Here is a 114,572-nt window from a genome sequence, read left to right as displayed (position 1 = left end):
TGTTCTCTATTTTTATGCTATTGGACCAATGTTCTGTCTAAATAACTAAGATACAACCATTTGATACACAGAGTTTCATAATCTGTTACAGTCAACCTCAGTACTGTGTCTACAATATTACATTCTGTGCAAATGTCATTCTGTTGTGTCTGATATCAGTTTTTAGTAGGGTATCTTTTAAGGCTAATAGTAGAAAACAAAATTGGTGAATTACTCAAGTTCCTTTCATTGTGGTGTGGAAAAAAAAATGAGTCTTTATACAATGACTAGCTTTTTAATTGAGAAAATAGTTCAATTTTGTGTTAGTAAGGATTGCATTCATATTCATTAACACTTGCTTTTCCTCTGGCCACACCAGTTTGATCATTAACCAGAGTGTCTCTACTCGTAAAAATTTTATAGTTTATTTCAGGTGTTTAGAATATTTAAAACAAACCCATGCTAATGAGGAAGATTAATGGGATGTGACTTAAAATCAGTATTAGGAAAATGTTCATATTTAATATAAGAGGGTTTATAAGCTATTGCTGCCATAGTAGCCTATGACATCTCTGATCAAGTATGCACATGGCTTAAGCATGAGTTTGACCATCTAGCTGTTGTTCTCTGAAAAAGATAACACTTTTAGTATGAAAAGAACAAAATAAAACAATATCATAGTTCTCGCTCTGGTTCCTAAGAAAAGGGTAGTAAGATTAAGCTCTAAGAAGGAGCACAATGGTCAATGGCAACGCGGGATATCAGGACAAACAGAAGCCGGAACCCTCATCACTTTAGTAAGAACTCTTTTCCATGAACACTGTCTGGGGAACAAGGAGCCTGAAGACAATCAGGTACATTACTGAGAATGAGAGGACTCAAGTTTTAACTTCAGCTCAGCCTCTAAACTCAATATGATTAGAGTGGGACTTCGTGGGGTTTTCTTCATCCTCTAAGTGACAAATTGAAAGAGGTAAGTTCTAATGACCAACCAGTCTGATCTCCAGTGATTCCACACCTGGTGGACTCTTCCTATGTGATGTTCTCACTGTCAACATGAACCAGCTCAGTTGAGAACCACCTCCCTTCCCATCAATACCACCTGCCATGGGCATCCCATGACTGTTACATATCATGACTGTTTTTTTCCAATACAAGGAGATCAGTCCACAAAGCCCAACCCTAGAGATACACTGGGCTCCATGGAACATGCTGACACTGTTACCCTGGGAGAGTTTGAGTTGAACTGTCTGTAGTACAGCAGCACATGCAGAAGAATCCCAAGGCTCAGCAGTGTCTCCTGTAACAAGAGAAGAGTGGACAGTGCTGAGCCTTTATCCTTCCACATTTTGAATATTTAAGTCAACTTTCTTCTTGCTGGATAATTTATGAAGAAAATCCCAATGTAACTTTCTTCCTTTTCCTCTATAAATAAGCTCAGCTTCCCCCCCCCCCCCTCTGTGTGGCTGGTTTGTTTGTTTTTAAGATTTTCTCTTGGTCTTTGGTTTTCTGCAGTTTGAACCTGATAAGCTTAGGTGTGAATATTTTGATATTTATTATGCATAGAAGTCTTTAAGTTTCCTACATCTGTGGTTTGGTATCTATTACAGACTTTGGAAAGATCGCCATCGTTATTTAAACTTCAAATATGTCTTGCATTCCTTAGTCTTTCATAGTATTTCCATTATATGTGTGCTATGGCTTGGATATGTCATGTCCCCCAAATGGTCACGCTGCAATACAGGATGTTCAGAGTGAAAGGATTAGAGGAACTGTGATCTAATCAGTGGATTAATCCATTTGCTACATCAATAATTTGAATCAATTACTGAGTGGTAACTGTAGGCTGGTGGGTGTGGCTGGAAGAAGTATGTCATTGGGGACATTCCCTTAGGGCTTGTATTTTTCCCTGTCTCTTTCCTTGCTCTGTTTGGCTGCTTCCTGGCCTTCATGAGTTGAGCCTCTGACTTGCACCATCCCCTGCCACCATGATGTTCTACTGCACCTCAGGCCCAGAGACACAGAGTCAGCTGACCATGGACTGAACCTCTGAAACCATGAGCCCCCAAAACTTTTCCTCCTCTAAGTTGTTCTTGTCAGGTATTTTGGTCACAGTGATGGAAAAATGACAAAAATGTGTGCTACAGCTTTGGCAGTTGTCCCACAGTTTTAGGGGACAGTTTTCCATTTTTTAAAATTTCATTCATTTTTGCTCTTGGCTTTTCAGTTTGAGAAGTTGCTACTGACAGGTCCTTAAGCTCACTGATCATCTACTCAGCTGTGTCCAGTCAATCGACAAACACTGAAAAGCATTCTAGAACTTCCGTCAATTCTGCTTTAGACATACCATCTCTCTGTTTATAGTACCCATTTTTTCTGGCCCTAGAGTATTCATTATGATTATTTTTGATCTGTTAACTCTAAAATCCCTCCCATATCTGAGTCTTGTTCTGTTGCTTTATGTTTCAGGATAAGGAACATATGAGATCAGGTGAACTTTGCAGATGAATCCTTTTTCCCCCTCTCTCCCCATATTCTCCTCCATCCTATACGTGCTCAGATCTTTCAGAATAGGAATAAAATTGAAGAAAGGAGAAAAGACAAGAGTACATGACAGATAAAGTCCAATAGACTCTTCTTCAATTTCTAGAATACAGAGTGGGGTGGTGGTGCAAGGCACAGACACACACACACACACACAACACTCTTAAAGTATTATAATTCTATCATCATAAATACATATCAGCAAGAATCAACTTCATGTCAAGCTTTTAACATGCAATCTCAGTTATCTCTTCTACTTTTATTTTTGGTTCTTCTTAGTTATACATGACAGTAGAATTCATTTTGATAAAATTATAGAGCCATGACATATATATTATTCTAATTAGGACTCCATTCTTGTGGGTGGGCATGATGGTGGGATTCACTTAGGTATTTTTATATGTGTTCATAGGAAAATTGTGTTCGAATTATTCTACTATCTTTCCTATTCCTATCCCCCTCCCTTCCTTTTGTTCCCCTTTGTCTTATCTCCACAACTTCTTTTCTTCCCTTTCCCCTTTATTGTGGTTTAACTTCCACATATCAGTGAAAACATTCAACCTTTGGTTTTGGGGACTGGCTTATTTCACTTAGCATGATAGTCTCCAGATCCATCCATTTTCTGGCAAATGTCATAAATTCATTCTTCTTTATAGCTGAGTAATATTCCAGTGTGTGTATATACCATGATTTCTTTATCTACTCATTATGAATTGAGCTGCTATAAACATTGACGTGGCTGTGTCATGATAGTATGCTGATTTTAAATGCTTTGGATATGTACCAAGGAGTGGGATAACTAGGTCAAATGATGTTTCCATTCCTAGTTGTTTTTTGTTGTTTTTTTGAGGAATATCCATACTGCACTCCAGAAGGGTTGTACCAGTTTGCAGTCCCACCAACAGTGTATGAGCATCCCCTTTCCCCCACACCCTCACCAACATTTGTTGTTACTTGTATTCTTATAATTGCCATTCTGATTGGACTGAGATGAAATCTCAGTGTAGTTTTTCAAAAATTAAATTATTTATTCTAATTTGTTATATTATACATGATGGCAGAATGCAATTCACTTCATATTACACATATAGAGCACAATTTTTCAAGTCACTGATTGTACACAAAGTATTTTGACACCATTTGTGTCATTATACGTGTACTTAGGGTAATGATGTCTAACTCATTCCACCATCATTCCTACCCCCTCCCTTCCCCTCCCTTCCCTTTACCCTTCCTCCATTCCTCCCATGCTCCCCCACCTTCCGCATTATGAGTCAGCATCCTCATATCAAAGAAAACATTCAGCCTTTGGTTTTTGGGATCGGCTTTTTCACTTAGCATTGTATTCTCCAGCTCCATCTATTTACCTGCAAATGCCATGATTTTATTCTCTTTTAATGCTGAGTAATGTTCCATTGTGTATATATACCAAAGTTTCTCTATCCATTCATCTACTGAAGGGCATCTGGATTGGTTCCACAATTTAGCTATTGTGAATCGTGTGCTATAAACATTGGTATGGCTGTGTCCCTGTAGTATGCTGTTTTTAAGTCCTTTGGGTATAAACCAAGAATTGGGAAAGCTGGGTCAAATGGTGGTTCTATTCCAAGTTTTCCAAAGAAACTCCATACTAGTTTTCATATTGACTGCACCAATTTGCAGTCCCACCAGCAGTGTATGAACGTACCTTTTTCCCCACATCCTCGCCAACACTTGTTGGTTGTTTGTATTCTTGATAGCTTCCATTATTCTGACTGGAGATGAAATCTTAGAGTACTTTTGATTTGCATCTCTCTAAATGCTAGAGATGTGGAACATCTTTTTCATACATTTATTGAGCATTTATATCTCTTTTTTTTGAGAAGGGTCTGTTCAGTTCCTTTGCCCATTTGTTAATTGGATTATTTTGTTTTGTTTTGGGTGTTAAGCTTTTTGAATTCTTTGTATATCCTGGAAATTAACACTCTATCTGAGGTGCAGGTGGCAAAGACTTTCTCCCATTCTGTAGGTTCTGTCTTCATGCTCATATCAACCTCAATTATCTTTACAAACACCTTTCGATATACCTAATAATATCTTAGCTGAAAAAAACCCAAGGCTCAGAGGGATGAGTTAATTTATCTTCTATACCCCCAAATGATATGGAGTAGAAATGACATGCAGTCCAGATCTTGTACCCAATGCTAGAGGTACATTAGGACAGCTTCTCTTGATAAGCTCCCTGAAGGCACTGGGTTTAGGCAAGAATTCGGAGAACCAATTTTTTTTGCCCACTGACTCCCTCTTGTGGTACAAATAAATATATACCTTTAATATTGAGGAAAGGAAGTAGATAATAGGGAAACAATATCAAGCAGACTATATCCAATATAAACCCATTACCTTTATAACATACAAGCCATTTTATTTCTCTGGAACAAAATTTTCTTCATATTTCAAGAATAGGAAACTATGTACAACAATATCCAAGTTCCCCTGTTTCTCTAATCCTCTATATTTATACCTTATATATCACATCTCTCTGGTACAATCCAGTCCCAGTACTTTTCCATTAGAACTATGATTCATGTGTGTGTGTTTGTATGTGTGTGTGTGTGTGTGTGTGTGTATTTACTTAACCAACTTCTCAGTGAGCATCTCTATGACTTTACGCTTGCCTCTAGCATGGAAAAGAAGCTGATGTGCATCTGGTTTATCATGCATTCACACAAGGGCAAACCAGGGCCATCTGAGGCATTGCCCAACCTCAGGAACCTGGTTAAAAATTCCAACAAGTGCAGGAACCAGGATTTGGGTTTAGATTTTCTGGTTCCAAGCCCAGATGCATTCTTCCACTCGTGGCTCTACCAGATTGAATAAACTTAACATAATGAGCATCACCAAAGACACTAAAAGGGCACGAAAGGATGGGACATAAATGGTAGTTCAGGGGATGTGCCAGAGAGAGCACCCTGCCAGCAGTTTGCAGGTGGGTCAAGAATATCTTAAAACCCTAGTAGATGACAACAGTTAGGAGTGCTGAGTGAACAGTAGGTTCTGTCTCCAAGTGCTTGTCGATCTCAGTTCTCTTTACAAACACCTCTCAATCTACCTAATAATATCTGCTAAAAGTGTGCTCGTCTTTCTGGGCACGTGAAGGTCATGCATTCTTTTCGTATGTTTGCCCCTGATACTGCACAGGTCATGGTATAAGCGCCAGAAGAAACCCCCTGAAGCCAGGGTTTGATATTTCCATTTCTTTACTCATTTCCTGTGGGGGCAAGGGAAGGGATTTCAATCGGAGGGACGGGCGGGCTGCAAAACAAAAACTATGAAAGTCGTGCCACGAAATAAACATGAAAGCCTAGAAATATATTTTTCAGAACGGGGCAGTGATGGGTTAAGCCAACCAGAGGTGTAGTTGTCTAACAAGAGAAAGAGCCCACGTTTATTTCACAGTGCTACAGATCAAAAGGGAGCCGTAGGAGTGGGTGTAAGCAGGCTGGTTGGCTCTTAAAAGGTCACTCCCATCTCCTGTGCTATGCTAGACCTTGAGCGGGGAGCTAGGGCAAGGAGCTAGGGCAGGGCGCCACGTGAATCAGGCGTTCTCCAACCAGTTGGTTCCCACTGAGTGCCGGAGACCACTTATGGCTCCAACATTGCTCAGTTTGATGGTGGCTCATGGATGGATTCTTGCGTCCATTGTTCCTCCATCCTAATTTATTCCCAAAGACATGGCACCCTTTTTATTCTTGCTGGGAAGACATCTGACTTGCATTCCTGGGACAACTTGTCCCTGAGGATTTATGACTTCAAGCTAGGTTCTGAACTGAGATTGTTACCTCCTCTAGCAACGTGAAGCTGCCTCATGACATCACAACCTCTTCCCTGTCCTAACGGTAAAGGGTGTAGCTTCAGAAGCTTATCGTGCAACCTGGCCGCACCCATTGGCAACAAATATGAAGTTATAAAGAGAATGCCAAAGCTTTTGGCATAAATCCTGCTCAGAAGAGAAGGCAGGTGCAGGGGCAGGCCCTGTGCCTCATGACTCATTACTGACAGTAGAATCCAAAGTCTTTCGTTGTATTGGGAGGATCCAGGTTCACCTAGAGCAGTGGTTCTCAAAGTGTGGTCCCCACGCTAGTAGCATTGGTATCACCCAGAATGGTTGAAATACTGGGACCTACCCTATATCTATTGTGTCAGAAACACTGGGGCTACAATCCATGTTTTAATAAGCCCTTGCAAGTGAGTCTGAGGAACAGTGAAGTTTAATATCTATGGGTTTAGGGCAGTGACTAGCAAGTCTGAATACAGGGTAGAATCAGCTGGGGACCTATGTAACATCCACAAGAATGGGGCCCTAATTAGAATCACATATGTTCCATGCATGTATAATTTTACCCAGATGGACTCTACTGTCATGTACAACTAAAAAGAACCAATAAAATTTAATTAATTAACAAATTAATTGAATGTGTTTGACTCCCCAGTCATAATCTGGATTAATTAAATCAGAATACCTGATGATGGGTCCCATGCATTAGGACATTTTAGTTTTCTCAAATGATTCCGCTATTTAGACAAGAACAAGAAACACTGCTGCGGAGGTGAAGGTAAATTTCTTGGAGTGCCCTTTTCTTCTTTCTCCACCATTTAATTAACAAGGAAAAAACCCCAGGACTTTTTTCACATTCACCACTATTAAGTTAAATTATAGTCCCACCCCATGTTTGTGCAGGTAAGCTGGCTTTTAAACCTAAGTTTGTAACTTTAGTTTTATCAGATTGAATTGGATCTGCAGGTCAATTCTCATTGTACCAACTCTTTGGAGTCATTATTTCTTTCTTTCTTTTTTCTAATCTGATTCTATCATTACACTTCCAACTTTTGGATCCTTTGCAAATTAGATCAGCAGTTAAGTTTTTGATGAAAAGAACTTAACTTAGCAACTGAAGATTCAAACCCATAACTCCATATAGTTTAATATACATACTTCCTTGTGGAATTTTTGCCAGATACAATCCACACGGCTGAGCTATATTTGAACCCTCACTTCTCCATCTTACTCTCAAACATCTTACTCTAGCTATAACTAAAACTCTTTTGCTGAAATCAAGGCAGGCTCTGTGTAGGAAACCTTCCTGTCCACTTACTATTTCCACCACTGCATAAGATTAATTCATTGTCTCAAGAACTTCTCTGTGTACAATAATTCCTTTTATTTTTAAGTGACTAATGTTAAAGAACACCTTATATTTGTCTCATTCATTTATTTTCAAGTGTCCACAAATTACTTACTAAATATGTTGTAAAGGATATCCTCAATGTCAATACTTTTTATTCTTTTGTAAACTCTTTTGATAACTGGGATAGAATGTGCTAATTATTAATCTCTTTGAAATTTTGCAAAGAAATCATACTTGGTTGAAGAGTAATAAAAGGCAAGAAAGAGAAAGAAAATGAAAGGGGAGGTTTGAAATAGGAATTCTGAGTATGGCTCCAACATTGTCCACTTATACCACCCAAGGTATGTCAACTAATCCCACTATGTGTCTAACCATATAGAAAATGGGATCCAAAACACTTGATAGCCATTCCTTCTAGGTTCCCATGAGGCTCACAGGATGTAGGAGTCGGAAACCACTTGGTAAATGATTCGGCAACTCTACCAATGTTCTATCAGTAGGTTTTGTCAGGAAGCTCAACCTTGGCCTCCTAAAACAGTTTCCACTTCTCATTCATATGACTTAGAGGAATGGAGTGAATTTCTGCACTCTCTCAGTGGTTTTTAGAGTAAACTGGTCGTTGTTATGTTGCTGTGTACTCAGGCAGAGAAGGAAAAATTGGGGGTGAAGCATGGGTAAGGTAGGCAGCTTTTCTAAGTTTGGCCTGGCTCTCTCGTCTATCTGAGAGATAGATGTGGAAACTGGCCAACTTGAATAAGGTCCTTTATCACATGAACTCAGGATTCTTCACAAGGTAGCTGAGCAGTTTCTGAGAAGTAGACCAGACTTCTTAAGGCTTAGACTTGAACTTAGCATACTTAGCACAGAATACTATTTTGCTATGACCAAAATACCCAATAAGAAAGAGAGGAAAAAAAGTTTATCTTGGCTCATGGTTCCAGAGGTTTAGTACATGGTCAACTGAATCCATTGCTCTGGGCCCAAGATAAAGCAGCACACCATGGCAGGAGGGCATGGGGGAGGGCAGCTGCTGCCTTCATGGCAGCCCAGAAGCAGAAGGAAGGGGAAGGGACCAGAGAAAGAAAGAGGCCAGAGGGAAGATGAACCCTTCCAGGGCACACCCCCAGTGACCACCTCCTCCAGCCATGCCCTGCCTGCTACAGTCACTATCCCATCAATTCATTCAAGATGGGATGGACTGATTGGGTTATAGATCTCATAACCTAATCGTTTTGCCTCCGAATATTCCTGCAGTAACACAGAGCTCTTGGAGGCACCTCATATCAAGTCTGACCCATACTGCCATCTCTGCTGCATTCTGTGGTCTAGAGCAGGTGACAGGGCTAGGCACATTCAAGGGGAGGGGAAAAAGATGCCCACCTATTGATGGAAATGCTGCATCCAATGGAACCATAAGCATGGGGAGAGAATGGAAGACATGGCCATTTCTGTTACCTACCACCATTTTTTTTTGTCACCATTGATGTATAGAAAACCTGAACAAAACACACACAGTTTGCACTGTCTCCTAAGATAGCCCTATAGATTTGGGATCAAAGGGCCTCATTCATTCTTCTACTTGAAGAAACTCTTCTGTCCTCGTCGTTCTGGGAAGAAGAAGAAATGGAGTTTTCACTTGGCTCCCTCTCTCCTTAGTTCACCTTAACTCTCCTCCCACCCCCACCCCCACATCTTTCTTTATAGCTCTCGGATACCTTCTCATTTCTGATTCATCCCTCCCTTTTGGATGAAATGACACAGATGTTTGCAATTGAAACAATGATTCCCTGAATTTCTTCTCTCTTTCCTTGAAAATCACTTTCAAATGTTATAGCAAGCAAAATGAATAATTCATTTTGGAAATTCTGGCTATTGACTTAAAGTCCCCACACTCGTGTGAAAACCACCACCTGAGTGACCTACTTTTCCTGGATCCCAGAAAAGATCTGTCCCTTAGAGACACTGTTCCCAGCTGGGGTTGATATTCCTCTTTTTGTGATTTCATAGCCTGTCTCTTTTTTTTTTTTTTTTTTCATAGTTCTCATAACTACATTACAAGAGGCACATTACATTGTTTCCTTTTTCTCCTCTCTATCTCCCCAGACACAAATCCTGTGAGGGATAAGGACCATGAGAACCAACTATTACATCAATGATTCCCTAGAAATTAGCATAAGAGCTATGGCTTATTGCTACTTATTGTTACTGAATAGTTATTAACTAAATAAATACATAAGACTAGCCCACAGCCTGTGCCAGGCAGGCAACTGACCCATAAGAAATAAGAAAGTAGTTATTAAAAAGGAGAAAATATTTTCAGGAGCTAAAGATAAGGAGAGAGCATCTGAACTTAAAAAATAACTGAACAAAAATCTAAGTCAGGGTAAATATGCCTGAAAACAATTCTATGGAGTCCAGGAGTAGATTTTAGACAATTAAACTGGTAACCTAACCTATTTTATAGATCCTTCTAAGAATGTCTGTCTGGCTCCTATTCAAGAAGATATAGCTAGTCTGGGTCATTCCTGCACTACCATAATCCAGCTGGAACATCTATACCAGGAACTATATCAAGTTTCTTAAATATTAACAGGGCATACTCTCTGCCCATAAAACTATTTTTGGAAAAGATACGTTCATGTCAGGAGATAGGTATGTTCAGGTCAAGAGCAAGGCCAGATGAACCTGTGGTAGTAGACTCTTTGCTCCCTGCTCAGAAAACTGCAGGAGACACTTAGCTACTCAGAGAGTCAGGGAGATAAGGTTGACTCACTTTTTGTTCCGAGATTCTTGAACAATCTTCAGCATAGAGATGGGTTTCAGAGTCTAATGGAAGGGACATTAGCTAGATCATCTCTCCCTAGCAGGTTGAGAAGCTTGGCTCTGGTGTTTCATGGCAGGAGGTTGGGCCACATCTGGATATGTGAGACCGAAGTACCTTTGTGCCTCCAAAGTACCTTTGTTCCATCTGGGCCAAGTACCTCCAGTTCATGGGGTTTCCTTCTAAAAGGATAACCCCAGGTGAGAGCCAATGGACAGACAGAACATTTTATGGTTCTCCTGAGAGTCCACCAGGGAAAGCAATCTGATGGGCCTCATTCTCCCACCCCCAATCCAGGCTTTCAGAATTTGACTCAAATTCATTACTTCCCAGGCTGCCAAGAAAACAAATCAAAAAACTGCCATATTTCTATCTGTCTATCGATTCTCACTGAGTCTTCCTGGGAACGTGGACTCCAACTTCTTTGTGCTCCTTTTGCAGAAGTTCCAAGGTTGTGTCTCCTGTCCCAGCTTCCTCTGTTCTAGAACTTCTACGTCTAGATTCTTCCTGGGGCTTTTCTCTACCAACAACCCACTTTTGCATTTTAAGGCGCATCATTTTTTTCATTTGTTTTCTCTTATAAATAATTTGGGTTTGGAAGCATTTTTATTACTAAATACATACACATTTCTTTTTTTTGTTGTTGTTGAAAATGTTTGATCATGTACTTTATCTATCTATAACAGTACTTTATAGATCATGCACTCTATCTATCTATCTATCTATCTATCTATCTATCTATCTATCTATAATCCCTTCACCTTCTGAATATAGCCCTCCTTGCTCTGAGGCTTATTTTTTAAAAGGTTTTTTTTTTTTCTCTCTCTCTCTCTCTTCTCCCCTATCCCCCTCCCTAGCAAGATTAGGGAGACAGTGTTATCTTTTTCTTCCCCTAGTTAATTGCCCTTGAACACACCCACTATAGGAAGGAGAGGCCTGCTGAGGATCTGGGGAGTATCTCCCAAATTAACAAGTGAATCCTAACAGGCCATCTGGGCACCTGGGACCCCCTACCAGAGCACACCTGGAATATAACCCTTGAAGAGTTCCTTTAAACTTCAACTCCTGCCCCTCCTGATGGCAAGAATCAACGCCTTTGGGACAGGAGTCCCCTGTGTTTCTCTTTTGTTAGCAAAGCAATAAACCTTCTTTTTCCTTTTTTCCAAAATCATGTCCTCCTTATTGGATTGGCATCTGGGACAAGGACTGAGCTTTTGATTACATATCTAATTTTTGCCTTTCTTTCTCTTATCGCTTGTTTAAAAATTTTGTCCCTTGTTATAATTTGGCTTTGCCTTTTGAATTGTTTATTAGGTTTTATGTGAATTTAAAACTATTGAAATTCCTAGCCATTAAGCACATTTTTTTATGTTTAGAAATTGCTTTCAAACTCTGAAATGACAACTAGAAAATAGATCTCTTTGTTGAAAAATTAACATGTTATGATTCTTTTCATCTGTCATCTTCTGGTGTATAGTATAAGTAGTATAAATGTAAAATACACACACACAGAGACCTAACTGAATAAATGATAATAGGACCTCAGATTGCATATATGTATCTGATTATGTATATTTGTATATGAATGCAGAATATATTCAGTAGCTCTCTGTTCATATTTTCCATATACTGTGCTTATGGCTGCTGTCTGGGCTTTCTATTCTCATTTTCGTATCATTCAGGCTATTTCAGCACCAGTAACGCATGACTTCTGCTGTTTCCTGTGTGCTCCACGTTAATTTCTGATAGCACATTACTTGCTTCAACATTTCTTTCTTAAAGTGCTTTTGGCTATTCATATTCATTGGATATGAGCATAAAACCATTAAGTCAAGTTCCCAAAGGGATTTTGTTGAAAGTAAATTACATTTAAAATAAACTGTGGAATAACTGACAACCAGAAATATGTCATTTCAGTCAAGTTTCCATTTAGGCTTCTTAATTTTAAAAAGTGCATCTTTCTCTCTATGAATTCTTCAAATTTTAAGTTAAGTGAATTAGAGTGTTTTGTATTTTTGTTTCAATATGAACAAATTGTATTAGCTGTACATTTTGTATTCACTATAGATTTTTGATCTTTTTAAAATTGTATTTGTTCTTCGGAATATTACTCAGCTTTTAAAAAAGAATGATTTTATGACATTTCCTTGTAAATGAATTGATCTGGAGTCTATCATGCTCAGTGAAATTATCTAATCCAAAAGACAAAAACAAAACAAAACAAAACAAAACCTAAGGTCGAATATTCTCTCTGATATGTGAATGCTAGAATTTTAATCTTGTTATTAACAGAACAAAAATCTGAATTTTCATTGAGTCTGAATTTATATTTATCATGGCAACAAATATTTGTATGATCTTTTTTTTTAGTAGTAGATGGACAATACCTTTATTTTATTTGTTTATTTTTATGTGGTTCCGGGGACCGAACCCAGTGCCTCACACATGCTAGGCAAGTGCTCTGCCCCTGAGCTACAGCCCCAGTCCACAATCCCCATCTTTTTTTATATATAATTTATTCTAGTTTGTTATATATGACACAGTGTATTATCTATGTACAGCTTTATTACAATTGATCGTTAAATGTGATCTAGACTGCTGTTTTTAAATTTAATGAGGTTTTCTTTGAGATGGATATGTGATCAATTATTCCCAATGTACCATGTATGTGTAAAAGGAATGTTTCCATTAATTTGGGTCCGCTCAAGCATTTTATAATTTAAATCATATATTTTTATTTACAATTCTCAAAACCTGCAAGGTATTTATTAAAAATGACTATTGTCGTTTTTGCTAGTTTCGTATATTCCTGTGAAGGTTTTTGGTTTGTATATCTTGTTGTTCAGTCGTAAAGATTCTTGACAATACCGCATCATTAGAAATGAGTCCTTTTGACGTATTTAATAATTTTCCTTAGATTTTTTTGTTGATTTAAATATTGCATACCTTATTTTATTATTTTGCATTTCCAAATCTTTCCTTGTCTCCCCCATAAGAATCTAGAAATTCAAATGGGATTCTGTCACCGTACTGTTTAAGTACATTGGGGACCATAGGAAATGTACCCTTCCAGGCCACGCCCCCTGTGACCCACCTCCTCCAGCCATGCCTCACTTGCCTACAGTCACCACCGTTGTCAGCCCACTAGGATGGACTGATTAGGTTTCAGCTCTCACAATCCAACCTTCTCATCTCTGAGCCTTCCTACATTAACAGGGGAATTTTTCAGGGGGGTGGGGAGAGGGGCACTTCATATCCAAACCATAACAATAACTGAGAAAAAAATAAAAGAAGCTCAAAATATTAATGATATCATGGATTGTGTTCATTAGTTCTATAGTCCGTGTCCTCATATTTCTTGGATAAGCATACTTTTCTAATTGTTTAAGCTTTGGTATTGGAGTACATCCTCTCAGTGACTAACCTAGGCATTTCCAGGAGAAATAAATATTGTTTCACAAATAGCAAAATAAACCTCAAGTTATCCTAATATGAAAAGTGAAGTTCAAAATGTTTCTTCACTAATAAAATGTAGTCCTCACACAATTATTGAGCTCTATAGCTGGAATGATCTTAGAGAGCCTCTGATTTCATTCATTCTGAGAACTTAAGGGGCAGAGAAACTGGGATGCAGAGTCACAGTTGACTTACCCAGAGTTATGACCCAGAATCAGAGTTCATATCTCCAAAACCAGTGGTTCTTGCCTACAAGGTCCATGTTAACCTGTTATTTACCATTTGTTATCAATATTCCACAGAACTTTAAGAACTTCTCAGATTGGCAATTTAAAACTTATGAATTATTTATTTCTGGAATTATCCAGTAGCATTTTGGGACTACAGCTGACCAGAGGTAACTGAAACCCCAGAAAGCAGAACCACGGATAAGGGGAATTACCGTATATCCATTTACAAACACAGCTCAAGTTAGGTTTCACTTACATTTGCAAATGAAGCCAGGCTTAGGTCAGTTGTCAGGCCTGACTGCCTTCGTCTGCTCAGAGCTTCTTCAGGCCTGGTCTCCAGTTTAACTTGCCTTAGCAACAGTTTTAGCTCCAAGTACACTGGCAGTTTAACTGGCCTGCCATAACGCTCCTGCGTCCACCTTTACCTTCGCCTCTGCACTGTGACTCTTTTGCTTGCTTCAGCCAGACGTGATTCTACTTTTGCAGAAATTTGTTTGGAATGTTCTTTTGAGACTTCTTTAAAGCCTTTTTCCAACCAGCTGGTGACAGTTTCTACTTCCAAAAGTTCTGTGACCTATTTCTCCATCAAAAAACATATATGAAGACAGGGATGGAGGATGGAGAGGCATCCCCAAGAAGTAACAGCTAGGCAGTGAGTGTCCAGAGATTCTTTCAGTTTACAGAAAACCTGAGAAATGGCCATTGGTAACTCTTCGATGGCTGAAGGCGTCTCTAAGATGCCTTCCACTTTATGAGCTTCCCACTCAACTTGAGGTGGAGAGTGGGGAATTGGGAAACACAGAGACTGCACCTTGAAGCAGGCTCAACATCACGAGCCACAGGCCAGTCTAGAGCACCAGGACTCTTGGAAAAGCGTTGAGGATATCCCAGTCAATGCACAGGAAGATGGATTTAGAGTAAATGTGGGAAGATTACAAATAGAAAGTTTTGGAATTCTTCCAAATTCAAATTTAGCAATTCTGTTAACAATAGGTCAGTGTCCACTTTTCAATACCTCTTTACATCCTTTCTCGATAGTTCTCTCAATCACCATGTGATGTAATTATTATTATTTGTCCCCCGTTTAATAAGAAAATTCTAAGAGAAACAGATTGCCTTACCCAACTCCACGTAGGAATGCAGAAAATGAGTTCTAACTGGGACAATCCCTCGTTTTCTCATGTGTCATTTCTGTTTTGTGACATTTTTCCCAACCTCAAAATTTAGAAAGAGGAAGCAGAGTCACTTTTCACATATCAACCATCTATAACTACATCAAAATTCATATCCTGTGTAATCCTAAATACTTATCTGAGGAAAGGACAGGAAGTCTCAACAATTGGAAAGCTGAGCAGTGAGATTGTTCTCGAAGGAAGAGCCAGTGGGAGACTCTGACTGGGAGCTCCCCAGAGGTCAGTGAGCTGGCCCACTGGCCACAACACGCAGGAACCAGCTGAATGATCAGGTAGGTACTCAGTTTAGATCACAACTCTGGAGGTGGTTATGTGTCTTGTAACAGTGAGCAAGGGAATCAGATTCTCATCCTCTCAAGAAGAGTAAGTCATAGGATTAAATAAAAAATCTCTACTATAGTAAGGTCCAATTAGAAGAGAATTATTTGTTGTGTGATGTTCTAGTGGAAAAGACTTAGTGGCTTTAATTAGTTTACAAAGGCCTTAGGAGTGTGTAGTCTTCTCAGAAAGCTCCATTCCATGTCCTGATTACCCTGGGGTCAGCCAGAAAAAATGTGAAATATTTTCCCAGACCCACCTTATGTCTGTAGTCTAGGTGCATTCACAATGTCATTCCTGTGGGTAAGATAGGCTTCTTTTTGCAGGCCACTCTTCAGGATTTTTTCTTTTCATTTAGTGTGCCCAGCTTCCTCTGTCTTGGGGATGATGATGACCTTTGGAAAGAAGCTGTCAGTAGTCACCGTAGTTTGGGGGTCTCTTGGCATTGTGCTGGTGATGTGGGAAAGGGCCATGATCTCGGTTAGCTCCCAAGGTTTGACCTGTAGGTATCCACCTCCTTTGGATCAGAGATTGCAGGAACAGGAAGGATTTCTCCATTATACCAAGGATGGCCTGTTCCATAGGATCAAAATCAAAGGCAGGGCTCAGGAGAGCACTGGAAAGCACGCTTGGCACAGTCCATCCATGTGAGTAAGAAATATGCCATGGGGAGAAAATTGCAAACATTTCTGGGAGCAGCACAGGTAAGAGATGAACCATCTGCATAGAACTTGCTTTCTAGTCCTAAGTGTAACTACCTCATTTCCCCTCCTGTAGCCCCAACTTCCAGCTTCCTTTCATTACCTCCTGCATCTTTGCTTCACTGCAGTACATTCCCACCCCGGGTCTCCCAGGACTGTAACTTTATGCTAGACCTGCACTGCTCAGCCCTCTACCCTCACCTTCATTTTCTTTCCAATAAAACGTTGGGTAAATACTACTCCACTTTCCTTCCTTACATAGAGAGCTTGTCCTGTCCCATACACAATGCTTCCTTTGCTCATATTGGCTTAGTTAATAATATAAAAGTTTATTAACTCATGCTGAATTCCAGGAACTAGATCATTGTAGCTCTAATCCTTAAAACCTACCACTTAGACATCATTAGATCCATTTTGTACATCAGAAACTTGGAACTAATAAATTCAAGTGATTTTCATAAATAGTCACAGAATTCATTTGGAAAAATAAGAGGCCCAGAATAGCCAAAGCAATCCTTAGTGAGAAAAGTGAAGCAGGAGGCATCACAATACCAGTCCTTAAATTATACTTCAGAGCTGCAGTAACAGAACGGCAGCATATTGACACAAAACCAATGGTACAGAATAGAAGGCACAGAGATAAACCCACATCAATGCAGTTATCTCATATTAGACAAAGGTGCAAAAAGCATACAAAGGAGAGGGATAATAGAAGTTCGTTGAATCAGACAAAGAGGAATGAAGGGAAGGGGGGATGGGAATAGGAAAGAGAGTAGAATGAATTGGATATACGTTTCCTATGTTCATATATGAATACAAGACTAGTGTAACTAGACATCATGTACCACCTACAAGAATGGGAAGTTATACTCCATGTTTGTATAATATGTCAAAATACACTCTACTGTCATGTATATCTAAAAAGAACAAATAAAAAAAATATCTAAAGAATCAACTTTAGATTATAATAATCCAACCACTCTAAAATAACTATAGGTATTTTTGGAATATTTACTTTTACTTTTCTTACTTCTATTTTATTAGTAATTATTTTTTATTTCAAAATAAGTTCAATTCACTATAGCAAAGTTGGAAAATAAAAGCTCAAATAAATAATATACATATGAAATAGAAAATAAATAAATATTCTGTATATACTAATATGTAACCTAATCTTTGTTCTTTACATATTATGTCATTCCCATTATGATCATATTTTATGAATTTGGTGGCAATGAAAGCAAATACATACTTTTGTAGTTTGTTTTTCTGATCAGATCTAAGTGGATCATCTTTCTAGATTACTTTCTACTCTTTATAGACATGACAGTGTTAGTAATGCACTATATTAAAACATATGCATTTTTCCACTATTTAACATTTACTTTCTTTCAAATTTTATGCCATTTTAAACAACAGTGAGAGTCTCATTTAAATGCAAATAGTATTTTCCATATTTTGGACTATTTCGTTAGGGTACATTCTGACCTCATCCAATGCCATCAATTTTTTAAGACTCCACCCACTACTTCTGCATTTAGACTGCAACATCAATCATCAGAAGTACAGAGTAGTTTCAGGTACCACCACACATCCTCATGGTGGCCAACCAGACCTGTGTCTTCTTGAATCAGAAGTGGCTTTCCCTTAAATCACGGCCATGGGTATGTGTCAGGGGAGAAGGAAGGGTTTCTATTGAGAGGAGCACAGACTTTTCCCTCCTAGTACATCTCCATGATTTGTGAGGAAATTGGCTGTTGCCTGATCATTATTTTGTTTGTGAGTGGATGAAGAGACACAGGGACTAAGTCCTCCTCTGAGAGAAACTGAAGGTATATGGTTGTCAACTGAAGGTCAACTGTTTGTCCACGGAGAGTTTCCAAATGTCAGATCCTCCTGTAGGCAGGTCTCCAGCTTCTCCAGTTTGCTTCTACCAGTTCTCTAAAGCTGCTCCTTTACATAAGGCAAAGCCACAGACAGGGTTTTCCAGAGAAGGAAGACCAAGCCATATTCTAAGAGCCCTCAAGACAATATAATGATTCTGAGATGGTCGGGAAAGTCGAGGGAGACATTGGCAGTGGCCCAGGCAGCACTGCCTCTGGGTTCCATTTCCCTAAAGGGAATTATTTGTGCATTCTCACATTCAACAAGTATTTACTAACTATATCACGTGATAAACTCCACAGTGAGGGGGATACAGAGGTGACTAAAACACAGCCCATGTCCACCAGGAGGACACAGATTAGAGGAGGTCAGAGACCCAAGGAAACACCCCTGAAGTGCACTAGACAGAGGGAGAATAGCGTGGTTCTGTGATGACAGTCCAATGCAGAATTTCTCTTTGAGGGCATGAGCGGCCTGATGTCAAATGCAGGGAGTTCTGTTGTTGCTGGGGCAGGCCTCCTACCCCTCACTTACCACAGCCTGGCAGCCCTGGGGACTGCGTTTCAACGTTGCAATTCACAAAAGGAATGTCTATCTGTGTTGCCTTATTCAGAGAACTACTATTTAATATATGAAGTCAAGGACAGTCTCCTGGCCCGTGTCAGTCTAACAGTAAGTAGTTTCAGACTGAATGTCCTGTCATGTGAAACCTCCGCCTCTCTCCTTTGCATAACTCTGCTTTTTTCAGCAGTCTCTAGTTCTATTGGCCTGAATGTCTGCAGAGGACAGGGAAAAAAAAAATGATTGCAAAGAGGCCCTGGGAGCAGACTGCATGATGTGGGGAGGCATACACAGGGTCAAGGAAGGAAATCAAGAAAGGACAATGGAGACTCTAGTCCCCTGCTACTCTTTTCAAAATCACAAGGCTTCCAACTTCCAAAGGCTTACTTCTCAAAGTCCTTCTTCACTGAACAGGCATTATTTTCCTCACTAGAAGCAGAAATCTTTTTTACTTGAATTTTACTTGGATTTGAGATGATCTCTTCTGGATCCCTTTCCTGGGATTGGAAGTCCTTACCTCTTAGGATGCTTATCATCCAATCATCAGTAAATTTGGGATTAGAGAAGCCATACAGTGTTAATTTCTTCAAATGCATGTCTGTGTATGATATACTAAGATAGACAAAAAGTTAGACAAAAAACTTGAACCTTAACCTCAAATACATAATTACTATATTTGGGCCTAGAAGGGCTGGTAAAGAGGGAGAGGTAAAGCCCAGGAGACGGTATAACAGCATTGGTGTTGGGGGTTAGGATCAGGGAGTGTGAATACCCAGGACAGAATTTTAGGTTTGCTAGGTTCATAGGAGCCGATACTGAGTACCCTGCAAAAATGTTGGAAGGTAAGTTGCAACATAGCAGACCAAACACACCCCAGAAGTCTGTATTTTCTAAATTAATACAGAAAAAAAAACTGGACAAAATTACAGGTTAAAAAACATAAAAATATATATTCAAAGAAAGGGAAGGAGGAAGGAACAAAGGAAGAGAGAAAGGAAGATGTCATAGATTCCATAAACTAAGAAGGATCCTAAAGCCAAATCATCAAACTAGAGCTGAGATGGAAAACCAAGGAAGTCTGCACAGGAGCATTGGTGTTGGGGGTTAGGATCAGGGAGTGTGAATACCCAGAACAGAATTTTAGGTTTGCTAGGTTCATAGGAGCCCATACTGAGTACCCTGCAAAAATGTTGGAAGCTAAAACTGAATATTTATCCACTTCATAAAAATAAGGCGAGAAAATTTTTATGCAATATTCTAAGAGGTTTCCTGAAACCCTGCCGTGAGCTCACTAAGCCTTGTGCGGGTAGAGTATGCAGATTCATAATCACATATAAGATAGGCGAACTTCAAATAAAAGGATTAATTTAAAAACTGCCCTTGGATCTGTGAAATGCTTAAGGTTCTAGCAGAATGCCACAAACCCAACTCAAAAGACATTTACACATCCAAGAATCTCACGGCTACCACCACCTACACACTGAAATTATCTAGTAATAAAAACATCACAAGAAGCATAAGAGAAAACTCAAAACATGAAAACAGTGGCAGGTGGAACACACGTGCAAGTTAGTAGGCTGAGAATTGGAGATAATGCAATAATCTGAACACGGCTATAATGAAAATAGGTTTTAAATAATCAAAGATACAAAAAGTAATTAAAACCAAAAATGAAATAACCATACAGTAAGAAGAAAAAAAAAAGGACAAATGGATTTGAAAAAGAATAAAATAGCATGATGAGAAATGTAAATTAGTCTATTGAAGATAGATTAAAAACTAAGCAGATCAGTTATAATCAAATTCAATATACCTGAAAATATGAACAGCAAAATGAAATTCAGATCTGATTAAATCACACAGAATACAACCCACCAAGATTAAATAAATAAATAAATAAATATGAACGAGAGGTTAAAAGACATGTAGCCCAGAGTGGCGTGGAAAGATCCGACATTCATCTCATATGAGTTCCAGTAGGAGAGGTATGGGAGAAAGTTAGCATGCAAAAACAAATAGCTAAAAATGTTTTCAAAATTAAAGAAAGACATGAGATTTCAGACTGAGACTACTGTTGCATAAACAAAATCAAACCACACCTAGAAATATCATTGTGAATAAAAAAGTACCAAAGATGAAAAAGAAATGAGGAAATGACTAGAGATAAATGACAGATCGCTCTTCTCTGTCATTATGCGGGATGCCAAGGTTTCTAGATGAAACAGCCGCTCCTTACTTCCCTTCCTCTGTTAAGACACTGAAAGAGAAGGCAACTTTCTCTGTCCCTGATTGTCTTCGTCATTAGAGCCTTCATCCTTGGCCTCCTGTCAATCAGGCACAAGGCTCTGTGTCAGGTACCAGGCATTCATGTCCTGATTTGCAAGGCGTTCTGGTGATGCTCACTTTCACTGTGCTGAAGGAAGCTTTTGTTAGCGGCATATGCTTCTGCATTCTGGTGGAACCAGGTCTACTCCAACAACCTTGGGCTGGGACATCTCACATGATAGCTGCTGGGTTTCAAGTTTGAGCTATGATGATTCAAACCCAAAAGATGGTGGAGAAAAGAGTTGATCATCGATCATGAGATGCAAATAGAAAAAAATAACATTTATAGTGAAGAAAGGGTTCAAAGAGTAGGCTTCTTCATGAGGCTGCTTTGTTTCTTCTGGGATCAGCTGAAGACTTCAGGGCAGTAGAGAAATATTTACTATGAAGGTAGTTGGCTTTACAAATCACCTGACCCAACCCTTCATTTTATCCAACAACCAAGATTTGGATAAAATTTTTATGGTGAATGACTGGTACAAACTATGGGCTGAACAATGCCATTGGCCTACCTAGTGAGTCTCCATAGCCAGATTCCCTTGCTGATGCAATAAAATTTTACTAGAACTTCTCTGTTCTGTTTATGTTTTTCTGGTATTCTCCTTACTTTCTATTATCTTTTGATGTCATAACTTTTAAATGTTTTCATTTCTGCCTAAAAGCTACAGCAGAAAAGGAAAATTTTGTGGAGTTTGAATTAATTGTGATCCTATTAGAAAACAGTTAAATGATTAGTAGACTGGAGAGTACCATTTGTTTGAATTTGTATTGTTTCAATTACATACTATGGTAAAGTGGGGAGACTTACTATTGTACAAAATTTAGGGAGAATGTATTATAAATAAATATCCAAAAAGCCCTCCAAATCAAAGTTTAAAAGCTATTAACAAATTTTATCTTTTCTAGGGGGCATTTTCCTTGCCTCAGTCACAAGGTCATATTCAACATGTCAAAGAGAGGTCTTCAAGGTCATGAATATGAGTTACTCTTGGCCTCAGAAGAGAAACCCAATGCCTCTGGCACAGTGAGATTAGACTTTCTGTGACTAGATACTGAAATAAACTTAAAAATCTTTCATTTTGTACTTTCAATATGAGTCATTTTCTTTCTCCTGAAAATGATTTTCCTAAAGCCCAAATCAATAAATTTATATTAGCCAGTCTTCTACAATGACCATAAACTTCATAAACTTATCTAGGCAATTGGGCAGAAAGTCTTTTATACACATACATATATATAATTTCATATATATTTTATACTATATATACATATTATAAATTTTTATATATTTTATAATTTCTCTCTCTTTCTATGTGTGTACTCTTGTGCTAGCCTGAGTTAGTTAAGTCATATGACTATCTATACAGGCCCTATTTCTATATTATGTTCACATTCATATTGCTTAAATATAAACATTAGGAATTTGAAGAATATTTTTTAAATGCTTTAAAAATATATGACTCATTTCTGTCTCATTAAATGATTCTTCTTAAATATTTGGATTTAAAAACTACAATTAATCATTATGTTCTGCCACCTCTAAGTGTTAGACAAAATAACAACTTAGAAATATACAAATAACATCAAGTTTATTACTGTATGGGAAAAAACAACATGACAACCCATAAGCGTTCCTAATATTAATTTAATCCTCCATTGCTCTCCCTCCCTGTGGAATGTGATGGTCATCATTATACAAAGTACATGTATGAAGACTTGAATTGGGTGTCAGCATACCTTATATACAAACAGAGATATGAAGAATTGTGGTATATATGTGTATTAAAAATTGTAATGCAAAAAAGGTACATGTATAATGGCATAAATTGGCATGAACATACTTTATAAACAGAGATACAGAAATTGTGCTCTATATGTGTAATAAGAATTGTAATGCATTCCACTATTGTCATGTATTTAAATATATATATATATATATATATATATATATATATATATATATATATATATATTCCTAATGTTGCTTCCTGGGTCTAGTCCTTGGGTCCCATCCAATGGGGAAATGTGCAACAGAAATGCATATGTAGGTTTTCCAAACACAAAAATGTTCATAACAATAGAATGCATCACAATCTCCAAATGAAAGTTACTCACATATCTATAAAGAGTGAATAGACAAATAAAACACGTGATGTGATGTGTTCAGACAATAAAATACTACATAGCGACACAAATGAACAAAGTTCAAGTGCACGCAGCTCTATAGAACAGTTCCACGGCATAATTTTGAAGGGAAGAAAAAGTCCACAAATAAAAGAGTACATACTGCATGATTCCATATGCATAAAGTCTCAATGAAGGCAAAACTAATATATGGCGTTAGATTCAGGGCAGGGCTTACTTTGGGGGTAGCCATTGGAAGGGGGCCTGAGAGCTTCTGGGTTACTGCAGTATTTTTTCTTGAGTGGACTTCTAATGTGTGTTCTCTTTTTTTTTCTGTTATAATCAAATAAAGTTTTTAAAAAGTTACCTTTGCCTTCTTGCTACTGCCTAGTCATTGCACCTGTCACTCCTTCTTCATAGTAAAATTCCTTGTAAAAAGCCATCTCCTCAAATCCCCAGAGTCATCCCTAACCCCTCTACTTCTTTCCACACTATAGTAAACCCATCATTACAACCTGCTGGTCCTAATTTTAAAACACACCTCGAGTCTGATGGCTTCTCACCTCTTCCTGAGGACTCAGATACACTCTCCCCCTGGGATTAGTGCGGTGATTGACCCACAGGGCACCCATACGTCTGTCTGTTCTCCACATGGCAGACAGCAGGAATTTTTTTAAGAAATCTAAAATCAGACCACATCTTTCCTATGCTTAACTCCATTCTATTTTATTCCAAATAAAAGCCGGTGTCCTCACATGTCCACACAGGATCTGGCCTCTCAGCTCCTCTCTGACCACCCTCCTCTTTGCTTCCTTTGCTGTAAGCACATCAGCCTCCCCATAGTGGTTGGCATGCTCTTTCTTCAGGAATTTTACACTTTTAGGCCCCTAGGTCTGGAATGACTTTTTAACAAGAACTTCCACCGCACGCTTTCTCACTTCTTTCGTCTTGTTCAAACTTTCACCCTCAATGTAAATTCCCCTGCCCACATACACAAAAATTGCAACCTTCTTTTCCCTTCCCTTGCATATTTTGCTTCATAGTAATTACTACCACCTCACACTCGACATATTTTATGGATTTGTTATTGTGTGTCTAGTCTCTCTTGATCATAAGCTACATACACTAACGCACTCACTACAGCCTCCTGAGATTTTTCAGCTCTGATTTGTCAATTTGCAAATAGAAAGTTACTTAACCGTTTTCTTTCATGATTTTTATGTGGTGCTGAGTATCGAACCCAGGGCCTCACGTGTGCTAGGCGAGAGCTGTACCACTCAGCCACAACTCCAGCCCCCATATTTTATTTTTAATCCTTCCCCACCCATTGGCCTCCTTCAGCCAGGTTTTCTTTCACAAATGGCATGACTATCTACTCTGTTTCTCAAATCAGAAATTTCAGAGTCGTTCTTGATGCCTTCCTCTACCTCACTAACTCATTCAGTTTGGAAACCACTTAGCCAAGAACCATTAACAGGAAGGTCTAATGAGATCGTGGCAAGAAAGGATGGTTTCAACCAAGTCCAAGAAGATACAGCAGATGGTTGATACATTTATTAGAACTATACATACACTGAACCTCTGAGTTCTGATTCTGGATTTTAAAAAGAAAATGCAGGTTTCCCAAAAAGGTAAACCAAAATAGCAACGGAATCACAGAGGCTCAGATCCTTGTCACAGCCTGTCCAGTCCTTACCCTCCTCTAGCCAACCATCACTTGAATAATTTCCTTATTGGCCTCTGGAAGCAAGCAGCCATGTTGAAGGATCAAAGGACTGAGGACATCCTCAGGACTGGGGACAGTCTCTAATTTCCAGGCAACAACTCAGGGCCCTTAGTCACCTACCATAAGGAAACGGATCCTGCTAAGAACCCAAATGTTTTTGCACGTAGGTTTTTCCCAATTAAGCCTCCAGACGAAAATACAGCCTGCTAGTACCTGGCAGAGCCACCCAGCTAAGCCATGCCTCAACTCCTAAGCCACACCAATGTTAAAAACTGTGTTGTTTTTAGGTCATTAAATTCGTAGAAATTAATCATAAAGTAATAAAAATGTAAGACTCACTGGGTTATTTCCTGGAATCTGAAGACAATAAAAGTTCACCTTTCAACCATGTTCCAATTTCAGCTCCCCCACTTACCAGCAGTAATGTCCTCTTGGTTTCCGTGTTTTTAAATGGCTCTGATGACAGAAACTGCCTCCCAAGGGTGTTGGGAGGGTGACATGGTAGCACAGGCAGAAAGGTAAGGTATTTAGAGCAGTATAGCTGGGTTTTAAGCGTTGGCACATTAATGCTCTTTATCGAACTCAAGGAAGGGTGGTCTAGTGCAGTCAGAAAGCAGGAGAAAACACCATTTCAACCAAAGACCAGCACCGTCCTTGTAGTTGTCCATGAAGATGCTCACACTTCACCTCTCCGTAAATAACTTAACTCCTGCCTATGGTCTGAGTCTCCAGATTGAAATAGCAGAGGGTCCATCTTTAAGGGGATTGAAAGACCAGAGGAACAGGTGGAGCTGAAAACCATAACCTAGTCAAAGACATAAAATTAGATGCATTTTGGAGTACCCAAGATAGATTTATAGGCTTTTACTGCTTAACAGCAAGAATTTATTCCTCCAAATCAGGTATTCTGCAGGAAGACAGATCTTTCCCATCAGTTTGAAGGATTTCTTATATTCTTTTAAAGAATTCTTGCATACATTTTAAAGAATGCTTACATTCGGTTTAAAGAACATCTTATATTCTTATAAGAATATGTATATTTATATATACACACATACCTATATGCTATTATTCAACTCAATCTCCCATCCAGTTTCCTAACATGTAAGTAAGATATCTATATGTGAATAATAAATAAATATGTCAAGTTAGAAAATGCTTAAAGGATAATTCTCTGATCACCAAATAAGCACAATGGCTGGTCAGGAACATGTGGCTTGGTAGCAGTAGGTGGCTACAGCCCCTCCCGGGTGCACTTTTCCATGTGATTTTTGACAGTTTATTCATTCTGCTTAGACTTCAAATATAAAGTTGGCCCACAATTTTCTTTTTTTTTTTTTTTAGTTTAAAATGTTGCACTGCACCTTAAGAACACAAATTAAAATTTACCTGAATAAACATGGGCAGAAAAATTATGTATGGAGTAATACTTATCTTTTCTGAAATCTGGGTGTAGAAAGCAAAGACATATTCCATCAAGGGGAAGGAAAAAAGTACGGAGGAAATACTTCAAAGATTTCTATATAGCAAACATTCTCAACCAGCAGGAATTTTGTCTCCAAGAGACTTTGACAATGTTTGGAGAAAAGTTTGGGTTGCTACTACTGGGGCATTATTAGCTTCTAATGAGTAGAGGCCAGGGATGCTGTTTATGCCTCACAATACCCGGAACAACTCTCTACCATAGAGAATGATTGGTTCCAAATAGCAGCAAGTGCAAAGGTTGAGAAATCTTGGTATCTACCATTGCCGCAGCTAAGGAATACTTAAGATTATATTTGTATATATTGTTTTTGGTTATGTGAAACCATTTTCTTTCACGATTTAGTCATTAAAACCATAACAGTTATAGGAACATAAAGAACTGACAGGGAAAGCAAACTTTCAAATAGCACATTATGTTGCTTCAATTAGTATTTGTATAGACTACCCAGGAAGAACTTAAATCAAATTAGTTTACGAGTCTTTCTAAAACGTGAAAATATTCTCTATTAAAGTGATAACTCTATCTGGTAGCTTCTTTTACTGGTGATTTTTCACTTAACTTGAAAATGCAAAGAAAGTAAATCTTAAATGTTCTCACCACAAGGGAAAAAAAACAATGTCCGTTGATGGCTATGGGAATGAGCTTGAGGGTGATCATTCTTCAATGCAGGCGTATGTCAAAACATCACACTTACCCCATAAACATGTATAATTCTTGTCAATTATACCTCAATAAAAGCAGGAAAAAATAGAGTCACAGTTCAGTACTGAAGTATGTGGTTAGACCATTAGACAATTATCAACTGAAAGTGGGAAACTCTTCTTGAAGGAGAATGGAAGCCTGATAAGGTAGTAACAATAGATTTTGGACTCAGAGAAGTAGATTTTGCCTCCTTTTACTATCCCTTAGTATGTAGCCTTGAGCAACTTAACCTCTCTATTCTCAGTGTTAGCTCCGTAGAACTATTAGAAGAATAAACACTAATGCAGGTTAAAACAAAACCAACTCTTGGGTGCCTGAAACACAGTGGATATGCCACAGGTCACAAACTTATATAAGTACAAGCCCTTGTTTTTGCATAAAGCATCTATTTTGAGGTTACTATGTGTTTATAAACAAATGGACCCGAGAAAAAGCTTTCTTAAAAACTGTTTCCTTCTCCAAGAAGATAATGGGGCTGGCTATGTTCTAGAATCCTAAGATTCTATGACTCAGAGACTGAGCCTCTGTGGTTCTAGTATCTGGGCACAGTAGTCTCCCAGGGCTCCTTACTGTGGACTCCATGTGACACCGGTGGGGAAGGTGTGGCTGCAATGTTCACTCAATCTCTTCATGCGTTCGACCACTGAACCATGGGGGAGTCATCCCAGGAGAAAAGAGGGGCCGATGTCATCACTGTACACCCACACGAAACTGTATTGGCAGCACTTCCCTTCGGGCCTCATGTCTCTCTGCTGGATTTCCTAAAGGGAGAGCCAAAAATCTTGGGGGTAAGCTTTCTTCCATCCTGGGTCTTCCTGATGAGGAGAAAAGAGTCCATTCTCCATGTACATCTGCAGAGGCATCATTGTGTGATGATTTCAAGGAGGGAGTCCATTCTGTTTTGTCTTTCCTCCCTCATCCTTCACCTTGGTGTATCCTTCTTGTTGAGTCTTGAGCAGTGCTTCTAGGGCATTTGCTTGTATAAGGATTTGGATGGCCAAAATATATCGTTATGTTATGCACACGCACATAACAACAAATCTTATCATTACGTGCAACTATAATGCACCAAGTAAATAAGAGTGGAAAGAAAACTAAATTAACTAATTAGTGAATTAATTATTTTGAAAAAGAATTGGATCATCAGCATAAGAACCAACATGTAGTCAATATATTTTGATAAATATGCAAAATAAAACTTCTATTTCAAAACACACAGTTTGTCTCAGGTCTTAGAAATGTTTTTGAGGGTTTATTTAACTCTGAGAAACAGGTCTTTAATTAACAATCTGTCTGAGAGGAGAGAAGTTTGTGTTACCAGGGAATCCAGGAAATAATAAATAAACACCTCTAGTCCTGAGAAACCCCAGAGCTATTTCATGAGGAGTTGGTACTGGTCTTTGAATCCTAGCAGAGGGGAAGCAGGACATAAATGCAATTTTTCTAAACATTCCTTGAGGAAGTGACCTTAGTGTGTGGTGGTGACCATCTCCCTGGGAGTGAAGAAGCCATTAGAGGAGAGGTTAGACTTCCCTTTGTGCTTGTATAGGTGTCAGGAGTCCTTTGAAATCTTTATTCAAAGCTCTACAGTGAGATACAGATAAACATACCCACAAGGAAAAAAAATCTTCATCATAAACACACCCGGGGAGAGTTGCATACATAGCCATATCCTTGTCCAATAGTAAAGTCACTAAAGTGTGCTGCCAGAGAGGTATGGCCTGGGCACAAAACCACAAATAGTAGCAGAGAAGTTTGACCCCAAGAGGAGCCACTGCCCCTCTAAGACCACCATGGTATCCATCTCTCTCATGTGCCTGACAGGCTGAGTGGGTTATAATGACCTCTAGCCAGGCCCCTGGATGAAAGGGTGAGAAGACACCACATCACCCCAGTACATTCCACAAACTTTCAGGAAACAGGGATGAGTCGAACTCCAAAAGCATATACAAATGGCCCTTTGATACCTTCAGATCCACAATCACAGATTCAGCCAGCCAGGGATTGAAAATACTCTGAAAAGAAAACCATGCTTGTGCTGAACCAGTGGACTCTCTTTCTTGCTGTCCCCTAAACCATACAGCATGACAACTATGTATATAGCATTCCTAAGTAACCTAGAGATGACGAAGGCACACAGGAGGAGGGTGCAGGTTATCTGCAAATGATACATATTTTACCTCAGGGACCTGAGTGTCTTCGCATGATGGTGTCTCAGGTGTCCTGGAACCAATTTCCCATGGATACCAAGAGATCAGTGTATTTAATGTGTGAAAAAATGTGAAAGGGCAGATGGTAAGGAAAATCATACGCTCTCCTGCTGCAGATGGGAGAATGCTTAAAGTAAACAGTTTGAAGTCCGTGTCCTCAAAGAGTGTTCAGTGTAGCTTTGGTCAGACATGTGCTCCAATCTGTCTGAGAGGAGAGAAGTTTGTGTTACCAGGGAATCCAGGAAATAATAAAGGACACGAGTGATGGATTTGATTCCCAAGGACTCAGGCAAGAATGACGGGGGCAGTGGGGATGATTGAGCTGAGCCTCCTGGGCACCTGAGGGCGGGGGGCAATTACAGAGAAAGGTATTCAGAGGAGGGAAGTGCCCTGTGGCTCAGGGACAGACCAGAGGGGCGGGGCACTGGTAACCTCAGGTACCTTTTTTCTTCACAGGGTATCCAGATCTTGCTTGCTCTGATCATGGTGGGCCTTGGAACTGTACTTCTATTTGGTTACATCAGTTTATCTAAAATATTCCCCCTCGTTTTCCTCTCGGGATATCCGTTCTGGGGAGCATTTATTGTGAGTACTGTGGATTAGGATCTTTGGAGAAATGGTTATAAAGTGTGACCTGAAGTTATTCAAGTCCTAGGATAATGGATTTCAGAAAAAAAATATGTCCCCTCCCTACCCCCAGAAGACCATAAAAGGCAAGTGCCCACCACGACAAAGAAAATGACTCCATTTGGACATTGTGCTTCCATTATCACAGGAATAACTAACCCCACCCCCAGGTGTTCACTGCTTACATTTCCAAAGCCCGTGGGTGTATAATAACATCATTTGCTCCTCACTTCAGATCTGGGAGGTTAAATGAAAAAAATATCTTACTTTTTCCTTTGCAAATGGAGAAACTCAGTTTGAGATGAGGTACTAATCCAAACATTTATAGCTGGTGCTCTTAGAATCACAGACTCTCATAGCTTAAGGAGAATTTAAGATTATTAGAGCTGAACCTCCTTCTTGGCCCCAGAGACAACATTATGAATGCTACTCATGGAAGTAATCCTAGAGATATCAATAATATTCTGAGTATATTATAGCTACCTCTAACCAATCTCCACAGCTGTGGTTCCCAATCTTGCACCACATGGTTAAAGACAGAACCACTAGAGCTTCGACACTGGGATATAGGTTCAAAGAGAGCAAGAACATTGTCCATTTCACTTCTTGTTATATTCTCAGAATCTAGAATGTTGCTTAAGGCAAAATATGCATACATGAATGAGTGACTAAATGAATCAGTCAATGAACAGATGAAATAAGGAAAAAATGAGACCAGTGTGTATTGGAAAACCATGCTCTCTCTTTTAAAAATTTTTTTATTTGTTTTAATTAGTTATACATGACAGTAGAATACATTTATGCACTTTGATATATCATACATAGATGGGATATAATTTCTCATTTTCCTGAGTATAGGTGTTGCAGAATCATATTGGCCATGCAGTCACATATGTGCATACAGTAATAATGTCTGTTTCATTCTACTATCTTTCCTATCCCCACATCCCCTCTCCTCCCCTCCCATCACTTTCTTCTACCTAATCTAAGATAACACTATTCTTCCCTAGTGGCTCCCCCTTATTGTGAATTAGCATCCACATATGAGAGAAAATATTCAGCCTTTGGTTTTGTGGGATTGGCTTATTTCACTTAGCATGATATTCTCCAACTCCAACCATTTACTGGCAAATGCCATAATTTCACTCTTCTTTAAAGCTGAGTAATATTCCATTGAGTAAATATACTACATTTTCTTTATCCATTCATCTACTGAGGGACACCTAGGTTGGTTCCATAGTCTAGCTACTGTGAATTGAGTTCCTATGAACTTTCATGTGGATACATCACTATAAAATGCTTATTTTAAGTCCCTTGAGTATAAACCAAGGAGTGGAATGGCTGGGTCAAATGATGGTTCCATTCCCAATTTTCTGAGGAATCTCCATACTGCTTTCTGTAGTGGTTGCACCAATGTGCAGTCCTATCAGCAATGTATGAGTGTACCTTTTTCACCACATCCTCACCAAAATTTATTGTTGCCTGTATTCTTGATGATTGCCATTCTTACAGGAGTGAGATGAAATCTTAAGAGTACTTTTGATTTGCATTTCTCTAATTGCCAGAGATATTGAACACTTTTTTCAAATATTTGTTGATAAATTGTATTTCTTCTTTTGTGAAGTGTCTGTTCAGTTCCTTAGCCCACTTATTGATAGGGTTATTTGTGCTTTTGGTGTTTTTTTGAGTTCTTCATATATCCTAGAGATTATTGCTTTATCAGAGGTGCATGTGGTAAAGACTTTCTCCCAATCTGTAGGCTCTCTCCTCATGTTATTAGTTGTTTCCTTTGCTGGGAAGAAGATTTTTAATTTGAATCCATCTCATTTATTGATTCTTGATTTTACTTCTTGCGTCTTAGGAGTCTTCTTCAGGAAGTCAGATCCTAGGCCAACAGGATAAAGATTTGGGCCTATTTTTTTCTTCTATTAGCCACAGGGTCTCTGTTCTAGTGCCTAAGTCTTTGATTCACCTCGAGTTGATTTTTATGCAGGGTGAGAGAGGTTTAATTTCATTTTGCTATATATGGATTTCCAGTTTTGCTAGCCATTTGTTGAATAGGCTTTCCTTTCTCCAGTGAATGTTTTTGGCATCCTTGTCTAGTTTTGATAAGCATAAACACAACATGCCTTTTCCGTCATTGGCATTTCAGAAATGACTGGTCATGTTCTCACTTTCCCAACACAAACAATATGATGTTGGGCATGCTTTTCAAACACACATGCTCTACTGCAGAAAATCAAAGGGACCAGCTCCCCACTTCCCCATTGCACAACAGAATTCCGGGAGACTCCGTATAATCTGCACACATGAATTGCAATGGGGTTTTGGCCTGCTGTCCTTTAAATATCCACTCTGCATGGGAAAAAGGTTTTCTGAACACATAACTGTCTTCTTCGTAGTGCAAAAGTTAGAGAGGTGGCATAGGTTATTACATTTGTGCTCAATGCTCTAAGAGAATTCCCAGGAGCTAGGGGAGGTTTTAGTGGAGAAATCATCTGACCTGGGGATACCAGGTGCTTTCCACACAGGTACTCACTGCTGAAATTGAAGAAAAGTGTTCCCGGGTAACAAAAAAGCATGACCTGAGAGCTTGAGGTCAGGAAATCACCCCAAAGAAGACCAGGAGTCATGGTTGTCCCGCCCAACTGAGGCCACACAGAAGCTGGAGTCAGGCTGTGTCCGCTCTTGTGGTCAGGTTAAGGATGGAAACTTCAATATGGAGAGGAAGGAAAATCCACTGGTTATTCTGAAAGGGCAGGGACATTTGCAGATATGATTGTGTTTTCTTAATGGGAAATGAATCCAAGAATGATAACAGCAAACCTGGGAGAATCAGTTAAGTGGAGGTTGCAGTAATTCAGCAAGGGAAGATGGTACCCTGAACTAGCTGAACAGCAGAGGAGATAAGGACAGACAGACAGCTTGGAGGCAAAGCTGGCAGCTCTTGGAAATCTTATGGGGATGGGGGTGAAGCAGAGGAAGGCACCAAGGTGATTTTCTTATCTCATGGACCTTGGACTCTAAGATCCAGGTAATCTCACGGGACAATGTTAATTCCCACAGAGGAGGTTCTCATCCTCTGAGCATTAAAACAATAAGGGTCTCCACCCTGGGCGGCAGAGTTCTCACTTTTCCTGGGTGGTACTAGACTCTTCATGCTTCTGAAAATTAAAAAAGTGGCTGGGTTGATTATACTAGGTTTCAGTCTCCATAAGAGCAATTAGGGGGTCTTTTCTGAGAAAATCTCCCTTGATACTCAGAACACACACAGCCTCTCCTCCCCTCTTCCAGGCCCAAAGTCCAGGAATTCCTTTCTTTTCTGAAACCAGCTGAGCCAAATATCTGTGTGGTGTCTTCTGAGCCTGCTTCTTCCAGATCACTCTGGCAGAGAGCCTGTGTGGGTACTGAGCAAGTCCACCATGGATTACGCTTACATTGGTACCTATCCCCCATCTCCTTAACACTCAGGTGGAAAGACTGTATTGTCTGGGAGATTCACAGACAAATAGTTGGTAAAACCAAAGGAAATTGGATTGTAAAGTGGTCAGATACATCACCTGTTAACTTTTGTCTCCTGTCTTCTTGACAGTTTTTTCTTACAGGAAGTGTCACAGTAATCAATGAGAAATTAAAAAATACCCAGGTAAGTCACTTTTGTGATTTCTATGTAATTTATCTTCTATTTGCTTCTTTCTTGTAAATATTTCTAGTATTGAGATGTGTCTCAGGAAGATATTTATACATCAAACTTGCAATTTCCATCATTCCTATTTGTCAATGCCACCACTTAGTCCCACATTCGTATACTAGCTAACATTTCTCTGATCAAGTAAATTCAAAATGTTGATTAATGGAAATCATTTTATACCCATGTAACTAAATGGTTCTTAACTGGAAGTAATTTTGTCCTTTCTCCACCCCCAGGAAATATTTCACAATGTCTGAAGACATTTTGGGTTGTCCAAACTGGGTAGGGGTACCATTAGCATCTAAGAGGTAGAAGCCAGGGTTAGTGTCTGAGTGTCCCCAAAATGTCTAGGAAGCCTCCCATGTCAAAAAAAAAAAAAGACTAAAAATTCTACAGCACCAAGATTGAGAAACCTTTCTCTAACCAAACCAACCAAGGAACCCAGTAATTCCCCACTTTCCAACCCCAACTCCACCTCCTATACGAACAGAGACTTTTCCTTCAGGATTGCCCGGGGTCCAGAGGTAAGGGTTTGGGCATTGATGCTGCATGATTCTAGGACTGAATCAAGGCACCCCACCCATGGCTGTGTCAGCTTGAAAGGAAAAGTACCAACTTCTAGGGTTGTTTGTTCTGTTTTTGTTTGTTTGTTTAGGGTTAACTAGGATTTAGTTAAAGGCATGCTGATACTGAATTTTCCTCTTCTTCCCCTCTAACCACTCTGATCTTATTTAAAGTCCTGAAGATGTGGGCTTCGCTTAAAGCCATCTTATCTCTGTTCTTATGGTTCTCCACCAACTTCCTATGGGAAGAGTTATAAGCCATAGAGAAGTCCTAGGGGGATGAACACCCCCCATCTCTTCCTGTGGAAATAAACACTAGCAATGCACTGAAGTTCCACGTGCTGTTCTCTTCTCTCAGTCTTGACTTATTTCCAGAGCTGAGAACTATATTAAGGTGAAGGTAAACTTATGGCTGACTCAAGGAGAGCTATGCAGATGGCAGGGCATGGGATGGCATGGGGGGCATCAGAGGACCTGGCTCTTCTATCAGTGAGATTACTCACAATCACTTAATTCTGAATCTCATTCATCTGTAAAATGGGAATGAGAGATGCAGCACCTTACACTGCAAACCTGTAATAAGGATCAGATGAGACTCGAACTGGGTATGCTCTTTACAAAGCACAATACACATAAGGGTTTGCATATCCAGAGACCTCAGTCTATGAACTATCATATGAGAGACAAAGAGAGAATGGAGAGCCTGGAGAGAATGGAGAAATGAAATTTGGGAGAGATGGCATATCTGTATGCCCCTTTGCATTTTCTACCAAAATAAAAAAAAAAGTTCACTTGCAATAAAAATGACTTGGTAGACATGAAGTCATAAGTATCCTTTCAAATCTTGCCACACTAAGCCCCAGGAAGGGCATGATGTATAAGCGTATCAGCATTTCCCACCACAGCAGACACACACAATGCTATGAATACAGACACAGGAAATATCTGCCACATTTAAAATGAAAGTTTTGTTTTGGCCTTTAAAGGAACAAGATCAGTGCTGAGAGTGGGTTTGAAGAAAAGAATAAGATGCCCTCCTTTCTTTTGAAGGAACTCAAACGTATATGTATATCTCCTCCTCCCTCTCCAAAAATAATGGGCTTGAATAAAAGGAATTGAACTTTGTATTCCTTCCATATCCGACACTGAGATCAACAAAGGACATCTTTAAATCCCAGTTCAAACCATCTTCAAATATATGTTAGTGATTTAGTGGGTTATGTTTGAATCTTGTGGAGATTTCCATGTAAGCCCCATGATCTTTTGATCTCTGCAGCCTGACACATATTTGGATCACACTAAATGTTTATGAAATAAATGAATAAATGCATACTACTGTAAAGGTAGGCAATGTAATTCTCATTTTAAAAGGTAGAAATTGAAATTCCAAGAGACTAAGTAATTCGTACAAGGTTCTTACAAAATGAGGATCCAAAATCAAGTCTAATTTCCAAGTTGAGATATTTTCTAATACACTACACCACTCAGAGATTATGAATGATGATTTACTGAGATAAAATGACCATTTTATTCAACATAAACATAGAATATATCCTTGACTGATTCTAAAATTGATTCATCTTCTGACTTTGATGAATCAGAATTTATCTTATCAACCTTTCCTATCACCCTGACCTGCTAGAGTAATTCATCCCTGAGAGGTGTCTAGAAAGTGAAAACCACGAAGAGTTTCTTCCAAGGTGTTTTTGGTTTGATTGGGTTTTTATTTATTTTGTTACTTTTTAAACTGCTTTCCAGATCCCAGGTATCGTTACCATGAATGTCATCAGTTCCGCGGTGGCAGTGACCGGGATTGCTCTCATCCTCATCAGCTTCACACACCAACACAAGTTCTGCCAGATGCTTTCCCTTGATGGATCATGTGTCCTTGGTAAAACATTTTTCATTGTAAGTGATCTCATTTTGAATGAAGGCTGTTCAATCTTATCTGAGCTGAGTCCATGATGCAACCATGCATTGATTTTTATCTATTTATTTTTTGGAGGTTATGGGGTACCAAAGATTGAACTCAGGGGCACTCCACCACTGAGCCACATCCCCAGCCCTATTTTGCATTTTATTTAGAGACAGGGTCTCACTGAGTTGCTTAGCACCTCACTTTTGCTGAGGCTGGCTTTGAACTTTCGATCCTCCAGCCTCAACCTCAACCTGGGATTACAGGCATGCTCCACCAAACTGGGCTGATGCACTGATTTTTATCACAATAATTGAAACAGTGCCAACACTTGAACTGACCTTTGAGAGCAATGGTCAACTGACCCATCCCACACTGTGGGATGACGGTTAAGATGATTTATGATCAAATGTCTCTGGATTTTTAACTGTGGCTTTATTTCATGTAAGCCTATGACCTTGGTCTAAAACGGTATTCTCTCTGAGTCTCAGTGTTTCTCATGTGGAAAATGAAGATAATAATGCCTACCATATGGAATTGTTATGAAGATTACTTAAAATAGTACCTAGTGCAGTGGCGATGGTCAATCATTTTAGGTATTACAATTATCATTTAACATCAATTGGATTCAATTTTGCCTTTTTAAAAGATTTATTTTTTCATCATTAATATAGAACAAAAATGATGAAAAAAATTTACTAAGTGAACAATAAAAACAAAAAGCAGTTTAAAAAGTGGGGTATTTGAAGAGTGTTAGGATATACACGGTTTTATATAATTTGCAAGAATTTTATTTAATAAGGCAAATGAGATATATCCTTACCAAGAAACAGAGATACAATTTTAAATATTTACCTCATAAATAATTAACGGGATTATTTTTAACCATGTCAAGATTCCAATAGGCCTTTCCCTGCAGTTTCTCAGGTAAGTCCTGAGAGTTCATCTTATCTCCACCAGCTGCGACGTGAAGGTTTGGGACTTAGAAAGTTAAGGAGACTGGAACAAGTTAGGATGCAAGTGGAGTAATGCCATTGGAAGCTATCTTCCTCCCTAAGGAAGGAAAGAAAAAGTCATCCATTACTGAATGCAAGATCTTGGCCTAGTGGGTTTAGCTGTCACTGGATTGCTTTCCTCCCGGTTCTCCTACTTGGGATCAATCCGGGGCCATCACGACTTGTGTGAGGCCCATTCTGAGAATACCAAGCAGAGAGGAGGAGCCCAAATTAAGGAGAATCTGAGACACGCTGATGGGATTGCGGCTCTCTGATTCAGAGAGAAGGTAGGAGCTGCGGGCGTTCAAACTGATTCCAGAGGCGCTTGAGCGAAGTGCGCATGCTCCGACTCATAATTCAAAGAACTTTTCTGAAAGATACTTTGCTACCCTGAGGGAATCCAGGCAATGAGATTCCAGCCAAAAAGATTCGTATCAAGGAATTGACTCTCAGAGATAATGGGAAAAGACGTGGATCTTGGAAGATAATTATTCTAAATATTCAGGGAAAGACTAAAATTAAAGGTTGTTTTTCTTAGAGCACATCATTCATCATGTTTGAAGATTTATATGTAATAAAAACTTCACTCTTTGAAGACTTCAACATTATTGAAATGAAAAAAGGAGTCACAATTCTCAAAAGAATATTTTTGGACCATCTATAAATCCTAATTTGTTCTTCATTAAATTATCTTAAAACATTTTTCTATCGTTGTCAAGTAATTTGGTCTTGAAACTAGCACTCTTTGAGAGAAGCTTTGTTTTTATTTGGTCCAGGACAAAACTTGTTTAATAGTTCTCAATAAAGGATTAAATGTTGACGTTTGTGAAATAAGGATTTTTTTTTTCTTTTTAGATACAGGTAGTCTTAATATGCACAAGTATCAGTTACCATAGTAAGTGCTTAAAATTTTAGTTACCATAGTAGTAACTGAAAATAGTTATATGAATTTTGCTGCTAGCTCTTTAGTTCACGAATTATTTTGCAAATAAAGGATGTACATCAGATCTCAGAGATCAGCCACTTTGCTTCCTTCAAAGGCTGATAGTGATTGGTCACTGAAAATTTATTTAGTTCACTCGCAGAGAGTAAAGTGCAAGTTTTAGTGCCTTCTCGTCTCCCAGAGACTAAACTCATTTGACAGTTTATAGAAATGGATACTCCAAAGAAGAAATTGGTCAACAAAGATAGCAGAGCACAAAGAAATGAAAATTAATAACGCTGGAAGTGAACCTGGATGTCATTAGAAGATTCAAAAGTGGCAACCGCAAAGCAGAGACAGTTGAGATCTGGGCCTGCAGGAAGCTATTGTGGGAACGATATTGAAAGTATAGTTAGTTGCTTCCATATCTTAATTTAAATTGTGCTAGGAACAGGAAGCCATTGACAGCCAAAATTGAAGACTAATCAAAAAACAGATCCCAGTTTGGTTAGCTAGCGTTCAGACCCAAACACTGGGGTTAGTTGTTGCACTGAAAGAAAGTGGTAATTACAATGAAACTGAAAATGAGATTTTTACTTCCAGTAAAAACTGGTTTCATTATTTCAGAAGTCCGCATGAATTGATTAATATTAATCTATTTGGTAAAGCTACAAGTTCAAATAAAGGCACTACTATGAAATTTACACCCAGATTCTAAGATACAGGCATTTCTACTGTCCAAAAAATTCTGGAGGATTCAAATGCAGTGTTCTAGAAGATAGAGTGGGCTGGGAAGGAATTATGATACTGCTGCTGTTCAAGAGGCCGTTCTAGAAAAGACAGAGAAACTTAGTGAAGGTGAACCTATTGGCATAAATGATAAAAGTGGTTGTAACAAAAGATGAACATACCTCAGAGGAAGTGATGCCAATAAAAACCCTTCACATCAAACCCTCAGAGATATTTCAAGACCTTGAAAGCAAAACTGATAAAAATTTGGGGCTCCTATGCCAAGGCATAGGAAAGATGTTCACTGCTTATTATAAGTAAGATGAAGGCAAATACTGTTTAAACTACTCTTGATAAATTATTTACATTTTTTAAAACACTGTAATTTATAGATTTTAATGTTTTAACTTACAGTGAACTAAATACTAGTTTTACATTACAAAAAAGTTACATTATAATGTTTTTACATTTAATATCAACATCAAGAATTTAATTTTTTTCTGTTTTTTTTTTCTCTTTAATTTTTATTTTTTGTTCTTTTTAGTTATACATGATAGTTGAGTATAATTTAACTTATTTATACACAAATGGAATACATCTTATTCTAATTAGGATCCCAGTATTGTGGTTATACATGACATAGAGATTCACTGTAGTGTATTCATATATGTACATAGGGAAGTTATGATAGAATCATTCCACTTTCTCTCCTATTCCTTTCCCCTCCCCACTTCCCTCTGGAAGAATTAATTTTTGACCTAATTTTAAGGTCACAGAACAATCATACATTTTCCCAAAGACTTAGATTGCATTGCGCCTGCATTTTTAAAAATTATATATATATATATATATCCTATCTACTATTCTGTAATTTCTTGCTGCACACACCAGCCACTTCCTGCAGTCTCACTCACCCAGGATCATAAGACCAGCTTCTTCCTGCTTTGAATGGTTCCAGTCTAGTGTTCACCCTGTTCCATCTACCTAATAAACTCACCTTCAGACTTAAATCTCAGTTCAATCATCATTTATTTAAAGAAGTCCTTCTTTACCACACCTCCACTCTCAGACCTGGTCACATATTCCCTTATAACCGTGTATGACCCACCATACTTCTCATAGAACCCACTACAATTTACTCAAGCAATTATCTAATTAATTATTAGCATTTGCCTCCTTTACAACTATGCAAGTTTCATAAAACCAGGATCAAATCTCTCATGGTCCATCACTGAACCCAATAACTTACATGCAGTAGGGATGTAGCTCAGTGGTAGAATGCTTGCCTACAATGCATTGAGACCCTGGGTTAAATCCTTAGCACCACATACCAAAAAAAATTGTATATAGTAGGATCTTCATCCATTTGAATTTTATAAACAAATAGTAAATATCTAAGCGTTGGGATATATTGCAAGGATACCAAGATTCAGAGAGGTTCAGTCACTTGCCCAAGGGGAAGTGTAACCTTGCGCCCAGTTTTTCTTTCTCAAGAGATTAAACTTTTTGATGCCATACTCCACCATGCTGCCTCTCAATCTAAACATCCCCTTAAAGGGAAGTGTGTAAAATGTTGATTTTTGAGCATACTCAGCTTGCAGATGTGTTTTCTGTGACTGACACCAGTGAACAAATAACTGGAAAATCATTTCACTTCAAAAAGTGTGTATATATAGCTTCCTTAGGAGAGTTAAAAAAAAAATCATGTGTCACAGTGCCCAGATTTCCACATGGCAACAATTGGCTGGAATCGAGTAATGGATGCCTTCTATGAATACCATTACTCCCTATCGTCTCCCCTCCTGTTTTGCTCAAGATGGTATCCTGGTCCCCATAGGTACTGGAATTTGTTACCACTGCCTTATCAGAAAGATATGAAAATTACGCAATATCTAAGGGCTACAAGACCATCCAAAATATGAGTTTACCCAAACTTGTTTTTAGAGGGTGTAAGAGGTTCTGGACTTAAATCTTTAAAATGATACAGCTTTCATTCCAATTGCCATTCATTTCTCCTCCTTATTTGCAGGGAATTTTGTCAATCTTATTAATTATCACCATAGCAGAGCTTGGCATCTCTGTGACTATCGCATCCTTCAGAAGCAAGTTATGGACAAGTTCAGATGAGGTGCGTTTAATGTTGTTGTGTGAACAGAGTCCTGTGGGGACACTCTAAGGTGACTTCTGGTCGACTGGTGAGCAGTGTAGAGCTCAGATGCTGAACTGAAACTTGTGAATTTGGGAAGATCAGTGAGGGACAACCTTAGGATTGAAAGGCACCCCCACCTTGAGGATGGCTCTGCTTTCCCTTCTTTCCCTATCTGCTATTCTGTCATTTCTGCTCATACACAGTTCCTTATCTTCCTGCCAAAACATATGAAATGTCAGACTTCATGGGAACCCATATTACTGGGATACAGAAAGCTTACACTTGGTAATAAGAAGGTATGAGACCATTCTCTCGCCAGAGAAGAAGTGGAAAAAAAAATATCGATAGCATTACCATTTATCATCATCATCATATTGACTAAATGTTTAATATGTCAGTCATTATCGTAATCACTGGGCATCAACTTAATTTTACTAACACCATGAGAACACCTTAACATTTGAAGGAACCAAGGTACCAAGAGGTTAAATAACCTCTCCAGGATCACAGAACTTCGAAAGAGTCTGGCTCGGGGATTCAGCTCCACAGCCCACTCTCTAGGTTATAAATACCAGTCCAGGCTCTGTGTTTGGCAGGATTTTTTCTGGTTTTTTTTAATCAACTCCATGGCAGTAGAATCTACAAAGATTATTCAGTGATCTTTGACAAACTGTATACACCTGTGTTGCTGCCATCACAATCAAGACAGTGCAATCCTTTTGGCCTAAAAGTTTTACTTTTTGAAACTTTTGCAGTCGATGTCCTCAGCACCTAGATTAGTTATGAGGTTCCCAAATGTCATAGACATGAGAGCTCAGAGAACTTTCTCTGGCTGGCTGCTCTCACACAGAAACATGCTTTTGAGATTCATCTATGCTGTTGCATCCATTGAAACCTTGGGTATATCCAAATTTGTTCATTTACCTTTGTGTGGGGAGTGTACTGGGGATTGAACTCGGGGGCACTCAACTAATGAGCCAGATCCTCAGTCCTATTTTGTATTTTATTTAGAGACAGGGTCTCACTGAGTTGCTTAGGTTTGCCTCACTTTTGCTGAAGCTGGCATTGAACTCGAGATCCTCCTGTCTCAGCCTCCTGAGTAGCTGGGATTACAGGCATGCCGGGCTTGTTCATTTACCTTTGATAGATATTTGGATTGTTTAAGGTTCTAAACTATTATATCAATCAATTGCTATGAAGATTTGCATTCACATCTATATGAACATATAATTTCACTTCTCTTAGAGTTTCATACCCAGGATTTGAAAGAAAGTAAGAAGATGACTAACACCTCTCCAAAACAATTGTACCATTTTTTCATTAGCAATACATGATAGGTGGAGTTGCTCCCTATCATTACAAACACTTGAATTTGTCAGTAGTACTAATAATTTGGCTAGTCTAGTGGGTTTAACATGCCAGTGCTATGATTTTTCACAGCCTGTTGCTTGCCTTTTATCTTTTTAATGTTTTCTTCCAAAGAAAATGTGATAAAGTTCAATTTAACATTTATTTTTCTGCTTAGTCTTTTTTGTGTTGTAACAAATACATGATAAAACTTTCTTTTGTATTTTCTTATAGGAGTTTTTGTTTCAGCCTTTATGTTTAGGTCTATGATGCATTTGAGTTGACTTTTGTGTCCAGTTGTGAGGTAATGGTAGAATTAATGCATACACCCCCTCATGGAGTTATCCAGTTGTTCTAACATCATTTTTTTTGAAAATGCAATTCTTTCTCTCCATTACTTTGGTCCCTTTGTTGAAAACTGACCACTTACTCAATAGGTCTCTTTGGGAGTTCATTTTTTTCCCACAGGTCAATATGTTTATGCTTCTAGACATTACACACTGTCTTTTATATATATATATATATATATATATATATATATATATATATACACACACACACACACACACACACACACACACACACATACTATCTCAATTTCTAGAACTTTAGAATAATTTTATCATGGTAAAATATACATTACATAATGTTATTTAAATCATTTGTAAGTCTACAATTCAAGGCATTAAATGTATTCATAACACTGTATGACCCTCAGCATTTCCTATCCCCAAAACTTTTTCATCATTCCACACACAAACACACTAGCTTTAAATCCCTCCTCTTCCCCTCCCCTCTATGTCTTGGTAATCTCTGTTTTATCTTCTGGATACCTCATGTGAGTGGAATCATGCAACATTTATCCTCCTGCATCTGGCCTAATTGACTACACAAGTATAATGTTTTCAAGGTTCAGCCATGTTGTAATACATATGGAAAATTTCATTCCTTTTATGGCTGAGTAAAATCCCATCGTGCATATATAACAAATTTTGTTCAGCCATTCATCTGTTGAAAGACACATTTTTCCTGGTGTAAATAATGTGCTAAGAACATTAGTGTACAAATATCAGCCTAACTCCATGCTTTGGAGATAGACTTAAGAATAGAATTGCTGGGTCATATGGTAGCTCTATGTTTAAACTTTTGAGAAAGTGCTCAACTATTTCCCACAGTGGTTGTTCCATTTTACATTCCCATCAGCAGTACACAAGGATTCCAGTCACTCCTAATTTCACCACCACTGGTTATTTTTTGTTTATTTGTCTTTATAATAGCCATCCTAATGGGTGTGAAGTGGTATCTCACTATGGTTTTGATTTGCATGTCCTTAATAACTTGTGATTTTAAGCAAAATTTCATGTTTATTGGCTGTGTACAGATTTTCTTTGGAGAAAAATCTCTTATAGCAAATTTTCCATTTTTTCATTGAGTTGTTTGCTTTTGTTGTTATTGAATGGTATTGTTCTTTATATGTTCTTACTATAAATTTCTTATTAGATATATGATTTTCATTTTTTTTCTATATTTTAATTTTTTTTAGTTGTAGTTGAATGCAATATCTTTATTCTATTTTTTTTTTTAATGTGGTGCTGAGGATTGAACCCAGGGCCTTGCATGTGCTAGGCAAGTGCTTTACCAGGCAACAACTCCAGCCCTGATTTTTAAATATTTTACCTCATTTTCTAGCCTTTTTATTTTTATTTTTACTTTTTTTTTTTGGTACTGGGAATTGAACTCTGGGGCACTTGGCCACTGAGCCACATCCCCGGCCCTATTTTGTATTTTATTTAGAGTCAGGGTCGCCCTGAGGTTGCTTAGCACCTTGATGAGGCTGGCTTTGAACTCATAATCCTCCTGCCTCAGCCTTCCAAGACACTGGGATTATAGGCATGCACCACCATGCCTGGCTATTTTTTACTTTCTTGACAGTAATCTCTGATGCACAAAATTATTGATTTTCACAAAATATGATTTATCTATTCTTGTGTTCATGGTGTTGGTGTCATATCCATGAGATCACTGCCAAATCCAAACTCATGAATATTTCTCCCAAGTTTTTCTTATTTGAATTTTATAAGTTTCACTCCTAAGTTTAGTCTTTGATCCATTTGGAGTTAATTTTTATGCATGTTGTTTGTTTAATTCATTCTTTTGCTTATAGATGTCCAGTTTTCCCAGCACTGTTTGTTAAAAAAGACTATCTTTTCCCTCCATGGAATGATTTTGGCGTTCTTTTTGAAAATGAATTGGTCATATTTGCAGTGGTTTCTCTCTGGTTTCTCTCTTCAGTCCATTGCTGCCATGTGTGGGTTTACAACTGTGTGTCACTAGTCTTGGGAAATAAAGATAATAACCTCCTAGGGATGTTATAATGATGACTTCAGATGACTTTAGAACTTCCTCTAGTGCTTTGATCATCACTTAGTTATGCTTAAGAATGAGTCAATTTTAAATCATAACACTTAAGTGCTTGAATACATGGGATATTATAGTTCATGTCTCCAAAACTTTCTTTCAGCAAATTAAACAAAAATCTAGGTGGAGATTAATAAAAATACAGAAATCCCATGTATCCTCATATAAATAGCGTGCTAATAGAGATAAAATTAAAATGTAGAAAACAAATTGGGAGGATGGGTACTAGGAATGTATAGAGTAAGAGAATGTATCAATTCTCATTCTTGGTCTACCATTAACCAACTAGGCCAACGTAACTCATTTAATCACTGAGCTCCAATCACTTCTTCATAGAACAAGTAGTCTATTCTGACTCCATGAACAACCTCAGAATGGGAACAGGCTGATAAAAATCAGCAGGCCAGGTTGCAATGACAATTCCATCATCATCATAAGAAGTCGCAGCATATCATTGCAGAAAAGAATGGGAAGCACTGATCAAAGGTTGTATCAGGCGGTGTCACATAGCTGTTTAAAAAACTCCAGTAGATCTCTCAACAAGAGCAATGTATATACAGACAACATATATACAAATCCTAATTCTCTAGCCTAGCACACCATCTGACAATATCTACCTGCCTCCCACATGCCATCACACCGTGCTCTGTCCCAACCTTCTGTTTTCATTATTTGTATGATCTGGATTTTGTCTCCTGTCTATCTGTTGCTTGAGGAATCTCTACTCATCTGTCAAGATGTAGATTAAATATCACCTCTTTTATGAAGCATGCACTTATTCTCTCAGAATTAGGTCATCGTCTATGTTCTCATAAAGCACCAAGTGTCTATTTCTATAATAATAGCACTTGCTGAATGGTTTTATTGTTATCTACTTATATGTTGTTCTACCTACAATTGTGAGCACCTTAAGGGCAAAACTCACGTTTAGTCATTTTGATGGATAGCATCTAGTTCACCCATATGACCAATAAATCTTTATAGATTAAATCTTTATATGTGAATATTGACGAGGTGATTTAAAATGTCTTAGAAGTTTGTAATATCAAGGATGGGGAAAATATTTGAAGCAATCTTAGTCAAATGGCCTGGTTCAGTATTTGAGATAATAAGGGGTTATCACTGTCCAAAACAATACTAATAAGTTGATGGTAAAGGTGGGTGGGTATTTGTTTGATGACTCCTCGTTCAGATGTAATTTCCAACCTAACATCTTAAGTCAGAGATGAAAGATAATTTAGAATGCCAAAATAAAATAACACCAAAGATGATTCTGTCTTATTAATGCTGCCAACTCCCCTTGGTTTTATAGGTTGTGTTTTTCTTACCTTCAGATGTTACTCCAAATAGTGAACAACTTGACCCAGAAGAAAATACTGTATTACAATTTGAGCTTCAAGAAGAATCTCCTAGGATTGATAGGACATTAAACAGACAAACTGTTTTTATTGGAGGCTATTCTTTCTTCAAGTTAAGGGTTTTAAAAAGTCCTTTAGTCCACCATTGCATGTTACCAACATGTAATAAGTGTAAGGGTAGTAAGAGCACATCCTCTGCACCTATTCCAGAGGAGGATAATCTGAATGATCAAGACATGCAATATGTTATGACACAATCCACCCAAACAGAAACTCAGTTACCTCAGAAAAAAGCCTTACCCACCAAAGATTTTCTAGCCCCGCCCATGCAAACAGTCCAAGCTTTGCCTGCTGATGACTTGCCATCTCAGGCTCTACTAATAGAAGCCCCTCCTGAGCCAGTTATGCTATATGCAACCCCACCATCACATATCAGCCAATCTCTCGATCTGACATTTGAAGACATGCCCTCTCAAGATGTGCTCACCGAAGAAAGACCATCCCAAGACACAATTTTCCAAGAGATAACATCCACACAAACAACATCGCAAGACATGGTCTACAATGCTCTGTCAGCGCAAGCCACCCCATCCTACTCCATAAGGTCCTCGAAGATAAAACAGCCATCCCAAGATCTTGAACCACAAGGCATTCCCCCTCAACGCCAGCAATCTTTAGAAATGCTATATAGAGACATTCGAGCAGAAGTCATGGAACAGACCCGGGAATGGAAATCTCAGGACCAACACCCAAGACACTTTTTCTCATTCCATAAACCCAAAGATGGGAAGCACCGAAAGAGATTTTCCTTAGAACTTTCAGGAAAAAGCAAGCAATCCCCAAGGAGATATTCTTTAGACCTACAAAGCAAAGGTAGACAGCCTCTAAAACGGAAATCCCTAGACCAGAAAATCAAAGCCTGGCTATCTGCAAGGAGGCAGTCTCTAAAAAAGCAAGCTAAATATACCCAAACCACAGAACAATTCTCAGAGGAGTCAGCTGAACATCTTCAGACAGAAGGGAAGCCATTCCCGAAGGAACAATCCAAACATAGAGAAGATAAAGAACAGCAGGTGGCTATGGAGCAAATCCCTAAGAAACAAACTCAAGTCAAACAAGCTGAAGATCAGCAGGTTCAAGAGGAAGAATCCCCAAAGGTACAATCTCAAAATAGGCAAGCTAATACCCAGAAAGTTCAAATAAGGAAACCTTTAAAGCAGATGTACCAAGATTCGGACACCTCAAGCCAGGAACACAAAGATGGGCAATTCCTCCCAAAGCCATCTCTGCAATGTAGAAAACAGAATTGGCAAAACTTTAACCATCAATCTGAAGACTGGAGAGGTCAAGGTAGGAGAAACAAAGATTGGATAACACGAGACTGGCAATCAGAAAAGCAGCATGCCCTACACCAGAAGACCCTAGAGATTTTAGAGAAACCATCTCTAAAACAGAAAGGTCTGTGCCAGGAAATCCCATCCCAGGGCACTCCAGCCCAATATAACCTAAGCAGGCAATTTCAAGGTAAAGACCAAAAAGAGACTCAGTCCAAAGTTGCACTAAAAGAAGATAAGCCAATAAAAGACATCAAAGAAGGGAAACCAACGAATCTGCAACTAGAAGAAATGAACCCAGATTTCCAACCTTCTTCTATCCACAGTTTAGTACAAGACACAGATTTAAACTATTTGTCCAACATAGATTCAGAACAAGAGGTACAGCATTATGCTTCAGCTAGCTCAAACTCATACAAAGATTTGAATATAACTTCTAGCTCATGTTGGTCAGAAGATCAACCGCAATCTGAAGAGTCTGACTAACAGGCAGAATCTACCCAACTATCACACTGCCCCCAATAAGAGAAGCTAAATGAAGGAGAACAACAGAGTCTTTCCTATGTTCCCAACTGTGGTCGCCATCTAATTCGCTCACCAGAAGATGAAGAGCACGCAGAAAACTCCAAAGAATTCATTCTTATTAGAATAAAATGACAACAAATGACATGTTAATACTATATCAGAATTTTCTGGGAGTGAAGGAATAAATCGCATGTCAACTTTTGTCGTCATATTTAGTGTTTCAATTTAAAATCGCCAATTCATTTTAGAACTTAACACTTAATAGACTACTTTCCTGCGGAGCCAACATTTTTTAGCCTCCTCCTTTGTGTCCTAGAGAGAGTCAGAAAGTCAACTAGAAAGAAGTTTTCAGGATCTAGAGGTGTTCAAGAATCAGAAGAGTCAGGAATAAAACTCACCCCCATCCTTCCTGTTTTGGTGTTTCCGGTTCTCCCATTTATTCTCCTTCCCTGAACTTGTGTCAAGGATATAGTCCCTAGGTTGACTCAGTGTTCAACCAGATGGAAGGTGACAATTAAGACAGGATGTGTGGAGGGGGGTGAACAACACACACCTAGAGACAGGAAGGTAGGAGTAAGGGAAGGGCAGAGGTACAGCTGTGATAAAATACAATCACCTGTAATGTCCTGAGTGTTGCTCTAGGTCCCTTTCATACACCTGTATTCACTCCTAATTTCTCAGCCCAACATAATTTCATTTCTGTGAAGAGATTGTTATCAAAAGCCATCAATTATCCTCCATATTTTTCTCTTTCCTCCTCTCAGATCTACCTGCCCTTTCCAATAAATATCTGGAAATATCCAGAGATTTGCCAGGTTGTATCATTATCATTCAGAGGAGAAGATCTAGATTTATTTGTAATTTAAATTAAAAAAAAAAACCTAGAGGATTTGGGGACTCCTAAGCAAGTGACAGTTGGTCCTCCAGAACTCTTCAGTATGGAGATGGATCTTTTTAAAGGGGATATCTTTTGCAAAACAGAGAAAGATGAGAAACTTAAAAAAAATGAACTCCAGCTGCAGTAAGATAGGAGAGAAAGAATACAAAGAGCCTTTCTTGGAACTATGAGAAAGACTAATTTGGTTGACTGTGAATCAGAGACTGTGGTCTGATCATTTGGGACATCATAACTTCCCTAGAATAGCTAGTAGTAAGAAGCTTGAAATAAAACCTTGATTTGGGAACTTTTTAAAAGAAATACAAAGATATTTTACACTTTTCCATAAACCACCTTCAGAGTAGAGTAATACCCATATAAAGAGTAGGTTTTGGAAAGTTGGAAAATAAGAAGGAACCTAAGGATTTAGGAATAAAGATAAATAGTAAACAAATTCATGTCATCCATTTGTAAACACATCTAAGGTTTCATTAGCAGAAGCCTATAGAGTTTCACAGTCAAATAGAAAAATGGGGTAAAATAGCTTCTAGGCTGGCATAGCAATATTTTCAATGTCCTTATGGTTAAGTTCCTGGAAATACCTGTAGCTGATAAAAGAAACCAACCCAAATGAACTTTGGAAGTATAAAGAAAGATGAAGTATTTGGCCACTAGGATTAGAATGGTAATAATAGAAATAATACTTATTGTTTTATTTTTATTTTAGTAGAATTTATTTAGCATCTACTATAGTCCAAGTACTTTATCATTCACTCAGAATAACCTTATAAGACAATTATTATTCCATATAAGAAATTTAACAGGTAATATATACATAAGTTAATATCAATATGCAAGTTCATAGATAACTTAGCCTAAATACTATAACTAGAAAATAAAAGGACTTGGAATTGTGTCTAGACTTTTTTTTTTTACTCCCAAATTTGAGTCTTACTGCATCACCAGAATTGGCCTGTATGAATTAAAACATAATAAATAAGCTATCTTTCTTCATTTGTCAGATACTATGAGAATGTTATTCTAGTCATCATGCTTAGGGAGGGGGGAAAATAAACCAGAAAACGTCTAAAGTGTTGTGGGGCAAGTGTCTCAGAAAACACACCAAGTCCCACTTTTGTCCAAATTAAAGAGTATTTATTTCGACCAGCCAGGACTGCTTCCTACAGGACCAAATTGTCACTGCAGAAAACAGTCTGGGGCGTCAACATTTTAGGGTATTTAAAGGCAAAAACCACATCAGGGTTGGCATACCTGCAAGCAAGCAGTACAGAAGCAGAATGGTGCAGTTAGCAAAACAAAGCAATGGATACATTGGCATTTCCCACGGGACTTTCCAGATTGGCATAGCAGCAAACATGCAGAAGGGAAGTAGGTCAAGATGACCCTAGTTGAGGACAAATTAGAGAATGGTTACTAATGTGTAGACAACCAATCTCTGACAGGGTACATTATCCAAGAAAAATGGGAACCAAAGAGAGAACAATTTTACATTGTATAAAAATTGCCATTTTGTGTTGCCAAGTATGCTATGGTATGTAACTATTAGTGGGTACAAAGATGGGGTTTTCCCATGGAAGAAGTATTCCTGACATGATATGGAGTCTCAGGGTAAAATGGAGTCTGTTTGGTCATTGCCCATATAGCCTGGCCGATAACAGAGTACAGCTAAGCCATGGGTAGTAAGGGTAAAATAATACCTTATGAAGTGTTTTGGAGGACAGTTTGCTAAACTCAGAGAATACTAACCTAGCATCAGGTAGTTTTATGAAAGATCGTTGCCAGGAGGATTCTATGTCCATGGAAAATTGAGTGAGTAAAGGGTAAATTCAAAGAAAAGAAATTTTAAGGGAATGAGCAGTGTTTACAAATGTTCTCACTGGTAAGTGCCTAGAAGTTGATCACATTGGTGACAGTAGGAAATTCAAATAAAGATCTGATCTCTATGGGAAATACCAGAGATGACAAGACAGAATGTAAAAACAAACAAACAAAAAATTTCCTTTTATTTTATCCATATCCCTGCAATTTGACAGTGCAGATCCTTCCACACAGACATGGAGTCTATGTCCTTACATTTGAACCTGGACTATCTACACAGTTGTGTAGGCCGAGGGAACACTAGCATATGACTCAGATGAAAAGCATCTGTGAATTGGAAGAGAACCAGGAGTCTGCTGACTGTCCGACACATGACCGAGGATATCCTAATTCATCCAACTCTGGACACTCCATCAGTTGACAACTCAAGTGTGAGAGAAGTTGGTAGAGATGAGCCGAGTTTGAACAGGACTAGAATAACCAACTGTATGGCTCATAGAAGTGTCAATGAAGTAACAATAGTAGTTGTTGGAAGCCACTAGGTTTGGGGTAGACTTTTACCCAGGGAAAGCTACTAAAATCAGGTGAAAAAAAGAAAAACAGTGATAGGCTACAAGGATGCTATGTGTGTTCCCAAAATTGGCTAATTAGATCTATAGCCTATGAGACTTGGTCCTCCACCTGCATGAATATAGAAAATGAGAAATTTATTCTAGTTGCCATTTAGTTGGGAACTAAGATGTCTTTATAGGTCATCTAGTCTGATCTGGTCTAGAGAAACATGAGAAAGCTGAGATCAGCATAGGGGGATATGACTTTTCCATGGTGACATGTGTTTCTGATCAAACCAAGACTACTAGTGAATTCCTCGGATCCACAGTCCTGGGCAGCTTACTTTCTAACTTTCTTGGGATCTTGCCCAGTCCTGAGATTCTATGACTCTGTGACTCTATGATTCTATAATTCCAAATCCAAGTAAACAATGCCAGCGCTCCAGACAGGCCTGGAACAGGAAAAGAACATGGTCTAGACTGAAAGACCAACTAAAATATTTTTTTTCATTTGAAAACACCAACAGTACCATCATGAACTCAAGGGATACACACAGTCCTGTGTTTCTGGTATTTCCTCCAGAGATCAACCAACCAGAATATCATGAAAATGTCCTCTCAGCTACCACCTATGCATCTCAAAACCTCTTGCAGAAATTACTTACTTCAAAACTGAAGATCTTAGGGGTAAGACTTGCCTCTCTGTGTGTATTCTACTAAAGGGGCAGAGGGAAAGAATAGAAATATCTGGTGGCACATGTTTTAAGGTAGGAGTCAATTCCAAATTTTATTTCCACTCAATTCAGAGAGTATGAATTACATTTCTATACCAATACGCATGAGATTCTGCAAAGAGGAGAACACAAGATGAATAAGTCAAGGTCCCTAGGCTCTTGAAATGCACATTCTCCATACTGACCAACTATTAAATTTTTCTAGTTGATTTCTGAGAGAAGAAATGGGAAAGAAAATCAACAAAAAGTCAACAGGACAGAGTCTATGTCTTGGATTATTGCAATTTTCCCAGTTTTATATTTTTTTCCAATCAAAAATCAGAATTCAAAGCCTGGCATGAAAATTACATGTATATTTGAATACAGCTGTTGCAGAATATCCTCTTAATACTATTAATACTCATCTCTCCATTCACCTAACTAACCCATGCCATAAATATTAATTTTCTTTCTTTTTTTAACCAATCCTTCTTTAGGACAATGTGAGGATTCAGTTATGTTTGAGATTATAATTTGTCCATATCTGAAAACATTTGTCCTCTCAGGCCTCATCCTCCAAGAATAAAAAAAATAGAAATTAATTTTTCAGAAAAAATATAATAGAAAAATAGAAAAAGATGGTCAAGTAAAATGAAGAAGAGAACCATCAATGTAAACTGCTTTAGGATCTATTCAATTATAATGAAGTCCAAAATTGTGCTAAACAATTCAAATTACTTTTCAATGGAGCATCTAATAGGAGCTATAAATGGTGGTAGTGATGGCGAGTCAGATAGAGAATAGTTACTTCCAACTAAAAGGACAAGACAATTTTATGGCCATTTTGGCATTTAACATGAACTCTAAAGAAGTAATGGAATTTCAACAAGTGGAAATAAAAAGAGAGGAAGGACGCAGGACAGTCTAAATGCGAAACACATCCTAAACAAATGCATATGGTAGCAGGTTAGGAATGGCAAAAGAGAGCTGGGAGAGGTCAATCAAGGCTTCAAAGGCTCAAGAAGATTAAAAAATAAGAAACAACCAGGATGGACAAATAAAAACCACAGGATATCCACACCATGCAAGAGTATTCATTGGTAAAAGAAATGAGCTGTCCACCCAAGAAGAGATGCAGGGAAACTGTAAACACTAGGGTTCAGTGAAGGAGGACAGTTTATAAAGGCTACCTATTGTATGATTCCAACTATAAGGCATTCTGGAAAAGACAAAACTATGAGATAATGAAAAGATCAGTCAGTGCCAGCCAGAGGTTCTAGGGGAGACAGAAAGGGATGAATAGGGTAGCTCAGAGGATTTTAAGGTCAAGAAAATGATTGTGTATAAAATTGTAACACTATAATGGCAGACTTTTGCCAGAACTCACAGAATGTGCAACACAAAATGAAGTCTAATGTGATCTCTATGGACTATAGTTGATGAGGTGTCCATGTTGGTTCATCAGCTGTGTCAGATGTCCCACCATCATGTGAGATGGTGGTGGTGGGAAATGCCGGGATGAAGGGGAAGAGGCAGAAAGAGGAAGGGGAAGAGATGTAGGAAACCTCTTAAGTTTCTAATCAATTTTACTGGAACCTAAAACTTTTCTAAAAAATAAAGTCTATTGATTTAAATGAAATGCTAAATATGGTAAATGTTGTGTATATTTTGCCACAATAAAAAGCATGAGATAACATATTTGTGTATTTTGGTACCAGGGATTGACCTCAGGGGCACTTACCACTGAGCCACATCCCCAGCTCTTTATTTCTTATTTTATTTGGAGACAATTGCTGAATTGCTTAGGGCCTTGCTAAGGTGGCGAGGCTGGCTTTGAACTCACCATCCTCCTGCCTCAGCCTCACAACCTACTGGGATAACAGGCATGAGCCACTGTGCTGGACATGAAATAATACTTAAAAAATAAAAAAAATAAATAAAAACAAAAGCAACCATGAAGGTACTTTGAAGACCCAATATTCAATAATTATATGTTCCCTCTTTATGAGATTTGATAATATAGACAATTAGTTTCCAACCTATAAAATTACTGAAACTACTAAAAGTGCTTCTTTTATAAAGTATATAACAATTTCCTGTGCCTCATTGTGGAACCATTGACCCACATTTTTGAGGAGGAAGAATACTAGAAATCTGTTATCTTTAAAACATTTCTCTGAGTGAATCTAATGCCCACAGGATTCAGGAGTTAACTATTCAAACAATTCTGAAGAGTAATATAATTTGGAGTTGTTCTGGAATTTTATTTTAGCACTGACTCAACACGTGGAAAAAGAAGATGGGTGCAGGAAAGCCTGTTAGAAAATCTTAATAATTGAGATGAATGAGTGGTGGCTATTGAGGTGAATGAACTTCCCAGATTCCTATAATAAGAGCAGTATTTGCCTCTATAATACTTACGGTCTTAAGAAGTCAGAATGTGTCCTCCTAAAAGAGCTCACTCCCAAAAATGGAATAAAAGGGCTGGGGTTCTCTTTACCCAGTATTTTTTTAAACTTACCAAAGCTTCTGCAGAGCAAAGAAAATTATTAAGAGTGTGAAGAGAGAGCCTACAGAATGGGAGAAAATCTTGGCCAGCTACTCCTCTAATAGAGGATTAATATGGGCAGAATATATAAAGAACTCAAAAAACTTAACACCAAAAAACAAACCAAATAACCCAATCAATAACTGGGCAAAAGAACTAAACTTTTTGAGAAACTTCTCAAAAGAAGAAACACAAATGGCTAACAAATTTTAAAAAAAAGAAAAAGAAGAAAAAGAAAGAAAAGAAAATTCAACATCTCTATCACCAGGGAAATGCAAATCAAAAATGCACTAAAATTTCATCTTTCTCCAGTCAGAATGTCAGGATCAAGAATAAAAACAATAATAAGTGCTGGTAGTATTGTGGGGGAAAAGGTACACTTTTACATTGTTTTTAGGGCTGCAGATTACTGTGACCACTCTGGAAAGGAGGATGAAGATTTCTCAAAACCTAGGGATGGATCTACCATGGTGACTCAGCTACCCCACTCCTTCATATCTTTCCAAAAGATCTGAAATTGGCATACTATGGTGACACAGCCACCTCAATGTTTATAACAGCACAATTCACAATAGCTAAATTATGGAATCAACCCAGGTACTTGTCGATAAATGAATGAATTAAGAAATTGTGGTATACATATACAATGGAGTTCTAGTCAGCCATAACAAAGAATGAAATTATGCCACTTACCAGTAAATGGAAGAAAGTGGAGAATATCATGCTAAAGGAAAATTAGCCAAACTCAGAAATTCAAAGGTTGCATGTTTTCTCTGATATGCAGAAGCTAGAGTAAAATAAAGGAAAGAGGAAGGGAGATGACATAAAGATAAAGGGCAGATCAGTAATGTAGAAGGAGATGGAGAAGCAGAGTGGAGGGATGGGAAAGGGGAGGCAATGAAGAATGAATTCTTTAAAAATCTTAATATGTGCACATATAAGTATACCACAGGGAATTTCACCTTTATGCATAAGTAAAAAGAACCAAATATAAATTAATAGATGAGTGAAAAGAAATCTAGTCTAGTAGAGGAAAAGGAACAAGGAAGGGGAGAGAGAAGGGGGAGGGAAATGGAGACATCATGAACTGAAGTCTAATTCCATTCATGGACGAGTTTGTCAGGATGAACCCAACTACTGCGTATGGCTATAAAGCTATGATTTTAAAAAGTGTGGGTCCAGGCTTCATGAAAATGTTCTCACTTAGGGCTCTACTAAAAGTGATAGTTGCTATGGCAGCAAGTGAGATCACTCAGACTGAGAAGGTGGACTGAAAGTAAAAGAGGGCAGAGGACACAGACTCCTGCTCTTTATGCCATAGTTTCTGTTCTTTATGTCACTTTCGCGGTCTTCCCTACCACTTGTCAAGCTGCTGCTTGGTGTTGCATTGCATCACAAGTGTGGCACAGGAGGGAAAACAAAACAAAATACAGAGTCCAAGAGAGCTGTAGGCCTGGGAGGGGGACAGTACGTCATCAGGCTGAGCATGGGTCATAGGCAGGGGTTTTCTGACAGTCCACTTCTCCCTGAAACAGGCTGGTGCTGCAGTTTAGAATGAGTGCTCCTCCAACATTCACTCATATGTGATAAGGAGTCGGACAGCTTATGAAGACACAGGTTTCTTGGTTTCCTCCTGGGGATTCTGATAAGTACAGGATAAGACTGACACTTTGCATTTCTGGCTCACAAAAGATGCTGAGGTTGCCATCCATAGGTCACATTTTCAGGAACATTGACTTAGATCATTTTCCTAATCGCCAAATATCACAGAAGAATTAAGCACATACCTGTGAGCATCATAAAGGGACTTTGACTATTCTTTTATTTTTTCATAAGAGAAGGTAAATTGCCAAATCTTTTTAATCAAAGGAAGATGTAAGTAGAAGGGAAACCCATCACTTTGGTTTTTTTCTCACTATGATTTTTCCCTCATTTACAGGCTACTCAGATCCTGATTGGAATCATAAACTTTTCTTTTGGAATTATTTTTCTTTTCACCTTGGTACCTCCTTACCCAAGGTTTCCTTTTATACTTCTTTCAGGATACCCATTTTGGGGCTCTGCTTTGGTGAGTATAATCAATCAAGTTCAATTTGAAGCCATGACACCCAGGATGGCAGGGAATTCCTAGTTATGAAATAAAATACATTCAGGAGTATAGTGGGCTTTGAAAAGTATGACCAAGAAAAAAAATAGCCTTTATGAAATTACTTCCCCATTAAATTACCAGAATTACTGTTTTCCCAGCTTGAAGTCTTGAAATTCCTCTGGGGAAATTTCTTTGGGCCTTGTAGTTGTTTATTTGTTCATTAATTTATTCAAAATTTGTTGCTAATATAATGTAGATCCATAGAGCAAGACAAGGATCCAAAGGTTAGTACAATGAGAGTCCTTCAAAGGGCTCCCAGTCCAGGCCAGGGAGAAAACTTGACCACCGATCATATGAAAGTAGTATGAATATATGATCTCACGCAGGTATAGGAAGTACTCGGGTAAGCAGAGGCAAAGGAACAACTTCCTCCTTAGATAAATGGAGAGGCAGAGAGGGGAGCACGGAGGATCTATTTAACCACATTCAATAAACGTTACTTTAGCATCTAATTAGCACCAGAGAATGGGTGGAGTCTAGGGGTTGTGCTGGGAGCCATTAGCCAAGTACTGCGGCATTTGTGCCCAGCCAGACTGTGGCAGGGTTGCTCATACAGGCAGTCCCCAATCTCAAGGTCCCAGGTGAGTGGAGAGTCAGACAAATTACCATGGAGTGATGAGCGATGACAGAGGTCATAGGAAAAGCATCTAAAAGCATAAGGGACATTGTCCAGAGCCACTTCCAGTCTGAGTTTTAAAGGATGATGAAGGTATATCCAGGGCTTCGGGAGCAAGGGACAGGAGTGTCTTGTTGCATGCCAAGGGGGAAATAAATGCAAAAGGCTGGAGGTGTGGGGAGCATTGTGTATTCTATGAACTGCAAGAGTTTAGCACAGAGGGTGAGAGTGCAGGGAGGGGGGTGGAGAATTGCCAGCAAGGAGACTAGAAACTTAAACATGGGTGGGCTGTGATGGGATTGGAAGTTTCCACTGGACAATAATGCTACCATATTTGGCTCACCTTCATGAAAATTCTTGGGATTTTTTTTTTGTTCAGAATTAACAGCATATTAGCTACCAACCCCAGATTAGGTTATAAGAAAGATGGAATCGGATCTTATTGGTGATAAGTTGATGTGACACCTAGTGTGTCATGACAGCAAAGCTGAGTCCACAATAGCCGTAAAAGGAAGATGAGTGAGAAAGCTTAATGTCCCATAAGGTTAAAAGAAAATCTCATGCTCAAATAAGTAGCAAAGCCTGGAGCCAATGTCCAGTGCAGTGTTTTTGTCCTTTGTCCTGTGTGGACAGTCATCCAGACAGCTTCCCCTTCTCAGGCCTGGAAAGACCATGTGAACTCAGGAGGAGGATGCAAAGGGAATGTGTGGACACCCATCCCGTGAGGACTCTTCAATGTCAGCTAACCATGGCCCTCATTAAGATATTTATTCTCTCCCACAGTTCATTATGTCTGGAGCCTTTCTCATTGCGTTAAAAAGGATAACCACCGAATCCTTGGTGAGTGATGTTTCCATTTGACTAAAAACTAACAACTTTGAAATTATTCATCCTAGCGAATAATTTTGAAAATCCCTAGGTGACCACAATTCCACAAACGGTCAAGTACTCATACCACAAAATGGCATTTGCTTCCTTCTTTCATGGAATCGTAGGCTCAGAGTGCCAGAATAGTGTTTTCTGGGTCACAAAGCCGAATTCTTATTCTAAATGTGAAGACGCTGAGGCACAGAAATGTTAAGCAACTGGTTCAATTTCCTCAGCCGCTTAATGGTAGAATGCATCTCCATATTCCTGCTAGTCCATCACTCAGTCTTTCTGGATATTTAATGCCTACTGCATACCAGACACTCTGACAGACACTTATTTGACCCACAGGAAAGACATACTGTAGAAAACCTAATTAAGTCAGAAGTAGAATCTAGAAATCAAAAGTGTTGCTAAAGAATGTGAAATTATAACTTATAGATTCATTATATCTAGAATAGGTCTACCCAAAGATTCAGAGATATTAGATATTAATTATAAACCAATAAATGATATTTCTGAACCACTTATTGACTTATTAATAGGAGTAAATGTAAATATATAAAAAGAATACCTCCTATAAGTTTCTGGCTTGAAACAAAAATTGCAGAGAAATGCAATGTTCAGTTTGACACAAGAGTCTTGAAGTGAAAATGCTAATGGACCCTGAGGTCTAAATGCAGTGGAACACAGCAACCCCACATAGCCCTGTGTCCCAGGTGCACCCCTCCCCATTCAAATGGAAATCATCGTGGGTGCAGAATGTGAGGAGGAGGAATGTATTAAAAGTTCACTGGATCCTCTTATTCTGTGGATGAGGGCTGAATCCCAAAGAAATGAAGCTAGCTTGTGACACTGTGACACTGACTAGAATCCTGCTCTCCAGCCACCCTCTCATTGCTTTGACTATAGCACAGGACGGGCCTAAGTCATTGTGTTATGCTCTGATTCTATTTCAGGCGAAAGTGAGTGAGCCGGGTAATGAATTTTCTTAGCGAAGTGGCAGCAGCAGCTGGAATCATTCTCCTCACATTTGGTTTCCTTCTAGATCGAAACTACATTTGTGGCTATTCTCCAGAAGGCATTCGGTGCGGTGAAATTACTGCCCTCTTGGTTGTAAGTATGCTGTAATTTTAGAGTAAAAAAAAGATCTCTTAGCACCTAATTAGCACCATCCAGATAATACTGTGGATACACATGTCTTGTCTTTTACTCATAAACATTCAGGAAATCCATAATATTTGATAAGACATTCTATGACGCATTATGGAACAGAACAATGAATACATCACAACACCCACCTTTAGGAATTCACACAGGTGGAAAAGAGGTAAAACATCTAGACAAGTGAGCGATGTACTAAAAGTGATATACTAAAAGAAAAATACAGGCACAGCAGTTTGGTTTCGGTTCATAGTCCTAGAAGTACATTAGAATTTTAAGCCAAATGTTCTTCTAGTTTTTGATTTGGCTTTAGTAACTTAGGCTTCTGATAGAGCATGGTAGATTGAAAATGGGCACTTATTTCTGCTCTTCCCAAAATACTACTAAAGTTAGTGTAAAAGCATGTAAAAGGTGTGAATCCACCTGAAGAGAAAAAGGTAGTCAACATATCAAAAAATGGTGAAGAGGGACAGAGATGTAGGTCCATGATGGAGTGAAGCATTTAGCATATATGGGGCACTGGAATCAACTCATGGTACCCCCAAAAAAACTGCTGAAGACACTAAAAGCTACTTGAGGGAAGTCCTAAGAGAAGTTAGATATTTCACATAGCAGAGTCTAAGAATACTGAGCTGGTGGATGCACTTCAACCACAGACATCAGGGCAGAGAACAGAAAATAGAGAGACTGGTTCAGGTAATGGTGGATTGGGCTGTTAGTATCAACAAAAATGCTAAAATCAAAAAGCAACCAAACAAAAACCATCTTAAAGGTATTAAAAAACCAAAAGTCAGCTGGAACCACAGGGCGAGTTCTGTAGCCATGGTATGTTAAAGAGCACCAAAGCTGCCATGTCTTCCCGCTGGTTTGTCAACACTGCCCATCTGGAATCTGATTCCCAGCACAAGCAGAGGGAAAGAGAAAGAAGTCAAGGCCCGAAGTCCACACGAGGTAGAAATACCTGGAAGAGACCTTCTCCACGTTGAACTCAGCCCTTGATGGAATTCTATACTCTTCTTCAATCAAGGATAAAAAGACATAACAAAGTCCCCTGTCCCATAACGGCAGAGAAATCTTAACTGCATAATGTACATAAGGAAATTTTAGCCATAGATCAAATGCCCTGTCAGCCTCTATCCACTCCCACTCCAGCTGGGATTTTAACTTCGGGTAGGGCATCAAGGGGGCAAGGCAAGAATTACAGACAGAGGAGAGAAAGAGGAAATAATGACGGAATATTTTTGGAACCAATAAAAAATAAAATGATTAACCCACAAGTCCCAGAAGCCTAGTGAATTCTGGACACCTGGACACGTAATGATAATGTAAACAACAAGGACAGAAAATTTCAAAGCAACAAGTAAAGAAGGCCAGTTATTTTCAAAAGATAGGTGATTTTTTTTTTTTATCTTGGAGAAGATAGTAACTAGAAGGAAAAGTAAGGGAGCTGGAGTCTCCAGAGTGTTGTTTCATCTTTACGTGCCAAACAAACTAAGCCCAAACTATTCTGGCGTTTGCTAATTCAGACCCACGTAATGCTTCACAGACTTCTATACCAAGGGAATGACCTGGATGCTTAAGTTTAAAAAGCTCACCTTCACCTAATGTTGAAGCACTCAACATCTTACCATCTTTTAAAACTGAAATATGTAGATCTTAAAGAATTTTCCTAAAATGAACATATTTGTATACCAAGTTACTATTTTCTCTCTTTCTGTACTGTGAAATCACTATGTCCAAACACCAATAAGAGTAGGGGGTTAAGTACCACGTCCTTGAGAGCAGAGGGTCTACATTTATTGTTTGAAATCTTTCTAAATGACAGATTTGCCTATTTCTCTCCCATTTATTTATGTATTCACTCAATTGTGTATTTATATCATTATGGACTTGTATGAGTGTTTATTTAATACTTTGAGTTATAATTTAATATTGTGCAAATTAAGAAAATTTCAGCCACTGAGAACTCTTTGGATCCTGTGATCCTTGTACATTCCCCTGTTTTGTGAAAGGATTTATTTATTCTAACATTTCCATAGTTTCAGGCACTACAAGATTCTCTAGGTTCTTCTTGTATATTCCCTGCACAAGGCCTTAGAAGCACTCATTCATCCAGAGGAGCCCACATTCCTTCTGTCAATAAATGGTACTAGAAGCCAAGATCAGGTACTAGATGTGCTTGTTTTACCGAAATACTATTGTTTTGTAGACTCTCTCAGCTGACAGATAAGAAATACCTCTGCATTAACCCAACTTATTCACATATCTATAAATATTTCTTAATGTGCTCAGAACTATCTATATTGAGCTGGACATGAGTTCATAATGATGCATTACCATGTGGATCATTTTAGCCTCCCCTACTGGTTATTTGGAAACTACCTCCCAGTAGTGGGAAACCTGTCTCCCACCATCCTCCAGCCGTGCACTTATTTTTTCCGATTATGTTCTGTACATGCAGAGTGGTGTCAGAATTGTTGACTGGAATCTCCATGCTGGACGCAGTGCCGTGCTGATAAGCAGCACCTTTACATTCATGCTAATGGACTTCTTCAGCTTCCCACACAACTCTGCTAAACACCTTTTTCTCCCTCACCCCTTCAGTGAGCTTATTTCATCTGCTTGTCATACAATTAAATGACTTTGCCACAGTCTACATTCTAGAGTCACCAATCTGCATTCTAGAATCACCCAATCACCTAAAATATACCATTTTTTAAACTTGCATACATTAAAGTTCAATCTTTTCAACAAGTTATTAATCTTCATGGAATCAACTCATTTGGTTTTTTCTTGCTTATGCTGTTTTGTGTTGTATCTAAGACATCATTGCCTGACCAAAGATGTACTCTTATACCATCTTCTAAGGTTTTTATTGGTTTAGGTCTTCCATTTGTCCTTTGAGTTGGTGTGTGTGTGTGTGTGTGTGTGTGTGTGTGTGTGTGGTGTGAGGAAAGGGATCAATTTCATTCTTCTGTATGTCATCTAAGCACCATTTGCTAAAAAGACTTGTTTAACCTATTCTATTCCAAGCCACATTGATGAATATCAATGGAGCATGACTGTAAGGGCTGATGTCTGGGCTCTAAATTCCATTCTATCACTATAGCCTACCCTGCGTTGGAACCACAGAGCCTCTATCCCCGTAGCTTTGCAATAAGTTCTGAAAACACAGAGTACAAGTCCTACAACTTCATTCTTCCTTCTCAGGATTATTTTTGACTATTGTGGGTCCCTAAATTTTTATATGAGTTTTAGGCTCATCCTGTCAATTTCTGTCAAAAGAAAATTTCAGATGACATTTTTTAAGAGGTTGTGTTGAATTTTTAGACAATTTTGTGGGTTATTAGCATCTTAGCATAACAAGTTGCTGTACTTCATAAACCATGAATCTGGGATATCTCTTTATTTCATTTAGTTTTTAAATATGTTCCACCAATGTTTTACATTTTCAGTATACAAGCCTTGCAGTTCTTTTGGTAAATTCATTCCCAAGTATTTTATTCATTTTGATGTTATTATAGCTGGAGTTGTTTTCTTCATTTTGTCTTCTGAATATTCATTGCTAAGGTGTAGAAGCACAGTTGATTTTTTTGTATTGATACTGCATCCTGAAATCTTGCTCTCCTTTATAAGTCCTAAGAGTTCTTTTTAGAAGATTCTTTCGAATTTTCTATACACAAGAGCATGTAATCTAGAAATAGCTGGACCTATTCCTTTCCAAACTGGATGGTTTTACCTGCTTTTTCTGTCTTTATTCCCTGGTTAGAATACCTAGCTCAACCCAGAATCAAAGCTGTAAAAGCAGGCATATTTGTCTTATTACTGAATTTAGGGGGAAGCATACAGTCTCTCACCACCAAGTATGATATCAGCTGAGGGTTTCTGTAGGTGGACTTTACCGAGTTGAGGAAGTTCTCTTCTATTTCCAGTTTGTTGCATATTTTTACCATAATTTTTTAATTTACTCAAATGCTTTTTCTTCATCTTTTAGTAGGGCATATTACATGAATTGGTTTTTTTCCCCCTGACTTAAATAAACCTTGTATCCCTAAGATAAACCCCATCCTGGTTTAGTGCACAATCCTTTGTTGTTATATTGTGAGATTCAGTTTGCTGACACTTTTAAAGATTTTTGCATCTATATTCACAAGGAATATTGACACATAGTTCTTTTTTGTGGTGTCTTTGTGGTTTTGCTTGTGGTTAATACTGGCTTTATAGACTAGTTGTAAAGTATTCCTTTCTCATGTTTTTTTGGGAGGCTTTGTAAAGAAAATGGTATCAGATTGCCTAGAAACATCTCATAAAATTCAAGATAGGCCTGGACTTATCTTTGTGAAAAGTTTTTAATTCCGTGATGTATATATGAATTCAAATTTTCTATTTCATCTTGAGTCAGTTTCTAAGAGTGTGTCCCTTATTATCAAAATAAGTGAATGAAAGACTATGACAATATTGACTGTTCAGAAAGACTGTCATGAAGGTCCCATGTTAGTAGAGTTGCCAACCCATAATCTAGACAGTTGAACGAGCAGAAAAGGTATAAAATAGCCAAGAGACTAAACACATCACAACCAATGGCAACTGACCTTTTCAGAGGAGGCACTTTTGTTCCAATAGTTTTAAATGGAAGCATTGTAGCTGCTAATTCTGAGGAGCCAGAGCCATTTACCCCACTGTCCCACCTTCTGAAATATCTGCTTCTAAGAGTTTCTTGAGGACCTCAGCTTGAAGTCTGTAAGAGATATGGTGGTGGTGGTAGTGATGGTGGTGTTTTTGTAAGTAGGATCTCATCTATGAAGGCTCAGTGCAGTCTTCCTCTGATGCAAAATAGCCTGTTTCTTGCCTAACATCACCAAGATTTATTAGATTAGATGACAGGCAAAGGAAGATGGTTCATACCAATTAGCAGAAAACACTGCCAAATTTCTTATGTTAATCAGTGTTAACAGAACAGGGTAGAGTCGAATCATGCATTGAGATATGATATAATGCAGAATTTCTATGGATTTAGTCAAGGATTAACAAGGAAATAGGAAGATACTAAATATTGTGAGGACCTTGAAAAATTGTCCCATGCCTGCTGACGGAGAAATCAGCAGCTCCTCAGAGGTGGAATGTGGGAAAAAGAGTCTTTCCTAAAGTCAATTTCTTAAACACAGAGAAGACTGAGGAAAGTTTCTGTAAGGTTTTAATGCATAGCCTCATTATTTCTTCTAGAAAGAATATTGGTTTGGGAGGCATTTTACTTATTGGTCCTTGTGCCTGGCTAAGAAAACAGCATCATAAAATCGACACCTGACTCCTGCCCCAGGAACTTATTCTTTCAGATACACAAAGGCATAGACAGAAAGGATGGGTAGAGGCAATGCTTTAGCAGACCTTCATGAGTCAAAACGAAACAAGAACAACTCTGAGAAGATGGTGAAGAACTTCCGGGAGATGTGATTCCTGGGGGCGGGAGGCAGGGGGGACAAACCCTGAATGACAGAAAGTGCTGAACTTGCCCCATCAGCATAGATATGCAAGTCCCAACAGGGAAACTCAAGGGGCTTCTGTAGAACAGGTGCTAAATGAGCTCCAGGAGTAGGACCCTAATGGTGGGGGGTCTTGGCTAGACCTCCCTGAGGCCTCCACAACCACCAAGCACCCACTCACAGACCACCAGGGAAATCTACAGCAGTTCAATGCTGGGTTTATTAAATATGCAGAAGAAGACAAGAACCTAGGATCTTGGGCGCAACAGGGGAAAGTAGAGTGGGTACTTGCAGGGTTTCATCAACTGAATTTATTCATAAAGAAGTTTTTAGGAAGAGTAACACTAGACCTGGTTAAAAACTGGTTAGAATTTACAAACTAGGGAGTATACAAGGCCAGTCGATGGTGTTATTCTTGGAAAACATGAATTGACATGGAAAAACTGTTGCCTTATCTTTACCATAAAACTCTAAAAAGCCTTCAAATAAAACCTGGAACTGATACCTGGTTATACACATCATGCTTTGGTGCATTTTGTAAATTTGCTGGTTCATAGTATAGTTGTTTTTAAATTCATGCTTTCTGTTCAGTTCTCAGTGATCTTAAGCAAAACTAAAAAAATTAAGAGACAATGGAAATTACAAAGTGGAAAAAGAAGACACAGCTAGATTGTCAAGTGACTCCTATGTCAGCTGACTTCTAACAAGTGACAACAGGGGTCAGGAGACAGCAGAATGACATCAGTGTGCTGAGAAAAACAACCTTCAACCACTCACCCATTGTTGTCCATTCTTGTAAGAATGTAGTTGAGAAAAAGAGATAAAGGATCTCAGAGGTAGAAAAAAATTGAATCGACCTCCTGAAGACCTATTTGGGCATAAAAGGAATAATAAGGAATAAACTCTCGGGCTGAGGATATCGCTCAGTTGGGAGAGGGCTTGCCTGGGTTCAATCCCAACACCACACACACACAAAAGAATGAACTCCAAATAGGAAAAAATAAAAACCAGCACAAGATGCAAGAAAGAACTAAGATCAAGAAATGCCATGAATATGTGAACAAATGTAACTGGATATTGCTTATAGAAAGTAGTAATAATTACAAGTACTAAGATTAAACTATAAGGACATGTTTAAAATACCAGAAAATACTAATATATGAGTAAGGGGCAAATGGCATTTCTTCTATTTATATTTGCTAAAGGTAAACGTAATAGTGTTATCTGAGCGGAGAATAAAGATTTTATAAACTTTACACTTTGGTAAGCTAAGTATGTTTTAAAGTATACAGTATCATCAAAAGTAAGAACCTCGATGAGCACATTGGCACAGACCTGTAATCCCAGCGTCTGGGGAAGCGGAGGCAGGAGGATTGCAAGTTCAAGGCCAGCCTCAGCAACTTAGTGAGGTCCTATGAAACTTAGTGAGAACTTAGCATTTCTTAAAAAGGGGTAGGTAGGGGCTGGGGATATAGCTCAGTGGTAAGGAAGCACCCAGTACCAAAACAAACAAACAAAAAACAAGACAAAAAAAATAAACGTAGACCTAATATACTTAGAATACTATACTCAACATAATGCACATTTTTGTAGAACATACAAGAAAAGGAAAATAAGCACACATTAAAAAATAAAATCATTCTAGATTAACACCAAATTTGAAGCCAAATAGTATATGTTCTATGCAATAAAACTTGAGCAATAATAATAACCTCAAAACCCCTATGTGACTATGTATTAAGATGCTTCCAAATGATGTGGGAGCCAGGGAAGAAATCATAATGGAAATATGACAATGCTGTAAAGGGAAAGATCAAAAAACTTGTGGGCAAGAGATAAGCACAACTATTGAGGCAATTCACAGTACCTTGAAAGGTAGGTACTATAAAATAGGAAACGTGTAAAAATTTATTGCCCAACCATTGAGAATTAGAAAAAAGACAGAAAATTACTCCCCCTCCACCCCACCCCTCAAAAGCAAGAGCATACATTAGAGAAAAAGAGAGAAAAGAAATCATGCACATACTAGTAAAGATCAAAATAGTCAACAATGTTTTTTGGAAAATGCTAAAAATACGTAATTTATTTTCTTTTTTCCACTTCTGGTTATTATAGAGTAGAATCAGGACACCTCTCTTAGGAGAGGTGTTTTTTTGTTCGTTTGTTTTGGGTTTTGTTTGTTTGTTTGTTTTGTTTTGGTACTAGGGATGGAATCCTGAGATACTTTACCACCAAACCACATCCCCAGCCTTTTTTTCATTTTTTTTTTTTTTAATTTTGAGACAGGGTCTTGCTAAATTTCTTAGGGTCTCGCTAAATGGCTGAGGCTGGCCTCAAACTTTAGATCCTCTTATCTCAGCCTTGCAAGAATCACTGGGATTACAGGCACAACCACTTTAAAACTGATTAACATATTAAAAACACCTGGCTGTTGGAATGCAGACAAGGAAACCACAGTGACTAGGATCTGAGGAGCAAGGATCATGTCAAGAATTGTCCACACAAAGCCAGTGTTCTCTACCACTTTTCTCCTTGAGGTATTTGCTGACTCCTAAGATTTACAGGGTACCAAATCAGAAGCCAGGCTAATAGGAAGCTAGGAGACTGCAAGGCCGAGCAGAGACTCCAGCAGTTGGGCAGGGCTGGGGTACACAAGCATGTGTTCAAGGTCCACCAAGAAAGAGTAGGAAAGACTGGCAAATACCCCAGGATTTCATTTGTGCAAGAATAATACACCCTGAATCCAAGGATAAAGGAAAGAAGCCACACTTCACAAAACTGAAATCAGACCACATAGGGAAAAACAATTAAATTTATAGAAAATGAAAAAGGATAAAGATAACAAAGATCAGATTAAAAACTAATGAAATATGAAACACGCTAGACAGAGGAATAAAACTAAAAGACTGATGTTTTGAAGAGATTAAAAAATTGATAAAACCTTGCTAATTAATCGAGAAAAAAGAGAAAACACAAACAATATCAGGAACTAACAAAGGTGCATCACTACAAACACAACATCCATTAACACACGAGGTCATCATGAACAATATTATAAAAATAATCTGACGCTGCAGACGAAATTCACAAATGCCTTATAAAAGCCCAACGACCCAAATTATGTCAAACCCACCTGTCACAGCAAAGGAGAAAAGAGAACATCTGATAATTCTTTAATAAAGATTCAAATCTATAATTTAAAACTTTATCCCCCCCCCCAAAAAAAAGAAAGAAAAAAAATCAATCCAGGAGCAGATTAGTTCCTTCACATATTTAGAAAAGGAGTAATGGTAACTTGAACAAGTACTTATATGGTGCTGTCACAATCTTTGACACTAAAATATGACAAGAACATTGCTAAGAATAAGACAATTATAGGAAGTTCTCTTTTATTAATCTTGTGTAGACATCTGAGATAAAAGATGAGGAACCAAATTGAGTGATACACATGAGAATTCATCACAGGCTACTCAGTTAAAACCAGAAGTACAGTTGATTTCACATTCAAAAATCTATCAGTAATAGACCTAAATGTGAAACAGAAAACTATAAAGCTTCTAGACAGGGAGAGAGGATTTAGGAGAACATTTTCATGACTGGGGGTACTCAGAGCATGAAAGAAACTAACCATAGAAGAATAAATAAATAAATAGGAATGCTTTTTTAAAAATTAAGTAACAGGAGCAAACAAACTAAAACTTCTTCATCAAAGTCATCATTAAGATAGTGGAAATCAAGTCACAGAGTGGAGGAAATTTTTCCCAATATGTGTATCTAACAAATGACCCATCTCAGGAATACACTCTTGAAAATTAGTAATCAACTGGTAAAAGTTAAAATGAGAAAGGCTTTCACAAGCCCATCAGAAAGAAGATAGACAGATGGCTAGTGAGCATGTGAAAATGTGTTTAATGCCATTAGTCCTCAGAGAAGCACAAATTAAAATCACAATGAGATACTACTGTGTACACATCAGAATGATCTTAATTAAAAATACTGGCAATACCAAGTGTCAGCAGGAATGTGAAGCAGCTGGAAGTCTTACATATTTTTGGTGGGGGGCAAAATGAGCAGTTCACCTTGGAAAACTATTTAGCAGTTTTTAACAAGGTAAAATACACCTATTTTATGTCTCATGCATGAGAATATTCACAGCAACTCTGTTCATCAAAGTGAAAACAGGAGAAATTCAAATGTCCATCAACAGCAAACAAGCTCAACAAGTGGTGATTATTCAAATAACAGAGTATCTCTCAGCAAGAAAAAAGAATGACTTACTGATACATGGATCAACACGGATGAATTTCAATCCCTTATGGTTTTTTATTGGTTCTTTTTAGAACCATGACAGTAGAATCCATTTTGATGTAATTATACAAGCATGGAATATGTCTTATTCTAGTTAGGAGCCCATTCTTGTGGCTGTACCTGCTGGTGGATTCATACATGTTCATGGAAAAATTTTGTCAGATTCATTCCACTGTCTTTCCTTTTCCTATCCGCTCAATCCATTATGTTAAACACACAATTTCAGATACAAAAATGAACAGGCAAATGTAATAAATGATCTCAGAAATTCAGAGGAGAGGATCCTCTAGGTGATGTAGGAGGATTGACAGGGAGAAAACAGAGACCTTACTGGAGTGATGGCAATGTGCTGTATCTTGTTATAGAAAGCAAACAGATGATAGATAGATAGATAGATAGATAGATAGATAGATAGATAGATAGATAGATAGATAGATAGATAGAATGTACTTCTTTATTTGTAAACTCTAATGCTAAAAATATTAGAAAATATTTTTAAAGCAGATAACAGTTTTATATTTTTATGTACAGAGTACATATAACTCAAGAAAAAAGTCAAAAACATTACTAAAAAGGGAAGGAGTTTATACAAAAGCAACTTAAATTCACTAGTAACCAGGGAAATGACATATGTATTAACAATGGACTAATATTTACATTCATTAGAAATAATTTAAGAGATAGAAATAATTAAAGAGATATCACACTTATTACTGGCAGAGACATGGTGAATAGGATGATCTTATGTATCAGCAATAGAAATATAAGATGTTTATACCCTTTTAGAAAGAGAGGAGATAGCGTTTACTCTTATGAAAGATGCATATACCTTTTAACCCTGATATTCACCTCCACAGCAAGTAAACCACCTATAATTATGGGTTTTGTACATTATCTGGCCATTAAAAACATGTGGCTCTAAAATAGTCATTTAAAAATGCAGTAGAAAAACCTGGTTGAAGAACAGAATGTTGTTGTATTAACCTTTGCAACTTGAGTGTAAGATTCGGCTCCCAGAAGACGACACACCTTGGCTGGCACAGCCCCTGTGTCCAGCCTCTGGGCTATGACAAAGTGTGTGTCCCTCTTAGTCATGCACTTACTTGCTGTGACTAAAAGACCCAACCAGCACAATTATAGTGTAGGAAAAGTTAATCTGGGGGCTCCCAGTCTCAGAGGTCTCAGAGAGTCAGCGGCTCCATTCCTCAGGGTTCAAGGTGAGGATCATGGCAGAAGAGTGTGGCAGAGGGAAGTGGCTCGCATGATGATCAGGAAGCAGAGAGAGATCTCCACTTGCTACAAGATATATACCCCTAAGCCATGCTCCCCAATATTCACCTCTTCTAGCCACACCCTACCCACCTTCAGTTACCACTCAGTTAATTCCTACCAGGGTATTAATTCACTGACTGGGTTAAGGCTTTCTGTTTTTTATTCCTTTTGCTATCTCTACCACCTTCTTTCTTTCTCCTTTAATAGATCACTTTTTGCATATATTTTTGTATTTGATATATTTATGAAATTGAGTATTGCCTATGCATAATTTAGAAAATGTATGATTTATACTATCCTGTGTTATGCTATGATGAAATAACTGTATACTCTCAGGATTCTCCGCTGACTTAATTCCAAAGCATGAGAAATACTTGAGAAATGGGGGGGGGATTATTACATAGGCATTACTGCCTCGTTCTAATCAGAAAAAAAATAATATGCGAATATGATGACTCTTCTTTATCTTCTGTGTTTCAGGGAATATTCACCATGTTGATGATCCTCAACGTTATCGAATTACTCATTTCTCTGTCTATCTCAATTTGTGGATTCCACTCAGAAGAAGATCATGACTTTTAGGACTGTCGTTTCTAGCACTGTGAGAATAAAATGTGTTACAATATTATTACCGAGAGATGAGCTCTGCCCCAAAGGAACATAAAATCTTCAGGCTGCCAACTCTGTGACTCAAAGGGAGGGTGGCTGTGAGGACACACATTGGCACTCAAACACTGCCTGCCTCTTGGCCAGGGCATCTCCCCTCTCCACACCTCGGTGCCATCAGCTGTCCTTCATGCATTCTTTCACCTACAGGACAGCAAGAGTGCTGTTGCCCCAAGACAAGCAAAGGTTCAAACCAAAGCCCCAGGTCAGGGTGACCAAGTTCTCTAACTTTTCTGATTCAGAAAAATCTGCCAGTTTCTCTAAGGTTCTGTCCCGTGATTCCTACTCTATTTTGCGGGAAGATGAGTTAGAGGCAAAAATGGTTTGGCCCACAAAATATATGTTGATGCTGAAAGATCATCCGTGCAGTAAGCTGACCAACTAGAATGGTAACGATAAAAACAAAGAAAACAAATATTTATTGAGCCACTGTGGTGCTCCAGGCTTCATGCTAGAACTTAGCATGCTTCACCCGTTGCTCATTTTGTCTCACAAAAGAAGTGAATTTTAATATTATACCCAAACAAGGAAGCTGAAGAACAGAAAAAGTATGTAATTTTCTCAAAGTCACAAAGCTTTCAGTGGTCGTCTGGCTGCAGAGTGTAGAGGTCTTAATCTGTACACCAATCTCTGCTAAGGTTTTTGGTCTCAGGATCACTTCATACCTTTAAAAATTATAAAGGAAATAAATTTTTTCTTAAAGTATATTTTTCAAAATAATTAGTAGGGAGGATGATATTGATTTCTGTTTTCAGTAAGCTCTTTAATGCAATGGTTCCTAGACTCAACTGAATATTCAAATCATCTGAGGAACTTTCATAAATTCCCGTTCACCAAATGCAAATACAAGCCAATTGGATCTGAATGTGGTGAGAGCCAGGCATCAGTCTTTTTTTAAAAAGATTTACAAAGGATTTCAATGCAGAGCAAAATTTGGAAACTATTGCTTTACTCCGGCACAATGGAAGGCAACTGGATTCTCATCGTGGCTTTTGCATTCACTCTGATGTATGGGTTCTGGAGCCTATGGGGTGCCCTATTGCAATCCTATGAACAATGGAAATAAGTTCTAGTATTAACATGAAAATAGCTTTGAGCTCATGGGCCCCCTAAAAGTGTCTTGAGGACCCCAGGAAATTCCCAGACCACACTTCCGGAATCACTGCCTTCTGCTGACGATATCTTCTGGACATTAGGGATCTGCCTGTGCCATCTCAGTTGTCCTGACAGCCCTCTGAGCTAGCTGAGCCTTTGTCAGGGACGTGAAACCCACATTCTAAGTAGCTAACTTTTCTGAGATCACAAAGGGAGTATGATTTAGAACCAGGATTTGAATCAAGATTGCCTAACTCCAAATCCCATTATCTTACGCTCACATGGGCTTTGAGCAAACAAAAAATTTAGCATACTCAAAGAAAATAAATTCACAGGCTGTGTCTATAGATATGGGTATGAAGGTGAATGACAGGGAAATGGCAGGAGGAAAAAACGGTCCATTTTTAAAAAATTTTCCAGGAGGTGAGGATCTGATAAAAAATATTTTGGCAACTGAGTGATGTTCAGATGGGTGAGGTGTGAGAAATATTTAAGGTTGAACCCCCGGCAGGTAAAGATAATGGTTTTTAAGTCAGACCTAGATTTAAATATTGGTTTTGCCCCATAAAACTGTGTCTTGAACCAGATATTTAAACTTTATGTGCTTTAAATTCCTAGAATAATATGCAGTAATAATAATGTCTACCTAGTGGGTTTGCTGTGACCCCTAAATGAAATATGTGAAATGGTTTTTATCAGTATCTAGAACTTCGCTTCATAAATAGTAATTTTTTTGTTTTGTTTTGTTTTTTGGTGCTGGGGATTGAACTCAGAGGCACTCAATCACTAAGCCACATCCCCAGCCCTATTTTGTATTTTATTTAAAGACAGGGTCTCACTGAGTTGCCTAGTGTCTCACTGTTGCTGAGGCTGGCTTTGAACTCACCATCCTCCTATCTCAGCCTTCTGACTGCTGTGATTACAGGCATGCCTCACCACACCTGGCTAATAGTAGGTTTTTTTAAACACATAATTGTGATTCTCCTGCTCTTGAAACATCAGTTATTAGGTGATTTACTAACTGTGATTTGGGGCCAGTTTTCCTCTTTTCCTGAACTATAGTTTCTGCAATTATCAAACAGAATCTCTACAATACATGTTATGATACTTTTCCATGGGTGGTGCTTGGCATATAAGTAGGTATTCAATTAATGTTACTTACTGTGAACAATATAAAGTAGTCCTACAGGACAGAAGGAACTATAAAGCTCTTAAATACTTGAATTTATACTTTCCTTAGTACGAATTATAAGCACAACATTGGGATTTTATGATCTGTAACTAAATTCTATTTTCAGTTAGGTATTTTGCCTCATTTCTAAGGGACCCTGTATCTCCCTTACCAATGCTCTGAAATAAAACCCTTCCAACAGCAGATACTCCTGGACGCCCGGGCCTTGCTGAGAAGTTGGTAGTATTGTTACTTCCTAATATCGGGTGGCCACAGGAGAGCAGTTAGTCTCATCATGCAATAGAAAAACTATCCCTGCTTTCAAGGGACATGGAGACCAAGGGCTGAGTAAGGAAAGGACACAAGTAATAGGAGATAGGGGAATAAATAGAAGAAAAATTCATATCAGGCAAACACTAAATAAAATTGGTGTAATTTTAAGTTAACTTCATGAAGTAGTTTTTTTTTTTTTTTTAGAAATGAGAAGACTGGTAGGTAATGACAAGAGGCTAATTCAAAGAAATACTTTTAAATGTGTAATAGAATACTATGCAGCAGCAAAATATCCTCAAACATTCAAAGGGAAGAAAGTGACAGATCCAAGAAGATGCTATTGATAAGCCCTGAGTGTAAGTGGGAAGTTCAGCACACTCAAGCACTGAAAGGACCATCCGTCCAAACTAGCAACGGCAAAATGAAAGGTTTTTTTATTTGTATAAAATTAATTCAAGTTCATTTAGGATGCACCACCCATACAGCCATCTGTTTTCTCATTGGCCACGAAGATCAAAATAACAAACAACCCAAGACCGATGGGGGAAGAAAAGGGCTTAACCCGAGGGGGAAAAATGCCAAAGACTAGGTTGCACAAACTAAACTCAAACCTCTTTGAGGCCACACATTGGCCACTTCCTGACCCTGATCGCACACTCACTAAAATGAAGACACACACCTCTAACCAGCCAGCTGTCCTGGACTCCAACATTAAGCCTCAGGATCATCCACAATTCGGACCCCACATGCTGCAGGCTATCTGAATGTGTCCTCCAAAGTTCATGTGTTGGAAGATTAATCCGTAATGCAACAATGTTCAGAGGTGGGAACTTCCAGAGGTAATTAGGTTGCAAGGGCTCAGCCCTCATGGACGGATTAATGCCACAATCATGGGAATGGGTTAGTTATTACAGGTGTAGGTTCCTGATAAAAGGATGAGTTCAGCCCCTTTCCACACTCTTACATGCATGCACCCACCCCTGCCCTGATGCCTTCTACCAGGAAATAACACAGACCAAAGGCCCTTGTCAGATGATATAGGGCCCTTGACCTTGGACTTTCCAGCCTTCTAAACTGTAAGAAATAAATCTCTGTTCCTCATAGGTTACAGTTACTACCTCATAGTCTCGGGTATTCTGTTACAGCAGCCTCAAAACAGATTCAGACATTATGTAATTATCATTCCTATCACCAGCCGATACGTACAGACCCACTTGGAATCTTACCCTATGTTCTAACCATCTTAAAGAAAAGAGAGGCAGAAGAAGAATGGAGAGAGGTATGAACCTAAAACTACTCAACAGCTGCCATATTTCAACCCCTTAGGTTAAATGAATAATTAGCTAACTATAGCTCTGTGTTTCTGATGAAATAAAGCAATATACACAGACATTCAAGAGTGACTAAAAATCCAACTTATGAACATAAAGATTATATATGGATATGAGGGGTGATAATACCTTTAAGCAAATCTTTCCTTGATTCATCTCCCAAATGAGTTTCCTGGTGCCACCAATTTCCACCAGTTCTCCATTTGATCTAGCACCAAGCTTGATGGCCATGCATCATCCTGAAAAAAGCCAGATCCATGCAAAAAGTACTATTTCAATTTATATCCCCAAATATGGATTTAAGCTTCTGGGCACCATATAGTATTCTTAGGCCATTTCTGCTAAATTTGATATAAGACATATAGGGTCTGCAAAAACCCTCAACGTGAGCAAATGAGGCCAATGTTTGGGAAACAAAAGTACAGCACTCCCAAGTGTATGTGCACAATAATTCTTGATTCTCCGCATGGATACCTCCTCCCCACCTACTCACCGATAAAAGTGAAACATGAGGGCAAAAGGCAGCCCTAAAGCCTATCTTTGGAGAATTTCTAGAGCCCTTCTTTCCCTAGGGACCCACCGTCCACACCTGCTCACAGGGTGGGGGCTGCAAAAGTTCTTCTAATTGAGGTACCATGAAGGGTACCAGGCGGTCCCCTGGGGTGTTTTTCAGGAAGTGAAACCTCCTGGTGAAGCAGAAACTTTTTTTGTATCTCCTTTGGCTCTGGTCAGTTTATATCAAACCTAAATAATTGGAGCAAAACTCAAGGTAGCAGAAGCTACTGATTTCCTGTCACCTGATTTCTGTTAGAAGTACCACCCCCAGGCCTCGATTCTTGAGAAATCAAAGCAAGGATTGAACCCAGCGGCAGGCATTCACATCAGCCCTTGAGCCCTGAAGAGCCAGGTAAGAAATCCGTTTCCTTTGATTAAGTGACTACAGGGAGGTGATAAGGCATAAGATGATCTTAAAGAGTAGAGATTCTGTTTTAACTCTAGGGCTTCTCTTGTCAGGCTTCGTCATGGCATCTTGATTTAAGCCAGGGTGATTTCAAGGCTTGCTGCTCGCCCACACCCTTAGCTACTCTCTCTCTCTCCAGAACTACTATGGACAACCAACTCAGAGTCACTCTACAAAAGTGGCAGATTGGAGCATGTACCTTAAAGCACGGCTTCTAACCTACGGGGTTTAAGCTGGAGCTCTGCCTCCTGCAAGCCTTCTTTCTACCTTAGGCCAATTGCTAAACCTCTATGTGCCTTGGCTTCCTCATCCATAAAATGGGACCAATAGAAATTCTCCTCACATTATGAAGATTGGATAAACTAAAATACAGAAGTGTATAGGACTGCCTGCTATCAAATAAGAAAATGATCAATCACAGTCCTGTGAAAATATCTCCATGAATTTTGCTTTAAATGCTTTTGTCTTCAAAGATATATTGTTAAATATTAGTACACTTTGGTGACATTAAACCTCCTCAGCTAACATTTCTGCAGAGGATGTTGGCTACAAAATCCCACCTCCAATCTATAACCTAAGAAGCCAGGATTAGGAGTGGGCCCTAGAGACAGGAGGAAGCTCTATTGACAGCAGCAAGTAATAATTTTAACATTGTCATAATGGTTTCCTGGAAGGGGTGTGTGTGTGTGTGTGTGTGTGTGTGTGTGAGAGAGAGAGAGAGAGAGAGAGAGAGAGAGAGAGAGAGAGAGATTTCCTTTCCTGGTATCCCTTAAAATGACTTGATCTCACTAGTCACCTTTTGAACTTGCATCCTGAGCTTTCGCAAACCTGCTCAGAGGAAGTAACTGAACTTGATGTTCAGTTTAAACTTCATTGAGTTCACAATATGCAAGAAGCAGGTTCCCTTTGTGATCCTGGTGGGAGAGATAATTCCCTTAGGGAATTCACACTCCATAGAAGAGTTAGAATAAATATTAGGATGAAAGTAGTGAATGAGATGTGACAAATGCTAAGAGCTGTGGGCTCTGAAGGGGGAGTTCTTGCAATCAGGTGCAGAGAAAAAGCAACAGTCTCAGGGGGTGTGAATGTCTACAGCAGAGTTTGAAAGAACTTGAAGAGGGAGGGAGGGAGGGAGAAGCATTTCAAAACGGAGAAGATTCCCAGAAGGTAGAAGACATGTCCAGACCGGTGGCTCTGGTGTGGACATGAGCTTTGGAAGTCCTTGCAGCTGATCTGTAAAGCTCTAGAGAGGCCTGGAGAGGGTTTCTCTAGTTGGCAGTAACAGGTCAGCAAGAGTTGAAGCTCAGGAAAAGCATGACTTGAGCAGAGATTTAGAGAATTTGATCTAGGAGCCTCTGAAGAATAGATTAGAAAAGAAAATGATTAGCATCTGCATATCAGAGAAAACATTTGGCCTTCAGTTTTTTAGATGGGCTTATTTCACTTAGCATGATATTCTCCAGCTCCATCCATTTACTCGCAAATGCCATCATTTCATTCTCCTTTAAGGATGAATAATATTCCATTGTGTATATGTACCACATTTTCTTTATCCATTCATCTGTTGAGGTTCCATAATTTAGCTCTTTTGAGTTGAGCTTCTATAAATTGCATCACTGTAGTTTGTTGATTTTAAGTCCTTTGGGTATAAACTAAGGAGTGGGATAGCTGGGTCAAATGGTAGTTCCATTCCAAGTTTTCTGAGGAATCTCCATACTCCTTTCCAAAGTGGTTGCACCAATTTTCAGTCCCACCAGCAATGTATGAGTGTACCTTTCCCCTGACATCCTCGACAACATTTATTGTTGCTTATATTCTTGATAATTGCCATTCTGACTGGAGTGAGATGAAATCTTAGAGTAGTTTTCATTTGCATTTCTCTAGTTGCTAGAGATGTTGAAAATTTTTTAAATATATTTGTTGATCGATTGCATTTCTTCTTCTCTGAAATGTCTGTTCAGTTCCTTAGCCCATTTATTGATTCAGTTATTTGTTTTTTGTGTTCTTTATATATACTGGAGATTAATGCTGTATCTGAGGTGCATGTAGTAAAGATTTTCTCCCATTCTGTAGGCTCTCTCTTGGCATTATTGATTGTTTCCTTTCCTGAGAATGTCTCTGATATGTGGATGATAATTCACAATAAGGGGCATGTAGCTAGGGAACAATAGAGTTACTTTGCATTAGGTAGAGGGGAGTGAAGGGAAGATGGAGGTAGAAAGATATATAATGTAGAACGAATCTGACATGTACCCTGTGTACATATATGACTACACAACTGGTGTGATTCTACATCATGTACAACCAGAAGAATGAGAAATTATACTCCATTTATGTATGATGTAACAAAATGCATTCTATTGTCATGTATAAGTAATAAGAACAAATTTTTAAAAAAGGATTTAGGGTTTATTGCCTGAAAAAAAATTTAAAAAGAGACAAAATAGGTAATTTTTTACTTAAATCTTGAATATACTCTGTTGTATTTTGCAGATTGTTGCATCTTACATAAAAGTTAAAAAAAAAAAAAAAAGGAAATGATTGGGATGTGACTCAGTGGTAGAGCACCAGCCCTACATGAAGCCCTGGGTTTGATCTACAGAACAAAAAAAAAAAAAGAATTTTCTGCTAAATGAGAACCAAACTCATAGAATATTTGAATATAGAAAAAGGTCCATATGCAAAATAACTTGCAGAGGGAGAAATGGCATGATTTGGCCATTGGTTGAAAAGGAAAATAAAGGAGATGGAGTAAAATTTGGCTCCAACTTTTGAAACCTGGGAAATAGGGGAATTAAAGTGATCTGAGGCACGTTGCTTAGAAGGGACATTGACTTTGCCACACATTTTTTTTTTTTTAAACAGAGAAGTTTCAGCGGAGTGACTCCAACAGAAACTAGTCACAAATCGCTGAGGAGTAAGTGGTGAGGAAGCAGGAGGAAGAGAGCAGAGTGCAAAGATTGAATAAGCAGGGGTAAAGGAAAGGGAGATGGAGGGTCATGGCTGGGACATTGGCCGACTTAAGAAAGGGAGCTTTGGGACTGGGGGCAGGGTAGCCCATTTTAGTCATAAGAACAATCTGGTAATAACAAAGGGTTTTTGAATATTTGGTACCTTATCAATTGCAAATTATCTTATGTTCTCAAAGCAATAGTTTGAGAATGAGCAAGGTAGCTTATGTCCTAAATTTATACAGAGATCATCACAACAGTGACAGGCAACAGAGGTGAACCTGTTTCTGCAGCGTAATGCCAAAAATGGAGCAAGAGACTGTGGGTGCAAGGAAGAACCCATTTCTTGGAAAAGCAAACATTCTAGTGGAGGGAGATGGACAGAAGGGCACAGAGGGGGAAAAGTCAGAACGTGCATCCTCAGAGACAAGCACCCAGGCGGGCGGAAAGGATAAAAATGCAAAGCTATTCTGAGTGGCAGAGGAAGTCAGGTGGCTTTGAACTTCTCAGTACATGATGGAGTTAGTGGACCTAAAAGTCATTATGCAAACCAGACCTGCATTGGCTGTAAGATCTCTAGTGAATAGACATGGAAATGGCAGCACCTTCAAAAACCAGAAGAGATTTGCAGAAGTTGCTGTAATAAAATAGGGTAGTGCATGATCAACTGAGTCTTCATTTTAGTATCAGTGCTGATTATAGTACCTGTAAAAATAAAATCCTATTTATAACACATTTTGACCAGTTTAGTTAGTAGCTCCTGCTAATCTACCAGCTGACCTTTTGGCATTACTGTGAGTTGGATACTACGGAAGTCATTAAGTATAATTATTTTAATGATAAGGCAAAGCTGTGAGAATCTACAATATCCTTAGGAATAGGTGGACTGGTTCTAGTTTTATGTATATATATATGGTCATTTTTTATATGATGCTATTTTATAGTAATATTTGTTGAAGAATTTGTAGAAATAGAGTTGCCCTAGTGATATACTATTTAGGAGAAAAATAAAACATCTACCCATCCGTGGTCACTGCTGCTGTTAGCCATGATAGCCATTATAGACATTACCTCACCAATAATACAGACACAGTTCTCATCAAGCAGCTGACAAACAAGGATAAATTAAAACAATGATAGTCAAATCATCTCCTTTGGTCCAAACAATTGATGGCCTCTATATTTTATCTCCCTACTGTTACTCCTTTGGAGAGGACCATAGTAACTTCCAGCTCATTCCATACTTGCCAAAGGACCTCAGGAAAATTGATTAATTTTCTGAGCCACCATTTCACAACTACAAAAAGGAGACACAGTGCCTGGTATTAAGTTCAAGCATTATTACAGATACTGACCAAGACAGAACAAAATCTCTACTTTGTTGGATCTTACATTCTGGGGAAGAGAGACACAATACAGCTAATCTCCCTCAAGGATAAATGCCAAGAAGCAAATAAAACATGTTGTTGTGAGGGAGAGGAGTGTGCACTATAGGTTGAAGGTTCAGGGAAGGCTTCTCTGAAGAGATGACATCTGAGCTACATCTGCATGAAAAGGCACCTATTTGAGTCTTACAGCAATCTATAAAACAACAATTATTATTGATCCCATTTTATAGTTGAAGAACCTGAGACCCCAAGAATTTAAAACACCTCAGAGCAAATAGGTGAATTAGTATTTAAACCCAGGCAATCAGACTCAGGAGGTTGCAGTCTTGCATGCAGCATCACAGAACCTTCTTGACATGAGTTGCGCAAGGTCACAGAGTTAGAGCCCCCTCCAGATTCTAAGGATAGTCCTCACTGTGTTCTCTGGCCTGTTGCAATGTGCAGGGGAAACTAAGCAACAGAAGTCAGTAGAAAGTACATTTTCCAATAGTGAAGCATAAATAAAGGCATCCAGGACTGAGAGACAAACAAGTCTTGGATGGGGCTGGGGTGTAGCGTGGTGGTGGTGCCTGGCCTAGTATGCACAGGGCCTGGGGTTGAACCCCAGCACTAGGAAAAAGGAAGAAGAAGGAAGACAACTGTGACATGTGGACACACATGCATGGAGCTTTCTTTTAAGGTAAAGTATGCCCCAAGCCAGGTTGTGGAGAATGCTGGCAGAGACTCCTAGGCCCATGTGTCCCAAGAGCCCCTGCAGATGGTTCTCAGAACCCAGTAGTAGGTCTTGCCTCAGATCCCAGGCCAGCAGGGAGGAGCGCTGTCTACCCTCAAAGACACACAGAGGGAAGGCTGAGAGAAGCATTCAGATGCGTGACAGGAGATTATCAAAGACCTGGTCTTCGCTCTCCTTATTTTATTACTGTTTTTAATTTTAGGAATTTTGAGAACAAAATGACAACACCCAGAAATTCCTTGAGTGGAACTTTCCCTACAAAGGGCCCTATCTCCATGCAACCTGCTCCAAAAGTAAACCTCAAGGGGACGCTGCCGCTGGTGGGCCCCACCCAAAGCTTCTTCATGAGGGAATCTAAGGCTTTGGGGGTAAGTCAGTCACCCTACACTCCAAATCTAGAGCTTCTCTGGTCTACAGAAGCGGATGCTACAGGCCATGTGTGGGATTCAGTCCAAAGTGAAGGGGTGTTATCCGACCTGGCATGCTCCCTGTGTGACACAGCAGGTCCACACAGGGTTGTGCCAAAGAAGTTATCAACTGGGTCACTGTAGGGGGTCTGATGTCACCATTGGTTTAGAAGTATGTAGCTTTAAGGGCCTTTCATCTCAGTCTATTGCTAGAATGCTTGTTTCCTGGAAATGTCCTCATATGATGGGAAAAATGTATCTGAAGAAGAAAAAGGCAAAATCCTTGGCACCACTGCTACTTCCTACAGGCAACTGGCAGGGTTCCAAGTTAGAGCCAAGGCTTCCCACCTTCCCTTGCCTGCCAACAGTGATGATTTCATCCACCATCCTCCTCCTCTTCTCTCCCAGGCTGTCCAGATCATGAATGGGCTCTTCCACATGGCCCTGGGAGGGCTGCTGCTGATCCCCACAGGGGTCTATGCACCCATCTGTGTGACTGTGTGGTATCCCCTCTGGGGTGGCATTCTGGTGAGTGAAAAATATAATGACCCCTTGTAAAATGGTGAAAAAAAATACTAAAAAAAATGTAGACCATTTGTGTACTGAGGAAAGTGCATGGGCAGAAAATAGATTATTGGTTCCGTGGGAAGAGAGGTTGGCTAAACAGAGGGAGTGTGCTCCCAGGGTTGAGGGTTAGTGGTTATGCTTCAGATGAGTTCAGAAAAAGATGCTCTGTGTGACCCACACTGGGAAGAAAGAGTGTTCCAAGCTAGGCCTCCCCAGTCAGTCGATTCTGGAGGTGAGGAGGCACTCGATGTTTGGTGTTTGGGAAAGCCAGAGGCAGCATGTCCGCCCTTCTGCTCTTCTTCCCTATAATTGTTTACTTACTATGGCACCTGGTGAAATTAGTCCCAACCCAAATAAATTTCCCTTTATGAGTTCAGCAACATTTCCTTGGGCTGTGTCATTTGCAGGTTTTCCAAACCTGAAATCCCACCTGAGAATGGCATGGGGCATCGATGTTTATTTCCCCAGGGCACTTTTCCTGGCTGCCACTGTGAGACCAGAGTTGAGAATTTCAGAACAAATAGAAATGAGTTAGAATAAGAGATTCCCACTGATTTGCAGCATGAACATCAGGAAAGGAAGATGAGAAACAACCACGGTTCTTTCCGGGGGCAGCTGACATTTTAATGAAGGGCCTTCACATTCAACTCTTCCTTCTCTGTTCATTCACACCTCATGGGCATCACTGTGGCCCCAAAGAACATTCTCACAAGTTACAAACACAAGGAAAAGAAAACTCCTCAAACTTTTTCTTCACACTGATACCCTCTCACCTGTGCTACATGGGACGTCAGCCCTAACTGTAGCTTGAAAGATGGTGGTCTGGGGCTGACTACAATCTACACCAGTAATGAGTAGTGGTGTTATTATTGCTGCTGCTTTTTTATTCAATTTGAAGAAACAAACTAAGGCATATCTATCTGCTTGGTGTACTGAGTAACAAGAAAATGTGGGTTTTCTTTGCTCTTACTATATTCCAAGTTACACATTCCCAGGTGGTTGAATAACATGGACTGAACATAGGCCAACCTGAATAAGGAAGAAATATGACTGAAGAGAAATGAATGCACTTGATTAAATGGGTTAATGGTTCAGCGAAAATGGCTGGAAATGTTCATGACTTCTTTACAACCAGTTCTCAATGTTAAAATGTGATCTCCCTCTCTCCCCCTTTTCCCAACTCTCCCACTCCCTCCCCCTTCCCCCAACCCACCACCTCACCTCTCTTCTTATAGTATATTACCTCTGGATCGCTCCTGGCAGCAGCAGAGAAAACCTCCAGGAAGAGTCTGGCAAGTAACCGTATGTCCTTCTTTCCCACACATCAGAGAAATAGCTGTTTTCTCAGTTGAAAACAAGGAAGGACCCTTAAAGAGCTTTGGAATCACAGACTCTCCACTCTCAAAAGCAAAGGATCCTCCACAAGGCTGGCTGTCATTTCATTCCTGCAAAACCTGAAAGTGAGATCTACTTTATGCATGTCCTTAGAAGCACAGCTAAAGGCAGAGCTATGAAGACTGTGCTTAAAATCTTGTCAGCGTTAAGTGCTGTGTGAAAATAACAGACCTTTTGAAAGCCATGCCATTTCTTCTAGACCAGCACTGAGGACAGTTGCGTCATCAACATTATGACTGATTCATGCTCTAGCTCAGTTAGAATCTTAAGTTATAATCTTGAGCAAGACTGTTTCTCTATGAACCTCTTGAGGTGTCACCTACTAGATGGAGATGGTACCATAGGAAATGGTTACCATTCCTGTGTCTACTAGGGGAAATCAGTATGAGGATGGAATGGAGAAACATGTGACAGTATTTCAGAAGCTAGAAGCTTCCATGTGCTCTTGTTCTTATAACACTTACAAAAAAACACCCAGGAAGACTCTGCCCTGAGGAGCACCTGATTCTGGATGGGTGACGAGGAGCTTACAGCCAGTTTCCTCTCAAAAAAGCCTCTCCCGACACTTGCACTTACTAAGCCAAGTCACTTGTAAAGTCCGAGTACTTGTAAAGTCAGTGAGGGGGTTGCGTGAACTGAGATGGGTCCCCTCTAAAAGTGGTCTAACAAACTCAGTTTGGGGAGATCAATTATTCTATTATCCAAATGCAGCCAGACCCACTGAGTAGCCCTCTGTAGATCACATGGCCAGGGATAGAATGTGTGTGTTGTAAAGTCATCATCAACAATCCCATGCCACTGTGGCACTTGTCACATATATCTTCCTGTTTCAACCTTGTACCATCCCTGAAAGGCAGGACATCCACATTGACTGTCTCTCACCTATACTACCCAGAGACGCCAGCCCTAACTGTATCTTGAAAAATGGTTGACCAGGGTGGATTGAATCCTATGTCAACAGGGAGTAGGCAGTGGTGTCATAGCTGCTGCTGCTACTCCTTGCTTCTCTTTGACACCACAGTCCTGGAGGGTGCTATTTGCTTCTTCCAAACCTATACCCATAGTACCATACTTAAGTGTAATGCAAAAATCTCTCTCCTCTGCCTCCTAGGTGTCATTCATCTTCATTTATTCAACAAATATTTATCAAATACCTAGTAGGTAGGAGAGTGCCAGTAAAATAAGTATAAGGTTATGCAATACAGGAATCAAAGATCATTCCTAGATGCTTGGCTTGATAAACTGAATGGATGGTCATATCATCAAATGAGATGGAGAAAACTGAAAAAAGGAACAAGATACTTGAGTTTTTATTTACATAAATACAGTATATGTACAATGTAGATTTTATTTATAGAGACAATGGGGCTAAAAACCAATTAGAAAAAAACTCTGGTAATTTTAGGTGTCAGAGAAATGACATCTGGGATTCCTCACTGATAATTCCCAAATGGAAGTTAAACATAGTTAACGGATCTGTTTATCTGTTTCAGGTCCAAGCAAAAGTAATAATGAACTCATTGAGCCTCTTTGCTGCCATTTCTGGAATAATTCTTGTGATCATGGACATACTCAATATTACGATTTCACATTTCTTAAAAATGGAGAGTCTGAATATTATTAAAACTCCTGTGTCATATATTGACATATACAACTGTAAACCCACTAATCCCTCTGAGGAAAACTCTCCATCCACAAAATACTGTTACAGCATACAATCCATGTTCTTGGTAAGTGTGAAATTGGATTTCTCTCCAGGGAAGAAATATGTCATTTTTATTCCAATTATCAACTCCAGATCTATAATGTCTAAGTCTGCTAATTTTTGCAAATGTGGCTTTGGCAAGAATTTTACCTATACTCTGCCTCAGTTTCAACTGTAAGATGAGGATAGTGATAGCAGTCATTTTATAGCATTTTCTTTTCTTTCTGTCTTTCTGTCTTTCTTTCTTTTTTAGGAATAAATGAGTTAATATATGCAAAGCACTTAGAACAGTGTATGGAATATAAAAAGTGTTAAGTGTTTCAACATTAATTATTAATGTCATTTGTGGTGTTAATATCTATCATAATTATTAATATAAACATGGAAGAAATTCCTAAGATATCAGAGTTTGAGGGGAAAAAATGTTCATCCCTCAGTTGTGAAGGGTTGCACCGAAAGCTGAATAGAGTTTAATTTAGGACTCAGCACTTACTGTTTCTTACCTAAAACTGATGATTCAACTGACAGTTCTTCTGTCAGCAACATGCATTAACCATCTGCTGTACGCCTGAAGTTGCATTAAGGGTTCAGGTTATAAAGTCACTGTCTTCCATACTAATGGTTTTCCCAGGGAGTCATTACTTAGCTAAAGAACAGATCTTTTAATCATTTATTTGATTTTAGTTATCAGTCATTTACAGAACACCAAACATACTCTCTGTGCCATTATTACATTCTCACCTTCATTCTTCCATTATTTTTCAGGGCGTTTTGTCAGTGTTACTGATCTTTGCCTTCTTCCAGAAACTTGTGACTGCCGGCATTGTTGAGAATGAGTGGAAAAGATCCTGCTCCAGGCCCCAAGCTGTAAGTAGGAGCCACTGTGTCCATAACACCCCTCTCAAAAATTCACATCTACAAAGGATCATATGTGGATAATGTGATCCAATGAGACTTTGGAACTGGGAACTTCACACACACCAAAAAAAAAAAAAAAAAAAAAAAAAAAGGTCTTGCTGTATTTCTGGAGAGCAGAAAACACTAGCTGCTAGCAATGAAGTAAACTGTCTTTGAAATTAGAAATATGTCTATAGCTAGACAGAAGGGATAGTTCTATAATATGTGAACCTTCTCACTAACCTTTTCTTCCACTTGCTGTCATGATTCCATACCTGATGTTTACGGATGGTTGGAGATTACATCACTAGTTCTTTTATTTCATTTCTCTTTAATCCTTTCTTCCTCCCACCCATTTCTCCCACTTTCTCTTCCAAAATTGTAGGTAGGTCCAAAAAGGCTCCAAAGTTGGGAAATATGAATATCCCAGTGATAGATCTAGTAACAGCTGCTTTGGAACCACAACCCATTAGACTTGGAACAGAGCTTAGAAATCATCATTAATCCCTTTATTGTGCAGTTTTGGAAAATAGGATCAGAGAGAGAAAATTGCTCTGTCAGGACTATAACCACTAAGGGCAAATTAGAACCAGGGTCTGAATCCTCTATTACTGCAGTGTTCTTTTCCCCTGCTATGTGATCATTCCAGGCAAAGTGGCAAATGCCTGCAGCCCAGGGGATTTACTCAGACTTCAGTTTTGATAAGTGACTTGATAAGGATTTCACCACCTAGAAAATTAATCCTGGTGTTGGGAGGCATATAGTAAGCAACATAAGTAGCCTAAAAACTTGAAGGCTTTTGAGAAATATGTATAGAGATGATTGAGAGAGGTGCCAATGGTAAAGGTCAAGAAAAATTTGTTTGTATTCTAGAAGGTGGTTCTTCTGTCAGCTGAAGACAAGAAAGAACAGACAATTGAAATAAAAGAAGAAGTGGTTGAGCTAACTGAGGTACCTTCTCAAACAAAGAATGAAGAAGACATTGAAATTATTCCAGTCCAAGAAGAAGAAGGAGGAGAAGAAACAGAAATAAATTTTCCAGAACCTCCCCATGATCAGGAATCCCCACCAATAGAAAATGATAGCTTTCCTTAAACTGTTTCTTCTGGATTTTGCTGCCTCTTTTAAGCATTAGTATTTAGCTTCTAAGAGACATAGTTACCCCATTTCTTGAGGCACTCTGTACTGGTTCTCCATGTTTCCATCTGGTCTTTGCTGGAGTGACCACAGCCCCATCTCTAGCACATTCAGCAAATGTGGGAATTGTAATAGATTGTGATGTCCTATTTCTTGTTTGGGGAAACTTTCATACATTGGAAAAAAGCAGAATAAGTGCTGCAGAACATGATTTCCCACTAGGTTTCCCCTTGGCTAGGCTTTTCAGTAGTAGTGCTTTGTAGTTGTTTTTTCCATTAGCAACAGGACGACTCAGCATCTGGTAGAAAAGATCCATGACTGACTCATGCCATTCCTTTAAGCTATCTTTAACTCCTTCCCATCTACATTTTTTTGTTGAAGTTCCTTTTGTATCATTGTTTTAAGGGAAATAAAATGATAACGATAAGCAATAAAGAATCAATCCATCAATATCTCACAGGGCTGACGCCATGACATATTCTTGGAGAATCAGCATTCCATTAGGGAAGTTCTAAGTGGTCACTACCCAGTCCCTTAATTGTCCAAATAGTACAGCTTATATTTGAACATGTCTCTTAAAGTTCCCCAACTCCTACTCTGACCCTCGGTTACGTTGTCTCCCTCCTTTTAACCTATAGGCAAAAGAAGAAAGAATGATTAGAGAAAATACCATGAGTACTCAAATCTCAGGTAATAATCAAAACATGTATTTATAGAATGCTTTACAGGTGACTATTTCATAAAATAATTTCATTTAATTATCTATTTTCAAGAAAGAATGCTTATCCCTATTTTATAAGTAATTCAAAGAGGTGAACACGTACCTGTCATAGTCACAGCTAGCAATCCTGAGAACCTTGTTTCATTCACAGATCTTCATACTCAAATCCTGGTGATGTTCAAAGCAACCAGACTGCAATGTCTGCATAAATTACCAGAGCCATGTTATCAGTTGTTATCAAGAAGCTACTCTGACCAGAAGATGTTAGGAGAGTTACAAAGAGAGTCAGAATCAGAGTTTACCCCTTTGGATAAAAACCTTAGAAATTCACAACAGTCATAAAACTAGTTATGGCATAAGTATTTAATTAGCTGGCAGACTATATAATGCAGACACTAAGTATCATAGACATCCTCAGGAAGAAGACCATGTGTGAAAACAGCATAATTAAAGTGCCAAGTCTCAGGCAAAAGCCATCCTGCTTTTCAATTCCTGTTCATGTTCAGAGATACAATACCTTACCTAGGAAGAATGTTAACCTAGGAAGACATTGAGATCATCCTTCAACCTAAAGCTGTAATCTACCAGTTCCAAATGTGGTAGGTGTTTGGGACAAGGTAATTTTCATTTCCTGTGATATTTCCACTTTGTTAAGGACAATCTGTGGAAGATATTTCCTGTAATTACAATTTTTAAAAAGGAGATTAACCATTTTTCCATGCTAAGTTTTCAAAATTAGCTGTAAGTGAATAAAGCTTTGTGTTCTTGTCTGAAGTAGGTGATTCTCATGTGAGTATCTCCCCATCCTTCTTTAATCTTGAAATGTCAGACCACGGGGGTTCATCATATTCACATACACTCAATCTGAACTGGAATGGTGAGGGGTCAGGTAATTAGTATTTGTGACAGCACATTTGTAAATCCTGAGTATATCTTCATGGACTGTGTTGTTAATAATGTATTGCTCACTCTCAGCAATCACAGCATGACCAGAATGCATGACCATCGCTCCTGCTTTAATTAGAGAAAAGGGAATGGCAGTGGCAGACCCATTGAAAACAATAATGAAGTCAGAAAAAACTCAAAAAAATACAAGATTTTATTTCTTATTTTACCCACTTCTGAAATATACATGAGGACCCCTCTCCAAACCCATGGTTTAATTAGAAATTTTATTTTACTCATTTTTATGATCTCAAGTAATTGTTTTTACTGAATTCACATAACTCCTTATAAGACACCATCAATGTCCAAAAGAAGAATGAAAATTGTTGCCATAACCTTCTTCCTAATTATCCTTTCATCAATATGGAATCAAATGACATTGGCCAATAGAAAATAAGCTTTGTCCTAAAGTGAAAGATGTATTCTATAGCTTTAGTTTTTTCCTCTCCATTTTTCTTTTGTATAAAGAATTTTACAACCATAAAACATTTCAAAAATTAATTGCTCCCACTGATTAGGAGATTGACTTACATCCTTTCAATTTTCCTTTCTTTTTAATAATCCTTATTCACAATAAGGTAATCATCCATCCCAGTTTATTCAGGCCTGAAGGATTTCTTAGGATGTAGGATTTTCAATGTTAAAACCAAGATAGTCCCTAGTAAACTAAGTGGTTGATCACCATAGTTCATAGTTCTACACAATTTAGGCAATTACAATCACTTTAGTAGTTACAGTATAATCTACTTTTTATGTGCAACAATGTGTCATAATTTTCTTTATTCTCACAAGCATCATTTTTAAATTGCAACTTAATATTCAATGAGTCAATCAAGATTAATTCAGTATTCTACTAGTTCACTATAACTGGCTACTTACGGTATTTCCTTTTTCTGCTTATTTTTTTTCTTTTTTGTGTTGTTGTTGTAAGTGTTGCAAATCACTGTTGGAGCTGCAGAAACTGAGTAAGATACGTATTTTCTCTTCTTGTTATTCAAAATGTGGCTTCATATTCAAGCCTTGTCCATGTCTACCAGTAGGAAGTATTGTCATCTGTTAAAATCCAGGAAAATCAAATTTTAATTTCACCGGTCGAAGTGAAATTCTCAAAGATCCAATACACAGAAATGGTAGCTTCAGATTAATTTCATGTGAAATCATGTATGGAATTCGACTTGTTTTAAATTCTTGGTGAATAACTTAGAACACTCATGGGGGCTCAAATATGAATTTTTTTCTAGGTTAAGTCTGCAATTCTTAAAGAGATTCCCTTTAATTCAAACCTGATTATGTATTTTGAACTACAGAACCAAGCAGTATAAAATGAATATGCTAGGATCATGTAATGCAAAAGTCAAAGCAAATTTAAGATTATCCTATGGAATCATGGTTGGCCCCTACTCATCTCTTCCCTTGTAATTTCCAGTAAAAAAGTATGCATTCTGCTGCAAGTGAGAACAAAATCCTAAAGGAAGACAGAACCCATCATTGAAAAATCATTAATTCATTTATTGAAACATATTTACTGATCACAGACTATTCTGCAACACAAAATGGTGAGAAAAAAACAGGCAAATTATCTCCTTAGAATTTCTATCTGGGTGGAAAAAGAGGCATTAATAAAATATCTATCAGGCATCTACTATGGTGCGCTAATCAGTTTTTTGTCCTTTTGACAAAATACCTAAGAAAATCAACTTAAAAGGAAGAAAGCTGGGGGTGGGGGAGGGTCGTGTTCTCTGGGTTTCAATTCACGGTTGACTATTCCATTGTGTTTGGGCCTGTGCTGGGGCAGAATATCACTGTGGGGAGTATGTGGTAGAGGAAAGCTATTGACCTTATGGCATGACCTTCACCTCATGGTAGAGATGAAGAGTCCAGGACGCCAGTATGCCCTTCAAGTGCCCATCTCCAGTGACCTACTTCCATCCACTGGATCCCCCCTCCTAATGGTTCAATCACCTCCCAATAGTGCCACAGGCACAGGGATTGGATCACAAGCTCTGAGTAGGCTAGTTCTATGGTTTTTGACTGTAGCAGGGAGATTTGCCACTAAATACTTCTCACACACCTGGATATGAGGCTTGGAAATCAGGGGGGGAAAAAAAGAATAGAATTAAAAATGAGTTACATGAATTAGGCACCTAAAGTTGCTAGATTGAGTTACAGGGATGGACGAGAGTTCCCAGTGGACGGTGACACTTTGTTCAGGATGTCCCCATTTAGCTGTCAGAGAAAGTGCAACTACTAAAGATGAAACTGAAGACATCTAAGAAAGTAGGAGAGGGACGTAGAGAGCGTCCTGTCTTGGAATCTGAGGAAGGGCAAGTGTCTCAAAGGACAAGGAAGCAGCAGGGCAGTGATGTTGAGAAAGCCTGAAGAAGAATTGAGACTACTGGATTCTGAAATTCGGAGGTCATTGCCAGCATTAGGAGAAACCGTCTGAGGCAAGTATTAGTGAGAGAAGACTGACTGTAACACACTGGAAAATGAACAGTAATGTGAAAGCATTCAAACTGTGAAAGCAGACTCTGCTTTTGAGATATCTGATTGGAAAGAAAAGGAAAAAAGACAATTCAGGGGTTTGCATGAGAATCAGGGCAAGGGATTACTCTGAATAGTGGGTGGTCTAAAACCTGCACTCACAGGTAAGTGCAAAGCCACATTCATTTATCAAATTGACAAATATTTGTTGAGTATCTACCTTGTAATACTATTCTGAAGGCAGAGGATATTGCAGTGAATAACAGAATAAAATATCTGTATTCCTGGAGTTTATAGTATTCGGATCCATTAATCTGCATCTTACTAGCAAGTAGTCAAGAAGACAATGCAAAGTTTTGACATCTATATTCAGTTAGAGCTAAGTATCAGTCAGACCATGTCCAACTTATTAATATTCTAATTGTTAACAATTGTATCTTTTGCAGTGATCTTGATCTTCAAATCAATATTTCTCAGCTTTGATAAAAACAATCATTATGGCTAATACAGTAGAAATAAATTTGTAAGCTACAGCATCAATGACAAGAGCAATATTACTCAATGGACCAAGTCAAATCCAGGAAAAGTCCATGACCTTAAAAGGTCAAAAAGCTATTGTCATGTAATCATCTGGCACCATTTTTCATCAGCTTCTACAGCAGAGGAACTACCCAGTTACCTATCTACAACTCTCTGTGCTTTTTATCTTTATAGGAAATGAAACTTGTTAAAGTTATGCTTTTACGTTTTGCAGGAAGCAGCTGCAATGAAGCCAAGTGTATGACAGGAACACTATGTGTCACAAGATAGTAGAAAACTTCATTAGCATTTATTAAATGAGACAGACACGAGATTTCTCTTTTCAATTAACATGACCCGTTGCTTGACAAAATACCATCTAAATTCTTATCTAGAAAGTATTATTCATAGACTTTTTGTTTGCCAATGTAGAACTGCAAGAGATGATTTTAAATGCCTTGTTGACCTGAGTCCTCTTGAAAATTTATAATTAGGAAATCTCTGAGAAAGACAAATTCCAAAAGGGAGAAAAGGAGTAGATGTTAGCTTAATTATGTCATGGGGTGGGCATTTAAGCATTTTAGCTTAGCATGTATGACATTTTTCAAAACCAGTGGTTTTCAACAGCAGCTGTGCCTTTAAATGACTTGGGGAAATTTAAAAATTTCTGGCACTTGAGTATTAACACAGAGAGGCTGATACTGAATACATCTGGCTCAGCTTGGGTGTAGGTGTTGGGTTTGTTTTTCTTTAGTTCCATTTGATCTCAATGTGCATCAGGTTGAGGACCTCTATTCTAAATTACTTGTAAGGAGTCCCAGACATTCCAAAATACAAAACCAAACAGGGCGGGATGACACTTGTCAGGTTTTTCCTTCCCTCCTTCCCTTTCCCTTCACTCTGTCTTTATTTGCTTTGCTTGTGTTGTCACTTTGTCTTGTCTTGTCGGCAACACCTTTAAAGAAAGTAGATGACATAATTTCTGAAATTATGAAATGAAATAAAAAGAATACTTTGAGAAGTCCATTTAATAAAGAAATTAGAGTCGGTGACAGAAAAGATGCAATGAGTTAAAGAGGGTCTGATTAAAATTTTATTAGAGAGAAATAAAAACTGGAGAGACAACATTTACAACATTCTACAGCTTCATCCAGGAAGAAGACCCCTAACCCGGGGGAGATCCTAGCAGAGTCAAACTATTTCCTTAAGATGTGAGATGACAGTTGCTGTTTTTGTGATCATATGTGGTAATTCAGTAAGCCAAGGATCCTGTTGCCTTCGTGTGAAGTGGTCCCTCTATCAACCACTGAGATCCACGTTTCAGTCAGTAGGACAGGAAGCAGGACAGAGCAAGGAGACGTGGGGAGCAAGACAGAACAATGTTAAGGCCAAAGAACCTCCTTCTAAGGCTTCTCATTTTAGAATTGTGCCTGCACTTCAGAGACTCAGACAAGAGGAAATGTATTTAAATTGGTACAAGAAATGAATTGGTTTAAAATAAGAGGAAGAGAAACTCAGTTAAGCACACACTGATACCTATCATGAAATATCCAGCCCAACAAGCATCAGAGTAAGAACATTATATTCCATACTTCATTTATTCCTTGCCTCAAACTCAATTGATGTGTGATTCCTTTTCTTTAAATGGAATTTAAAGAAATGTTACTTCCCAAAATCACCTGTCTAGTAAGAAGGGGACTGGGATACAAACCTCAGCCTAATGACAAAATCTTCATCCTTTCTCCTCTTTCTTAAGACCAAAAGGAAAAATCTTTATATTTTTCATAAAGATACACCATATTACATTACCTCTTCACTGTTATCATCATTGAAATCCTACAGTATCATAAGTTAAGTAGCAGAGTTTTTCTTTCTTGCTGTTATATAAAATAAGGGTGCATTTTACCAACCATGACCTGAGAGATTGAATGAAATGCTTAGATATGTGACTGACCTGAGGGAAGTTCTTGCAGAGATATTTAAGAAATAATAATAAAATAGTTTAGATTTATATATTCACTCTTGGATGAAAGGCATCCTGCAAAAGAAAATCTTCTAAGAGGTGGCTTCATTTAACTTATGTTCTTTAGTCTTAGTTGGATGGTTTTTCATTCTGAAATATTCTACCTTCCAATACTTGCTGGGGAGTGGGGGATCATTTTTTTTTTTTAACCAAACTTCTTCTGTCTTGCTTATCTGGAAAAAAAGACTGTACTCACAAAAAAGAACCTTTCATTAACAATGCAAAAGTGTTTTTTGGAATATTCTCTAAAATCAAAGCATGATAACGGAGAAGAAAACTTGTCCCTCATGAAACTGATCCCACGATACAGCCCCTAAGTCTCTTATCCTAGAGAGTAGAAACTAATGGGGAAGAGAAAGTGAACAGGGTGTCTACCTGGTGGTGGAGATCGGGCTGGCCAGTCCTGGTTTCCCCAAGTCCCTTCACCTCAGGTTCCCAATAGGAGGAGAATATAACAGGTGGACACCAGCCAAGACCAGGGCCCTCATCCTTTTCAATGGGTGAAGCTTAGACCTGGGGAAGAGTTGATGAGTGAGGATGAAGAGGGTGCTCAAACCTTCAGTAGGGGCCAAATTTAAATGCAGCTGCTTTTATAGTAAAGGTTGCTTCTGAGCCCCAGATACCCCACAGACCCTTTGTCTCAGAAGTCCTGCTCAGAGACAGCTTCGAGAATGATGGCACCTGTGAAACTTCACCCACCATGCACCCCACATGCTTCTCTGAGACACTGGCTGGATTTCAGAATAACTGTGCATTTCACTGTCTACCTTGTTCAGCCTGATGGAAGCTTCTGGAAGGCAAAATGACATTGTTTTACTAACCTCAGCATCCCCAGTCCCTACTCAATCAACACTTCCTGAGTAGCCACTTTAGACTTTGTACTTTAAAACCCAGTGAAGTCATCCCCAACACAATTTCCATCAGCAATGGTGAATCCTCAAGACAGTGAAACCAGAATATAAGTAAATATGTGCTTTATCTTCTACCTAACTTTACTTCTCTTCAAATAAGAAAAATAGGGATGGATATGCTAATTAGTTGGATTTAATTACTTGACAAGGTATCAAAACATGGTGTTGTACACCATAAGTATATAGAATTTTTCATTTGCCAATCAAAATAACCATTTAATCTGGAGATAAATTCCAAGTACTTGACTCAAACATTTTAAGAAGAGAAACACAGTTCAAATCACAATTTATAGTCAGTGCTCTTGTCTTTATCTTTATAATGTCCTTCACTATACTAAGAGGTGCGTGTGTACTTATCCTGTTTCATCCTCACAGTAACCTTTGGCAGAGATACTGCTATTTTCTCCCTTTTTAAGACAAAAGCCCAGAGTGGTTGGCTAATATACCTAGCATTGCAAGCATTGAAAGAGGGAGAACAGGAACCCAAATCCTTCTTTTCCTCCATGGGGGTCTGCTTTCTATTTCTCTTTTCAAACAGTCTTTAAGCCTTACATTTATAACTTCACATCTACTTAGCTTTGTTGTTGTTTTGGGTTTACATTTTTGGGGGAAGTAATTTTAGATTCACACAGAAGTTGCTAAAACAACCTGAGGTGCTCCTGGGTACCCTTCTGCCAGCTTCCTCCTCATTCGCATTTTACATAACATGGGACAACTGGCCAAACCAGGAAATTGACATTTGTGGAACACTGCCTACTAAACCTCAGAACTTACTTGGATCTCACCAGCTCTTAAATGCACTCACTATGTGTTTGGGGGGGGGGGGTAGTATTTATATCATGTGTAGAGATTCAATTCATGTAACCACCACCATAATTGGAATTCAGAACAGCTCCACCATCCCCCAAAACACTCCCTGGACAGGGTATATGTCTCCCAACACCAGTGACTCCATTATTATCCCTTTACAGTAGCAACCCTATCCCTAACCTTGGCAATCACTGGTCTGTTCATCATTATACATATTGTCACTTGAAGAATATTCTATGGATAGAATCATAGAGTATAGAGCATTTTGAGATTGGCCCCTTTTACATAACATAATGCCCTTGACATCCATCAGTTGTTGTATGTACCAAGAGTTTATTAGTTTTTCTTTGGAGTGGTATTCCTACGGTTCTTCAAAATTCAATGATTTTCAAAATCCAACAGAAAGCCTTCCTTCAACTAGGTATGGGGTTAAAAATGCAGAATTCTGGGTCTCATTCCAGATCCACTCAATTTGAACATCTGTGGGTATAGACCAGTGTTACAATATTTATAGTTCAAGTTCTTCAATGTCCATGATATAATATTGGTTGCTTTTTAGTTGCATTAAGATAGAAATCTATGTAGGTACAATTTAAATCAGGAATGATGATGATTAACCGACATTCTAATCACAAAACCTGATCTCCAGAGGCCCATAGTGGTGTTGTTCAATATCAGATCCCTTTCTAATTAGAATAGTAAATTTCAGATTTTTTAAAAAATCAGGGTCTTATTATATGCCAATGAATTCTCTTTAGTGAAAGTAAAGATATTGATACATTAGAGACAGACCCCATTTTAGTACAGACAGGACATAAATATGGAGCAATGTCTGTAGGTCTTACCCTTATGCCCCAAACACACCAGATTTTCTGTCCATCTATGAACCTGGAGATGATTGGGCCCTATCTAGGAATCTTGGTTTGCCTGACAATTGTAGAACAGTATAAGTGGGAGCATTTAAAAGGATACAGAACCTAGGGGTGTGGTAAGCATTCTTTTATCATGGTCACTTACAGATGCCTAACAGTGCCTAAATATTTTGTGAATTTTAAAATTGTGCCCTATTCTTGATAGTTTCACAGTGTTAGCCAGAATCACAAAGCCAATAAATCCATAACTAACAGAATTCAAGATCTTCAGTAGACAGAGACTTTAAGTTCACAATACTTGACCCAAATGGACATACTATATAAATAGTGTTATAAAATTCCCAACCATTTGTCACTTTGGGGGTTGTATGGGATCAAGGAAGAAGAAAAGAAACACATTTTCATACCTCTCCTCCAAGATAATTTTCTGATATCTGAAAAGAGAGAGAGTAAGGAAAAGAAAAAAATGTATGATTATAAACAAACAAGAAACTAAAAAACAGAAGGAAAAGAAAGCAAAAATTTAGCATGAAGGACATCTGGTGGTGAAATCTGTCCTATCGTGTCACAACTGATATCACAACTTCTCCTCCACCCCACTCTGCCACTTAAGGCCATTATCAGGCTATGATACCACACAGCCTGTGGAAAACCACACCATGGAAACCTCATGTGTCTGTTCTGAAGCTCATTCCACCTGTATCACCCCTGGCTGGCTCATATCTACCTGCGGGTGTCCCACTTTAGAAGAAGGAGTACGAGACTCAGACTCGAACATATCTGCCATCTCCTAATTTCATGATCTTGATCAAACTGCTCTCCACTCTGAAAAGTGGTTTCCCTGTGTTTATACTGGCAATTAAATCAATTATGGAATTGCTGTAACAATTAAGTAGTGGAGATTTATATAAAGCCAAACACCACCCAATGAATGGCAATGGTATTGTTATCCCAGCTTGATATTGAATATACTACCACCCCTTGCCCCTTTAGTGACCAAGGTTTGGAATTTCTCTTATTTCCAGGACAGTATTTTCAATAATGTGTTGACTATAATAATTCCATGAAAAGAAGGACTCCAGCATGTTTTACAGTGGCACATAAGATCGAATGTCAAAAACAAGTGTAAGAAGAGAAGAGTGTTTGTTCATAGAAAGTGATGGCATATAGTTTAAGTTCACAACTAGTAAGGAAATGGTTGAGGATTTTGGTACGACATATCTGCAAAAGTCATTACCAATCACCTTACACATTTTATATTCCATCAAAAGAAGACCCAAAAGTTAAAAATTAATGTTTCTGGAATAATTTTTTATCAAAAGGAAAGAAGTCATTCTATAGCTTTAAAACATAAATTGCTGGAGCTGCCAGGGTGGGGCGAATGCCTGTAATCCCAGCATCTCTGAAGGTTGAGGCAGGAGGATTGAGAGTTCAAAGCCAGCCTCAGAAAAAAGTGAGGCACTAAGCAACTCAGTGAGACCCTGTCTCTAAATAAAATTCAAACTAGGGCTTGGGATGTGGCTCAGTGGTCGAGTGCCCTGAGTTCAATCCCCAGTACTAAAAAAAAAAAAGAAAAAAAAATTACAATGTCTAATATTAAAACAAACTATAGAAACAGTTTTAAAAGCACATTATCCCCCACAAGTGGCTTTGCCATTGATCCAATTTAGTGTAAGGAAATTAATAAGCACAAAGCAAGCTCATTTAAGTAATGGAAAAGTTCAGTAGTGATATATATATATATATATATATTTCATTCCAAGAGCAAGTATAGACTTTCAATGTAGGAAGTCATTATTTCCTTTGTAACTTTTTGTTTAGTTACAATTGTGGAACACCAGAAAGTTATGGGTAGTAGTGATTATATTAATTACTGATCAATGTTTTCAGACTTGTAATTCTTTTCTGCTTTCCTGAGTTGTATTTGTTTATATTTATGAAGACTTTATGCCCACTGACTATAACAAAAACATGACAAGTTATTTTACACTGAGGAAATGGGAAGCAGCCAACCAATTTTTGAGACAAAGTTGCCTTAGCAGTCAGCCCATCGTGCTGACATGCAATACCAGAAAGATAGTACTCTGTAAATTTTGTGGCATTTTCTAAAAAAAGATCATACCACTCTCCTGATTCTTCCAGTTTTGAAGAAATCAAATAGAAATGGATCAATGTACTTCTGAAATGTTTCTGCAGTGACTATAGGAAAGCCAGTGAGACTGACTACTTTCTTGCAATAATTATTCATCAAGAAAAATCAGATGTGCCACGTGCACAGTAGAGCACACCTGTAATTCCAGTGGCTTGGGAAGCCGAGGCAGGAGGGTTGCGAGTTCAAAGCCAGCCTCAGCCAAAAGCAAGGTGCTAAGCAATTCAGTGAGATCCTGTCTCTAAAAAAAAAAAAAAAAAAAAAAAAGTAGGGCTGGGGATGTGGCTCAGAGGTTGAGTGCCTCTGAGTTCAATCCCTGATATCAAAAAAGAAAAAGAAAACTCAGATGTGCTGTTACCCTTGTTTCAGAGAAAAAAGATGGGGAAATATTATGAGTTCGCCAAGAAATAGATAGATGGCAGAGGGTCTGTGTCCAGATATGTTCGAGTCTCAGTCTTGTACCCCTTCTTCTAAAGTGGGACACCTGCAGGTAATAAGGTGAGCTTGAGAACAAACACATGAGGCTTCCATGGTGTGCTGGTACATTTGTTAAAGTGTCTATATCCCAATCATCTAAAATTTGTGTATAAATAACTGAATGAAGTTATATGGGAAAATTATGGGAGCAAATGATTTGTTCTTTTAGGTGGTGAAATTATAGTGTGTGTGGAAGTTTATTAATAGTCTATTACATAACCACAATATCTGTTGTCAATTAAACACAAAAACACTTCTCTAGTTAGCTTTTCTGATAAATATTTTAGTAAGATATTTTAAAAGGTTTCAATTCCGAGAAATTTGGCCTAATTATGGAGCTGGATTCCTAAGAAATGAGTCATCAGGCCAAATTTCAGGCAAGATACAGAGAGGTGTGGTTCAGGGTGTGGCTTCTGCTCCACACCCCAATTCTGCAGGTGGCCTCAAATAACAAGAGCACTGGCTCTGTGACGAGTACCAGCTCTAAGCTCACCAACTCTCTGGGGAGAGATCATTTTCCATTAAAAAAAATAATAATCAATCCACTTTGGACCAATACTTTTGTAAATGAAATACATTTTTTTTTTTTACTAAAAAATTAGCAAGGGTCCTTTCTTGTTGGTAAAAATAAAGTAACTTAAAAAAACTATAAAGCTCAGCAATCTACACATCAGCATTTAATTTTCTTCTATAAAACAAAGAGATGTGATCAAGCAAGTAATAAAAGGAAATTTGGACTACAATATAGATACCCTGTTTTATCATTTTTTAATTAATTTTTTTATTTTTATATGACAGCGGAACGCATTACAATTCTTATTACACATATAGAGCACAATTTTTCATCTCTGGTTGTATACAAAGTATATTCACACCAATTCATGTCTTCATACATGTACTTAGAAAAATAATATCCATCGTATTCCATCATCATTTCTAACCCCATGCCCCCTCCCTTCCCCTCCCACCCCTCTACCCTATCTAGAGTTCGTCTATTCCTCTCATGCTCCCCCTCCCTACCCCACTATGAATCAGCCTCCTCATATCAGAGAACACATTTGGCATTTGTTTTTTTGGGATTGGCTAACTTCATTTAGCATTATCTTCTCTAACTCCATCCATTTACCTTCAATGCCATAATTTTATTTTCTTTTATTGCTGAGTAATATATCATTGTGGAGAACAGAAGCAGCGGCCTGCTGAGAGGCAGAGCCGCCCCCTCCCCCTGCGCCGGCAAGGTAGACGGAACTGTGACCACCCACAGAACAGGCCCAGCGGCCTGCTGAGGGGCAGAGCCGCCCCCCACCCCCCGCGCCTGCCAGGTAGGCGGAACTGTGACCACCGACAGAAAAGGCCCAGTGGCCCGCGGAGGGGCAGAGCTTCCAATCACTCCTGCAAGATAGGCGGGCCTGCGACCCACCGGCAGAAGAGGAGCAGCGGCCTGCTGAGAGGCAGAGCCGCCCCCTCCCCCCACGCCGGCAAGATAGACGGAACTGTGACCACCAACAGAACAGGCCAGACCTGCAACTGACAGACAGAACAGGCCCAGTGGCCTGAGGAAGGGTAGAGCCGCCCCTGCCCCCCCGCGCCTGCAAGGTAGGCGGACCTGCGACCCACCGGCAGAACAGCCCCAGAGGCCTGCAGAGGGGAAGTGCCGCTGCCTGCGCCTGCAAAGTAGACAGAACTGCGACCACCAACAGAACAAGCCTAGCGGCCCGTGGAGGGACAGAGCTGCCGCCCGCGCCTGCAAGGTAGGCGGACCTGATACCGACCTGCAGAGCAGGCCCAGCGGCCTGCCGGCGTGGTAGGCACATTGCCCCAATTGGAGGAGGGGCAGAGCCGACGCCCGCGCCTGCGAGGGAGACTTTGCAACTATACAAGACCAATATAAATATATAGGGGGAAAATTCAATAGCACAACAGTTTCACCAAGTAGAAAGGAACGCGAACAGTATGAAGAGACAAGGAAAGAAAGGACCACAAGCAATGCAGGTCAACTCAACGTTAGAAGAGGTAATAGCTGCAGCAGATGGAATGTCAGATAAAGAATTCAGGATATACATGCTTCAGATGATCTGGAGTCTCAAGGAAGACATCAGACAGCAAAATCAGACAATGAAAGATCACTTCAACAATGAATTACATAAATAAATCCAAGAAGCAAAAGATCAACTATACAGGGAGATAGAGGTTATAAAAAACAAACAAACAGAAATCCTTGAAATGCAGGAAGCAATAAACCAACTTAAAAACTCAATTGAGAATACTACCAGCAGAGTAGAACACTTAGAAGATAGAACATCAGACAATGAAGATGAAGTATTTCAACTTGAAAAGAACATAGACAGCTCAGCAAGACTGTTAAGAAACCATGAGCAGAACATCCAAGAAATATGGGATAACATCAAGAGACCAAATTTAAGAGTCATTGGGATACAGGAAGGGACAGAGTTTCAAACCAAAGGAATGAGCAATCTATTCAATGAAATAATACGAGAAAACTTCCCAGACTTGAAGAATGAGACAGAATCCCAAATCCTAGAAGCCTACAGGACGCCGAATGTGCAAAATCATAAGAGACCCACACCTAGACACATTATAATGAAGATGCCCAACATACAGAATAAGGAGAGAATTTTAAAAGCTACAAGAGAAAGGAAGCAGATTACATTTAGGGGTAAGCCAATCAGGATAACAGCTGATCTTTCAACACAGACTCTGAAAGCTAGAAGATCCTGGAATAACATATTTCAAACACTGAAAGAAAATGGGTTCCAACCAAGAATTGTGTTTCCAGCGAAATTAAGCTTCAGGATGGAAGATGAAATTAAAACCTTCCACGATAAACAAAAGTTAAAAGAATTTGCAGCTAGAAAACCATCTCTTCAAAATATCCTTGGCAAAACATTACAGGAAGAGGAAATGGAAAATAACAATGAAAACCAACAGTGGGAGGTAGGACAGTAAAGGGGGGAAAAATAATCAAAGAGGAAAACAAACCATGTTTAGTAACATAAATAAACAAATATGGCTGGAAGAACAACCCATATCTCAATAATAACCCTAAACGTTAATGGCTTAAACTCACCAATTAAGAGACACAGGCTAGTAGAATGGATCACAAAACAAGACCCAACAATATGCTGCCTACAGGAGACACATTTGATAGGAAAAGACATACATAGGCTGAAGGTGAAAGGTTGGGAAAAATCATATCACTCATATGGACTTCGGAAACAAGCAGGTGTGTCCATACTCATATCAAATAAAATAGATTTCAAGCCCAAGTTAATCAAAAGGGATAAAGAGGGACACTACATACTGCTCAAGGGAACCATACACCAACAAGACATAACAATCATAAATATATATGCCCCTAACAATGGTGCAGCTATGTTCATCAAACAAACTCTTCTCAAGTTCAAGAGTCTAATAGACCACCATACAATAATCATGGGAGACTTCAACACACCTCTCTCACCAATGGACAGATCTTCCAAACAAAAGTTGAATAAGGAAACTATAGAACTCAATAACACAATTAATAACCTAAACTTAATTGACATATATAGAATACACTACCCAACATCAAGCAGTTACACTTTTTTCTCAGCAGCACATGGATCCTTCTCAAAAATAGATCACATATTATGTCACAGGGCAACTCTTAGACAATATAAAGGAGTAGAGATAATACCATGCATCTTACCTGATCATAATGGAATGAAACTGAAAATCAACGATAAAAGAAGGAAGGAAAAAGAATACATCACTTGGAGAATGAACAATAGGTTACTGAATGATCAATGGGTTATAGAAGACATCAAGGAGGAAATTAAAAAATTCTTAGAGATAAATGAAAACACAGACACAACATATCGGAATCTATGGGACACATTGAAAGCAGTTCTAAGAGGAAAATTCATTGCTTGGAGTTCATTCCTTAAAAAAAGAAAAAACCAACAAATAAATGATCTCATACTTCATCTCAAAATCCTAGAAAAAGAAGAGCAAAACAACAGCAAAAGAAGTAGAAGGCAAGAAATAATGAAAATCAGAGCTGAAATTAATGAAATTGAAACAAAAGAAACAATTGAAAAAATTGACAAAACTAAAAGTTGGTTCTTTGAAAAAATAAATAAAATCGACAGACCCTTAGCCATGCTAGCAAAGAGAAGAAGAGAGAGAACTCAAATTACTAGCATATGGGATGAAAAAGGCAATATCACAACAGACACTTCAGAAATACAGAAGATAATCAAAAATTATTTTGAATCCTTATACTCCAATGCATTAGAAGATAGTGAAGGCATAGATAAATTTCTTAAGTCATATGATCTGCCCAGATTGAGTCAGGAGGATATAGACAACCTAAACAGACCAATATCAATTGAGGAAATAGAAGAAACCATCAAAAGACTACCAACTAAGAAAAGCCCAGGACCGGATGGGTATACAGCAGAGTTTTACAAAACCTTTAAAGAGGAACTAATACCAATACTTTTCAAGCTACTTCAGGAAATAGAAAAAGAGGGAGAACTTCCAAATTCATTCTACGAGGCCAACATCACCCTGATACCTAAACCAGACAAAGACACTTCAAAGAAAGAAAACTACAGACCAATATCTCTAATGAACCTAGATGCAAAAGTCCTCAATAAAATTCTGGCGAATCGGATACAAAAACATATCAAAAAAATTGTGCACCATGATCAAGTAGGATTCATCCCTGGGATGCAAGGCTGGTTCAATATACGGAAATCAATAAATGTTATTCACCACATCAATAGACTTAAAAATAAGAACCATATGATCATCTCGATAGATGCGGAAAAAGCATTCGACAAAGTACAGCATCCCTTTATGTTCAAAACTCTAGAAAAACTAGGGATAACAGGAACATACCTCAATATTGTAAAAGCAATCTATGCTAAGCCTCAGGCTAGCATCATTCTGAATGGAGAAAAATTGAAGGCATTCCCTCTAAAATCTGGAACAAGACAGGGATGCCCTCTCTCACCACTTCAGTTCAACATAGTTCTCAAAACACTGGCCAGAGCAATTAGACAGACGAAAGAAATTAAAGGCATCAAAATAGGAAAAGAAGAACTTAAATTATCACTATTTGCAGATGACATGATTCTATACCTAGCAGACCCAAAAGGGTCTACAAAGAAACTATTAGAGCTAATAAATGAATTCAGCAAAGTGGCAGGATATAAAATCAACACGCATAAATCAAAGGCATTCCTGTATATCAGCGGCAAATCCTCTGAAATGGAAATGAGGACAACCACTCCATTCACAATATCTTCAAAAAAAATAAAATACTTGGGAATCAACCTAACAAAAGAGGTGAAAGACTTATACAATGAAAACTACAGAACCCTAAAGAGAGAAATAGAAGAAGATCTTAGAAGATGGAAAAATATACCCTGTTCATGGATAGGCAGAACTAACATCATCAAAATGGCGATATTACCAAAAGTTCTCTATAGGTTTAATGCAATGCCAATCAAAATCCCAACGGCATTTCTTGTAGAAATAGAGAAAGCAATCATGAAATTCATATGGAAAAATAAAAGACCCAGAATAGCAAAAACAATGCTAAGCAGGAAGTGTGAATCAGGCGGTATAGCGATACCAGACTTCAAACTATACTACAGAGCAATAGTAACAAAAACAGCATGGTACTGGTACCAAAACAGGCGGGTGGACCAATGGTACAGAATAGAGGACACAGAAACCAATCCACAAAACTACAACTATCTTATATTTGATAAAGGGGCTAAAAGCATGCAATGGAGGAAGGATAGCATCTTCAACAAATGGTGCTGGGAAAACTGGAAATCCATATGCAACAAAATGAAACTGAATCCCTTTCTCTCGCCATGCACAAAAGTTAATTCAAAATGTATCAAGGAGCTTGATATCAAATCAGAGACACGCCATCTGATAGACGTGGGGTCGGGCTCCAAATTCCTCAATAGGACACCCATAGCACAAAAGTTAATAACTAGAATCAACAAATGGGACTTACTCAAACTAAAAAGTTTTTTCTCAGCAAAAGAAACAATAAGAGAGGTAAATAGAGAGCCTACATCCTGGGAACAAATCTTTACTCCTCACACTTCAGATAGAGCCCTAATATCCAGAGTATACAAAGAATTCAAAAAATTAGACAATAAGAGAACAAACAACCCAATCAACAAATGGGCCAAGGACCTGAACAGACACTTCTCAGAGGAGGACATACAATCAATCAACAAGTACATGAAAAAATGCTCACCATCTCTAGCAGTCAGAGAAATGCAAATCAAAACCACCCTAAGATACCATCTCACTCCAGTTAGATTGGCAGCCATTATGAAGTCAAACAACAACAAGTGCTGGCGAGGATGTGGGGAAAAGGGTACACTTGTACATTGCTGGTGGGACTGCAAATTGGTGCAGCCAATTTGGAAAGCAGTATGGAGATTTCTTGGAAAGCTGGGAATGGAGCCACCATTTGACCCAGCTATTCCACTTCTTGGTCTATTCCCTAAAGACCTAAAAAGAGCATGCTACAGGGACACTGCTACATCGATGTTCATGGCAGCACAATTCACAATAGCAAGACTGTGGAACCAGCCTAGATGCCCTTCAATAGATGAATGGATAAAAAAAATGTGGCATTTATACACAATGGAGTATTACTCTGCATTAAAAAATGACAAAATCATAGAATTTACAGGGAAATGGATGGCATTAGAGCAGATTATGCTAAGTGAAGCTAGCCAATCCCTAAAAAACAAATGCCAAATGTCTTCTTTGATATAAGGAGAGTAACTAAGAACAGAGTAGGGTCGAAGAGCATGAGAAGAAGATTAACATTAAACAGGGATGAGAGGTGGGAGGGAAAGGGAGAGAGAAGGGAAATTGCATGGAAATGGAAGGAGACCCTCAGAGTTATACAAAAATACATACAAGAGGAAGTGAGGGGAAAGGGAAAAATAATACAAGGGGGACAAATGAATGTCAGTAGAGGGGGCAGAGAGAGAAGAAGGGAGGGGAGGGGAGGGGAGGGGGGATAGTAGAGGATAGGAAAGGCAGCAGAACACAACAGACACTAGTATGGCAATATGTAAATCAATGGATGTGTAACTGATGTGATTCTGCAATCTGTATACAGGGTAAAAATGGGAGCTCATAACCCACTTGAATCAAATTGTGAAATATGATATATCAAGAACTATGTAATGTTTTGAAGAACCATCAATAAAAAATTAAAAAAATAAATAAATAAAATGGAAGCCAGGGTTGGTGATAGAGCACAGTGGTAGATCACTTGCCTATCATGCACCAGGCCCTGGGTTTGAGTACCACAAAAAGTAAAACATATTAAAAAGTAAACAATAAAATAAAAAAATAAAAAATAAAAAAATATATCATTGTGTATATATGTCACATTTTTTTAATCCATTCATCTACTGAAGGGCATCTAGGTTGGCTCCACAGTTGAGCTATTGTGAATTGTGCTGCTATAAACATTGATGTGGCTGTGTCCCTGTAGTATGCTGTTTTTAAGTCCTTTGGGTATAAACCAAGGAGGGGAATAGTTGGGTCAAATGGTGGTCCATTCCCAGTTTTCCAAAGAATCTCCATACTGCTTTCCAGAATGGCTGCACCAGTTTGCAGTCCCATCAGCAGTGTATGAGTGTACCTTTTCCCCCATATCTTCACCAACAATTATTGTTGTTTGTCTTCATAATAGCTGCTATTCTGACTGGAGTGATATGAAATCTTAGAGTAGTTTTGATTTGCATTTCTCTAATTGCTAGCAATGATGAACATTTTTTCATATATTTGTTGATTGTATATCATCTTCTGAGAAGTGTCTGTTCAGCTCCTTGGCCCATTTATTGATTTGATTATTTGGTTTTTGGTGTTTAGCTTTTTGAGTTCTTTATATACCCTAGAGATTACTGCTCTATCTGATGTGTGAGGGGTAAAGATTTGCTCCCAAGATGTAGGCTCTCAATTCACCTCACAGATTGTTTCTTTTGCTGAGAAGAAGCTTTTTAGTTTGAATACATCCCATTTATTGATTTTTGATTTTAATTCTTGTGCCAAATGAGTCTTATTAAGGAAGTTGGAGCCTAATCCCACATTATGGAGATTAGAGCCTACTTTTTCTTCTGTTAGACACAGGGTCTCTGGTTTTATTCCCAGGTCCTTGATCCATTTTGAGTTAAATTTTGTGCATGGTGAGAGATAGGGGTTTAATTTCAATTTGTTACATATAGATTTCCAGTTTTTCCAGCACTATTTGTTGAAGAGGCTTTCTTTTCTCCAGTACATGTTTTTGGCAACTTTGTCTAATATAAGATAATTATGATTTTGTGGGTTAGTCTCTGTGTCCTCTTTTCTGTACCATTGGTCTACCAGTCTGTTTTGGTGCCAATACCATGCTGTTTTTGTTACTAGTGCTCTGTAGTATAGTTTAAGATATGGTATAATGATGTCACCTGCTTCACTCTTCTTGCTAAGGATTGCTTTAGCTATTCTAGGTCTCTTACTTTGCCACATGAATTTCATGATTGCCTTTTCTATTTCTATGAGGAACATCATTGGAATTTTGATGGGAATTGCATTAAATCTGTATAGTGCTTTTGGTAGTATGGTCATTTTGATAATATTAATTCTGCCTATCCAAGAGCAAGGTAGATCTTTCCATCTTCTAAGGTCATCTTTGATTTCTTTCAGTTTTTAGTGTTCTGTAATTTTTATTATATAGATCTTTCACCTCTTTCATTAAGTTGATTCCCAAGTATTGTTTTTTTGAGGCTATTGTAAATGGGGTAGTTTCCCTTTCTGAGGATTTATCACTGATATATAGAAATGCATTTGATTTATGGGTGTTGATTTTATATCCTGCTACTTTGCTGAATTCATTAATAGTTCTAGGAGTTTTCTGGTGGAACCTTTAGGATCTTCTAGGTATAGAATCATATCATCAGCAAATGATGCCAATTTGAGTTCTTCTTTTCCTATGTGTATCCCTTTAATTCTTTTCATCTAATTGCTCTAGCCAGTGTTTCAAGAACTATGTTAAATAGAAGTGGTGAAAGATGGCATCCCTGGCTTGTTCCAGTTTCTAGAGGGAATGCCTTCAATTTTTGTCCATTTAGAATGATGTTGGCCTGAGGCTTGGCATAGATAGCTTTTATGATGTTGAGATATGTTCCTGTTATCCCTAATTTTTCTAGTGTTTTGAACATGAAGGGGTGCTGTATTTTGTCAAATGCTTTTTCTGCATACTGAGATGACCATATGATTCTTTAAGTCTGATGAATTCCATTTATTGATTTCTGTATGTTGAACCAACCTTGCATCCCTGAAATGAATCCCACTTCATCATGGTTCATGATCTTCTTGACATGTTTTTGTATTCGATTTGCCAGAATTTTATTAAGAATTTTTGCATCTATGTTCATTAGAGATATTGGTCTGATGTTTTCTTTTTCTTTTTTCTTTTTTCTTTTTTTTTTTTTTTTTTTTGATGTGTCTTTGCCTGGTTTTGGAATCAGGGTGATATTGGACTCATAAAATGAGTTTGAAAGTACTCCCTCTTGTTCTATTGGAATAAATTGAAGAGTATTAGCATTAGTTCTTCTTTAAAGGTCTTGTAGAACTCAGCTGTGTATCTGTCTGGTCCTGGGCTTTTCTTGGTTGGTAGACTTCTGATGGTGTCATCTATTTCATCACTTGAAATTGATCTGCTTAAATTGTGTATATCTTCCTAATTCAAATTGGGCAAATCATATGACTCTAGAAATTTGTCAATGCCTTCAATATTTTCTATTTAATTGGAGTACAAGTTTTCAAACTAATTCCTAATTACCTTCTTATTTCTGTAGTGTCTGTTGTGATATTTCTTTTTTCATCACATATGTTAGTAATTTGAGTTTTTTCTCTCCTTCTCTTCGTTAGCATGGCTAAGGGTCTGTCAATTTTATTTAGTTTTTCAAAGAACCAACTTTTTGTTCTGTCAATTTTTTCAATTGTTTCTTTTGTTTCAATTTCATCTCTGATTTTAATTATTCCTGTCTTCTACTGCTTTTGATGTAGATTTGTTCTTCTTTTTCTAGGGCTTTGAGATATATTGTCATTTATTTGTTGACTTTTTCTTCTTTTAAGGAATGAATTCCATGCAACGAACTTTCCTCTTAGAACTGCTTTCATAGTGTCCCAGAGATTTCAATATGTTGTATCTGTGCTCTCATTCACCTCTAATTTTTTTTTAAATCTCCTCCTTGATGTCTTCTGACTCATTGTTTATTCAGTAGCATATTATTTAGTTTCCAAGAGTTGGAATAGCTTTTATTTCTTATTTTATCATTGACTTCTAATTTCATTGTATTATGATCTGATAGAATGCAGAGTAGGATCTCTACTTTTGTATATTTGCTAAGAGTTGCTTTGTGGCATAGTATATGGTCTATTTTAGAGAAGGATCCATGTGCTGCTGAGAAGAAAGTGTATTCTCTCGTTGAAGGATGAAATATTCTACATATGTCAGTTAAGTCTAAGTTATTGATTGTATAATTGAGTTCTATAATTTCTTTGTTCAGCTTTTGTTTGGAAGATCTATCTAGTGATGAAAGATATGTGTTAAAGTCACCCCAAATTATTGTGTTGTGGTCTATTTGACTCTTGAACTTGAGAAGAGTTTGTTTGATGGATGTAGATGCTCCATTGTTTGGGGCATATATATTTATAATTGTTAAGTCTTATTGGTATATGGTTCCCTTGAGCAGTAGGTAGAGTCCTTCTTTATCCTTTTTGATTGACTTTAGCTTGAAGTCTACTTTATTTGATGTGAGGATGGAAACCCCTGCTTGCTTCTGCAGTCCATGTAAGTGGTATGATTTTCCCAACCCTTCACCTTCAGTCTGTGGATGTCTTTTCCTATGAGATGAGTCTCTTAGAGGCTGCATATTGTTGGGTCTTTTTTTTTTTTTTTTTTTTTATCCAATCTGCTAGTCTTTGTCTTTTGATTGGTGAGTTTAGGCCATTAACATTCAGGGTTATATTATTGAGATGTGATTTGTATTCCCAGCCATTGTTGTTTATTTTTGGTATTTAATGTAACTTGGTTTCTCCTCTGATTAATTTTTCCTGTAGTGTAATCCCTCCCTCTGCTGATATTCATCATTGTTTTTCATTTCCTCTTCTTAGAATATTTTGCTGAGGATGTTCTGTAGTGCAGACTTTCTAGTTGTAAATTCTTTTAACTTTGTTTATCATGGAAGGTTTTTATTTCATCATAAAATCTAAAGCTTAGTTTTGCTGGATATAAGACTCTTGGTTGGCATCCATTTTCTTTCAGAGCTTGGTATATGTTGTTCCCTGATCTCCTGGCTTTTAGGATCTGGGTTGAAACATCTGCTGAGATACAAAATGGTCTCCCCCTATGTGTGATCTGATTCCTCTCTCTTGTGGCTTTTAAAATTCTATCCTTATTCTATATGCTAGGCATTTTCATTATAATGTGCCTTTGTGTATATCTGTTGTAATTTTGTACATTTGGTGTCCTGTAAGCCTCTTGTACTTGGTTTTCCAATTCATTCTTCATGCTTGGGAATTTTCTAATATTATCTCATTGAAGAGATTGTGCATTCCTTTGATGAGACTGTTCATTCCTTTGGTTTGAAACTCTGTGCCTTCCTCTATCCCAATAACTCTTAGATTTGGTCTTTTGATGCGATCCCATAATTCTTGAATGTTCTGCTCATGGTTTCTTACTATCTTCACTGTGTGATCCACTTTATTTTCCAGATTGTATACTTTGTCTTCATTATCTCATGTTCTTTCTTCCAAGTGATCTAGTCTGTTGGTTTTGCTTTCTATTGAGTTTTTTATTTGATTTATTGTATCCTTCATTTCAAGGATTTCTGCTTTTTTTTTTCAGAGTCTCTCTCTCTTGAAGTAATCTTTTGCTATCTGTATTTGCTCTCTTATCTATTGTTGGAGTGATCATTTTTTGCCTATATTTGTTCATTTAGATCATTCTTTAATTCACAGATCATTTTAATTAGGAACCTTCTGAACTCCTTCTCTGACATTTCTTCAACTTCGCTGTCCATGGGTTCTGTTATTATCATGTCCTGGTTTGTTTGGGGCACTTTCTTCCCTTGTTTTTTCATGTTTTCTATGTGTCTTCCTTTCTTGCAGTGTGGATCTGAGATATTACAGTTTTTTCCCTATATTCTTATAGTACCCATTCAGATTGTCTGTACCTCACCTTGATGTTGGGCTTCCAGACCCTGCTGGTGTCCCTTAATGTATGCTACTATAACTAAAGGTGGCAATAGCCAAGGTAACTCAAGATAATAGTTAAGGTACCCCAAGATGGAAGCAATGTCTTACAGAGATGGGGCTGAAAGGTGGGCCTCACACTCTCTTTAGACATGTAAATTCTGAGATGCACCTGCTTCTATGCCCTGGCTGTTGTCACAAAGTTAGGGGCTACTGTGTGGGGAAGACTATGGCGATGACTACAGTGTCCCAAGATGGAAGTGGGTTAGGCTTAGGCTCCCAGGTTGGGGGCGGGGGGAGCAAACTAGGATCTACCCTGGACCTGGGTCCAGCGCAAATCACTGTGGGTGGATCCAGGCTGGGCCTGGGCTCCCTCTGTAGTCTGCTGGTTGGAAGGGGCAGCCCTGTGCCAGAGGCTGGGTTCAGGCATGTGCCCGCCAGTGGAGGGATGGACCCAGGCCTACTGTGAGCCTGGGTCCTGCACAGGCCAGTGTGGGAGGATCTAGGCCTCCTGGCTTGACCTCCCCGGTAGTCTGCTGGTCAGAAGGGGTGGTCCGGTGTCGGAGGGTCAGGCCTACTGTAGCCTGGGTTCTGTGGTGTGGGCAGATCTGAGCCACCAGGCTTGACCTCTTGCCTAGTTACCCTGTTTTAGAAAGATATGAAACCTATTGAGAGATTTCCATCCAAAAATGTTGACAGGAAAAATGTTTGTATGCTTAAAGGGTTAATGCTCACTTTTTCTACAGAGAGTAACTCAGTTTTGCAATAAGGGTATGAAAGGTGTTACAACCTATGTAAAAGTGGTCTTTGTGGTACTTTATTCTTCAGCACTAACTAAATGTATGATCCTGGGAAAGTTACTTTTTTGTAACTCGCTTTAAGAAAGTTAATTGAGAACTAGGTCTGTCAACTTATATTTCCTTAATAAATGTCAGCTGTGTTACAATAACACAGTAGTAATAATAACAGCAACATGATTCCACACCCCTTCTTTGGTTGGAGGTTCCTTACCTGAAGCATCATTTTCATGTATCTCTAGAGAGCCTTTCCAGTCATACAATCATAACTCCATAGGATGTACCCAAAGGTATCACTTTTCCCAGCTAGTTAGTGAGATCACTAAAGGTTAAAAAAAAATTCTAAAACATTTATAAATCCTGGTAGCCCATGTCTCAGAATTCTGAATAATGAGTTCCATACTTGTTTAGAAGAGTTTTCTCTCATTTTTTTAAAAAAGAAAGTAAACATTTTGTTTAAAATTTAATGTCAAATACTCTTGGTCACTTTTCATTAACATTTAATTCAGTTTTAAAGTAGGCTCCTATGCCAGTGACACAAAAAGAGACTGTGGAACGATGCTGTCTCCTGCCCTTTTGGAAGCCAGAAGATGGCTGAAGAAATAAGAGTCAGTATAGCAAAAGAGACCTTCAAGTCTAGAATGGGTTTACCTCTCCAGCCTACAGAATAGAATGCAACAGGAACTCAAAAGCTAGACCAACCTCATTTTGATTTGGGTGCAGAGACAGGCAGAGCTGTATTAATGCACTTATTCCATTAGTTTAGTATATGTTTATTGACATGAAAAGGTGTTATACATTAGGTTAAAATAGTATATGTATCTATATACATATATACACATGCATATATGGTATAACCTAAATGGACAAAATCTTGTCTGTTAAATTCATATTTAAATACTAAATTTACAATTCTAAATAGAATAATATTATTAATTCTGCTTAGTGTTGGGATTGTAGGTCCTTTTTCCCCCACCCTCTTTCTTAAATTTCGAAATTTTGCTGTTTTGTTTATTTACTTTAAAGGAATTAAAATGCAACATGATATTCCACTGAAGAGTGTCAGAAAGCCCGGGGGCGGGAGGGGGCTGGAGAAATGAAGACTGACCTGTTGGAAGAGTCAAAACAGGCTTCTGGCATAAATAGGAAGAGAGGGTGACAGTGGAGCATGTTCCAAAATGTAAAAAAAAAAAAAAAAAAAAAATGGGTCTGTGCATTCATTTGGGGTGAAACAGTGGGCAATAAAAGGACTTTGGAATTTACACAAATATGTGAGACAGGATGATTAGAAGCAAGGAAGTAAAAGGTGCTTATAAAATCCAAGTAAATATCTGTGACTGGAACAGAGCGTGTGTCAGAGACCAAGAGGGAACACAGAGGTGCCAAGGGAACCGAATTAATCCGCTGAACAGCTCTGCCTGTCTCAGTGCCTCAGTCACATCACCTAAGGTAAGGAGCCTCTGCCCCAGGGGTTCTCAGCTGCATGGTGTGCTGCAGGCTGCAGAGGGAAGGCCAATTCTCGACTCTCTGCTGAGTCCAATAGATTAAATGAGCAGGACAGAAACGATGAGGGAAATGGAACAGGACAGAGTGAAATGGGAGAGGAATAAAAAGGAAGTCAATTACTGAAAGACAGATAAAAGGTACTTAAAGAAAAACAATGTCAAAGACTTGTCAAAAACACAGCAAGTTCAGAAGTATGCAGTTCCATGAATATTAACCAACAAGGGGAGACATTTGATAGTAATGTGGCTATCACGGTACACTACTCAGTAGAAATAAGGTAGCACTTGGGTTTTAACACATTTTTTAACTAAGATGCTGCTTCTTTCTGGAAAAAAAAATTAGGTGGGGAAAACCATTCTTTTTCACTAGGTCAGCCTGTTTACTTGTGGAAGTTCATAGACTTGTCTACTTTTGGATGTACTGAGTGACTCTGTGGGAACGATTTGGTGTGCTGTTTTACCATATACTGAAATATATTCTAAAAGATAGGAGTCCTTTTAAGTGTGTTAAAAGTAAAGTTAATAAGGAAGGGAGGTCAAAAGAAGCTAGAAAAAAAGTAAAATTTTGCAATTTTGTTTGAAATTATCTAGTTCATAAAGCAAATTGGCAAGTTTTTCTCTTCTTGCTGTGGCTGTAAACTTTTAATCTCATTAGACCTTATAGTTGTATGTTCCCTGTGCTTAAAAACAACTGCAGTTGTTCTTATATTAGAAGAGAGATAACTGGAGGCAAGTATCTTGACTTGTCAAATCAGTGGCCGAAATACACGAAAAGAGTCTCTTCATTGGCTTCCCTTTTCTTTTCATCATTTACAGGATTACCCTCATTTCAATTCCCCGAGCATTTAGCTATTTGCACAGTAAGTCATTAGGACATGAAACAAAGGTATCAAAACAGGCTCTTTAATCTTTTATCTAAAACCATAACTTGGTTTGGCAAAAACACATTTTGAGACTAATCACGATCTTTATAGAGCCAGGTGTTAATAATCAAGGT

At 38.5% G+C, this 114,572-nt stretch overlaps 3 protein-coding genes across 4 annotated transcripts; all 3 read left to right on the top strand.

Annotated features, from left to right (window-relative positions):
- The first annotated feature begins 27,868 nt into the window (after positions 1-27,868).
- Ms4a14 (membrane spanning 4-domains A14) lies at positions 27,869-47,962 on the top strand. The gene is made up of 5 exons (XM_027944346.2): positions 27,869-28,006; positions 29,885-30,013; positions 36,068-36,217; positions 40,900-40,998; positions 46,097-47,962. The coding sequence occupies exons 1-5, from the start codon at positions 27,869-27,871 to the stop codon at positions 47,960-47,962; spliced, it is 2,382 nt and encodes a 793-aa protein (XP_027800147.2).
- Positions 47,963-51,802: 3,840 nt separating this feature from the next.
- On the top strand, positions 51,803-63,288 carry Ms4a5 (membrane spanning 4-domains A5). Its single transcript, XM_071616913.1, has 5 exons — positions 51,803-51,955; positions 56,469-56,597; positions 58,078-58,138; positions 59,132-59,288; positions 63,258-63,288. Exons 1-5 carry the CDS (start codon positions 51,803-51,805, stop codon positions 63,286-63,288), a joined length of 531 nt encoding a protein of 176 aa, XP_071473014.1.
- A 12,436-nt stretch (positions 63,289-75,724) lies between these two features.
- On the top strand, positions 75,725-88,557 carry Ms4a1 (membrane spanning 4-domains A1). 2 transcript variants are annotated; one of them, XM_027944085.2, is made up of 7 exons: positions 75,725-75,828; positions 81,157-81,322; positions 81,770-81,889; positions 83,164-83,220; positions 84,817-85,053; positions 85,794-85,895; positions 86,802-88,557. In XM_027944085.2, the coding sequence occupies exons 2-7, from the start codon at positions 81,173-81,175 to the stop codon at positions 87,018-87,020; spliced, it is 885 nt and encodes a 294-aa protein (XP_027799886.1). In that variant the 5' UTR covers positions 75,725-75,828; positions 81,157-81,172; the 3' UTR covers positions 87,021-88,557. The 2 variants fall into 2 exon arrangements, with proteins under 2 accessions (XP_027799886.1, XP_027799885.1); XM_027944084.2 differs by having other exon boundaries at positions 86,799-88,557.
- The last annotated feature ends 26,015 nt before the right edge of the window (positions 88,558-114,572 follow it).

This window comes from Marmota flaviventris, chromosome 9, assembly GCF_047511675.1.
Source record: "Marmota flaviventris isolate mMarFla1 chromosome 9, mMarFla1.hap1, whole genome shotgun sequence".
NCBI classification, from domain to species: Eukaryota; Metazoa; Chordata; class Mammalia; order Rodentia; family Sciuridae; genus Marmota; species Marmota flaviventris.
This window is presented reverse-complemented; position numbering and strand designations above follow the sequence as displayed.

Bases quoted from the DNA above. Each gene is read 5' to 3' on its own strand.
- Ms4a1 (XM_027944084.2), top strand. From the start codon at position 81,173: ATGACAACACCCAGAAATTCCTTGAGTGGAACTTTCCCTACAAAGGGC. The intron at 81,323-81,769 runs GTAAGTCAGTCA...CTTCTCTCCCAG, and splicing joins GGGAATCTAAGGCTTTGGGG to GCTGTCCAGATCATGAATGG. The intron at 83,221-84,816 runs GCAAGTAACCGT...TATCTGTTTCAG, and splicing joins AAACCTCCAGGAAGAGTCTG to GTCCAAGCAAAAGTAATAAT.
- Ms4a5 (XM_071616913.1), top strand. From the start codon at position 51,803: ATGAACTCAAGGGATACACACAGTCCTGTGTTTCTGGTATTTCCTCCA. The intron at 58,139-59,131 runs GTGATGTTTCCA...GGCGAAAGTGAG, and splicing joins AACCACCGAATCCTTGGTGA to TGAGCCGGGTAATGAATTTT. The intron at 59,289-63,257 runs GTAATTTTAGAG...TTCTATTTCCAG, and splicing joins CTCTTGGTTGTAAGTATGCT to TTTGTTGCATATTTTTACCA.
- Ms4a14 (XM_027944346.2), top strand. From the start codon at position 27,869: ATGGGGGAGTCATCCCAGGAGAAAAGAGGGGCCGATGTCATCACTGTA. The intron at 30,014-36,067 runs GTGAGTACTGTG...ACTGCTTTCCAG, and splicing joins CGTTCTGGGGAGCATTTATT to ATCCCAGGTATCGTTACCAT. The intron at 36,218-40,899 runs GTAAGTGATCTC...CCTTATTTGCAG, and splicing joins TTGGTAAAACATTTTTCATT to GGAATTTTGTCAATCTTATT.